At 34.8% G+C, this 144,179-nt stretch overlaps 3 protein-coding genes and 1 pseudogene across 6 annotated transcripts; 1 reads left to right on the forward strand and 3 right to left on the reverse strand.

Annotated features, from left to right (window-relative positions):
* Positions 1 to 48,847: 48,847 nt before the first annotated feature.
* Positions 48,848 to 50,536, forward strand: LOC149566972 (uncharacterized). The gene is made up of 2 exons (XM_089816587.1): positions 48,848 to 48,907; positions 49,058 to 50,536. Exons 1-2 carry the CDS (start codon positions 48,848 to 48,850, stop codon positions 50,534 to 50,536), a joined length of 1,539 nt encoding a protein of 512 aa, XP_089672713.1.
* Positions 50,537 to 51,396: 860 nt separating this feature from the next.
* Positions 51,397 to 64,627, reverse strand: LOC149566973 (SNF1-related protein kinase regulatory subunit gamma-1 pseudogene; annotated as a pseudogene).
* Positions 64,628 to 65,160: 533 nt separating this feature from the next.
* On the reverse strand, positions 65,161 to 68,563 carry LOC149566974 (chromatin structure-remodeling complex protein SYD-like). 4 transcript variants are annotated; one of them, XM_089820180.1, is made up of 7 exons: positions 68,428 to 68,563; positions 68,219 to 68,293; positions 67,455 to 67,552; positions 67,221 to 67,328; positions 66,891 to 66,948; positions 66,572 to 66,769; positions 66,362 to 66,473 (listed from the first exon to the last, which is right to left on the reverse strand). In XM_089820180.1, the coding sequence occupies exons 1-6, from the start codon at positions 68,533 to 68,535 to the stop codon at positions 66,581 to 66,583; spliced, it is 636 nt and encodes a 211-aa protein (XP_089676306.1). In that variant the 5' UTR covers positions 68,536 to 68,563; the 3' UTR covers positions 66,362 to 66,473; positions 66,572 to 66,580. The 4 variants fall into 4 exon arrangements, with proteins under 4 accessions (XP_089676305.1, XP_089676304.1, XP_089676303.1 ...); XM_089820179.1 differs by lacking the exons at positions 66,891 to 66,948; positions 67,221 to 67,328; positions 67,455 to 67,552; positions 68,219 to 68,293; positions 68,428 to 68,563 and adding an exon at positions 65,161 to 65,998 and having other exon boundaries at positions 66,164 to 66,473; positions 66,572 to 66,690; XM_089820178.1 differs by lacking the exons at positions 66,891 to 66,948; positions 67,221 to 67,328; positions 67,455 to 67,552; positions 68,219 to 68,293; positions 68,428 to 68,563 and adding an exon at positions 65,161 to 66,049 and having other exon boundaries at positions 66,107 to 66,473; positions 66,572 to 66,690.
* Positions 68,564 to 68,651: 88 nt separating this feature from the next.
* On the reverse strand, positions 68,652 to 102,779 carry LOC149566975 (chromatin structure-remodeling complex protein SYD-like). Its single transcript, XM_089816589.1, has 5 exons — positions 102,360 to 102,779; positions 93,137 to 93,253; positions 92,955 to 93,035; positions 92,660 to 92,767; positions 68,652 to 68,882 (listed from the first exon to the last, which is right to left on the reverse strand). Exons 1-5 carry the CDS (start codon positions 102,429 to 102,431, stop codon positions 68,652 to 68,654), a joined length of 609 nt encoding a protein of 202 aa, XP_089672715.1. The 5' UTR covers positions 102,432 to 102,779.
* Positions 102,780 to 144,179: the final 41,400 nt, after the last annotated feature.

Raw genomic sequence — 144,179 nt, forward strand, 5'->3', positions numbered from 1 at the left:
TATGTGTAGGCTCCTCAAAACTAAGGCCTCTTTTGAATCCTAAATCTTCTTCAAATATTACATCCCTACTAAGTTCAATGTTAATTTGACTAGCTATGAAAACTCTATATGCTTTAGATGTTTCACTATACTAGACAAAAATATATTTCCTCCTGGAGGGTTCTAACTTGGTTCTCTTTTCCTTTGGAACATGTATGTATATTAGGAACCCAAATATCCTAAGATGAATTATATTTGGTTTAACCTTAGAAAAAACTTCTTCAAGAATTTAATCTCTAAGTTGGGAGTGAGGACTTGTGTTCTAAATATAGATAGTAGTACATGAGGCTTTTTCCCAAAGATAATATTATGAATTTTGATCAAATTATATCATGACTCTTGTTGCTTCTATAATTTTTCTATTCTTCCTTTCTACTTACCCATTTTGTTGTGGGTTATAAGGAATAGCATGCTCCCTCTTAATACCTACTTCTCTACAAAAATATTTAAATAAATTTGAAGTATATTCCCCTCCATTATTAGTCCTAAGAGTTTTAACTTTGTATGCTGATAGGTTTTCAATTGAGGATTTGAATTCTTTAAATCTCTTAAGGATTTCTTCTATTTCTTTACATTTTAAGAAGTAATTCCATGTTTCCCTAGAGAAATCATCTATAAAAATTATATAGTACTAGAATCCTCCAAGAGAAAGAACAAACATAGGTCGACATAAATCTAATTGGACTAATTCTAAAACATTATTAGTTTTTCTAGTGCTATCTTGAAATGGACTTTTGGTGTTCTTACCTAGAGCACATCGTTTTCATATGCTTGAATTATCCTTATTCAACTTAGGTAAATCATTAACCATCTTCTCCATAGTCGATAAGGCTTTGAAGTTTAGATGTATTAACCTTCTATGCCACATTTTGTTTATATCAGCAACTTCATGAATTAAGGCTTGAACAAGTTCTATATTTAATTCATACAAGTATCCCTTTTTTTGACCAATCAATTTTGATTTCTTAAATGAAGAGTTCTTAGACTAGGTCACTACTTTACCATCCATGAATGCAAAATTATGTCCACCATCTTCAAGTTTTATGACAAATATTAGATTGCTCTTTATTCTTGTTGCATAGAGTACTCTTTTACGATGGAGAGAAATACTTGACTTTAGTTTCAAGGTGCAGTTTCCAATTCCTTTGACTAAATGAGTGGAATTATCACCTATGGTAACTTCATCATTAAACTATTTTGATATTGAATCTAGTACTTCTTTATATCTTGTAATGTGTCAAGATGATCCACTATCAATTACCCATGCTTTTCTTGATACTTCATTTGATATTGTAGAATACAATACACGTTTCTTAATATCAGAGTTTTCCTCTTTCCTAGTAACATTTGTAAAGTTTACTTGTTGCTTTCTATTCTTAGGGAAATTAGATTTATAGTATCTAAATTTTTCACATTTGAAACATTTTATTTTGGCCAAATCTCTCTTAGGTTTTTCATTTCTTTGATTACCCTTCTTCTTCTTGAAGTGCTTCTTCTTAACTTTATAGGAATTTGTGTTGAGAATATGAAGTTCTTCTTCTTCAATTTTGTTGTGGTTTCACAATGCATGCCCCATTTTGCCTAGAAATGGGGACCCCCTACTTTATTTTTTGGCTTTCTAGATCCCTATTCTGGGGTCCGAGTATTTTCTAAGGTTTTTTCTTGATATCTTTGGTCAAATCTGGGTCCCAATTTGAAAACCCAAATCCTAAAAATCATCATATGAGGGGATAAGTCATTTTTTACAAGAAAAATAGTGCACTAGAAAACCTCCTTAGGTGCGCTAGTGCATCAACACATTTGAACAAAGCACTTCCTCTTTGAAGTATATAGCAACACAGCTACATAGTTATGCACCTCAAAGAGGTGTGTTGCCTCCTCACCTTAATTTTCTTTCCTCTAAGCTCATCTCTCACATCTACGCAGCTACCCAGGTGTGTCATTGTGCCTAACCATGCATGCCTTCACATGCACACAAAAAAAAAAAAAACTTTAAGATGCCCAAAAAGGTGCACAGCTATGCACCTTTCTATTTTGCAAAAACATTTTAAAAACTAACTAAAAAAACTAAAAACCTAAGTTTTGCACCTATTTACATGTGCAACTATGCACCTTTATATATAAGCATCCCTTAAAGAGTAAAAGGGTGCATATTTAGCGCACCCATGAGGTGCCCTAAATGCGCACCCTTTTGCAATTAAGTATTCTAAGGGTGCATACCTGGCATACCTTAGAGGTGTGCCAGGTGCACCTTTTTTTGCATTTTAGGGATAAAATTAGGTTTTTGGATGTTTTTAGTAATTAGGGTTTCTAGGTTTTTTTCGTGTCATTACTAGGGTTGGTATTAATTAATTTTTCTTTGAGTTTAGACTAATAGATGTTGTTTTTGTGTAGATTCAATGACTTCTTCATTATCCTCCCTTGCTATAAAGATGGTCCCCAAACTAGTGGTGTTCAAGTTTCAAGGTGTTTCAGAAAAGTCATGCTTCCAATATGATTATTCAAAGATATGGGACACTGAACTTGGTCATAGAGATAGGAACATATTCTTGGTGTTATGCAACAAGCCTATGGAGAGGTCCCCATTGAGATCCACTTTGATCTGATCGAAACTAGTCAATGTTGCATCACATCGAGTATCAGTACAGTCCTTGGAGCTAATCATGACACTGGCAGAAAACTATGTTTCTAAAGAAAGGGTTGTGAAGAGTATAACTAGAGAGATCATCCTAAATCTTTAACTCAAAAACATAGAGAAGGTGTTCCATCTTCTAAGAGCAATTTAGTTTATCAGATTAACCTATCACCAAGTAGAAAGATGGTATAGGGAACATGTAGAGGAAGTGTCTAAAATCATTAAGTCTTCATACCTCATTAAGAAGACTCCTCTAGGGTGTAAAGTAGGAAAAGTGGACATGACTAGAGGTTATATGAAAGAAGATATTGGATATTCTATAATACTCTTGACTAGAGTCATGGGGTTGCTAGCATTGGGACATCTGAATATATGGTTGCTACACTTTATTGAGACCATCAAGACAATGAAGATGCCAATTGATTGGGCTTCTATTCTTAGTGAGAACTTGGATGAATAGCTTGTGATGGTTAAGAATAACTGTAACTTCTACATGATATCATATTTGGTGTACTTGTTAGCTACAAGGATGGTAGATTATCTGGGACTCTTCAAAAAGGGTAGTATGCAAGATGCAAATGCATGGCCCTATATAGTATATCCCCAGGTAGTGAAGAAAAAGCTTCTAAAGTATAGCAAGGAATATAGGATAGTAAATGATGCATTTATATTTGCAATTATCCAATTAATTGAGGGGGATTATGTGAAGAGGATGGTAGAGGAGGCAACAGAAAATATTTTAGAGGTCAGAGCCTACTTCATCCAAATTGAACATTCACTAATTTGAGGCTAGTGATATACAATGGTCAATCCCAAGAAGCTCCCTAGGTATCCAAGTAATAGACTTATACTTTTGGAGATCGCTTGACAACTCTAGTCTACCTACAAAAAAGTAAGGAAACAACATAAAATAACATGGGTATGGCCTATTACTATAGGACCACTTAGTGTGGTTCTAAGACAAGATATTCCATCTTTTAAGCCTAAACGAGATCAATATCCCTTGGAGGAATATAACTCTCCTCACCCTTATTTTGATAACAATGGAAGAGTGCAATGTTTGGTTGGCAAGATATTTCAACATGAGGATGCAATTGAGGACCAATGGATGAACATAGTAGAGGACTATGATAACTATATAAGGGATTATTCTAGGATAACTCTCTATCTAGAAAGTAGTGCCTTGAACATAAAGGTTCCTTTTAAGGTTATGCAACATACTAAGGATGTCCTTGATCCATTGTTCAATAGGGATAAGAATGGTGATCGACCTATTATCAATGTTGAGATTGATGAGGAAAAAACCTTAGATATTAATCACAGGGCCAGGCATGTCATCAAACTAACCAAGGTTTGGATCAAGAGAACTTTCAAAATGGATCCAATTCCTCAAGTGGTAGTCTTCCATGCTACATCCCACCTAACAAGAGGTTGAGGAGCTAAGGTAATAGTGCCCACTTTTACAACTCAATCCCTAATGAGGCCAGAAATAGTGCACCAACTTGACAGAGAAGTTAGGTATTATAGGGCTCAGAAAGGTAAAGGAAAGAGGAAGAGAACTTCTCCCCAACCAACTGAGCTAGAAGAGGAACCAACTCAAGCACCTCCACAACTAGGGGTAGAAACTGTACAAGAGTTAGAGAATGTTGAAGCTACATAGACCTAGGATAATCTTCAAGTACCACCAACTAAACAAGGGCAAGGAGGAGCTAAAGTGGAAGTACAAGAAGTGTCTCCACCTCAATAAGAGGTACAAGCCTCCCCATCCACTCCTAAGAGAAGAAAAATCAAGACTCTAGTCAAGAGTAGACATAAGGTGATTAGGGGAGTTATTTCTTTCCCATCAGTCCTAGAAGTTATCTCAGAAGGAGAGGAAGAAGAGAATGATGAGGATGAAGAAGATAACCTTCCTTTGAATTGGAGGATTCATCTCAATAGAGCCATAGATTTGGAAAGGAGAAGAAGCTCCATAATTATACCACCATCCATTCTTGAGCAACCTATTCAGTCTACCACTTCAAAAGATGAACTACAAAAATGGATTGATGAGCAAGAGGGTGAAGGTACTGATGTCTTTTAGATGTTAGATTTTGATTTTATGTCAATTGGCACTAAATTGGTGGAAGACAAAATAAGGGATACTCCAACTAATCAACCTCAACACGAGGATTGGAGTCAATTGCCACTTGAGCCACAAGGACTTGAAGTAGCTCCACCATCACCAATTCAAATTACATTTTGTGTGGATAAAGGATTGGCTACTCCTCTTCCTCCAAGCAATGAAGAAGAATAGGTTCAAGTGGAACAAAAGGAAGAGACACAATAAATATCCACCAATAAAGTGTTAGAGGAAGGGAAAATATGTGAGTATCCTTAGCAGACTCCCAAGACACAGAGGTGAGGACTGTGGACTCCATAGATACAAAGACTCCTGATTTGGATCTCTTACAAAAGGGGAAGACTCCAGAGAGGGGAGATAAGGGAAAGAGCATAGTAGAATAGACTCTTCATCGTCAAAAGGAAAATATATGATGGAACATGTTCCAAAATGGTTGATAAAAAAGGTGATTAGAAATAAAAGGCAACACTCCACTGAGGAAGAGGAGGTGAGAGAATTGATTGAAGTTCTCAAGAAACCTGAGTCACCGCCAAAACATGCAAGGGAATTGGCCTTCATCATGAGTTATTAGAACCAAGATTTATTTTCTCATGTTGTTATCCCTCCTCCATATGTAGATGTTGAGGAATTGACTCTGAAAGATTATCAGATTGGGAAGGTTATGCTTGGGAAACCCACGTTGGACACTACTAAGTTGATGGTGACAACTAGGATTAAAGAAGTGTTTAGGAACTTAGAATAAGATGATATAGAATTGATAAAACTTTAGAAAAAAAATGAGATCCTAAAAGGATATCTAAATGAAGTTTTTTTTCCTTTAGATCTTGAAAATCTTGAGGAGACTTTGAATGTAGCATTAGAGAAAAGGGATAAGGAGACGATGTAGCTTGATCTATTTTTGAAATCTTGTTAGCAGCGGCTAGAAATTTTTTAGGAAAAGGGTGTGCAGATTATACGGGGAAATCTTAAACTATTTCACCATATGCAGGATAATGCAAATAAGCTAGTGGGCATTTTGAATTAAGGTTTTGGTTTTATGGATGAAGTACATACCTAGGGCAAGGACTTGCAAGTACTAAAATTGATCAAGGTTTAAAGATATCAAATGTTAATAGAGATATATACAGTGGAAGAGTTAGATAAAATTGATGATTGGATAGAAAATATTGTGGATGGTAATAAAGTAATGGAGACATTACATGCAGAGATTCATAAGCTCAAGGATCAAACCCAAGAGAAAATTTTGGAGGCATAGAAACATTTAGCGATGCATGCTTAGATATTTTTTAAGATGATTCAAGGGAAAAATTGATGTCTATCAAAGCAGTTGTTGAGTAGTTTTGAAAGAATTTTGAAGAAGCTTCTAATGCTGATGATATCAAACAAGCATTCAAAATCGAAGAAGCATTGCTAGATTTAGATGTGAAACTAGGAGATTTTATAGAGACTCACATTGAGGTGCACAACTATAGGAAAAAATTGAAGGACAAGTATGGAGCCTAAGATTTTATAGATGTAGCTTAAGTCACTAAGATTATTGAAAAATTCAAGAGCAAATACCCAGACATAGCTCTAGTATGAAGAGGAACAATACCCAGAAGCTAGAATTTTAATTTTGATAGTTGGTGAAATTTTGCATTTTTTGAACCTGCTTCTAAGGTGTGCAGGTGCACTACTTCCAACGTGCACTTTTTTAAAGATGCATCAAAATTTTTGAAGAAGTCAGAGGTGTGCTAATAGTTAACTACAAATTCTAAATCTAGAGCTTTCCATGCATCAGAAACACATTCTAATAGTAGTTTTACTCCTACATACACCTAGTGAAGATGGAGTTTTTATTTTTGGCATCTCCAGAGACTTCTACATCATCTAATGGATTTCTTCTTATTTTCTCATGCTTTCTTTTTTTTAAGGCATGTAAAGGATCATGCATCCATTTAATAATATAAATAAGGATGGAGTCCTACTAAGCACTAATTAGAGAGTCATTTTGTACATAAATAGATTTTTTTTATTAGTTTAGAAGCATATGTTTGCATAAAGATATCTCTAACTCTCAACACAAATTGAGGAGAAATTTTCCTATAAATTGAGGAATGTAATATGTATTAGTGGCTGCCATTATTTTGATGCAATAATATATGCTATTGGTATTCACATTTGGAGTATAGTGATTCTTGCCTAATTATGTTATATTTTGTGGATTTATGTTCATGGAATGTAATTGAGCTAATAGTTTTATTGCATTGTTCTGGTTTGCGATCTTTTAATTCTAGTGTTTTCTATGGGACTACAAATTCTGTTGACGTACTTAGTTTAAGAAGAGATCACCATATTGTTCCTGCATATCTTTTTGTCTCACATGAGCACACATGCGGTGGCCTTGTGATTTGATGAAAAGTGAAACATCTTAAAGTTACTAAATTCCCATCAATGATTGCATCAATGGAATTAAGGAAGTATTGCTCCTATTTTTATTGATTATCCACCAATCTTTTCAAAGGCTTAACTTGCAGACATGTCATTTTAGTGGCTTATGTCCATTAGGATTTTACTTTTCATGTTATTTTCTTAAATTTCTTGTTACCCTATCTTTGTTATTTGCTTTACTAACCCCTTGGTTAAATTAGGAATTCATATAGTTGCATAGTTAGATTGCATTCATCATAAAATAGAAAAATACAAACATATATTTCTTTTTGTGTGATTGTTATTTTAAGACCACAAGTAGATTCAAAATCATATCTGAATTGTTTAAAGAACCAGAAAATTCCTCCTCGTGAACACTCACATTTATGTTCAACTGAGCAGATTCTAGTAGGTCGCAAGATTGCCTTAAACCTTGGATTTGATCCCAGATTAACTTTTCAAGAGAGGAGTTTGAAAGGATTCTTGCCATTAAGCATTGTGCAAAATGAAAACTCAATAAGTTTTCAATTTTCCTCCTTTCTTGAGTTGCCTAGATCCTTCTTGAAGGTAATCTCCTTTAAGTCTATTGAAGTCTGAAAGTTCGTCTCTAGCACTTACTCCTTGTGAGAATATTTCCCATGAATCTATTAATCCATATAATGTCATTAATTTTAATTCTTCATTGTCAATTATGTACCCAATGATTGTAAGTTTGTCTCTTAGACTAGCCACCCTAAGTATGAATTCATAGATTCTCCCTTCCTTATTTTTATATGATTTAGTTTCCTTTTTAGTGATAGGGTTTTGGTCCTATTGTTAACCTCATATGCATTGATTTGTGCATTCATCATTTTGAATGCCCTTTTATGTTTCATTAGAATAGGTACTATATCATTTTTTACTCCATCTAATATGATTTCCATGGCTTTCCTATTTCCTTTGATCTAGCTAGTTTTATTAGGTTCAATATCAAGTTGCTTTAATTCCTTATCAATGAACTGTGATACATTATTTTCATCAAGAGCCATCATAATTCTAAATTTCCATGCAAAGAAATGGTCTTTACCATCAAATCTATCTTTGGGTCTGATCACATTAGTCGTTGTAGTCATTTTAGGTAGAAGAATGATGCTAGATATGAATTAAGTCTGATTACTAATTTGCAGAGCCAAGGTTTGGCTACCAGAGCTCAGATACCATGTAAAGTTTTTGCAAATTCTACAATAAATCAAGCTGATATAATGCCTTTCTTTATTTTTGTAGATGATCTTGAATATAAAAACTTGTATATGAAGTGTTACTTGGAGTATGATAATTATTCTAAGAATGTTTTATTATTATCCCTACTATAAATCCCATAAGGCAGTAATGTATAGGAGCCAATTTAATTGTATTTGTGTTTACTCTATCATCATTCTTACCTCATTCTTATATAGCATCCAAGAGGCATGTCCTTACCAAGGACATAATTCTTTCTAAGTCGGCCCTTATGTATAAACTAATGATAGTATTCCAAGATCAGTGTCTCCCAGAATGCAAATTAGTTAGTAATTATACTAACAAAAACTATGCAAAATAGAACATTATTAAATGCTCCCAAGGAAGCCTCTAATTAGGTTAATCATATAAGATTATTAAAGAGTAAAATCCTATTAAGGATATTCATACTTTACTAGATCTATATGATCTATAGTTTATTAGTTATGATTATCAAGGTTATAGAATTAATAGCACAAAGGACTCTTTTCTCTAGCATCCAAAGCATTTTTTCCTCTCTTTAAGCTCACATTTTTTTCTTTTTCTCAACTTTCATTTATGTTTCTCAAACATTTTTTCCCTAGTCACATTTTCTAGTATGCATTTTATATAGACTTTATAGTAATCTTTCATCTAGTGTACACATTTTCTATTCTATGGATTTTAATTTGATTTGAATTATCTATTAAGTAAAGGATGGGAATTCATAACAAATAAGAAGAAAAAAATTCTAACATCCACAAAACTAAACATAGCCTATGGAATAATATGTTGACTTCAACAAAGAAATTTGATTTGTATACAAAATGATGATGAGGGACCCAAACTTATCAAATTCTCCTTTCTAAAGAAGTTATACCAAGAGAAAACAATTAGAAAATTCATTAATTTCACCTTGTTTTCCTCATAACCATCACAATCGACAATAATATGGTGCTCATTTTTTACATTTCCAGAGCTTTAAAAGGGACAAACTCTCTCATCCCATGCCTATTTTTCCCTTTTCCAATGCTTGGTCTAATTATGAAGTTGATGTGAGTTAGTCCTCAATTGAGTAACAAGAATTATTTTTTTCTAAGAAATATTGGCTCCAATGTAAGGCTTATGAAGTTAGTCATATGTGGGATTAAAATCATTGATATGGTATTATTTTCCTACCTATCTTTTTATCCCAATCCTCTTATAAACTTATTCAAAATGAAGACCTTAATTTCTTTTTTATTTGTGTGGCATGTGTTGAAATGAATATTCCATCCACTTGATGTTTTGATGCATCCATGTCTTCTCTTTGCACAAAACATCATTAAATACAATTTTAGGCCATTTACCATTTTCTATTTGTTGGGTTCTTTTAAGATAGCATAAAAGATGAACTATAGTGATAGCCTTAATAGGGGCAGCTCTTATTTCTCTTAGCATGTCATCATATAGGAGAGTGCACTAATTTTTAACTTTCTAGTGATCAAAAACCTTTAAATACCCTCTATTTGCTTCCATTGGAAAATGGAAGAGCTACTAGGCCACACCTCACAAGCATAGAGAAAAATCTGTAACACTTTAGACAAAAAAGGGTTTGAGTAGTCTTCCAATCCCAAACCTCATCCTCTCTACATCTATTTTGAAGAGCATAAAAAGTCTCCCAACCTCCCAAAATTCATTTTTATTGCAACTTCCCCCTTAGTTTCTTATTAAATTCAATGTTGAGATACTTGCACTCCTTTACTTCTTCAAGATTACTTCCATTAAAATGAAACTTATACTGATTCTAATTTTTGCTAGTGAAGAATGTTGTGATTTTAGCTTTTTTAATGCTAACTTACATTCCCACCATAGTACAAAAACCCTCAAGAGTATATAAATTCTCTTGAAAAACTCAAGCAAATTTGGAATCAAAATAAGGACATCTACATAAAGGAGCATCCTAATAACAAATTCTCCCAACTAAACACCCTCTCCATTTTTCATATTTAACCACTCATCTAGTTTGTTAACATAAAGATCAAATAATTTAGATAATAGAGCACAACCATTTTTGACCTCAATATCACTCATAAAACATTTAGAATTACTAGTAGAAGTTCTAATTTTCACTTTGACCTCATTACACAACCTATGAGTAGTATCTCTAACATGCAAAGGAATCCCAAGTTCTTCCATTCTAAGCCACTTCAAACCAAGATTCTTATGAACCTATGGACCTTATCAATCATATGGATTTTATCAAAATCCTTAACAAAATCCACGAAGTAGAAAAATAATTCATCCTTATATTTCCATTTCTTTTCAATAATGTGCGTCAAAGTCAGGCAATGATTGATTATTGAATGCTTAGGTCTGAAACCAAATTTCCCCTTTTCCCTCTTATACTTCTTCTTTCTTTTTTATTCTATTTTGATCATGTTTCCAAATAATTTTAAACATGAAGGCTTGATCATAATCACCATGTAATTGGACAAATTATCGACATCACCACTTTTAAAGAAAGGTACCACTAAACTAGTTACACATTCCTAAGGGAACCCCTATTGGGTGATCTCATTGAAGATTTTTGTGATATGAGATGAAGGAAATTTCACGCCCCATTTGAGATACTTAGCTTAAGGCTCACCCAAATATTTTTCTTTCCCACTTCCCAATTTCTTGATTCCCATCAAGACCTCTTGAACTATGAAAAGATTTACTACATTGTTAACCAAGGGTGGGGGTTCCACCTCACAAAGCTTCAATGCATAATCAAACCTTTGCTGATATAAAATGTTATTACTAGCTTGCTTTTTTCTTGCAAGAAATTCCTTCCCACCTTGTAATCAAATAATCAACTTTTCTCCTCTTTAAAATATGTTTGTAAGATTTTATGTCAAATTTCTATTTGTTTTACTTTCTTAACAAAATCTATAACCATTTTGCACCCCTCATCAAACCAGACATTGACAAGAAAACAACTAGTTGTAGACTTTTGTTTATTTTATCTTTTGCACTTTGAGAGAGCACCATGAATCAACTTTTTTAAATCATGACTATTGTTAACGTGCATATGCATTGTCTTTTCCTTATAAATCTTATCAAGTGTAGCCTTGAAATTATTTCCATTCTTTTGAGTTTAAAGAATTGTGCACTATAAAAGTGGTTGTTGCGAGCATTTTGTTTTCACCACATATTTCTCCTTATCCATCCACAAAAAATTAATATACTTAGGTTTTTGATTTGACTTCAAATCACACATGTAGTCCCCAATTATGACTTTCTCAATTCTCTTATATAAACTATGTGCACAAATTGCATAGTCAACCAAACTTACCCAATGTAAGTATTCAAGTGAAAAGCCTAACTTTGACTGCTTAGCTAAACTATTGCAAATAATTAGAATTAAAAGTATCACTTAAGCTAATAAAATCTTCAATAAATTGATTAAATCTTGTAGTATCCTCTGAGATTCTTTTCCATTATTTCTTTACACCTCCATGAGATAAATAGGATTATAATTTTCATTGTTGTTGATGATACTATCTTGATTGCTTATTGTCCTAGCATTACAATCTCCATCAAGGATAATATCATCTTGTTGCAAGAAAACAACCTCCTTTTTTAAGGCTACAAAGGGGTATTTATCATCTAAACTATAATTTTTGTACATTTTTTTGACTTGAGAGACAAAATAACAAGTTGCAATCCTGATCAAGTTGTTATTTTCTGATATCTTGAACCAAGTAAACATCTTATTGATGTCTTATTTTTCCAACTAAATGATATGACCTTCTTTTTCCTTTACTTAATCCCATGTCCTTTACCATTACCTACTACTTCACTGCACCCTACAAACTTCAAATATACCTCAAATAGAGGATTCATACATCCCTCATTGCCATGTATCTTAGTTAGACAAATAATGTCTCTACCTTTTGCAATAGGCCCTAAACCAAAAATCCATCTCCAAGGATAATCTTTATAGTTCCAATAACTAAACTTAATGAAACCTAAGTAGAGCACGAATTCTATTTATTTTTCCCTAAAAGACTCAAAATTGAATCTTCACACCTATGTGATTGATTTGAGCTTACATCATAGTAATCTACTAAAGAGTTTTATGCCAGACAAATGATGCCTACTTGCTTTCATAAACTAGAATGATGTCCAAAATGAGAAATCACAACTCTTTCTTTCAATAACCATGCCCTTTTACCATCATTTCTAATTTTTTAAAATTTTTTCCAATTCAATCCTTCTCTCATCATATTTTCTAATATTTAAATCTACTTCTAAAAGGAAACACAAACCTCTCAAGATTTATTCTTTTCCTAATAGATTTTTCTTTTCATGAGGACTAGACAGCACAACCTTAATAAACTTTTCCTTTTCCGTTGATAACTTATCAACCCTCCAAGATTGGTAGATTTGAACTTTCCAAAGAAATACCTCACTTAAGAGTTACTTGGTCATATCAAGAGTGCATTCATTCACTACATAATCCTTTACACCCTTGATAAATATATTTTTCACTCATTTTTGTCTTTCTTTGATCTCTCTATGAATGACCAACATGCTTGCGTATTTTGTCACAAGATTTGGTAACTTGTGGTGAGAAAATGAAACTCGTAGAAGATCTAATAATAAGTTTTTTATGAAACTTTCACTTGTAATGGCAAGTATAAGACTCGATTGCACTTGGCTACAAGAAACATCTTTGCCATTTTTTCACACTTGCAACTCAGTCTGGACGGAAATAAATAGATACAAATGTGATCTTACAAGCATGGAGAATATTTTCATACAAATTATAATAGAAATAAAAACATATGATAGTCTTGTGAATTGATGTGATCATCATATAGGTAATAGGGATGTTGTATATTACAATCAACGCCATCAAAAAGGTGATAAATTTTATGCATAATCTTAATAATGAGCTTAATGCATAATCTCATCCAAAAATTATAGTAATAGAAAAATGTTGATTCCATTGCTTATGATGGTCAAAGCAACAAATTTTTTCATAAATAGTGTTTTAGAAGTTTCATACATTGTTCATTGATACTTTGAGTCTAAAAGACCTAACAGGAGTTCCATGAAATAATTTCTTCATTCTCATGAGAGATTTGAAGTTGGCACCATTACTTCATAGGCATATACAAAAAAAATATGCCTTCAAATGAAGGTTTTAGGAGCAAGATATAAACATGAAAAAGTGGAGATACTAAAGACAAAAATATTTCCAAACTAGGTAAACTAAAGAGTGATCCTTGGTTTTGTAGTGCAACCATTTTATGAGTGATATAGTGAAAGTTTTAGTCAACCCTGCAAACATACTTTCCAAATTTTGGGTTTTCCCTATGGAAATATACTACCCTAGGAGATGGAAGAATGAATTTCAAATTGACTCACAAAAATACAAGTAGGCTCTTCATCTCATTAGCAAGTTGCAACAAGTTCGTTCTTCCCCTCAATATTGCAAGTTCATCAAGGTTCTCCCCATTTTTTTCCAACTTTTGTTATGTATTCTAAGACTTGAATTATTTAGACATATTGATAATTTTGGGTTTTGAAAATATCATTGCATATTTTATAAATACAATAGAATAGTTCTTCCCAAATCTATAATGGATCTTCCAAGAACTGAATTTGGCTTTACAAGATATATTTACACTTGAAAAATATAAAGTACTTCCCACTACTTGTAATTGATCTTCCAATATCTGAGTTTGGGTTCAAATGTACTAAAATGTCACGTAAAATTGGGTCTAAGACACAATTAAAGTGCAAGTTGGTGTACTTCCCATAAATATGCAAAGTACAATGATATCCTCCCATTTACAAATTAAATGGTCATGTTCTTTTTAACTTGAAATGTACTTCCCAAGATCTTAAATTCATTTGTAATTCCATTTTTTAGCATCTAGAATATTTCTTCCATTGATAGTGTGTAGTTTTGTAAGGAAGAAAAGGTGCGCGAAATCACTTCCTACGCTAATCTTTGAGAGGACAATTGTGCAAATCAAAGTAACTATTGCAAAGATCTCAAGAAATGCATAATAACATAATCAAAATAACAAAGAACACACAACACAGTGATTACCGTGGGGAAACCCTTCCAAGAGAAAAACCCCACCTTCCAAAACTCACACAATGTATTATCAAACCAAGATGATTACAATACATTTGCAATGCAAGTTCTTACAGGAGCGCATCACCACAACTCAAACTTGGAGAGACTCCTTCTAGCACTAGTCTTGCAAACTAAACTCAGTTACACAAACACCTCCCCAAGCCCTCCTTTTATAGTGATTTTACAACCTGGAAACCACTTATGGTTTTACAAAACCATGGGCAAAACTACCATGCCACATGTTACCCATTTTTGACATTTACATTTCCAATATGGAAAAACAACCAGGTTAAAATAGTAATCCCGTCCACAATTTTGTCTCTTAGTCTAGACCCCCATAAAAGTCACATAATGAGTCATCAAGGCTCTAAAAATGACCTACCTATATTCTACTATGGACAAGACTCATTTTAACAACTCACTAATTATTTTCCAATGCATAAACAAGTGGAAAACTTCCACAAACAAATTCTGGAATTTTCCAAGAAAGGATTGCAAGGTTGAGACACATGTTTCTCAACATTCTCCCACTTTTCGAATACCTTGAAAGAGTCAAGGGATCCAAAATATGATGGACTTAATTGCTAGGGGCCGAGAGGCCCATAGACTCTGAACACCATCTGAATTTCTCTGTGCTCATGGGCTTAGTTAATGCATTAGCAACATTCACCAAATTCTCTACCTTTTCCAGCTTCACCTTGCCGTCCTCGATCATATCTCTCACAAAATGATATTGTACATCAATGTGCTTGGTCCTCACATGAAAAGTTGGGTTCTTCACCAGGCAGATTGCACTCTGGCTGTCACTATAAATTGTTACTGCATCGTGTTTGAACTCTATATCTGAACACAATCTCTTTAGCTAGATGGCTTCTTTGTAGGCATGAGTAGCTGCCATATACTCTGCCTCAATAGTGGACAAAGTGACCATAGCTTGTCACTTACTCGTCCAACTAATTGCACCACCAAATAATGTAAACACATATGCACTGGTGGATCTTCTTCTATCAACATCACCAGCCCAGTCTGAATCCACATAGCCTCGAATATCTAAGGAATACTTACTTCCTATTCTATGAAAACATATTGAGTAATCTGAGGTACCCCGCAAGTATCTAAAAACTCTTTTTACTGCATCCCAATTTGCTCTTCCTGGATTAGATATATAATGGGAAAGTACTCCCACTGCTTGGGCAATGTCTGGTCTTGTACAAACCATAGCATACATCAAACATCCAACAACACTCTGATATGGTACTCGACTCATCTCTTCCATATCCAATGGGGATGTAGGACACTGTGAGCTAGAAAGCTTTGTTCCCATAGTAACAGGAACACTCAATGGCTTACATCCTACATATTGAATCTTTTCAAAATAGTACCAACATACTTTCTTTGGCCTAGCCAAAGCTTTATGTTCCATCTATCTTGTATAATCTCCATTCCCAAAATGTGCCTAGCTGCACCAAGATCTTTCATTTCAAACTTTATTGAGAGTTGAGATTTTAACTCTACGATCAAACCTTTTCCTTTGCCAATAAACAACATTTCATTGATGTACAAGGCAATAACCAGGAAACCATCACCATCAAATTTGAAATATATATAGTGATCAGATTTAGATCGCACAAATCCCAAACTCAACACATATGTATCAAACTTCTGGTACCACATCCTAGGACTCTGTTTTAAACCATACAATGATTTCTTCAATTTATAGACCAAATGACTTTTACCTTTCACCACATAGTGCTTTGGTTGTGACATGTAAATTTCTTCCTCCAAATCTCCATCAAGGAAAGCAATTTTCACATCCATTTTCTCGATCTCTAGATCATAAGCTACTGTAATAGAAAGCAAAAATCTAATGGATTTCATTTTGGCTACTAGAGAAAAAATCTCACCATAATCTACTCCCTCAACTTGAGAGTAACCTTTTGCAACCAAACGTGCTTTATACTTCTCAATGCTTCCATTTGAACCCATCTTCCTTTTGAACACCCATTTACAACCAACAGGCTTTCGTCCTTCAGGCAATGGTACAAGGTCCCATGTTTGATTCCTCTTAAGAGCTGCCATTTCTTCATCCATGGCTATTTTCCAAGACTCTAAATCATTCATACCAAGAGCCTCTTCTTCAGATCTTGGTTCATCAATGTTAGCAGTCAATGAAAATATGCACCTCCAATCATCAGGAGAATACCCATACCTTTCAAGTGGTTTCCTTTGTCTAGTAGATCTTCAAACAAGATCTGGTTCAGGTTTAGGAGATTTAGGTTCATGATTAGGTTCTCCCTCTTCCTTTGATGATTCAGAACTCATAGAGCTCTCTTCAACATCTCATCTTTCTAAGGGCCTTGATTCAACTTTCTCAGGTATAGACGGAAGTTGAATCATATCTTTCTTTTCTTTAATTTGTTCTGGTTGCACTGTAACAGAAGAAGTCTTAGTTTCTCTAAAAATAACACTTTTGGAATAAAATACCTTTTGTGCAACAGGATCCCAAAGCTTGTATCCTTTCACACCATAACTATATCCGATGAAGATACATTTGACAGCTTTGTTGTCCAATTTTGTTCGCTTCTCCTTTGGCACATGAGCATATGCCTGACAACCAAAAACTCTAAATGAAATGTCCCTTCCTCTAATTTTATATGAAATTTCAAGCCTCTAATCAGATCTTTAAGATCAAACAACCAATCTTTCAAAGATCCACCAATTTCTCAATAAACCCCAAATCGGGTATGCCGGAAATAGAACCAAAAACTTCACAGCTTCACATATTATTAGCAAATCTGAAAGTGGAAATTTTTATAGAAATTTCATCAGCATAACAGCCTAAAAAATGAAATTTTCAGATCTATATAACATTTACACAACAGCTCCCAAACGGAGGATAAAAATAATGCTCATTGGGCTCCTGAAAACAACATAGAATAGCTCGAAAACACCACAAAAACACTAATAATCTATCACAGAAGTATAATCATGACCAAATAAATATATTCAACTCTCTTTTAACATCTAAAATTCTGAAATACAACAGCAACCCAAACTGATATGAAATACTCAACTGGAAACACCAAACTCTTACAAAAAACACACCCGAAAAACCACAAATCTGCACTGTTTAGCACAAAGGCAAACTCTGCATGGACATGCACATGGAATAGCTTCAAACTCCCATCCTTAGCCTTCTTGGAAACCTAAAAATTATCGTTCTTGGGTCTCCTTCTCCAGAGGTTTGGCAACCTCTGAAGAATAACGAAGAAATGAGCAAAAATCAAGTTCTGGAATCAACCCAAAATGCCTCCAAACCCCTTAAAAGAGGGCATAACCCTAACTCACGTCCAAGAGGGGTTAATAAAAAATATTTTAATAATAATTTTAATTTATTAGTCCATTCGCTTCTAAATATTATCCCCTTTTGCTAAAACTTTTCCTTTTTAGGCCTGCCTGCCTTAGCAAAGATTATTATTTTTTAATTATTTGAAAAGGGGACATGACAAGTCCTCCCCTCCCAAATATTGCTTGTCCTCAAGAAATGGCTGAACAATAAACCAATCAATCCACCTAGATCCCAAATGTAGTCATGAACTATACTATTTCCAATTAACACAGGCTCCTGCAATATCCTCTGCAATATGACCAAGAGGAATCCATAATCAAACTAACAATTACAGCTCAACCAAACTCCAAAATCACCACTGCCATCATTAGAAACCCACAAGACACAAACTCTTAGAACATCAGAACCCAAGTAAAGTGGACAAATCAAACTGCCAACACAGTAAATACCATCAACGTATTCCACTGGCCTATACGAAATGTACAATCCAACTCTGCAACAATGGTGAATGCTCTCGAATGAAACTGTACCAAGTATGGAGAATCCACACACTGTACAACTCCTGCAGTCAACACAACTCTACAAATCACTGGCCACTGTCTCATAACCATAACTCCCATGCACTACTGATGGTGAAAAGACATTACAAGATAAAGAGTAAGAAATGGAACCCAAACTAAATTTGCCATGAAAAAGTGATATAGCCCACTGTGACTGACCACCAGCTAAGTCAGGAGATGTCATAGCCAAAGGAGTAGAATCAATAACAACTTCTGAACTATCACTCCCAAACTCCTACTCTAAGTCATGTATTATCAAGCTATCAACTGCAGAACCTATTGCCATGTCATGCCCATCACAACTCTCATCCCGAGGTGTCAAACTGTCCCATAACTGATGACAAGCACTAGGAACCAAAGTACATCTCTATATCATCATCTCATCAACATGGTCATCAAAGGTAAATTGATGAGCATAACTCATAGTTTAGTGTTGATAGAATGTGCCAATCTTAGTCGGTGGCTCAGACTGCAATCCAGATGAAACTAACTGCAATTGATCACTAACCAAGTTGGAATTGACTACTACCTCTGAAGACATTGCCAAGGGAGTAATATTACTAGCAAGAACCATGCCAATTTTTGGCTCACCAACATCACACATGATCTTTGATACCTGTGCCATTAGTACTAGAGGCCACCACCATGTCAGGCATACCACAACAATTTGTTGCAACACCCAACTCAACTAAACCTGACTCTAGTGGGAACGAACCCGATATGGAAATGTTAGTATCAAGGATGGATGCATCCCCATCTTCACTGTCTCCGACAATCTCGACCATGGACATCCTCAAATCACTAGAAACCATAGCTTGTGACTATACAAAATCTGGTAAAGATTGCAGTCGCTCCAACTCCATGGTCACCTTAGTCAAATGAAACTGTGACTCCTCGAAAGCCAACTGTGTACTCTCAAGAATCTCAGAAGTCACCTTGAGTTGCTGAGTAAGCTCACTCACCTCATCTTCCTTGGCCAATAATGCATCATATGTTGTACTCCCCCACTCTATAAGATAATTTTTGTCGGCTACCAATTGCATATAATTCTGTCTCAAAATCCAAATAGCCTCCCATAAAGAGTGGATCTTTGTCAAGGAAAGATAATTGCCTTCCTGCTCAGCACTAGTAGGAGAACCCCATCCATAAACTGCTAACAACTGACGAGTAGCATCGAAATGCTGGCAAGTGATAGCAATGTCTCATTCACTAACTCTCAATTGATTAGACACATGATGGCACTGGCTAGATTGTCTCCTACAAACCTCCTCTGATGCATTGTCTAAAGGAGTATCCTCAAAGTTACTAGTCTCTAGAGTATTACCATCCATATCCTGTGAATCAACTCCAAAGCTCATATCAACATATGGAGTATCAAAAATTGTAGCACTTCTGTCCAACTCCTCTGTACCAAAAGAAATTGCCAAGGAAACTAAGTCTTCAAAACTGCCCACTACATCCTCCTGGATGTCATCAATGCCAATATGATCTTGGGACTCATTTGTACACACTGCCAAATATGAAAGATCATCAACACATTCTAGCAAGTATGGTCGACTAGATATATGAACAAAGCCCAACACCGGTATATAAAAACTAATACCAACATCGGACAAGCTGCTAGCACAAGAAAAGACAACACCATACAATCTGCTAATCAAATCCATGATAGCACCCAAACAAACACTACTACCAAAAAGTGTGAAAGATCTCCAGTCAACTGAATCCCAAACGTCAATATAACAATCTTGAGTCCATATCCATAAACTAGAATTAGTTGGTAACTCAAGCAAACTCCTCACCTGAGTAATATGACCAATACCAACTAACTCCACATACCTGTCATGATGAGATAATGAAGTCACAATATTGTCTTTGTTCGCTTTTAGCTAGCTAGAAAAATCATGTGAAGTACTACCAGCCTGAACCTCATGTGATGAAGCATCTAACTATGCCTGGTACTCTTTCTCAGCAAATTCATGAATGCTCAATGTCTACTCATCTCTACCAGGTATCTCACCATCATGCACAATAACATCCTCATAATCATCATCTGAACCCACTACGTTGTAGTCACTACCTATGTGGCCAAGTCTCTGGTGCCATAACATAGTCTTCTCTGTAGGCAACTTTGATTCAGTAGACAGAGCACCCTTGGGTACCCAAAAACCATGACCATCTGTTGAAAGAGAAACTCTCTCCTTCTCTAATTGAGTAGTATTTTCCACAATCTTATTAGAAGTACTATTGCACTCGACTGTGCATGCATCAAGTTGGTACAATGTACCCAAACTACTTCCTCTTGCTATTACCATAGCGCCTCTCACCATTTTTACACCTGCTTTAGAAAACTATACATACACACCAACATCTATTAGCTTACTAACAGATAACAAATTCCTTGCTAGTCTAGGGATATGCAAGACACCATCAAATCTTCTAATTCTACCATCATAAAATTTCACACAAATACTTCCATGACCAACAACATCAAGTACCAAATTATAACCCAAATACACCTTACCACCATCAAAATTTTCATACTTACTAAACCAATTCTTATTACGAGTCATGTGGAAAGATGCACCTGAATCTATTAACCATGCATTTTCACCTGCATGAGTGGCCAAGGCTGCAATGAAAGCATCTCCATCTTCCTTCTTGGACTCAGAATCAAAATCTTGCTTCTTCTTCTTCTTCTTTTTCTTCTGCTCTTTGCAATCCTTTCAGAAGTGTCCAGGTTTGCCGCAATTCCAGCAGATTGCCTTGGACTTACGAGGGGATTTTGATCTCCCCTTATTTTTGGACTTTGAATGGCCATGCTGCTTTTCGTTCTTGCCTCTTTCTTTTGGTCTTCCATGAACACTCAAAGCCTCTTTGGAATTTAGAGAGACCTTCCTTCTCATCTCCTCGGGAAGTAGAGAACCAACAACGTCCTCCATCTTCAAGACAACTAAAGTGCTCCCTATAGCCATCACAAGACTATCCCATGAGTCTGGCAATGAACATAACAAGATTTGACACCTTTCTTCTTCATCCATTGGCACCCCTACTAAGGTCAACTGAGTCACCAACATATTAAACCTTTCCAGATGCTCAGAAATTTGTCCACCTTCTTCCATTCTCAAGGAATACAACTTCTTCCTCAATAAAATCTTATTCACAAGTGATTTTGCTTGATAGATCTCACTAAGCTTTTTCCAAAGCTTCTTTGCGGTAGGTTCTTCATGGAAATTAATCAGAATCGAGTTTGCAAGACACAATCTGATGAGACCTTTATCTTTTCTATCAGTCACATCATATTCTGCGGCTAATGTCAGATCTTTGGGCCTCAGCTTGTTCTTATCAATTGCATCCCATAGATCCCGATCAGACAACAGATCTTCCATCTTTAGCTTCCACATCTCAAAGTTTGTGCCAGAAAAATTTTCAACATCAATTCTCCCTATCATGCTTACCATCTTTTCAATCCTACAACAAAAAAATGAAATGCTCTGCACAAGCTCCCACTCAAACCTTGATTAGCTCAAAAAACCTTGTACCCAACAAATAGAACCAAAACTGGCCAGAATCTTATACCACTTGTAAGGAAGCAAAGGTGCACGAAATTGCTTCCTACGCTAATCTTTGAGAGGATGATTATGCAAATCAAAGTAACTATTGCAAAGATCTCAAGAAATGCATAATAACATAATCAAAATAACAAAAAACACACAACACAGTGATTACCATGGGGAAACCCTTCTGAGAGAAAAACCCCACCCTCCAAAACTCGCACAATGTATTATCAAACCAAGATGATTACAATACATTTGCAATGCAAGTTCTTACAGGAGCACATCACCACAACTCGAACTTGGAGAGACTCCTTCTAGCACCAGTCTTGCAAACTAAACTCAATTACACAAACACCTCCCCAAGCCCTCCTTTTATAGTGATTTTACAACCTAGAAACCACTTATGGTTTTACAAAACCATGGGCAAAACTACCATGCCACATGTTACCCATTTTTGACATTTACATTTCCAATATGGAAAAACAACCAAGTTAAAATAGTAATCCCGTCCAAAATTTTGTCTCTTAGTCTAGACCCCCATAAAAGTCACATAATGAGTCATCAAGGCTCTAAAATGACCTACCTATATTCTACTATGGACAAGACTCATTTTAACAACTCACTGATCATTTTCCAATTCATAAACAAGTGGAAAACTTCCACAAACAAATTCTGGAATTTTCCAAGAAAGGATTGCAAGGTTGAGACACATGTTTCTCAACAAGTTTCTCTTCCATTGGTGTTATGTAATTAGAGAAAGAAACAATCAATGGCTTGCTCCATTATTCATAATGATATCAAATTCATATTAGCCCAAGGAAGATCAAGGAAGCTTCTGTAGTTGTAAGTCTTGGAGCTTAGATCGAAGGAAAGCACACTATCAAAGAATTGATAGTCATCCACATGTCAGATGTTTAAGTTTTTTGGTTTAGATAGGGATTGCAAAGCCATTTTTGTGATTTATGGTATGGCTCTAAAATTATGTTCTTAATATGTTAGATTATGTAGGTTAATTATTAGGATTGGCTTTGGGATTTAGACCACCAAGTATGTTATATATAATCTAGTATTTTTTCTTTAGGGAAACTTTGTTTTAAAAACCTTGTTAAGCTCTGACTTAATTTGAAACATATATATATACATATATATACTTGTTTTGATTACACTAGAGAATGGGTTGGTAATTAAAATAAGCCAACAGTATGGTGCATTCCTATAGGATTTTATAAGGTTTGGACTAGTTTTAATATAGTTAGAACTTGAGGGATGGACATAATATATTTTATATTCATGAAAGTAATTTCTTAATTATGATATCTGGTCTTTGTTACAGTAGTCAAAAGTTGAAAGGGTTGCAAGATTTGACTCTCCTCATTTCGCCTCATATGAAATTAGATAAAATTTTCAATTACTTACATATCTTGATGTTTTTAGATTGATTCCCTTAACTGTTAATTGGTCTCTACAGTCAAAAAAATCATGGGCTTTGAACAAATACAGTTGATTTAAGATTTAAATTTTAGATTAATTTAAATTCAATAGCAATAGGTGTCATATCAACATTTATAATTAATTTTATGATAGAAAGCCTCACGCAAAATTATCGATTATTAGTAAGTTTGGGTATGTTTATTCATAAGTATTGTTCTGATCGAGGGTAGCCATTATTATTGCCAAATTTGGATAAGAATTTTTAAACTTTTAGAAGAATTGCAAAAGAATCAAATCATTCAATTTAACTATATCAATTTGTTATCTTTAAATATCTCAAAAAGAGTATATAATCAGATTGATCATTATTGCTTCAAATTGAATTATCCTCTCTTGAATTAAAATGTTTAACATAATTCCCTTTTAAGGATTGATTAAAGATTCTTAGTTTTTTCTAAAACCAATATCAAATCATTATCCCTTCCTCTAAATTTTACTATTTAGATGTAGTGTTATCTTTCTAACACTTAGTTCCTATGGTCTTGCTGCAATGTATTCAGCTTATGTGGAACTATGTGCTACTAATGCGCGCTTTCTACATATCCATGATATCATCATTGGCCTTAAACTGAACCAACATCCTGAAGTTATTTTCCTATCAGTAATACTTCCCACCCTATCTAAGTCTGTGAACCCATGTAAGTCCAAATCAACTTTCTCATATTTGAGCCCAAAGTTAAGAGTTCCTTGTAGGTATCACATAATGTGTTTGACTACAACCAGGTGAATCTCCTTTGGCTCACACATAAACTAACTTAAGACATTAATAGCATAGCAAATATTAGGTCTTGTATCTACCAAGGACATAAGAGACCCAATCATTTTTCTGTAAAGAGTAGAATCTATGGAGGGTGATTTTGATGTTGCTTCCTTAAGTTTGTGTAGATTAGTCTCCATAGGAGAAGACATAGGTCTATAGTTCCACATTCCAAATCACTTCAAGATTTCTAATGTATACTTTTCTTGATTAAGTATGATGTTGTTAGAGTTCTGCCATACTTTTAGTCCAAGGAAGTAATAAAGGATTCCTAAATCTCTCATTTCAAATTCTCTAATTAGATCTTTCTTTCATTGATCTATAAGATGATCATCACTTGTTATTAGTAAATCATCAACATATAGTATCAAAATTATCATATCATCTTTATCCCTTTTATAATAGAGATTTGGATTAGCTTCATTCTTGGAGAATCTTAAACTGGTGAGATACTTATCAATTCTTTCACACCCTGCCCTTGGAGCTTATTTAAGCCCATAGAGAACTTTCTTGAGCCTGAAAATAAAGACTTTAGGGTTATAAGTTTTAAATCCTTTAGGTTGTTCCAAATATACCTCTTTTATAATCTTTCTATTTAGAAATGTTTTTTTCACATCCATCTAATGTACTTTCCATCCCTTCGATGTTGCAATAGCTAGAACTACTCTTATAGAGGTGTATCTAGCAATTGGACCAAAGGCTTCTTCATAATCAATTCCCTCGTTTTGAGAGAATCCTCTAGCTTCAAATTTGGCTTTATATTTTTCAATGCTACCATCATTAGTATGCTTGATTTTAAATATCCACTTAGAAGAAACAACATATTCTTCTTCAGGCCTTGGAAAAATTTCCCAAACATCATCCTTAATAATGGATTGGTATTCTTCCGTCACAGCATCCTTCCAAGCTATATGTTTAATAACATCTAAAACATTGGTTGGTTCTAATTTAGATAAATCACTCATGTTTTTTGCATAACTAGAAAATATTTTGGATCTTTTTCTTTCTCTAAAGGTTCCAGATGGTGCAGCGAAGTCTTGTGCTTTCTCTACAGTCTTGATAGCCCAAATTGGTATTTTCTCAAGATTTTGAGTTTCCTCAAGATTAAGATTTTGAATTTCACCTTCAATTTCTTCAATATTCTTCATCTGAAACTCAGATATATGATTTTCTTTAGAACTAGGTATATGTGTAGGATCTTCAGAACTTAGGGTTCTTTTCAATGCTAAATCTTCTTCAAATATTGCATCCCTACTAAGTTCAATGTTTTCTGACCAATTTGGAAAACTCTATATGCTTTAGATGTTTCACTATACTCAACAAAAATATCTTTCCTCCCAAAGGGTTCTAACTTGGTTCTCTTTTCCTTTGGAACATGTATGTATATTAGGAACCCAAATATCCTAAGATGACTTATATTTGGTTTAACCTTAGAAAATTTTTTTTTAGGATTTTTATCTCTAAGATGGGAGTGAGGACTTTTGCTCTAAATATAGACAACAATACATAAGACTTTTTCCCAAAGATGATATTTTGAATTTTGATCAAATATCATAGCTCTTGTTGCTTCTACAATTTTTTTATTCTTCCTTTCTACTACCCCATTTTGTTGTGGGTTATAAGGAACAATATACTCCCTCTTAATTCCTACTTCTTTACAAAAATATTTAAACAAACCTGAAGTATATTCCCCTCCATTATTAGTCCTAAGAGTTTTAACTTTGTGTCCTAATAGGTTTTAAATTGAGGATTTGAATTCTTTAAATCTTTTAAGAATTTTTTTAATTTCTTTACATTTTAAGAAGTAAATTTATCTTTCCCAAGAGAAATAAATCTAAGTGGACTAATTCTAAAACATTGTTAGTTTTTCTAGTGCTATCTTGAAATGGACTTTTGGTGTTCTTACCTAAAGCACATCATTTTCATATGCTTGAATGATCTTTATTCAGCTTAGGTAAACCAATAACCATCTTCTTCATAATTGATCAGGCTTTATAATTTAGATTTCCTAACTTTCTATGCCACATTTTGTTTATATCAGTAGCTTCATCAATTAAGACTTGAATACGTTCTATATTTAATTCATACAAGTATCCCTTTCTTTGACCAATCAACTTTGATTTCTTAAATGAAGACTTCTTTGACCAAGTCATTACTTTACCATCCATGAATGCAACATTATGTCTATCATCTTCAAGTGTTATAACAAATATTATATTCCTCTTTATTCTTGTTACATAGAGTTGATGGAGGGCCACACCACTCTACCCACTCACAATCAAGAATGAAACAATATGAAGATAGAGATGACAAAAATGCTTCATAAAACATCCATTAATACTTGAAAATTCACTACAAGAGCTTACACTTGAAGAGCTTCTATTTTCCGAACTTGATTACAAATGATAATAAGCCTTGCTTAAATAGGCACTTCTAACCCAAGACATTACAAACACAACCAATGTGGGATAAAAGGTAAATACAACTACCTTTAAATAAATATTAAATTCCCACCCAAATACAACTAAGCACCCAACAAATATTAAATACATGATTTATCCAAAACCTTCTAGAATTTCTACCTACACACCTCGATTAATGGAATGACAACTATTTTTTTTATTTTTCTATTTACGCCACCTACGCACCTTGAAAATAGAGATTCCCCTTTTCTTTTTCTTTTTTTCTCCTTTTTCCCTTTTTTATTTTTTATCATTTCTCCTCTAATTTTCGTCACTTTTCTCTCTCCTCCATTTTTTTGTTTTTTATTATTATTATTTTTTTTTTTTTTTTAATTTTAAATTTTAGATTCAACACGTCTCCCCTTTATTTTGGATGCAAGATGCTCCTGCATCAAGAGTACTCTTTTAAGATGGAGAGAAATACTTGACTTCAGTTTCAAGGTGCAGTTCCCAATTCCTTTGACTAAATGAGTGGAGTTATCACCTATGGTAACTTCATCATTAACTTCTTCTGATATTGATTCTAGTACTTCTTTATATCTTGTAATGTGCCAAGATGATCCACTATCAATTGCCCATGCTTTTCTTGATACTTCGTTTGATATTGTAGAATACAATACACATTTCTTAGGATCATAGTTTCCCTCTTTCCTAGTAACATGTGCATAGTTTACTTGTTTCTTTGTATTCTTAGGGCAATTAGATCTATAGTGTCCAAAATTTTCACATTTAAAGCATTTTATTTTGGATAAATCTCTCTTAGGTTTGTCATTTCCTTGATTACCCTTTTCCTTCTTCTTGAACTGATTCTTCTTACTTTTATAGGAATTTGTGTTGAGAATATGAAGTTCTTCATCTTCAATTTTCAATTTTTTGCCTTTCTTGAGTTGCCTAGATTCTTCTTGAAGGCAATCTACTTTAAGTCTATTGAAGTCTAGAAGTTTGTCTCTAACACTTACTCCTTGTGAGAATATTTCCCATGAATCTGTTAATCCATACATTGCCATTAAAGTTAATTCTTCATCTTCAATTATGTACCCAATGCTTGTAAGTTCATCAAATATTCCCATTAGACTAGCCACCCTTAGGCAGTATGAATTCATAGATTCTCCCTTCCTTATTTTTATATGATTTGACTACCTTTTTAGTGACAGGTTTTTGATCTTATTAACAACCTCATATGCATTGATTAGTGCACTCATCATTTTGAATGTCATTTAATATTTCATTAGCATAGGTACTATATCATTTTTTGCTCCATCTAATATGATTCTTATGGCCTTTTTGTTTCCTTTGATCTAGCTAGTTTTATTAGGTTCAATATCAAGTTGCTTGGATTCCTTATCAATGAACTATGATACATCATTTTCATCAAGAGAAATCATAATTATGAATTGCCCTGCAATGAAATGGTCTTTACCATCAAATCTATTTTTGTGTCTAATTGCATTATCTGTTGTAGTCATTGTAGGTAGAAGAATGATGCTAGATATGAATTAATTCTAACTACTAATTTGTAGAGCCAAGGTTTGACTACCAAAACTCAAATACCATGTAAAGTTTCTGCAAATTATGTTATAAATCAAATTGATATAATGTCTTTCTTTGTTGCTGAAGATGATCTTGAATATATAGAATTGTCTATGAAGTGTTACTTGGAGTATGATAATTATTCTGAAAATATTTTATTATTATCCCTACTATAAATCACATAAGTCAATAATGTAGAGGAGTGGATTTAATTGTATTTGTGTGTACTCTATCCTCATTTTTACCTCATAGTTATTTAACATCCAAGAGGCATGTCCTTACCAAGGACATAACTCTTTCTAAATCGGCCCTTATGTATAAACTAATGATAATATTCCAAGATCAGTGTCTCCCAGAATGCAAATTAGTTAGTAATTATACTAACAACAACTATACAAAATAGAACATTAGTAAATGCTCCCAAGGAAGCCTCTGATTAGGTTAATCATATAAGTTTATTAAAGAGGAAAATCTTATTAAGGATATTCATGCTTTACTAGATATGTGCGATATGTAGTTCAAATTAGTTATGATTATCAGGGTTATAGAATTAACAACACAAAGGACTCTTGTCTCTAGCATCCAAAGCACTTTTTCCTCCCTTTAAGCTCGTGTTTTTATCTTTTTCTTAGCTTGCATTTGTGTTTCTCAAACATGTGTGCCCTAGTCACATTTTTTATGCGTTTTATATAGACTTTATATTTTTCTTTCATCTAATGCACACATTTTCTATTCTATGGATTTTAATTTGATTTGAATTATCTATTAAGTAAAGGATGGGAATTCATAACAAATAAGAAGAAGAAAAATTTAACATCCATGAAACTAAACATAGCCTATGGGATAATCTGTAGAATTCAATAAAGAAATTTAATTTGTATACAAAATGATGATGAGGGCCCCAAACTTATCAAATTTTCATTTCTAAATAAGTTATTCCAAGGGAAAGCTGTTAGAAAATTCATTAATTTCACCTTGTTGTCCTTATAACCATAACAATTGACAATAATATGGTGCTTGGTTATTACATTTCCAAAATTTTAAAAGGGACAAACTATCCCATCCCATTCCTATTTTTCCCTTTTCCAATGCTTGGTCTCATTATGAAGCTGATGTAAGTTAGTCCTCAATTGAGTAATAAGAATTTTTTTTTTCTAAGCAATATTGGCTCTAATGTAAGGTTTATGAAGTTGGTCACATGTGGGATTAAAATCATTGATATGGTATTTTTTTTTCCTACCTATCCCTTTACCCCAATTCCTCTTATAAACTTATTCAAAATGAAGACCTCAATTTCTTTTTTATTTGTGTGACATGCGTTGAAATGAATATTCCATCCACTTGATGTTTTGATGCATCCATATCTTCTTCTCTTTGTACAAAACATCATTAAATGCAATTTTAGTCCATCTACCATTTTCTATTTGTTGGGTTCTTTTAAGATAGCATAAAAGACGAACTGTAGTCATAGCCTTAATAGGGGCAGCTCCCATTTTTCTTAGCATGGCATCATATAGGAGAGTGCACTAATTTTGAACTTGATAGTGATCAAATGCCTTTAAATACCCTCTATTTGCTTCCATTGGAAAATGGAAGAGCTACTAGGCCACACCTCACAAGAATAGAGAACAATCGGTAACACTTTAGAGCAAAAAGGGTTTGAGTAGCTCTACATCTATTTTGAAGAGCATAAAAGGCCTCCCAACCTCCCAAAATTCATTTTTATTGCAACTTCCCCCCTTTTGTTCTTGTTAAATTCCATGCTGAGATACTTACAATCCTTTACTTGTTCAAGATTACTTCCATTAAAACAAAAACTTATACTAATTCTATTTTTTGCTAGTGGAGAATGCCATGATTTTAGTTTTTCTAATGCTAACTTGCATTCCCACCATATTACAAAAACCCTCAAGAGTATATAAATGCTCGTGAAAACCTTAGGCAAATTTGGAATCAAAATAAGGACATCTACATAAAGGAGCATCCTAATAACAAATTCCCCCAACTAAACACCCTCTCCATTTTGCATATTTAACCACTCATCTATTTTGTCAATATAAAGAGCAAATAATTTAGATAACATAGGACAACCCACTTTTACCTCAATAACACTCTTGAAACATTCAGAAGTACTTGTAGAAGTTCTAATTTTCACATTGACCTTATTACACAACCTATGAGTAGTATCTCTAACATGCAAAGGAATCCCAAGTTCTTCCATTCTAAGCCACTTTAGACCAAAATTCTTATGAACCTATGGACCTTATCAATCATATGGACCTTATCAAAATCCTTAATAAAATCCACGAAGTTGCAAAATAATTCATCCTTATCTTCCCATTTCTTTTTCCTTGCATAATCAAACCTTTGCTGATATAAAATGTTATTATCATCTTGCTTCTTTCTTACAAGTGTTGATCTCAGTTTGGTTTTGACAATTGAGTGTCAACACACTTAACCACTTTTCATATAAGAGTCGAGTATACTATGTATGTTGAGCATTATAAAGGTGTCGAGTCACAGTTGATGCCGAGAAAATTAGAACATTTCATATGCCAAGTGAGCCAGAGTCATACATGTGATGAGCAAGATAGAATGCAATAGGTGCCAAGCAAAGTAGGATAGCATATGTGCCAAGCACCAATAGTCCAGTATGTGTCAAGTAACACAGAATCAATATATGAGTTTGTCCCTTCACAAATTGAGATATAAACCATTTTTTTTATAGCCAAAATAGGAGGATTTAGAAGGATAGTAAGGATAAGAATTAATATTTTATATTTCCCATGCAATCACCATGCAACCAATCAGAAAAATGGAGAAGGAATGCAACCAATGAGAAAAATGCAAGGAATGAGTAAGAAGTCAAGATTCAATATAGATCATAGATCCATACCTAACCCTAAGTCTAGAAGTCTTTAGAAGAAGGCTTAGACCCCATGATTTTATGTTGTTGAAGAGAAGTTAAGGAAGTTGCTAAGTAGATAAGAAAAAATTGCAGAACAAGGCAAACAGTAGGGGTATCATAGACTTAGTGAATTGAGTAGCAATTACACATCTAGTTAATCAAAAGAGTACAAGGGATACAAACAAATATCAGATCAAGCAAGGATCACATTAGAATGAGTAGATCAAGTGCCTAAAATCAGCAATTGGAGATTGCAAGCAATTAGGTCAAAGGTTTCTAATACTCTCTAGCCATTGTATTAGATAGTGAAAATCCTATGATGATAGGTTAGCTTAACAGCTATTTTGTAGATCCTTTGAAGAGGTGACTAAATCCTTTAATAGGGTGACACTTCATATAAAGTGTTTGTAAATCCTTTAACCAAGTCACTATTGACACAGTGTAAAGCCTTTAACAGGGTAGGCCTTTCATAGGGCAGACCATCAAAAGTGGTCAAACAATTATTGTTGCAGTAATTTTGTGGGTATCATCCCCACCCTAGTTTTACTTTCATATTCCTAGAGGCTTTCTGGGTTTCCAAATCTAGTGTTATGTGTGTTGATGCATGTGTTTATTTTATGTTCATTTAATATGCTTACATGCATGTAGTTTACTTTCAGTTATTTGTTTTAAAGGATTTGAAAAAGGTCAAAAGTGTGGTACTTTTGATTCACCCCCCCACTCAGAAGTACTCTTCCCATTTGAATATTCCAACAATTGGTATCAAAGATGAAGGTTCTCACAAGAAGAAGTCTAATAGCTTAGAGGAAAGATCTGAAGTTGGAAGTCCTTAAACCTAGGAAGATCATAGACAATCAAGTGATTGATGTGCACCTCACTCTACACAAATTGGAGGAAGTTAGAGAGAAATTGAGAAAGTCCTTAAAAAGAAGGAAGGATATAGCCATAGCTGAAAATGACATACACTACAAGGATATTGATACCACACAAGTGTTTTCCAATGGAGATCCCAAAGAATTTGATGTAGAAATAGAAAAACTGATGGAGAAAAATAGAGCACAAGTTGAAGAAATCAGAATACTCAAGCTTGAACAAGAGTCACAAGCCATAATGCTTTGTGAAGTGACTAAACAAAAGAAGAAAGCCATTGAAGACAAGGCCATGATAGAATATGACAAGAGAAATCTTACCAATAGATTGGAGGAGAAGACAATTGAGTTTGAAAGAATCTCAAACATGTAGCTTGACAACTTAAGCCAAATGATGAATGCTCATCATGAACTAAACATGAAAGACATTGAGATCTCTACATTGAAGTTACAAAATGATCAACTGCAAAATGAATTGAGAAGAGAGAAGGAGATAGAAAAAAGCTTCAACAAACCCAATGAGGCTATCAAGTACTTTGAGCAACTACTGAAATCACCAAGGGCTAGTAATGATACTTTAGGACTTGGTTACACTAGCACTGAACAAGGAGAATCATCCAAGACTACAGAAGAAAGGAGTAACAAAGGTAAGAACACTAAACCTACTTGTCATTTCTATGTTAAAAAGGGACATACCTCTAATGTATGTAGGAGCAAGGATAGTCATCAACATGATAAGCCTAAGAATACAAGCTACTATCATAAGTGCAAAAAGAAAGGACATCAAGCACATGAATGCAAAACCAAGACCATGAGGACATCAAGATTTGAGGGTCACTACTATAACTGCAATAAGTATGAACATAGAGCATTTGAATGCAGATCAAAGCCTATGTGGACACCTAATCAGCCTACAAGGAAAAACAACCATGTACACCACTACAATTGGGATTACAATACCAAGTATAGTTGTCACTATTGTCAAGAATATGGACACATTTTTGAAAATTGCATAATGACACATTTCAAAGGAAACTACAGTAGATGGTTGAGCCAAACCACATATTTCAATTACTTGAAGATTGGTCATATCAATAGGAATTGCCCAAAAAATTCAAAGGCACCCAAGTTAGAAGTCAACAAAGGAAAAGAAAAGGTAGAGGTTGAACAAATCAGAGGGCAAATGAACAAGACATGGAAAAAGAAAGGTGAGAGCAGCACATCAAATGGAGGGATCACTTCACCCAAGAGGTCAAGTGATCACATCTCATCCAACTAAGCATGAATAGGTGTATGGGACTAGTATACAAAGTTATATCATACATCAGTCCCAAGACAAAGAAGTACTACAAAGAAGAAATCAACATGAGCAAAGATGCCAAGATGAAATTTGAAGTTTTTGCAAATACTACCAAACTATTCTTAGATACCGAGTAAAGCTCCAATGGATGCCAAGTTGCTAATAGCGACCAAGTTGATAGTTGATGCCGAGTGAAGTGAAAATCTAGTGGAAATCAAGTCATGTTGAAAACTTCAAGTGCCAAGTGTACAATTGTACGTACTAAGAATTTAATGCTAGGTTTTGAATGGTATAAGGTCAAATTTTGTTCATTTTTTTATGCCATTTGAACATAGAGAAAAGATAAAAAGAGTGCAGAAGCGATCAAAGAGAAACCTTGAAGCCATCTATATTGATTTCAACAGCGATTTAACATAAATTTTGACAATCTAAGGTATTTATCAAGTGCCCAGCTATGCAGTGTTGAAGTTTTTACTATATTAAAACCCTAGTTTGGTATAATGGCCTCTAGTTCTAAGAACCCCAAAGGAAAGGAAAGTCATGAGGTCCAACTTGTCAGTAATGAGATCAAACAACCTGAGTTTAGGCCAATCCCTGTAGTCACCTATAGAAATGACCCTGTTGGAGCGTTGTCCATTATTCCACCAAAAGTTATCATGGTGCAAGACATAAGGAAGTGTTATAACTACAAAATAGGAGCAACAGGTGATCTTGAAATATTTCAAGCCTATGACAAACTTTGTGATAACAAAATTTTGAAGGACAAATATCAGATAGTTGAGAAGGAGGGTTTAACAAATGCCCTAGTTTACCCTACAAGTTTCAAAAAGAATGGATAAGGATTATTTTGAACAAGATTTACAATGGATGTTTGTGGTTGGAAACAGGACCAATTAAGATTACCAAGAGGATAGTACATAAGGTTATGGGTTTTCCAATCCTAGATTGGCCTAAGACCTTGCACAGTTATTCAAAAGAGATCATTGAAAGGAATATAGGAGCTAAGTGGAACAAGAGGGGTATGACTATTGACACTGTAACTGATCCTCTTCTAGATTTTGAAGTGAGAGTGATATCTCACAAATTCTACCAATCCATCAGATTGAATAGTGTGTCGTGTATAGCTATTGATGTAGCATACAAACTTGTGAAGAAAGATCATACATATGATCTAGTAGAACTAATATTGCAGCAAATAAATGAGAACCTAGGAGCAATAAGGAGATCAAAAGGTGCTCAATACAAGTTTGGCTCAGTTCTTACGTGCATATTCTTTTATGTCATGGAAGAGTTTCTTTCTATTGGAAAGGTGAATTGGAACTTAAACAAAATTGCAATCACACAAATCAACGAGTTCATTGATCATATGGGTGACAACTTTGAAGCCCAAATGACAAGCTATTTTGAGGATTTTAAGAAATCCATGAAGCAAAGGGTATGAATACCAGTTTCCCTAGTGGAAAAATACATCAATGACATATGCTTTTTGGTTGACATTGACTATACCTATATCTAGGCAGCAATTCCAAGGGTAAGATGGCTAAGGCCATCAGGTTATGAACTTGATGTGGATGAAGCCTCAGTAGCAATCACAACATTTCTTGTAGAACAGATTGATAAGGAGGCTCCTCATTTTGGCACATATGATGTTGTCAAATCCAAAGTTGAAACAGAATTGAAGACAGCCTCTATAATTAAGAGGAAAGATAAATTAGTGAAGAAGATAAAGAAGAAATTTGGTGCAGATATTGAAGGAGAAGTAGGTGCTGAAGAGAAAGAAGAAGAGGAAGGTGAGAGTGAAGAATAAGAACAAGGGCAAGGTCAAATGGAGTTGACCCGAGGCTTAGGAGAAGACAAGGAGGAAAGTGCAGAGGAAGAAGAAGTCAAGTCAAAGAAGAAAAAAGCTAAAACTCGGCCTCTAGCTTAGTCCAAACCCAAGAAGGTGACCAAGCCTGCACAAGCCAAGCTAGCACCAGCAACAAGAGATAGCACAAGGGCGTCTACTCAAAAGGCCAAGGAGAAAGTAAAAGAAAAGAAAAAGGCCACTGAACAGACCGATGAAATGCCAAAGAAAAATAAGAAAGTATGTGGCACAACCAAACACTGATGATGAGGAGAGAACAAAATCAGGGGATATCAACCAATTCATAGTGGTAAGGCATCCTCCCAAATCTGCCATAGATAAGATTTGTGAAAATATTAAGAATGCAGATTTGAATGATTTGAAAAATCTTGATTTCAACAAGCTAAGTAGAGAAGAGCGAAACAAAATAGAGGAATATGTATATACCATGATGGTTGAATTAAAAAATACACCTCTAGAGCTAAACAATACCATGCCTAGAGAACTATATGAGATAGTTGAAAACAAATGGCATTATTGTCTGAAAATGGAAAAGGAGATCAGAGAATCTACCTTAGCACAAGTGATGCCTAACCTGACAATAGGTCAAATAACAAAGGCTAATAAGAAACATGGTGGAAAATTTGCACCTAAATATAGAGCCTTTAGCATCCTATAAAATAAGATTGAAGTAGTGAATAAGTCCACACAATTATGGAAGACGATCTATCAAATAACTAATGGCAAGGATGAAGAAGAAAATAAGGCAAAGGCTAGTGCCAAGGAGAAAATAGAGGAAAAGAAAGTGGAAGAGAAGCAAGAAGAAGAGAAGGAGGAGGAAGAGAAAAGAAAAGAAGATAAGGAAAAAGGAGAGGAGCAAATACAAGAGGGAGAAGACATGGCAACAGCTGAACAACAGCAGCAAGAGGAACAAAGTGTGCAAGACACACAAATGCTACCCCCTAGCCCTCCTCATGTAACCATCACACCTGCAGATACAATAACTATCAAGGATGTTCCTAAAAATTCTGCTCAGAGCATCAATCCCCTAACTGTAGAGGATCTCTCCAATATCCTTCACCAATCCACTCTACAGGCACAATTATGCACCAACCCTGTATTGGTGAGTGTAGATGAGCTATAGAAGGTAGTAGCAGAACCAAAAAGAGACAAGGTGAAACCACAAGAACCACCTTTCATCTATACAGCTAATAGCACTCAAATTTTAATGCTTCCACCACCACCTCCAACAATTGCAATAGCAACAGGTGACACCATTCAAAAGCCAAGTGCAGAAGAAGGGAAGTCTAATGAGAAGGAGGAAACATCAAAGGAAGAGGAGCAGGCCGCTATTCAAACATTGGTAGAACTACCAAAAATAGACACACCCACAAAAACTCCTCAAAATTCGAGAACTGAAGCCATACCTTTGCAAATTGCCACACCAAGCTCAAGCTCAACCAAGGTGACCAGGGTACTTCACTATGGAGACCCTGAGTTAGATGAAGAGATAATCATTCCTTATTATGACTCAAAGACTATCACAATGGAACAAATTATAGAAATGCAAAATGCATTAAATAGGAGGCAAAGACAAGAAATACTCATAAAAGAGTATAAACATAAGAAAGCACTACATGAGATTAAGGAAATCTTTATGGATGCCTTCAGCTTGCAATCACCAGATGAGTCAAAGCCCATAATGGAACAATTATCTGATACAGTTGACCAAGTGACTAGTGAAGACTAGGATACAAATGTTAAACTTATGGAATGGTCTAAAAAGAAGTTTCAAGGGAAGATAAATGAGAAAATATCTAGTGGTATAGCACTTGAACAAGTAGAATTTGCCAAGAAAATTGACAAGGTCAAAACTGTACTTGAGAAAATTTTCTCACTCTACAAAAAGTTGTGTGATTTTTCCAACTTCACACAAGAGATAGGTCAGAGGATAATGAGCTTGGAAAGAAATTTGAAGATTTCCAGCATGCAATTTCCAAGTGATCTAGCTCAATGTGAGAAGCATTTTACCCAATCGCTTCACACTCAAAGAGAGTTAGCTACACTAACAAGTGAAGAGGCCGATATAAAGGCCAAATTAATGCAAATTCAATCCTCCATAACCCCACATCTAGAGGTCCTCCACAAAGAAAAAGTCTATGTTGAAACTTTCTTAAAGAAAGATCCTAATCTTTATACATTAGATGGACTTGTACATCTTACTGCAGAGACTGCCATCCAACATAAGTCACTAGACATTGCTTTGGAGAATTGGGATGCAGCTCTAAAAATGATAATGGAGTTAAATAGCACATTTTTGGCTAAATATGGTATTAATCCTTAGAACCCTTTGACATAAGTGTCGAAAAGGGGGAGAAATAATAAAGGAGATAAGGAGAGAGATAATAATAAGGAAGATATGACTAAGGGGGAGATAAGACTTAAGGTGTAAATAGACATGGGGGAGAAATAATGTTTTGGGGGAGATATGAAAAGACAAAGAGTATCAAGCACATTCAGCATAGAATTTTGGTTACAAGAATAAAATGGCACAATCAGCTCAAGGGGAGTTATAAGAATTTTAAGGTATTTTGAACTAATTTTGAAATTTTGTACATATGTAGAAAAGATTGAATAGGGTACTCATAAGGTTAGATTAGCAATGTTTAGTTAAGTGTTTTTGACACTCATGTCAAAGGGGAAGATTTTTGGTCTCAGATTGGTTTTGACAATTGAGTGTCAACACACTTAACCACTTTTCATATAAGAGCCAAGTACACTATGTATGTCGAGCATTATATAGGTGTTGAGTCATAGTTGATGCCAAGAAAATCAGAATGTCTCATATGCCAAGTGAGCTAGAGTCATACATGTGTTGAGCAAGACAGAATGCAATAGGTGTCAAGCAAAGCAGGATAGTATACGTGTCGAGCACCAGTAGTCCAATATGTGCTGAGTAACACAAAATTAGCATATGAGTTTGTGCCTTCACAAACTTAGATGTAAACCATTTTCTTTTGAGCAAACATAGGAGGATTTCAAAGGATAATAAGGATAAGAATGAATCTTTTATATTTCCCATGCAATCAGCATGCAACCAATCAAAAAAATGGAAAAGGCAAGCAACCAATGAGGAAAATGCAAGGAATGAGCAAGAATTCAAGATTCAATATGGATCATAGATCCATACCTAACCCTAAGTCTACAAAGTTTTTATAAGAAGGCTTAGACCCCACGAATTTATGCTATTGAAGAGAAGTTAAGGAAGTTGCTAAGCATATAAGAAAAAATTGCAAAACAAGGCCAATAGTAGGGGTATCGCAGACTTAGTGAATTGAGTAGCAATTACACATCCAGTTAATCAGAATAGTACAAGGGATATGAACAAATATCAGATCAAGCAAGGATCACATCAGAATGACCAGATCAAGTGCCTGAAATCAACAATTGAAGATTGTAAGCAATTAGGTCAAAGGTTTCTAATACTCTCTAGCCATTGTATTAGATAGTGAAAATCCTATGATGATAGGTTAGCTTAACAACTATTTCGTAGATCCTTTGAAGAGGTGACTAAATCCTTTAATAGGGTGAAAATTCATGTAAAGTGTTTGTAAATCCTTTAACCAGGTCACTATTGACATAGTGTAAATCCTTTAACAAGGCATGTCTTTCACAGGGCAGACAATTAGAAGTGGTCAAACAATTATTGCTGCAGTAATTTTGTGGGTATCATCCCCCCCCCCCGAGTTTTACCTTCTTATTCCTGGAGGGTTTCTAGGTTACCAAATCTGGTGTTATGTGTGTTGATGCATGTGTTTATTTTATGTTCATTTAATATGCTTACATGCATGCAGTTTACTTTCAGTTATTTGAGTTGAAAGAATTGTGCACTATAAAAGTGGTTGTTGAGAGCATTTTGTTTTCACCACATAATACTCCTTATCTGTCCATAAAAATTAATATACTTTGGTTTATGATCTAACTTCAAATCCCACATGTAGTCCCCAATTATGACTTTCTCAATTCTCTCATATAAACTATGCGCACAAATTGCATAATCAACTACACTTGAAAAACCTAACTTTTACTGCTTAGCTAAACTATTGCAAATAATTAGAATTGAAAGTGTCACTTAAGCTAATAAAATCTTCACCAAAATGATTGAATCTTGTAGTGTCCACTAAGATTATTTTCCATTGTTTCTTTACACCTCCATGAGATAAATAGGATTATAATTTTCATTGTTGTTGACAATACTATCTTGATCACTTATTGTCCTAGCATTAAAATCTCTATCAAGGATAATATCATCTTGTTGCAAGAAAACAACCTCCTTTTTTAAGGCTACAAAAGGGTATTTGTTATCTAAACTATAATTTTTGTACATTTTTTAGACTTGATAGACAAAATAACAAGTTGCAATCCTGATCAATTTGCTATTTTCTGATATCTTGAACCAAGTAAACATCTTATTGATGTCTTATTTTTCCAACTAAATTATATGACCTACTTTTTCTTTTACTAAAACCACAATAATCCCGTGTCCTTTACAATTATCTACTACTTCATTCCACCCTACAAACTTCAAATATACCTCAAATAGAGGATTCATATATCCTTCATTGCCATGTATCTTAGTGAGACAGATAATGTCTCTACCTTTTGCAATAGGCCCTAACCCAAAAATCCATCCCCAAGAATAATATTTACAATTCCAACAACTACGTAATGAAACCTAAGTAGAGCATAATTTCTATATATTTTTCCCTAAAAGACTCAAAATTGAATATTCACACCTATGTGATTGATTTGAGCTTACATCATAGTAATCTACCAAAGATTTTTATGCCAAACCAATGATGCCTACTTGCTTCCCTGAACTAGAATGATGTCCAAAATGAGAAATCGCAACTCTTTCTTTGAACAACCATGCCCTTTTACCATCATTTCTAGTTTTTTAAAGCTTTTTCCAATTCAATCCTTCTCTCATCATGTTGTCTCATATTTAAATCTTCTTCTAAAAAGAAATGCAAACCTCTCAAGGTTTATTCTTTTCCTAATAGATTTTGTTTTTCATGAGGATTAGACAACACAACCTTAATAGACTTTTCCTTTTCCTTTGATAACTTACCAACCCTCCAAGATTGGTAGATTTGACCTTTCCAAGGCAATATATAACACTCCGCCAAGGGATCCAAAAGAATTAACCTAAAGTTTAACTAAGTTTGCCAAGCATTTTTTTGTTAAGAACAAGAAAGAATAGCATACACGTCAAACATAAAGTAGCAAGCAATAACATACAATCATACATAAGCAAACATAATAGATTACATTCCTTAAGAATCCCAAGATGTTGAGTCACATTTAAATTTTAATTAATACTAAGTCTAAAAAAATACTACATCCACATGAAAGAATAATTAAAAGTCCAAAGTCCATTTAAATAAAATACATTTGTTCCAAAAGCCACTTGGAAATAAAATTCAGAATGCTCATTCATCCACTGTACATGTCACAGGGTATGAAAGGCTAAAAGAATATACATTTATAAAAAGTAGATTACATCATCCATTTCAATTGCATGATACAAAGTACAATACAACAAGTGAAGCCATCCATCATAAAGATATAACCATCCATTATAATGCACAAGGATAGAATGAAAAGAAATGCAAACAAGGAACTCCAGCCACAATATCATCAAACGGATCTCAATGGTAAGAGTAAAAAGCACTACCAACCAACCGCATGGTAACCTAAAATGGCCCACTCCCACAGCACCGAGGAGATAGTCTCTAGTCCCAAATAGGATATCAATCCAAAATCAAAAGTAATCTCTAAGTCCAAGAAACCCTAAAAGTAATCTAACTCAAAGGTTCTAAGATACATCGACATCTAGACCCAGAGGCACACAAAGACAAGTAGGAAATATATACTAGTAGTAGGCAAGTGTCATCGTATGAATCCAACTCTAGGGTTACCCGGTGAGTCTTTTAATCCTCCAACCCCCTAGTGACCCTATGCGGCACGAGTATCCTTTTGTACTGACAAGGCATACTAACAAGTCAACTCTAGGGTTACCCGGATAGTCTTTTAATCCTCATGCCCCTTAGTGACTTCCTATGGTACCAATATCTTGTTAATTCATTTTAAACCCATTTAATGAAATCTTATCACTTATTAAACTACTTACAATGAGTTACCCTGGCAGCCACTTTAGGCCCCGACCCCCATTGCAAGCCACTTCACAACTTAACATATAGATTACCTACCCTAAGCTAATAAAAGTATAAATCAAAGAATCATAATATATCACCTCAGTACTATACAAGTGACTAGAAAGCATCAAAAAGATAGTCATAATAACACATCAGTTCTCTATGAGCAACTGGAAAGCATCCCAAAAATACTGATCGAAGACTCAAATGATTAAGTCAAATATGTCATAACATTCACCTTAGCTTCACATAAGAACACTAGAAAGCAATAACAAACAATAAATACAACTCATCATAGAGCATACCAACACATTACCATGGCTAAGTTTTAAAAGATCGAGATCAAAACATCAGCATGACATCACAAACACATAACCCTTAAGCCTCTAGTAACATCCTAATATTGGTCAAAGCTAGGTCAACCCAAAGCCCAAACAACATACAAACAACAATGTTGGTCAAAGTTTGGTTTGATTTGAAAACACAAAGTTGAGTTAAATGTAAGGTTTTAGTTTCTAATTTAACGTATGTTTTCAAGTAAAAATGTCTCACAGTTCACCCTTACGATTAATCCATTCTTTTGCTCGAATAAAATAAAAAATTACCCCGCTTTGATTTTACGTCAATTTCCTAAAATAATCCAAGAGTAATTATTTATTTAAATTATTAAAATAATAAGTTATTGATTCTAAATAAAATTCTTTACAGTTTTATTAAAAATCAATCTTATTGATAATAATAATTAAACAAAAATTTTAAAACTTCATTTTATAACATTCATTATTAATTACATTTAATTAAACTAAATTTAATTAAATTAATTATTAATTTTAAAATAAGAACTATATTAATATTATTTAATTAATTATTTAATTAATGAATATTAATAAAATTTATTAATATAAATTACTAATAAATAATAATTAAAATTTGATAACTTAAATATAATTTAATTTAAAACTTATTAAATAAACTAATATTAAATAATATTAATTAATTAATTGATTAACATTAAATAATAAATGAAACTTTTTTTTAAAAAAATTACAAACCATGCGATTTAAATCGTAGGCTTGCATACAGCAGGCCTTCGTACAGCCTATAAAGGCTACGGTGGCCTTTGTTGCCAATGCAGTATTGTGGGGGGGGGGGGGGTGGGGATGTCACGGCCCCACCTCTCTTTTTCATATACTAATTTGTTTTTTTTTAATTATAATTTTATTTCTTTTTAAAAAAAAAAATATTTTGTTTAAATTATATGAAATTTAATTTAAACAAAAACCCCTCCTTATTAAAATTTTTAATTTTTATAACAATCATAGCAAATCTCTGATAGGGAAAGTACGACCAATCGGTCAAATTTTCTATATAAATTTTCAATTTCAATACAAAACCCTTCCCTGTTTAATTTTCACTTTTGAATCTATCGAAGGAAGATTATTTGATATATCGATCTTTCCGTATACAGAAAATTTAACATGCATACTAGAATTTCACCATATTGAAACACTCACCATAGAGAATCAATCTGAAAACCATTCGTAGACACAAAGAAGAGAGGAAAAGAAGAAACGTAATAAACTATGTGAATAATCACAAGCATCTACCTAAATTCTAATGCTAATTGCTATGCCCAAGAAGATCGTGAGAGAAATTTCTCCTCCCAAAACCTTCTTTCTTCTGAAATTCTTTCCTCTTCCCAAAATCGTTGTCCTTTGAAAATGAACCCTCAACTGGTGATAAGGAGTTCTCTCCTAAATTCGGGGCACTAATTGTGCAATCACCCGAGAGAACTCTCTACTCACCAAACTTTAACTCTTTATAAACTTTTCTTTATCTTTTCTTTGTCTTTTACATGCACGTTTATTGAATTATAAAATAACTTTATTTAATTTTCATTTGACTTATCTTTTTAATTAATTTAATAAATTTTAATCTCATGCACACATCATGAAATCTTAAAACTTTTAATAAATTAATATCTTTTCACTTCTTAATTTATTTTCTAATGTTTAATTGATAAAATATTTTATTAACTTAGATAATAATAATAATATTTAGCATTTGTTTAAAAATGAACTATAAATATATTATTATTTAATTAAATAAATATTACCATGTTCTAAAATTAAACTTATAACTTTTATCCTTTAATTTAATTCTTTTTATTTAATTAATTTTTTAATTAATTAATATAATTAAATATTAAAAATATCATAATAATTTTTCTTTAAATTAAATCGTTAATTTAATAATTTAATTTGACTTAATTAATAAAAAATTACCAAAGACTCATAAAATAAAATACGAAAACCCATCATAGAAAAACACATACAAGATCAAACTAGAGGGATATAATCATGAATTAATGTCATTCAACGCATTCAGAAAGTAAAAAACTTGGACACTTATCCTAATTTTTTAGGAAAAATGGCTTAAAGGTTTAGGATTTGGACTTAAGAATTTATCTCCCCTTTCTTACCATTGAGATAATGTGATAGGGTTTGCTCATTCTGGCAATTCAGAGAAGTCGATACCCACTACCTGCAATCTGCATAAAATTCACGCATGTACAAACACAATATTCTAAGTTAAACAAACAATGGCAGGAAGTGGTGCATCGTGTAGATCCCGACTAGTAGGTGACTATGACTCCCTTCCTTAACCACATTAGAAATGTCATACATAAAGAAAACATACACGCACACCATACACATGCAGTATGGGGTAAGTATCTATAAGAAAACACATATGATAATCCATCTAACTAATCATCATCAATAACTGAAAACACTATAATAATCATCATACATACATGAAGTATAGAGTACCAAGTAATCTCATCATAAATCAACTGAATATGAAACAATATCTGATAATCTCAAACAATGCTACTAATCATCAAGCATAAAACTACCTTAAAAGAGTTCGGCGATAATAACAAAATGTAAACTACGGACAGGCACTACACAATACCTCACTTAAGACTTACTTGGTAATATCAAGAGTACATTCATTCACTGCACAATCCTTTACACCCTTGATAAATACATTTTTCACTCATGTTTGTCTTTCTTTGATCTCTTTATGAATGACCAACATGCTTGCTAATTTTGTCCCAAGATTTGGTAACTTGTGGTGAGAAAATGAAACTCGTAGAAGATCTAATAATAAGTTTTTTATGAAACTTTCACTTGTAATGGCAAGTATAAGACTCGATTGCACTTGGCTATAAGAAACATCTTTGCAATTTGTTTACACTTGCAACTCAATCTTGATAAAAATAAATAGATACAAATGTGATCTTACAAGCATGGAGAATGTTTTCATACGAATTATAATAGAAAGAAAAACATATGATAGTCTTGTGGATTGATGCGATCATCACATAGGTTTCAGGGATGTTGTATATCACAGTTAGCACTATCAGAAAGATGAAAAACCTAATGCATAATCTTAATAATGAGCTTAATGCATAATCTCATCCAAAAATGATAGTAATAAAGAAATGTTGATTACATTTTTCATAATGGTCAAAGCAACAAACATTTTCATAAAGTCAAAGTGCTACAAAGCATACATAAAGCAATGTTTTAGAAGTTTCATACATTGTTCATTGATACTTTGAGTCTAAAAGACCTAACAGGAGTTCCATGAAAGGTTTTAGGAGCAAGATATGAACATGACATAAAGTGGAGATACTAAAGACATAAATATTTCCAAACTAGGTAAACTAAGGAGTGATCCTTGGTTTTGTAGTGCAACCATTTTATGGGTGATATTGTGAAAGTTTTAGTCAACCCTACAAACATACTTTCCAAAGTTTGGGCTTTCCCTAAGGAAATATACTACCCTAGGAGATGGAAGAATGATTTTCAAATTGAACACAAAAACACAAGCAGGCTCTTCCCCTCATTCGCAAGTTGCAACAAGTTTGTTCTTCCCCTCAATATTGCAAGTTCGTGAAGGTTCTTCCCATGATTTCCCAACTTTTGTTATGTATTCTAAGACTTGAATTATTTAGACATATTGATAATTTTGGGTTTTGAAAATATCATTGCATATGTTATAAATACAATAAAATAGTTCTTCCCAAATCTGTAATGGATCTTCCAAGAACTAAATTTGGCCTTGCAAGATATATTTATGCTTTAAAATATAAAGTACTTCCCACTACTTGTAATTCATGTTCCAAATCTAAGTTTGGGTTCAAATGTACTAAAATGTCACGTAAAATTGGGTCTAAGACACAATTAAAGTGCAAGTTGGTGTACTTCCCATAAATATGCGAAGTACAATAATATCCTCCCATTTACAAATGAAATGTACATGTTCTTTATAGCTTGCAATGTACTTCCCAATATCTGAAATTCATTTGTGATTCCATTTTTTAGCATCTCTACATTTCTCCCATTGATAGTGTGCAGTTTCTCTTCTGTTGGTGTCATGTAATTAAAGAAAGAAGCAATCAGTGGCTTGCTTCGTTATTCAAGAAAGCAAGAATAGAGTTCCCTCCAGTTACATAATGATATCAAATTCATATTACGCAGGTTGAAGAAGTCTAGTAACCTAAGGAAGATCAAGGAAGCTTCTGCAGTTGTAAGTCGTGGAGCTTAGATCGAAGGAGAGGACACTATCGAAGAATTGATAGTCATCCACATGTCAGATGTTTAATTTTTTTGGTTCAGATAGGGATTGCAAAGCCATTTTGTGATTTATGGTATGGCTCTGAAATTATGTTCTTAATATGTCAAACAGTATAGGTTAGTTATTAGGATTGGCTTTGTGATTTAGACTGACAACTATGTTATATATAATCTAAAAAAAATTCTTTAGGGAAATTTTTTTGTTAAGCTGTGACTTAATTTGGAATATATATATATATATACTTGTTTTGATTACACTAGAGAACAGGTTTGTAATTAAAATAAGCCAATAGTATGGTGCATTGCTATAGGATTTTATAAGGTGTGGACTAGTTTTAATATAGTTAGAACTCCAGGGATGGACATAATATATTTTATATTGATGAAAGTAATTTCTTAATTATGATATTTGGTCTTTGTTACGGTAGTCGAAAGTTGAAAAGGTTGCAATATTTAACTCTTCTTGTTTCGCCTCATGAAATTAGATAAAATTTACAATTACTTACATTTCTTGATGTTTTTATTTTGATTTCTTTGATTGTTAATTGGTCTCTATAGTGAAAGAAATCATGGGCTTTGAACAAATACAGTTGATTTAAGATTTAAATTTTAGACTAATTTAAATTCAATAACAATAGGTGTCATATCAACATTTATAATAAATTTTATGATAGAAAGCCTCTATCGATTATTAGTAAGTTTGGGTATGTTTATTCATAAGTATTGTTCTGATTGGGGGTAGCCATTATTATTGCCAAATTTAGATAAGAATTTGTAAACTTTTAGAACAATTGCAAAAGAATCAAATCATTCAATTTAACTATATCAATTTGTTATCTTTAAAGATCTCAAAAAGAGTATATAATCAAACTGATCATTATTGCTTCAAATTGAATTATCTTCTCTTGAATTAAAATGTTTAACATAATCCCTTTAAAGGATTGATTAAAGATTCTTAGTTGTTATAAAACCAATATCAAATCATTATCCCTTCCTCTGAATGTTATTATTTAGATGTAGTTTTATCTTTCTAACACTCAGTTCCTTTTTCAGTTTCTTTAAAATCGTGCATTTTTTTTCTTATATCATTGCTTTTCCTTATCTACGCCTCTCATTTTTAGAAACTCTAGTTTGTAGTATTCTTGTCAGAAAAAACTAAATGTTGTTTTGGCAGTGATGCCCATTATCTAGTATAGTAATCTTGGCTAGGGTTTAGCATTTCTTTGTTATCCTTGACTTCTTATTTTTCTTTTTCCGGTCTTATTACAGAGTATTGGATCCTTTTAAGGGAATGAGGTTTTTAGTGATATCATATGTTTGAGAATCAAGATTTCCCAAACATTACGATATCCCCATAAACAACTTTGCCTTGGCCTCTAAAGTATGGCAATTCTTTTTGTCTTCATGTTTTCATGTTTAGGTTTAGTGTATTGACGATTCATTGATAGCTATAGGAGTTAGTCGTTTTTTTCATTTCTCTCACTTTTTGGTATTGTATGTCTTCAGAATTGTTTCCTTGTTAAAAAATGGGTTTGGCCTATATATTTTCCTTGGTAAGATATACTTTAACAAGGCTCCATTTGAACAATGAATTTTTTTTGAAGCTCCATTTAAGATTGTTTGAGGTTGTCTTTGTTGACAGATCGTCTTCGATGGGACAGCTTCCTCTTTTGTTGGTGTAACCTGTGAACTTTTCTTCTCAGATTACACCAAAAATGGAAAGGCTTTCTTTCCTAGACTAATCCTATTTTATCCTAGTTTTTACCTTCTTCACAAATAGACTTTTGGATTTGGAAATAGACTTATTGATTAATATGATGTTTTTTTAATTTAGTATTGGAGTTATATGTTGCTCTGGATATTTATGGTTGTAAGATTAAACTTGTACTTAATTCCAGAAAACCTTTTGAAGATCTTTTATTTTGCAGATATATAATATATATTTCTGATTTGAAGGCATATATAATAAATATTATTCATTTTATCAAACAATTCTTATTTAATAATGATAACAAAGTTTTCATTCAACTTAAGACATCTGACAAAAGATCTTAGTCAAGATTGCGATACAAGTTATGTAGTGAAGGATAAAATATTTAATCAAGGTTATCAATGAGGAGACAATTGGGGTAAAAAAATGTCTATCAAAAAAAATATTGTTATTATTTATCAAGCTCGGGTCTTGAACCCAAGACCTCCTAGATAAGAGACTTGCAATGTATTATTGTGGTGCATATAGACTACGGTAGATCTTACATTGCATTTATGCACTTTAGTTCATAACAATTCAAATATACTCCTGATTTGTGAGCAATACACACTTTTTTCTATTATATTGGCTATTTGTGGAGGTGAGAATCACCAAAACAAGGGGTTGACGAACAAAAGCCCCTATATAGCCACACACACAAATCCATATTATAGCCCTTTTTTTAAAAAAGAAATCAAGCGTGAAAATAGTAAAAATCAAGCGGGAAATTTAGAAACAGCCGGTCGGTCTGGGAAAGTTCACTAATATAAGAAACTCACAGCAGCATACAGCCAGTCGGTCGGGAAATTTCACTAATATAAGAAACTCACAGCAGCATATCATTTAGAAACAACCAGTCGGTCGGGAAATTTCACTAATATAAGAAACTCACAGCAGCATATCATTTAGAAACAGCCAGTCGGTCAGGAAATTTCACTAATATAAGAAACTCACAGCAGCATATCATTTCACCTCTTGTTTATTTGAAAAAAAACTGAGGCGATTTTCGTTTTGTATACGTAGTTTTGTAAAAGATTCGCAGTTGAACATGGAGAAGGTTTTAGAGGGTTATTTCAACAAATTTCACTGGATTCTGTGGATTCTACTGGTTAGACATACACTCTTCACCTATTTACATGTTAACTGCATTATCAACCGGTTTAAACCCCATATTTAAATACCGACCTTAAATTTTTCAAGAACATTGTACGCATTAACAAGTTTGTTGAAATGATATGGAATTTATGTTTTTTTACAGGTTATTGCTAGTGTTGTGTGGAGTTTATTTTCATGGAAACTGCTGTCTCAATCGAAGATTAGCAGAAAAAGAAGTCATTTGGCCAAAGAGAAGGAGCGTACAGAAGAAGAAGATACAGATGAAGGTCTGGAAAGAAGAGCCAAAGCAGCTGAAGAACAGGTTGTATTGATTTCACAAGAGTTAGAATCGATGGATTTGTATGAACGCACCGGATCCGATTCTATGAAGAAAAATGCAAATTTTTTGTGGAGAAGACTGAGAGAAGTATGTGAAGAAAAAAAGAACTTAGCAATTAGGGTTTCATCTGAAATTCAGAGCCGCAAAAAAGAAAGATCTCTGGCAATTGGTGCCCGCAGTTTGATTGAGAAAGAGTTGGAATCTCGAACAAAGATATTGGAGATTGAGAAGAATGATCTGCAGAAAAAATTAGAAAAGGAGATTGATAGGAGATCGAATGAATGGGCTTCTGTTCTGGAAAAAATTAGGGCCGACGAGAGAAAGATGAGAGGGAGAATACAAAATTTGGGGAAAAGAAATGTGAAATTGGCAAGAGAAGTTTCTTCTTTGAATAAAGAGGAAATTCATGCAAAAACCATGGTTATGGATGATTTGAGAAACAAATTTAAAGATGCGGAGGATGAGATTATGAAATTAAGGGAAATCCTTTCAGAATCTGTCAATAAGGCTAAACAAGTAGAAGATGAGCGGGATTCAAACAAGAGAATCTTGAGGGAAAAGGAAAGGGAAAATTCTGAGTTGCAGAAATCGGTTGTTAGATTGCACAGACTTTGTAGAAATCAGGAAACAACAATTGCAGGATTGTGGTTACAATTAGACAATGATGTGAATAATAATCCACAAGAAAAAGAAAAAGATGTTCGTATTATCGAGCTACAGAAGGAACAACTCAGATTGGTTGGTATAGAACATGGGTTGCGCAAGGATTTAGAGAATTGCAGGTTGGAAACTGAAGCTCTGAGGAAGAACAATGGCAGCCTTCTTGAGAGGGTGAGAAGTAAAGAGAAAAGTAGTAGTATTGGATTGATCAAACTTGATCAAGAATTTTGGGATTTCCTTCATACTCTACAAGCTCAGGCATTCCCATTGCTGGATGAGAATGTTCAGCTTTCTTTCAAGTTGCTTGGTTTTGTTAAAAGGGTGTGGGAAATCAATGAAGGGGAACACTCAAAGGGTATGTTGACTTCTGGACAAGAAAGAGATCATGTCCTTGAATTGGACGTGATGGCTCAAAGTTTAAGGAAAAAGGTTGAATCTTGGAAGGAAAGTGTGCATAGGCAAGAAGAAATCTTGAAAGAAAAATCTCATATTTCCTGTGATGAATCTCTCAAGCAAGATTCTGTTGAAAATTCAGAGGCATATCAAGAAGAGCAACAACATATAGAGGTAATTGGAACTATTTCTTTTGTTATCTTGAGGTTTTTGCATTTTTATCCAGCTTTAGAGAGACTGGTGGCTTAGAGATAATTTAGCCCATAATATAAATTCAATAGTTCTTTTTGGAAAAGTTTAAGGCGAGCAGTCTTATGAATGTTTTACTGTGCTTCAGCTTAGAAGTTTTGCGTCTTAAATTTAAGGAAAAATCTTATAAATTTTATTTTTTAGCAAATCGTTTTCAGTTTTGGTAATGATAAAGTGTGCAGATTTTTGACATGTGGAACTAACTACAATGTATGGCTCAGACTATCTGTCCCTTTGATGAAACCACCATCTAGTATTCTAGTACATGGCATGGCTGAATTCCTTGTATCTATGCGTAACTCGAGTTCCATGCTCAGTTTCCCCGACCCCACAGCTTGTCTGGTTTCAGAAAGTTCTATAGAATTGTTCTCTTTATTAATTTCGATAGTCAACTTCACCGAATCCAGAGTTTTAGAGACAGAATTTGCTGGTTGAGTAGCAAGTTCACTCCGTACCATCATAGGATGAGATGCGAGGATATTCATATATCTATTTCATTCTGTTCAATTTTAGATTTTTCCAAGCTATCAGAATCCTCAGCATGACAGTTTTCATCTTTTGTGTTACCTTCATCATCTTTCAAAGGTTGAATAATCATTTGTTTCTTTTTCACCACTATGTTGTCCAATGTTTGTTTCCATCTTGAGCTGATCAATGACAGATAATGTCATCTTATTTTTGTCATGGTAAGGTCTGAAAGATACAACCAACGGATCATATGCTTCCCGTTTAAAGTTTTTAATGAATTCAAGAACCCTATAACTGCAAACACGGGCAGTCTGTGACCGTGGTCTGTCTTGGGTATGATATTCCCTCTTTACCAGATCTACAATATTATATACAAAGAAATCTTCACACAGTGCTATTCCTGGGTAATGGCACCACCTGCTATAAGAAATCTCCGAAGTATCCAGGAGGTTCCTGAACAAATGTTGATATAATATCCCGCAGAGTTACAACACCCTCTAAATTGCCATGACTATCAACAACATAGATCCTTTGAATTCTTGCATTATCCAACTTCAATATGACATTTTCAATAGTATCAGTCTTTTCGCACGTGATCACGTGTTCCAAGGGAGATGATGCCTCTTGCTTTAACCAGAGGTGAGATCTAACTGTCGTACAGAAGACCTTTGCTGTAACCGATCTGAATTCTTTATATATCTCAGGGGCCATCAGCAAAAACTGGATGTCCCTTAAACTTATGTTCCCCACAACTTTCTTTCCTTCTTTCTCAATAATTGGAAGCCCTCCTACACGCTTTTCACTCATCAATTTGAATGCTTGGAAAACAGGTTGATCTTCAATCAACTTGACCATTTGATCCAGTTTCATTACTGGAAGGCCAAGTTCTGAAAGTGTGTTGTTTCCCCAGGTCTCAAACCAAGGGAGTCTGACACACTTAGAAAGCATATGCACTACAGCAGACTGTGTAACAATTTTTTCAATCTTTCCCTCACCTATGTGAACCACAGGGAGGCTCTTCATCCTGTACTTCGAAAGCAAGAGAAGCATTGTAAAAAATGAGTCAGATGGCTGTACAGATAGGAATGGAGCCCAACGGAAGGATCCTGATATGTCTTTGACCTTTGTCTCCCCATAGAATTTTGAGGATGTCAACATTTCAAAGAAGTGACCTCCCTTTGCAGCATCAGCTTTAGGATATGAGTTTATTCCAAACACTTGAGACTGTTGAAGTAACCACGCAGAGATTCCTACAAACTCAACAATCTCGATATACTTGTCAATCCAAGTTGCATCATCTGGCGCATTTATATCCCTTACTGGTGCACTCAATATCTTGTTCTTGGCAAGCAATTCGACCACTTCAGCAAGACTGGCATCTGAATTGATCTCTACCACTGGAGATCTTCCAAATTTGCAGAGCCCTTAGTAACTAAATGTCTTTCTGGATTGCACATACTGCTTCATGAATCTCTGAAATAAGAAAGATTTGTATATCCTTTATCTAAGAAGGTCATCAATAAAACATGATATCCTTGCCGGACTAGGAGCTATCACCTACCCGACATGACAACACTTAAACCAACCCACCTGGCAAATAAATGAGAGGTCAAGAGAAAGGGAAACCCGACAAGGATGGCCTACCTATGAAGGACTTAGACCTAGACACCAAACTGACTTGACATTGAAAAATGATGGGTGACCAAAAGTCAGGCAACATACTGAAAAATAAAACTATAGACCCCCATTAAACTACTGTCTAATTACCTTTATTTCTCCTTTCCCATGTTCTTATTTCTTCAAGTTTTATCGTACATCTTCAAACTCTAATGCTAGATATGATGACAAACTCAGAATTTTAGGTTAGAGCTTATGTATATGTTTGGTTCCAATATTGTTGGTAGAAGGATGGTTCATTTAGACTTTGCCATCTCTATTTTTATGTACTCTTTCTTCTATTATCAGTAACATTTAGTATCTCAGCTACTTTGTCTTGATAACTAAGAGGTACTTTTACCATCAACTAATAATATTTGATTGCTATTTCAGAATGAGGAGGGGTTCAAACAAGTTCAACATGAACTAAGAGCAAAAAATTTGCTTGTCAAGATTCTAAGGGAAAAGTTATTTTCCAATGCAATTGATATAGAACAACTTCGAGCTGAATGTACAATTTTGGTAAGGGGTCAAGAGGTTTTGAGAAGTAACATTGAAAGCCTACAAGGTAGCCTCAGTAGCTCAAATCAGAAAGAGAAAGACTTGGAAAATCAAGTATGTGTTTTCATGCTTTCAATTGTTTCTATTTAGAATGTCAAAAGAAGATTATACTTACTTTTGAAGAGCATTATTATATTTAGAATGTCAAAAGAACATTATGCTTACTTTTGAAGATCAGTATGTTTCTTCTAGATAATGAATACTAATGCTATGATATATTTTATATATAGCTTGCAGGTAAGGGGAATACCATCAAAAGTTTACAAGTTGACTTACAAGAGTGTCTTAAAGAACTGGTAGTGGTAAGAGGAGAGATGGCCAAAGTTTAAAAAAGATGCATAACCAACTACCTGGGAAATCAATGAACTCATTTGAGAAATTCAATGAGGATGTATAGTTAGGAAAGCCGAAATGCATAATTTTGTAGTATTTAGATTCATTCGTCTTTCCATTGGTACCCATCTAAACATTCAACATTCTTGTTGGTTGTATTCTATTTCTTGAACAAGTGTAATATAGCTGATTTTCAAAGGTATCTAAACATATTAAGAGGAAATCTTTTATTATATAAAATTTCTAGTTGAAAGATGGCACTAGGGCATTCTGAAATATTGATATTTATACTGTTAAAATAAAAATTATTTTTTTTAATAGTAAGTTTGGTATTTGCTTAATTTTGTTTAATTTAAGTAATTTATATTAATGATTAAGAATATGTATTAATGTATTTAATCTTGTTTATTTGAATTTCAAATTTGTATAATTTAATTTTTGTTTCAGATAGTAACACCAATTGTCCTTGAATGATTGAAAGTATAATTCTAATTGAAAGATGACATTAAAGGCCTTCTCAGATTGAAATGTTGATATTAATATTGATTACTTGAAAATTTAAGTTTTTGCACCATTTCAAGTTCTCTATTGGATTAATTTTGTTATACCAAATATATTTAAGCTATCTATATTAATGATTAATAATAAGTACTAATGTATTTAATTTTGTTTTTTTGAATTTCAAATTTGCACCATTTACATTTTGGTTTCAGATAGTAACACCAGTTTACTTTGAATGATTGGAATCATATTTTTGTTTTATTTTAAGGATAGATTTGTTTGGTATAATTTTCAATACAATCATTAATCAAAGAGTAAAATAAATAATATGGAAGCAATTATAAAACTTGTGCAGTTATTGAAAACATGGTGCACAACCATTTGAAAAGGGTGACCAATTTAAAATAGAACAATTTTTATCTATTAAAATCTTTGTAACCTATGGGAGAAAAAGATTCACATTTTGATACCAAAGTTAACAAGAGCAAGCGTAGTGAAGTTTGTTGAAAATAAGGATCTAGTCAATGATTATCAAGGCCCCCTTTTGTCATAAGAGGTGTCTTATGTTCTTGCACCCAACTTTTCTTGCAGAGATATGGAGTGCAAAGATTCTAAGAGGCTGAATCTATCTTTTTTGAGCTCCTTTGAAGACTAAATAGTAAGTGCCAGCCTTTGTTGACAAAGTCACCCCATTTTTTTAATTCTTGTGTAAGAAGCTTGGACATGTACAAAATCAAAAAAGGAGGCAAGGGAGTTTGCAAGCAAACAAGACATTGTGGATGAAAAACCAAAAACCATCCAAGAAATCTTCTCGCCACATTCTAAATGAAGATTATGTCTTGGAACGTAAGGTGTTTGAAGGCGCATCACAAAAACATGTGCTGAGGAATGTTATTTGGGACTACAAACTGGATGTTGTTATGATTCAAGAAACTAAAATGTCTAAAGACAAATGGAAATGCTCTCTTTATTCAAAAATGGGAAAGTGGTTGGTTGTGACTCGAGGGGAGCTTCAGGTGTTGTTGTTTGTGTTTTGGAATGACTTCCTTATTCAAGGTGAGGTCATTTTTCTGAAAATAACATTAGTTGTACTAAGTTTACTCACATTAGAGAAAAATATCTCTCGATTCTTCCAAATATATATGCACCCAATACTAAAAATGATAGTTTGGGTTTCTAGGAAAGGCTTGGAGATCTTACAAAGTTCTTACTTAATGAGCCTTGGCTTGTTATGGGGGACTTCAATTCTCCTATTAATGTGAGTGATAAGATGAGAGACTAATGCAACAAGGATCCAAAGGTACCCCTACTGGAGGTAATCTGGATCCCTACAAATAACTACATAGTGGAAACATAACACCAAGGCAAGATTTGATAACAAATCACAACACTTTATTCATAAATAAACTATTTCCATGTAATATGCCCAATTGTAAGGTCTTCTTGGTTAGTTCCAAATACAAAAAGAAATTACAAAGCAGTTCAACAAGATCCCTCATCAAGATCCAACTCCACACTAATCCCAACCAGTTTAAATCCACACTATGGCAAAAAACCTCGAGGAAATCTCAACTTGTGCTTGCAAGCCCACCAAGCAATCTTCTGGTTTATCAAGCCTTGGCTACTAGCCCTTCTCAAAATTTTCTCGTACACTTCATCCTCTTCTCCAAGTTGGATGATCTACCTTCTCCTCAAGACTCCACAAAATACCCCTACTTATACCCAACTAAGCCACAAGTAAGCCTAGCCCATTACAAATTAAAATAAAACCTTACATTAAATGTTTGCATAAGCCACAAGTTGGCTACAACATAAATTAAATACCCATACACAAATTAAATGCTAAAAGTCAGCTCACAAACAACTCGGGCACCACAGGGACCAAGACCAAACCGAGTGTTAGAGAAAACCATGCCGAGTGTTAGCATTTCACTAGACATAATCGAGTTCCTTCAGTAACCAAGCACCAGTATGTGTTGAGTCCTCCAAAAGTAGCCGAGCCCCTTCATAGACGAAGCTGACTCGGGAAACACTACTGTCAAGCTCCCAGTGCAAACCGAGCTCCCTGTATTTGCTGAGTACCCCAAGTATCGCCAAACATCTTCATTAACCAAGTTACTTGGTTAACACAACAACCAAACCAACTCAATATCAATTGATTCACACTTCATTCTTTGACCAAGTCCTCCAACTCCAAGGTCAAACCACACCAACATGCAGGAATGCAAGCCCACCAAGGATGCTTCTACATCAGAGTTTTCAGTAGCTAGAAGAACATCTTTTGGGATTCAACACATAAATGCCAAATTGGTTCTTCACATACATATCCTCTAAGTCCTCAACTTGTACACTCGTTCCCTTGATCTTCTTCTACTTCTTCACATCCATCCGCAGTGTACTACAAGTCTACTTTCCATGTTGATCTCCAACCTTACTAGAATCCTTTAACCCAACTCGGCTAGCAAAACTCAGGTTCCTCCTACCGAGCTCTTCATTTTGTAAAAGAATTAGGGAATTCTTTCTACCACCTTTCACAATGGAAAACAAATTCTTGACATAATCATGCACAACCCTGCAATCATAATACCAAGGTATACTAAGCAACACATGACAAATGTTCATGTCGACAATATCAGACAACACTTGATCCTTATACTTTCCAATCTAGAAATCAACAAGGCATTGCTCCCTCACTTCTAAAGCATGTTCACCTTGCAACCAACCAACTCTATAAGGATAAGGATGTTTCATTCTTTTCAAACTGAGTTTTTGAACCATCTCCTTAGCAACAAGGTTGTCAATGCTACCACCATCCATAATCATATTGTAGACTTTACCACCAGACTTACAACGAGTCCTGAACAAACTAGTCCTCTCACAAGAATCTTGTGTCCTTTGACAAACTAGTACTCGCTGAGCTAGCAAACTCTCTCCTTGCTTAGGTTGACTGGCATGGCCTTCAACGTCATTCACAACAACTCTTTTGTCGCCAACCTTTGGACATTCATAAAATATATGTCCTACTTCTCCAAATTTGTAGAAAATAACCTTTGCCTATCCTTCTCGTCTAGTCAATAGGTTATGGTTCATCTTCTTCACTCAGTTTAGCTTTTATTGAGCTATCCTGCTTCTCCTTCCCTCTAGAGTTACCTTTATTTTTCCTCTTCAACTTATCTTCTACCTTTAGGGCATATTGATAAGCATCCTCAATTGAATCAATCTTCAATATACCATCCTCATCTTGGATATTGAATCTCAAACAATTAATGCACCTAGCTACCTTCTCCTTTGACAATTCTCTATACCCAGAGCGAATAGTCAACTTGTAGAACTCCTTGATATAATCTTTCATAGTCATATCTTTCTGCTTCAAATTCTATAACCTCTTGAATAAATCAAGTCCATAATCAGTAGGAATGAACTTAGCCTTCAACTTAGTTACCATCAACCTCCATCTAGCGATCTTCATTTCACCTTCCTCCTCTCTGTTTCTTTGCATTTCTTTCCACCAAAGAGTAGCATGCCCTTTTAATTCCATTTATGCCAACGTTACTCTAAGTGGATATCCAATATCCTCTAACTCAAAGTAGTGTTCACATTCACCAATCTAATTAATCAGGTCTTCAGGATTCAACGTACCCAAGAAATTAAAAACCTCCATCTTATGCTTTAGTTTTAATTGAGATCTAGGTCTAGCAAACTAACCAACCCTATTTCTCATATTTCTCTTCACACAATCAATTATGTGCTCACCACTCGATCTAGAAACTTAAAAGTTTTCAGAAACTTCCTCATATCCAAGATACACCACCTATAACACTTACAATTTTGGTAATCATGTCACTCTTCATCAATGCAATCTCATATTAGAATTTTGCTTTAATCTTCTCTGAGATCCTTTCCTCCACAACATCACTAAGATCATCAATTGCCCTACGGTCCAATCTTCTTGGAGGCATCTTCCAAGATCCTTTGCAAACCCAAAGTAATGAATCCATAAATCCAAAAGATCGAACAGCTCCACGAGATCAACCTTATCTTCCAGCCTTCACCCAAGTCCTAGTGCAAACTGCCTCAACTTGGACGCTTGGTCTACACACTCAAGAACAACTGTGCTTTGATACCACTTGATGCAACGAGAATCCAAAGGTACCCCTTCTAGAGGTAATCCAGATCCTTGCAAATAACTACACAATGGAAACAAAATACAAGTGCAAGATCTGATACCAAATCACAACACTTTATTCATAAATCAACTATTTACATGCAATATGTCTGATTGCACGACCTTTCGGGTTAGGGAAAAATACAAAAAGAAATTAAAAAATAGTTCAACAAGATCGCTCAAGATCCAACTCCACACTAATCCCAACTAGTCCAGATCCAAACTATGGTAGAAAACCTCAAGGAAATCTCAAATTGTGCTCACAAGCCCACCAAGAAATCTCTTGGTTTACCAAGCCTTAGTTACTAGCCCTTTGTTATCCATTTTTTGCCTCTCGCCAAAAAATTTGAATTTGAATGCTTAATCCCACCCAACAGTCTCTCCCCCACTTTTATATTATTTAAATGGCTTGGAAATATCAAAAAAATAAAACGATAAAACCTTATTGTATTTTCTTATTTCCTAAATATGTTTTCGCTAGCCTGCACTTTCTGCGCCATCAGATCTAGCACAAATCTATAGTGGGTGCTTTCTCGCATTTTGAAAATGCACTACCTTTGCGTAATGCGGGGAAGCCCCTTTGCAACATGTGAATCAATGGGTCCAAGTTCTTCTTGTGGGCTGCAGAAAGGAGGAAGGTTAGTCCAACTGGCGATTCTATTGGCACCCGCTTTCCCACATTCAAAGTTCTGTCAAACTTCCTGACAATGCAAGTAAGTGCTTTTTGGCCGCGTGGTAGGTGGGTCCATCTTCTTTGAGCAGCTGTAGATAGGGTGGAAAAGGTGGCAGGGTGAGTTGGCAGTTCAATTGGTTCCCGCATTCTTGCATTTTGTCTTTTGTTAGGCTTTCTGACAATGCGGGCATGCCACTTTGTGACACATGTCCCATGACATCCCATGTTCCCAGTTGTACCTTCCACCATTACATCTATCGAGATCAATGGCTGGTGCATGCCCACAATATGAAGATGTGAGGTAGTTAAGGAATGCAAGTATGCGCCCTTGCAACGCGTGGCATGATGTGACATCCTAGGCCCGCTCTCCTCAAGAGGAATAAATATTTTTGTTGTGGCACTTGTTAGAACACGTGGGTTTGAAAAGGTGATATTCTATTCAGTAGCAAGATCCATTGTCTGATGCAATCATATCAGTGGCTAGTGCATGCTCGCAAGATGAAGTTGCAAGGATGTTAAACAATGCTGGCATGCCCCTTTGTGATGCGTGGCTGGTGGGCCCACCTTTCTTAGAAGGTGATGACGACTCATCCTTGGTGGCAGTTGTTAGGTGAGTCAGAGTACAATGGAGGCATTTCATTGGCCCATCTAGCTAACTAGGTATGCAGTCCAGCATGATTTTATGATCACCATAGATTTAAAGAAGATCAAGGGTTGGCGCTTCCCCACATTAACAAGATGCAAGGAAATTAAATAATGCGGGCAAGTGCCTTGCTATCGCATGTCTCTGTGGGACCAATTTATTGTGTGGGTCTCTAGGGTGATGCCAGTTAGGGCCGGGTCAGGTTGAGTTAGATGTCGATGTTTCATCGGCCCAAAATTTTGAAGAGCAAACACAGTAATATGGGGGTCTTTGACGATCGTTGATCTCACAGAGATCAACGATCAGGGCTTTGCCACATTATGAAGTTATAAGGAAGTTAACCAATGTGGGGAAGTGCCTGAGGGATAGGTGTCCTTGCGGGCCTGGGGAAATACATTACAGTTAAGGTATTAACAAATGAGCTAGTGGTTATGTGACTGTCACGGTCAGGATTTTAAGGAGGTAGCACAGTTAGTAAAGAAGATGTTGGTCAACCACGTGGAGACCTTGCGGGGTGGAAAAATAAAATGAAACTACTAGCCCACTTCGCTCATCCTAGTGACAGAGTTAGGTTGACCTATTGACTTCGCTGATTCATGAGCTAGAAACAGGGAAAATTGAGTTTTGTTGTGCGATCTGATCCTTGTGATCAATGCCAACCACCCTTGAATGACTGCTAATCCTAGGAGAACACTCCACCACCCTAGTTGATCTATCTACTTGGTCAGACAATTTAGTGGCATCATTTCTATCTTCTCAGGGCCTTGTTTCAACAAAGATCATATATCATTGCATCTGGATCTATGCTCAGATCAGATTTTCTTCAGATCTCCATGATTATTCTTTGTAAGACTTAATGGAGGTGGTTGTGGAGTAACTTTAGTTAGAGGACATCTCAGTTATGCCTGAACTATAAAGGCAATTTTTGTAGATTTTGTTCTAGTCGACTCTTCTCTAACTTCCCTGATATTGCTCTACAATTTCATGTGTAAATTCCCTTTTCCTCTGAACTATATGACATTCTACCTTATCTCCTTCAACCACTAATGTAAAGTACAATAACTATTTTCCTCTCACTGGTGTATTGTAGATATCTGTAATCTTCTATGATTGTATCTCTTTTGGCCTATGAATAGTATATAAGTGAATCCTCTCTTTCCTTGTGTCATTCATTTGGGTTTTCTAATCTGTATATGATTTTTAGATTAAAGCAAGTTTGAATGTGTATATCTTTTGGTGTCATGATGGTTCAATAGTGCATGTATGGGCAGAGATTGGTTTGAACACTCTATTTTGGTGCATCACCCCTTTAGGTTAGAATAGGTAGATTTTCTTCTATGCATTCTTTCTCCCTTTTCCTCTCCAAGAGTAGTTAGGTGCACCCTAATCATAAAGGAAGTCGGCCTTCTCTAGAGACTCAACCTCATAGTTCAAGTCCCATAGCTTGGAGGTTGTTTCCATGTTTCACAAGGTTGTCCTTAGGTAAAAAATTTGGACGTGGGTGAAAACTTTTGTGACAACACCCTTCTCAAAATTTACTCCTACACTTCATCCTCTTCTCCAAGCTAGATGATTTACCTTCTCCTTGAGACTTCGCAAAACACCTCTACTTATTCCTAAGACAGTTCCAATTTTGTCTATCCCAACTCTAGTATTAGGGTACAAAATAATGTGGTTGTTATCTACGTCCAAGATCTAGGTCAAATTTAGCTTGTCGTTAGGTGTCGGTTGGGAGATCTCATATTTATAGTTACAGGTGTCAGCATTCTTCCTATCTTCATTCTAGGTGAACAAAAATCCCTCATAATTGCCATTTATACGTTATTTATAGCTCATTAAGTTCATTTCTTATCTTGTTAATCATTTGTATAAAAACATTAATTATCTCCTCCTCAATTCTAAGCAATAAATAAATAGAAACTTCGAGAGCATAAATATTACATTGGCATCCTTCAATCAAGTGGTGGTAATCATATTCATCTTATGGTGTTATTGTATTCCAAATGTTCCTTAGGATTGTGGGAACTAGAATCTTATGTGATCCCATTTTCTTACTATACAATTTCTAACATTGTTTTTCTTTGAAAAAATTATGTACTAGTAGTAGAATCATCAATGAGGGTTCTATGAATAGTAAATGGGAATCGAACCCCCATGGGGTATCTATATTAGGCCATAAATAAGGCCAAAGAGGTGGCTCAACATGTATATGGGTCAGGAAAATTAAATGTAAAGCCATGTGGCAAATAATTGACCAGAGACTCCACCAACAAATTCATGTTGTTGCCTACTTTTCAAACCCCAAGTTTTATATATTCCCTACTTTCAAACTGCATGTAGAGGTTCTTGTTGACCTAGATAAAATATTCAAAAATTAGTTGCCGACGAGAACCTTCGAGGCCTTATACAAGAAGGCCCAATGGACCATTGTTTTTTCCACATGATTGCATTTATAAAAGAGCCACTGTGTTGTGAAGTACAGAAAAATAAATTCAATATTATTTTACCATTTATTTCCCTCTTTACATTTATTGAAAATCTTTACCAAAAACTGACAATGTTTATCTTCATAGGTTGTGGTGGGAAGTTTAGTGACCCAATGCCTAATCTTCAAAGGCTTTTTATCCATATGTTATCCTAGCCTCATAAAGTTTCTAATTTTAAGTGCAACTTGTTTTTTACGCCATTCACAAAAAAATGCACTATAAGTTGACTCAAAAGCACCATATATTAAGTCAAGAGTTCTTAAAAAATCTTTTCTATGTGTAATGCAACCTTCTATTGCATGAAAATAAGGTACAAGGTCAAGGTTCACATGAAGCACTAGACTTGAGTAGCATTAATCTGTATTCCTTAGATTAGATTGCTCAACCTAATTGTGTTGATATTGATATTGATCCATTCTTTACTTATAATCACTTAGTTTAGTTGGAGAGACAAGCAATTGAGTGAGAGGTAGGAGTGGCAACAAATGAGGAATAAGCGGGGTTTTCATTCAACATAGGGAATCCCCTCAATAAAATAGCCTAATCCACCTACCAGGGCACTTGTTCAGAATGTTGTAATTGCTCGCCCACACAACAACAAACTATTTTGAGCTTTAGTCATACACAACACTAAACATCCACACAACGACAACAAAGTCTTTTGAGCTTTAATCATAAATGAAATTTACAATTTCTAGTTTTCATTCATACCAAAATTTGGAACTTAATTTGTATTAAAAGGTAGTTCTCTTGTGGTATACGACAACGTATTGAACTCAAACTTATTCAGAGGTTGCACTTGTTTTTTTATCTATAATAAATATTTTAACTCAGTCTTTGATTATGTATGATGAAAATTCCTAATATGTTATACAAGTCCAATGTGTGTTTGTGTTTTTTAAGACTATTTATGAGAACATATTTTCAAAATTTTGACGACTTTGGCAAGTTATTGCCAATTTTCCAAAGCTTTTGCCTTGTCCTAATTTTTTTTTGAAAATTAGGTCAACAAAGTTGTAGAGTCCAAGTTGGACTACTATGGCTAGGATGATAAAGATGACCTTGATCATATCATCAATTTTTATATTGATTTACCTAGATAGGTTTTCCTTCCTTTTGGGCATAGTAGTCCTAGCTAGCATTGGTAGTCTATGTAACATCATTTAGGAATCTACTAACTCTAGGTCTTTGTTATTATTATCTAACATTATAGACTTTTTCTCTACTCAATATTAAAAAGGCTTTACCACTTTTATTTTCCCCTATGTGGTCTCTGTGCACATGCTTAAATGGTTGAGCACCTTCCACATTTCGATCAAAGACAACTTGGTTGTCTAAGACATTTACCTTGTTTTTTAGATTGTAGGAACCAAATAAAGCCTCTTATAAACTGTAGTGTGTTGAGAACTTTTTTTAACGTGAATAATGACATTAGCATGGCTTGTCCCAAACTTTACACAATTTGGTGGAGAGTAGATCTCAAGGTCTCATCCCTACCTAGGAAGCTCTCGCTAATCAGCCCTTTGAGACATTTACCTTTGCCCAATATCTTCAATCAAATAGCTTTAGCTTTGGCATCAATCATAAGCATGATTCTTTTGAGACGGGTATTAAATGATAATAAGGTTATTTACAACAAGGTAAGGGACAAACCATTAATAACACTAGTAGAATGGTGATTAACAAACTCAAGAATTGGTAAATAGCTCACTCACAATGTGGGTAGGAGAATGAAAACTTGAAGAATGATTTTCCTATGCCATCAAACAATTGTCCAAGCATATTTATTAAGGAAAATAGGTTTTGAAGGGTGTCTGAAATCCTTTACAAATCAAAATACTTTCAATGTAGCTCGAACAAAAGATACAATAGACCAAAGGAGAAACAGGTCACCAACCAAAATAAGGTGGCCTCACAGGTAACACAGTACACTTCTACCAACCAAGACAGGTTTTGAAATGGGTGCATAAAACCCCATGGTTGCAAAAGAAATAGGCATTAAGTCCTAAACCATGACTTCTTCGTTGACTTCCTCAAGATATTTATCTATTAGATAATGATTCTTAAAGAAACATCATGTGTGCTCCTCCTTCCTTAGAAGATGGATCTATGGCCGTTAATTGGGCCCATGAAATCTACACGTCTCTTTGGAATCTTACCAGAACGGAAAAACCAGGTCACCGAAAAAAAATCAAATTTCAATGAGTGCCAAATCTTAAAGCTATGAGATCTTGAAGAGGACCACTGTACACAACAAATAACTTGCTCATCCATCCTATTAAATGTCTTTATTCTTACCTGATCAACGAAAAATGACCAGGTAAGTTAACATTAAATTTGAGATGAGAAGTTATGTCTATTAAAAGGCCTGATTCTGATCGGAGCTCTTGCACAACTGTTACCAGTCATATATAGCCGCAACAGAACATAATAGAATACAAGTGTCAATCAAAGCAAGAGCAATTTTTCGACGTTTTGCTTCCCTCTTTTACACCATATATGATTTTATTGCCTTGCAAAGAAGCTGACATCAGTAAATACCTTCCGCAAGCTTTCTGTCGTTGTTTTTCTCAACAATAGTTGTTAGCGTTTGTTTGCTTGTCATTATCCATATAATCCAACAACTCTTCAAATTCTGGAGCGGTATGTTTTTTATTGCATACTCGGAGATGTGTATTGATTTTGACTGCTTTTCAATCTCGTCACACAAATCAATTATTATTTGCATCACTTATTCTGGATACTTTGTCCATGGCGACAGGTTTCAGATCCATGACTGGTTCTTCTACAGGCTGTTTAGTGCAAGTTTCGATCTCTGCATGCATAGTGACCAAATTTTCTGGAAGATTTGGTTCTGAATGTGCACTTTCTGTTTTATCAAAAATGCAACCAGCATTATCCTCTTGACATTCTGCAACTTCTTTTCCTATTTCATGGACAGGATCTGCCTTTGGAACATTTAAAGCAGATGCTTCTGAATTTCTCTGAGCATCACCTATTTCTTGCATGTCATTTGGACCTAGCAAGATGGATCCCTCATCCCTTTGCTGATGATGGCTCATGTCAATCTCCATACTTTCTTTTTGTTTATCCAGCTTGTCTGGTGTATGCTCCATGGCCACATTACACAGTAACAAATTTTTCTTTACATCCAAATCTCCACAGGTAGAGTTTTCTATTTCCTTCTCAATTCCACTATTTTCATGCTTATTGGCTTTCCTAGCTCCATGGACTATTTCACTATTTTCAGCCAATATGGCTGTATTATCAACATCTGTTTCAATATTGCAGATCCCTTGAGCCCTTGACTGAGAATTGATGATAGGAGTATCATCAGTTTCCATAACAGACACTCAAACTGGTTTATCTGAAGAACTCTTCGACTGATTATTGAGCTCACCGACAGAAGCTGGCACTGGTATAACTGAAGAATGCTTGGACTGGTCATTGGCTTCTATAGCAGAAGCTGACAATGGTGTACCTAAAGAATTCTTAAACTGATTGCTAAGTTCAGTAACAGAAGCTGACACTGGTGTATCTGAAGAATTCTTGGACTGGCGATTGACTTTATTAACATAAGTTGACACTGTTGTACATGAAGAATACTTGGACTGGTTATTGACTTCGTTAACAGAAGCTGACACTGGTGTACCTGAAGAATTATTGGACTTCTTATCAACTTCATTAACAGAAGCTGGCACTGGTGTAACCAAAGAATTCCTGGACTCGTTATTGATTTCATTTACAGAAACTAAAACTGGTATAACCAAAGAATTCTTAAAGTCGTTCTCAACTTCACTAACAGAAGCTGACACTGGTGTAATGGAAGAATTATTTGACTTGTTGTTGACTTCATTAACGGAAGCTGACACCTTGAACTCATTATTGACCTCATTAACAGAAGCTGACACTGGTGTACCTGGAGAATTCTTGGAATCATTATTGACTTCATTAATAGAAGCTGAAACTGGTGTACCTGAATAATTTTCAGAACAGTTATTGGCTTCATTAACAGAAACTGGTGTACCTGAAGACTTTTTGGAATGGTTATTGACTTCGTTAATAGAAGCTGAAACTGGTGTACCTGAAGACTTTTTGGAATGGTTATTGACTTCGTTAATAGAAGCTGAAACTGGTGTACCTGAAGAATTCTTAGACCGATTATTGACTTCATTAATAGAAGCCAACACTGGTATACCTAATGAACTGCCCTCTGTACTGCATATACCAGAAGCTTTTGGCAAAAGAGGTGGAATTGGTACCCTCCTTGGTTTGCCTCGTCCTCGCTTTACTGGCACCACTTCATTTACACCTATTGCTGGCCCTGATTTAACTGCACTTTTGGTTTTACGATCTTTCCCCATATCATTATTTTTGGGAGAGTCTGGAGCTCCAGCTTGACAAAGCCTTTCAAACTCTTCCTCTGATAATTGATCACCATACGAGCGTACCTGATAAAGGCAGGAAGAGTGTCAATTGTCAGCAAATGATCAATTTATCAGTGATTATGACATGGCATGATAGAAACAACCAAGACTTCTCAACTGACCTCTCTAGCTCATTTACCCCTTCCATAGTGTTGAATATCCAGGGCAGATGAAGACCTCTTTCTTCCACCATTATGTGCATTGTCATATGCTTGCATTGCCGCAACAAAAGGCTTCAACTCTTCTTCCCCTAACAACCTAGGAGGTATGGGCGTTCCTTGATCATCCCCATTTCCTTGTATGCACTTCAACCACTCTTCCTGGAACACATTGTTTCAAGGAAAATCACTAGTATCAGCAACATGCAACCCCATTTAGTGGTTGAAATTGAAATACTAAAGAATGACAGCACCATGTATATTTAAACATAAAATGCATTACTTGTTCAACTTGATGTCTCTGCTTATCAATAGCCTCGAAGATGTCAATCTCGGACTCACTGGCAGTAAGAAGATCATTTCATCAAGGTAGTCAATAGTGCTTCTTAGAACATTTTAAAAAGGTACAAAATAATATTCAAGAACAAAAGCTACATGTCAAACAAACATCACAATATATATGTTGATGTTAAGAGCTTTTGAAATGAAATCAAGAGAGAAGTATCAGTTGATTCAAATATTGCTGCCAAAATGACAAAGCAGACTATCACTTTAGATTTGTTGAGCTTAGAAAATTTAAGACTCCCAAAGAGAATGCCAAAACCCGCACAACCTGCGAGCTAAAAGATAATTTAGAGCTTCATCATCTGGCACATGGGTATCTTCTTCCTTTTTAGAACCCCTCAAAAGTTCTTCCAAGTACACTCTTCGGTCTTCCGCACTGCAGTGGAAAGTACAATAAAGCATCTTCACCATTCAAAATTTACAAAATCGATTTTCTATTTTCTAAATCAAAAGCATGACAAATAAATTTCCAGGGTAACTAGCTAATTGAATGAGAATAGACCTTGTATTATTGTCAAAGAATCCAGCAGTAATACTCTGATTAGCTACTCCGAGTTTATGCTCTGCTGAAGCCCTAACTTGTTCCTCTACAGTATGAACCTGATTTAACAATGTCAACAATGTGAGTACAAATATAATAATCTGTGAATGTTTTGACTGTTTCTAAAGAATTCTATACTGGTCAAATGTGAGAAGGAATCAGTACAAACAAAAAGATGAGCATGTCACATTCTCTTCTTTATTAAAAATGTACTGTAGAAAAGCCGCTCCATTTTTTCACATTAACAATGTATGTATCACAGAAAATGGAACTCCAGAATGCAAATAATAAAGAAATGAATAATCAATTAAGGAAAACTTTTCAGGCTAAAATATTTTTAAAAGCTTGAAATTAAACATACTGTTTTTTAGTATATTAATCTTTTCTTGTCAATTGCTTTAGTTTTGAATCACGTGATATTTTCCAGTGTTTTTATTCACTGAATACAGTTTGTTGCAACTATAATATGCATGTAATGGAGTAATCATCAGAAAAAAAATTCTCTTGCTTGGATTATGTTAGTAGTGCCAACTGCTGAGATTGGAATAGCAATTCTATTGCAGTAGTATATTCATACTTTCCAATCCTCCTGCAATGTATCTGTAAGGTGTGCTAGGAACACCTTAAATTAAAAAATTGACAATATATTTCAGGATTATTGTGCTGTATATGACCCCATAAAATCCATAACAATACAAAAATGAGAGGATAATGTATTCTTGTACCGTTTCCAAACGCAATACTAGTACATCACGTTTCTGGCCAATCCTATGAGCTCTTGCTTGTGCCTGTAGATCAACCTGAAAAACAGCAACTTTAACTAATAGATAAGTGTCCACTTTTAAGTTTTCTGAATTGACAGCAAAGATGTTCAAAATTATTAAAGAACCGTAGAGAAAAAGATTAATTGTCCAGCATCTTTCTCCTAACTTGCCTGAGGATTCCAGTCGGTGTCAAATATAATAACTGTATCAGCAGCTTGCAAATTGATTCCAACACCTCCGGCACGGATACTGAAAAGAAAATTGGTAGCATGAGCCATCAAACAAAAAGATGTTCCCAGGATGAGAACTATGAGATCAAGGTCATCTATTTCATAGACGTTTAGATGTGCAATTCTAACTTGAGAGATATCATTACTTAAGGAATGTTCTAGAGTCAGTTAAAATATATGCAAATACCAATGTAAAGTTGAGAAGACATTAAACAGGCAAGACACCTGAGTAAATATAAAAAGGCTTCCGAATCAGGTCTATTGAACTGCTCAATAAGAGCTCCCCGATCATTTCCACTAGTATGTCCATCCAGGCGAAGATACTGATAACCTTTCCATGTCAAGTACTCTTCCATTACATCTAATAGCCGAGTCATTGTAGAAAAAAGTAATACCTGTAAAACAAAATTAGAAATGATGAGATGTAAGTGAATTGCACAGCTTCCAGTAGTTCAATCATCAGAAACGTGAATGATCATTTTGAAATTGATACGTACAAAATTTGGCCTTACTTTTATATAGGAATAACTGCAAAGCAGCCAAAATATTTTGGGGAAATATTGACAAACCAAAAGTTCAAGATTTGTTTAACAAAGTAGATTTGATCGGAAAAAAAATTAAATTAAATATGTAGAACAAACTAATAGAATAATAATAATAATAACTGCTGATCTTCAAATTCAAATGTATTTTAATAGCATAGATATATACAAAGAAAATAAAAATGAGTCTACCCCATGAATCATGAAATATAGACAAGTTAATGTATCTATTTGACGAATAAACATGTATGAAAATAAGGAATCTCCAAAAAATTATTCCTTGTCAAACACTTTTTCACTACAACGCATGTATTATGTAGCACATAGGTGCAGGTATATAGGGGCCTAAATCATTTTGTTCGTAAGAACCAAATAAATGTGAAAATGGAGCAGTACACATCCAAACATTTAAAGGAACACACCCAACAAAAAAATTTAATGTAAACAAAGACAATGAAAACCAAGGTTGCTAGGAAACTAATGTTGTTACCGCCATTTTCAAAGAAGAAAACAAGGACTTCAAGATGTCATATTTTATATACACACACACACTAAGATACCGCTGCAGCCTCTTGGAGGCTGGAGGCAGAAGCAGATATGGACGGATGCCCTCTGAGTGCCACCTGAATGCCACTCACAGGCACCCGGATCTAGACAGACGCCAGTGAGTGGCATCCAGGTGGCACCCAGGAGCATCCACAGGCTTCCTCGCTGAGAAAAGAAAGACTAACATTTTTTTATTTTTTTTGACATGTGGCATGATTCTGCTAGGCTTAAATCATGAGTAAAATGAGTGAAATAATTAAACAGTTGTAATGAAAGATAAGAGCCGATACAATAGATTTGAACAGCAACGAGACAAAGATAACTCAGAGAAACTGTTTGTGGGTGAAAACTTCAACCAAATGTGACTATATGCTTAGTGCTTAAAAATAGCTTACAAAACTGATTTTACAGCTCCTTTGGCTGTCTGCAAAACTCCAATAATGTCCAACTCCCCACAAACCAATTAAAGTTGGATTCTTCCTTTTGAATTGCCATAGGTTTCTTTGCAAGGGTTTCTTCTGGGCTGCTGGCTAGTTGAGCATATATGGAAATGCATTTTGCAAAGCTTTTCAAGTTTGATGGCATTTTAGGTTGTCATTTTTGTGACAAATAGTGACAGGAAATTCTCTCTTCAAATTATAGGCCACGATTTTTTTAAATTAATCTATTCCTAAAATCTGAAACAAGTAAACAGATTGCAGAATATGTACCTCATACAAATAACTTTCTAGGGTTTTTTCATGTAAACAAAATATATGAAAGAAACAATGTAGATCATCTTTTGATCTTGAAGGTAAGAATACAGGACTGAAATTCTCATTTATTTGCATATACATACTCTCTCTCTCTCTCTCTCTCTCTCTCTCTCTCTCTCTCTCTAGATAGATAGATAGATACGCATTTGCATCCCCCCCCCCCTTAAAAAAAAAGAACCCACATCTTCTTTGGAATCCGCATCCAAATTGGTAACTTTGTCTCGTGTGTGTGTATAATGGAAATCTTTCAAAATTTCACAAGGTTCAAGTTTGTGCTCATGTTTGGAAACAATAGAATTTGGATGAAGTTCAACAAGAAAAAAAATTTGCCTTATACAAAGTTGGTTGTAAAAAAATTATTAAAATAATAAAATATTGCTAAATATACTTAACTTTTACAACTATACACAGATTCATAGTCTAAAACTACAAATTAATTTTACATATCAAATATATAATATATAATACTGTAATATCCTCCCCTGATTTGAACTTTGACTTGCAGAAATTTAACTTAAGGAATATTGTCAAACACTTTGTATGCAAACTCATAAAGCTGATTTCCTCAATAAATTGCTTTCCAATGAGTAGATTTACGAACAACTATGAAGTGACATTAAAATGCATAATACACATCATAACATTTTCACAAACACTTGGCACACATTCAATAGTATATGAAAAATCTGGAAACTCTTTCAATCTGCTAATAAAGGGTGATTTTTAAATGTAGATGTGCACTTACAGCTGCCTTAAAGGCTGCAACAACTATTCAGACTTGTATTCAACAATTATTATGCAAAATATCAAAATTTGACAGAAGAAACTTGGAATTAGTTGCCGTAGTATTTTGCAGATGTAGTCGGCCAGCCCTCCAAACTTCTAATCAGCCAGAAAAACAAGTAAATTTGATACCAACACTGTTCACGCCGTATTATAGAAAAATATTGTTTATGCCGACTGTAGCAAAATACTGTTCATGCGGCACTATAGCAATAACTAACTTCAGATCTGCACATCAAACCCTTGTAAATTTCTTTATGCAAATGCCCCAAATGTAACCCAGTGTGTTTCTTGAAGTGAAAACACCCTTGATCCTCCTGACTGTGTCTTCCAACAGCGAAGATAATGCTAGCAAAGAGGGATTCCGTCCTCCAAGCCCGATAATCAGATATCCAGCAACATAACATTAATCTTCATCCAAGCATACAAAAAAAAAGCTCTTCCATTTCTTTTATAGTGTTCTCACAAGAGCTCAATCCTTCGTTTTCTCAATGTGGGATAAAACATAACTCCCTTTATGTACCTTATGTCTCCAATGTGTTATAAAAATAAAGGGAACTCTTTTAATTTAAATATTTTCCACAAACTATAGTCTATGCATTAATAAAGTTAAATATTTAAATTTAACTTTATAAAATGGCTTTATCAATGCATAACAAATCTTATCAATGATAAATAAGTTTTCCTGTCGATTTTTAAAAATTACCATCAACATACCACTGTGACTGAATGTCCGACCATGTCCAAGATGACTTACTATAAATAGTAAGTATGCCCAAAGTTGCCTCAAAACCCCTCAGAAAGACCTGCAACTGAAACTGTCTAGGCCAAATGGCCTCTAAGCCCCTTTAATGTCCTAGTTAGCCTACGGGACTATGGGGAAATAGGCTAACTACAACATCATGCTATGAATGCTAGAAAGGGGACATTACAGTCCGCCCTTCCCAAAATTGCTTGTCCTCAAGCAATTTCAGCTTTGGATGCTGCAATATCTGCTCATTTTCCCAAGTAGCATCCTCGACAGGTAGGTTCCTCCACTTCACTAGATACTCCCTGATAGTCCTCTTGCGAAGCACCCTCTCCCTGGAGTCAAGTATGGCCTCGGGAACCAAGATAAGCTTTCCCTCATCATCAAGAGGTGGCAATACTACTGAAGGCACCACATTGTGACCCAATGCCTTCTTAAGGCGTGACACATGGAACACATTATGCACTTTACTGTCTGCAGGAAACTCCAACTCAGAAGCTACTTCGCCCACTCTCTTGATTACTTTGAACGGTCCATAGTAGCGTGGTTTCAATTTCTTTGCTCCACTCTTCTTGAGAGAGGACTGTCTATACGGCTGTAACATGAGGTACACCATATCTCCCACCTCAAAAGACCTCTCAACCCTGTGCTGATCAGCATATTGCTTCTGCTGATTTTGTGCCTTTTAAAAATTTTCCTTCAAGGATCGCATAATGTCCTGACACTCCTGCAAAGTATCCTTGGCCTTAGGCACCCTACTGTCCCCAAATAACAAATCCAAAAAATTAGGAGCATCATACCCGTACAGTGCCATAAAAGGGGACATTTGAATAGACATATGGAAAGAGGTATTATAGCAGTACTCCCCTAGATGTAGCCACTTCACCCAAGCCTTCCGCTCTCCTGCAATGTAGTTTCGAAGGTACCTCTCAACCCATTTGTTCACTATCTCTGTCTGCCCATCAGTTTGGGGGTGGTAGCTGGTACTCGGAGTGAGCTCTGTTCCACATAACCTGAACAACTCCTGCCAAAAGTGGCTCATAAATCTGCTGTCTCTGTCACTGACTATGCTTCGTGGTATCCCATGTAGTCTGAATACCTCTCGAAAAAATAGTTCTGATGTTTGTGCTTCTGAATATGTAGACGAAATTGCAAAGAAATGTGCAAATTTCGTCAATCTGTCTACCACAACAAAGATACAATCCCGACCCTATGCCTTGGGGAGGCCTGTGATAAAATCCATGGAAATGCTATCCCACTTCTTCTCTGGTATGGGTAGGGGCTGTAGTAAACCACCCGGAAAAGAATGTTCCTGTTTGTTCTGCTGACACACAGGGAATTCCCTAACAAACTGAAGCACCTCTGATTTGAATCCTTTCCAAGTGAAGCGCTCTCTCACCTGCCGATATGTCTTAAAGAATCTGGGATGTCCTGCCATTGGTGAATCATGAAATGCCCTCAAAATCTTCTGCTTCATAGCAGACCCGGGTACTAAATAAATCCTTTCCTTGTAGATGATCAGATCATTTACGACAGTGTATCGACTATCTTGAATAGCTCCCTCAATAATGCTAGATGCTCAACTATCCTTAGCATATTCTTCCAAGATCATCTCTCTCCAATCATCCATGACTATCCCAACAACAAGCAAATGAGGCCTTCTAGATAAAGCATCTGCAACAATATTTTTCTTCCCTTTGACATAGGCTATGTCGAAATCATAGGCCTGTAATTTACTCACCCATTTTTGTTGCCTGTCATTAAGGTCCTTCTGTCCAAGGAAATGTTTCACGCTATTATGATCTGTTTTTACTGTGAATCGGCTTCCCACTAAGTACTACCTGAACTTAGCTAGCGCGTGCATGATTGCTAGCATCTCTTTGTCGTAGATACTGTAGGTTCTCTCCACACCTCGTAATTTTCTACTCTCATATGCAATGGGATGTTTGTCTTGCATGAGAACAACTCCTATGCCCTCTTCCGAGGCATCACACTGCAGCTCAAAAGGCTTGGTGAAATCTGGAATGGCTAAAACAGGACATGTACTCATCAGCTCCTTAAACCTGTCAAAACAATCCTGAGCCCTCTCTGACCACTTGAAACTATCTTTCCGTGTCAAATCTGTAAGTGGTGCTGCTATCTGTGAAAATCCCTTCACAAATCTGCGGTAGAACCCACAAAGCCTGAGAAATCCCTTGAGTTGTGAAGTGTTCCTCGGTGGTGGCCAATCCAGAATGGCTCTGATCTTGTCTAGGTCAACCCGAACACTTCCTGCACTAATAATATGCCCTAGATAGAGCAACTCTATCATCCCAAACTCACATTTACTCATCTTGGCATATAATGACTCCCTCTCTAGAATACTGAGCACTGTATCAATATGCTTCAAATGTTCCTCCCAGGTACGACTGTATATCAGTATATCATCAAAAAATATCAACACAAACTTCCTCAACTGATCTCTGAACACTCTATTCATGCAGGACTGGAAAGTGGCAGGGGCATTTGTCAACCCAAAGGGCATGACTAAGAACTCAAAATGTCCATAGTGGCATCTATAAGGTGTCTTCTCCACATCCACCTCTCTAACCCGTATCTGATGGTAGCCGGATCTCAAATCAATCTTGGAGAAGTAGCATGCACCATGCAATTCATCAATAAGCTCATCGATGCGCGGGATAGGGTATCGGTTCTTGATTGTCTTCTTGTTTAGCTCCCTATAATCAATGCACATCCTCATTGTACCATCCTTCTTCTTCACCAATACTACTGAAGAAGCGAAAGGACTTTTGCTAAGCGGTATGTGCCCCATGTCAATCAACTCCTTAATTGCCTTTTCTATTTCATCCTTATATCTCTTCGGATGGCGGTAAGGTGTGATGATAACTGGCTTAGCCCCTTCCTCTAATTCAATAACATGCTCGATTCCCCTATCCGAGGGTCTCCCTGGAGGTATCTCACCAAACACCTTAGTATGTTTGGTTATTATTTTTTGTACATCAAGTGGATACTCTAGTTTATGCTGCTCTGTCATCTCAAGCATTACTCTAAACTCTGCTACCCACTGCACCTGATCATGTCTAAAGAAACTCTGCATCCGCTTGAGTGACACCACTCGAATTCTCCCATCTGACAAACCTCTGAGCACTATCTTCTTACCATTTGCCTCAAACCTCATTTCCATTTTCTCAAGGTTAAATGTAAACTCTACCAAAGACTTCATCCAGTTCATCCCAAGCACCATATCCTGATCACCAATGTTGACCACAAAGAAATCTCCTGTCATGTCATAATCTCCCAAACGAAGCTGCAAGTTGGAGATTTTCTTGGTACATTCAATTTTGAAGCCATCGGCAACCATCACCTTAAATCCCCTATGCTCCTCTGTATGTAGCCCTCTGCGTGTCACAAACTTCTCATCAATGAAGTTATGTGTCGCCCCTGTATCAATGAGTGCCACAACTCTCTGTCCATCCAAGGTTCCCCTAACTCTGAAAGTGACGGCCTCCTGTATACTTGACAACTAAGCTATCGTGCTATCACCGCGTGCTTCCTCCTGTGAAGAACTATCATCATCTCCATCTGATTCGGATGACTGCTCCGAATCTCCATCTACTGACTCTTTGACTGAAAAGTACTCCATCTGCTTAGCTTCTGCTTTCAATGGACACTTATGTGACAAATCCCAAGGCTCCCTGCAATGAAAACAAAGCTTCTTCTTCTTGACATCATTAAGTGTCTCATTTTCCAACCTCTTACTTTCCTCCTTAGTTGGCTGAACCTCTTTATGAAAAGGTTTTCTGTCCTTATCTTTCCTTGAAGGGAAACTCTTTGCCTAGAATTTATTTTTTGAAGATGAAGAGGAATCCATGTCACGAGCTTTCTTAATGGCTTCCTGCAAAGTGGGAGGGTTGAGAGCTTTAATCCACCCTCTCAACGGATCAGCTAACCCATCCAAAAATAGAACTAGTATCCTCCGTTCAGATACATCTGTTACTAACACTGCAAGTTTCTAAAACTCTAAAATGTATGTTTCCAATGATCCCCACTGTTTAAGCTTAGCTAACTCCTTGAAATGGAGTTCTGGATCCTTCCTATCAAAACATTCAATCAGCCTCTCTGTAAACTCCACATATGAGGTAATGTGTGCATGTCCCATAGTGACCATACCATGATGCCACCACTTGTGTGCTAACCCATCCAGATGAATTGCTGCATACTTAATAGCTTCTTCCTCGGGCATAGGGTTCAATTAAAAGTATGTGTCAAGCTTTTGAACCCAAGCTCTTGCTGTAGACTTTCCTGAGCCATCATAATATGGTAACTCAAGTCTCCCTACTTTCTTCCGTAGCTCATAGCTCTGGTTCCTATCATGTCCACGTGGCATATGTTTCATCCGCACATCCATATTCTCCCTAAAGGTAATTGCAGCAGTAAAATCTGGCCCTCCGGCTTCCCAATCTCTCCTCAACTGGTCCTGTTTATCAGTAATTTGGGGCTCTGGTACGAGCTGCTCTGGAGCTCTAGGAGGAAATGTAGGAATCACGGGCCTTGAATTCACTATCCTAGCTCGCTGGGGTGCATGACCAAAATTTTTCCCAACTTGTTCATCTCCATTATGTGTCCCATCCTGATCATTTCCATTCTGATTGTTACCATTCTGATTATTTCCTCCACCCATGTTAGCATTCAACCCCATTTGACGAGCCATCATCTGCATCATAAGATCCAATCTCTGATTCTGTTCCTGTGCCCTTTGTTCTGCTACTCGCTGACCCTGTACCAAGGTCTCTAATAACTGTAAGAATCTTTCCTCTCCAGGCTCTGGACCGACATTCCCGCCTCCACTTAATCTTGTATTCCTGTCATCTTGATCACCCATATTGCTGTCTTGATCAAAGAATACCTCTGTTGTGTCTGTATGACTGGATTCTATACCCCCTTGTACAGATGAACTAGACTGTTTGCTTTGCAGTTCTGAACTCCTACTTTGTCTTGCTCTGGTATTGCGAAAATTATAAGGCCCCTGTCGCATGCTCAAACATAAATGCTCTGATTTTAATGTTTTGACATTTCATCAAACACTTTCCCCTCTATCCGCCAGTTCCAAATTTCCTATAAGACCTCCACAGGATGGCAGGACTTATAGCTCTGATACCACTGTAATATCCTCCCCTGATTTGAACTTTGACTTGCAGAAATTTAACTTAAGGAATATTGTCAAACACTTTGTATGCAAACTCATAAAGCTGATTTCCTCAATAAATTGCTTTCCAATGAGTAGATTTACGAACAACTATGAAGTGACATTAAAATGCATAATACACATCATAACATTTTCACAAACACTTGGCACACATTCAATAGTATATGAAAAATCTGGAAACTCTTTCAATCTGCTAATAAAGGGTGATTTTTAAATGTAGATGTGCACTTACAGCTTCCTTAAAGGCTGCAACAACTATTCAGACTTGTATTCAACAATTATTATGCAAAATATCAAAATTTGACAGAAGAAACCTGGAATTAGTTGCCATAGTATTTTGCAGATGTAGTCGGTCAGCCCTCCAAACTTCTAATCAGACAGAAAAACAAGTAAACTTGATACCAACACTGTTCACGCCGTACTATAGAAAAATACTGGTCATGCCGACTGTAGCAAAATACTATTCATGCGGCACTATAGCAATAACTAACTTCAGATCTGCACCTCAAACCCTTGTAAATTTCTTTATGCAAATGCCCCAAATGTAACCCAGTGTGTTTCTTGAAGTGAAAACACCCTTGATCCTTCTGACTGTGTCTTCCAACAACGAAGAGAATGCTAGCAAAGAGGGATTCCGTCCTCCAAGCCCGATAATCAGATATCCAGCAACATAACATTAATCTTCATCCAAGCATACAAAAAAAAAGCTCTTCCATTTCTTTTATAGTGTTCTCACAAGAGCTCAATCCTTCGTTTTCTCAATATGGGATAAAACATAACTCCCTTTATGTACCTTATGTCTCCAATGGGTTATAAAAATAAAGGGAACTCTTTTAATTTAAATATTTCCCACAAACTATAGTCTATGCATTAATAAAGTTAAATATTTAAATTTAACTTTATAAAATGGCTTTATCAATGCATAACAAATCTTATCAATGATAAAGAAGTCTTCCTGTCGATTTTAAACAATTACCATCGACATACCACTATCACTGAATGTTTGGCCATCTCCTAGATGACTTACTATAAATAGTAAGTATGCCCAAAGTTGCCTCAGAACCCCTCAGAAAGACCTGCAACTGAAACTGTCTAGGCCAAATGGCCTCTAAGCCCCTTTAATGTCCTAGTTAGCCTACGGGACTGTAGGGAAATAGGCTAACGACAACATCATGCTATGAATGCTGGAAAGGGGACATTACAAATACATCTACAATTATAATAAACAAAATCACTATAAAAGTTAAAATCACTCTATCTATCTATCTATCTATATTATAAAGTAATATTAAAGTTTAATATAGCATTATATATTAATAGAGGATGGAGAAAAATAGCAGAGAAAAAAAAAATGAATTGTAGAAAGAAATAAGATTAGGGCATGGGTGAAGGAGAATTGGAAAACACAGATTATCCTAAAACTTATTCCGAACGGATTCTTTGTTGCAATTTTCAAAGAGGGAACAAAAGTTAAAAATATTAAGGAGTGGGCTATGGCAGATTGGTCAATACCCAATTTATATGCAACCATGGATGCCAGACTTTAATCCAATCTCCTTGGAACCTTACAAATCCCCTGTAAGGATTAGATTATAGAGCCTACCGATTGCAGAAAATTGTAAGGAGAAAATTGGTAAGTCTTTGGGAATACTAAGTGAAATAGATGAGGAGCTAATACAAAACAATTCTTATTTATACACAAGGATACAGATTGCGGCAGCTAAAACGATCCCAAAATAAGTAAGATTAAGAGTGAATGACAAACACTGAATCCAAAAAATAGAAATTAGAAAGGAGAAATAATATTGTGGGATGTGTATAAAAAGGAATTATTCAGAATTGGACTGTAGAACAAAACAAAAGATGACAGAGAAATGGATCCCAAAAGAGCGAGCAAGAATGGAGGATCCGAATGTGACTGCATTGGATGGAAAGGTAGGGGGGAAAGTCTAAACATAGAGAACATGACCATTGAAAAGGAAAAGGAAGATCGAATGGAAGAAAACCAATTAAATACAAATGATGAATTGGCAAAATAGAGGGAATATGTGAAGGATTCAAAAGCTGATGCTAATGTCGGGGTACCAAAGTATGGAGGGTGATATGTACAAGGAAACAGTCAATAACAAATCAGACTCTGAGGAGATTCTGAGGAGGGAATTGAGATAGAGGAGAATTCAATATCTTAGAAATTTAGAGTCAAGGAGTTTGAGTCAGCAAACAAAATCCTGGATAAGGCAAAGAGGGGAAAGGGCAGGAAGACTAAAATATAAATTAGGGAAGATAGAGCATCTAAGAAAGATATCATGAGTGTCGTTAATTTCATGAAAAAATTCAAGGTAGCGAGGGCCTCCTTGGACACCAATGAGCATCCTTACATGGAATATCAGGGGACTCAAGGCCCCTGGCAAAAGGAACTTATTTAAGTGCGCCCTTGATACTTCTGATGATATAATTGTTGTCCAAGAGATAAAATGTACTAAAGAAGGTGAAGACAATTTATTAAGTTATTCTAACATGTGGAATGAACTCTTGCAAGATGCTAAGGGCAGAGTTGGGGGGATGGGCATCCTGTGGAAACCACATTGACAGAAAAAATTGAGGTATTTGGAGGAAAAGATTTACTGTTGCATGGGAATTTAATGCAATATTGGAACTCGGAGAAAAAAGTGGAAGGACTGCAAAGATTAATAGAGTGATGGAAGACTTCAGAAACTTCAATTTCAATAACAAACTATGGATATTGAACCAAAGAATGGATTATTTACATGGACAAACAGAAGGCAGGATTTCACAAGAATTGCTGAAAGGCTTACCACTTCCTTGTAGATCAGGATTGGATGGAGTCAAATAACATGATTTCATTGTTCATGCTCCCAAATTCCAGATCAAACATTCATTTCCAGATTAAAGCAGTGGTGGGAAGAGGGTAAGTCAATACAAAGCACATCCAGTTTTAAATTAATTGAAAGATTGTAGTTTATTAAAGAAAATTTGGAATTTGGAATTTAGAAAATTTGCTGAGACATTGAATATTGTGTAATATCCCTTCTTTTTGGGGACATGGGACACATTTACAATATTAAGTTTGACTATGTGAGCTGGAAATTTATTATTAAAGGTCAAATTAATATTCCAAGTGGTCACAAGAGGACAAGGAGAGATAAGACAAAAAACCCAGAAAGGAAGTCAAAGGGTCACTGTTGCGAGAATAAAAGGAGAAGAGACCCCTTCCTTTTGGTATGCTTGATTTTATGATTCGGTTCAGTTTTCTCTCTTGTGAGAGTTTTCAGAAAGCTTCAACTTTCAACTAGTTTGAGAACGTAGCCCCCCGTGCTGGCAGACAGTGGACGCAAACCCATTGTCCTGGGAAACATCAGTTCAGGTGTTTCATTCACGCTTATAGGTTTTTATTCTAGCATTTTGATCTGACTATTAAATTTGTATTTAAGATTGGGTTTTTGTACTGGTTATTGTATTGCTGTTGTAAAATGCAATAACGTATTTCAAGGAGTTATAAGAGTTTTCTGGTTTTATCTTTTCTAGTTTGTAATACATGGTTATATGCTCGACATCATGGATATTATTATGAAATAACGGGTTATGTTCTTGTGGAGAATTCCTTGGGTTTTATTATAGCATTGTATTCCATTTTTGCCTACATCTGAGTTTGAATGTTAAAAGTTGAATAAATCCCTATTGAAATTTCTACCAATTTTCGACTGTACTGGAAACTATCTGCAAAGTTTTATTTCTAATTACATTGTTAAAAGAGAAAATAGCAAATATCCGATTAGGGATAGTATAGTGGTATCGGAGCTGGTCTTCCTGCCAGCCTGTGAAGTTATAATAGAGACAAACTTTAAGGATTTATCAGAAGACTTCGGTAAATGAAGGTTTAGAGAGAATGCGTGACAACCGTAGTTGAAGAGTTGCTGTGTGTTAACAACATCTTCATCGAGCATCAGACGTAATATAACCTCCTTCTGCAGCACGAGTACTTCACATCCCTTATTTTGGGTAATTGCATTGAATTCATCTTTTCCCAACAACCGAGTCGAGTCCTATCCATAGCTTGGGTTGGTAGAATGCACCCTAGTAACAGGTCGCAGACTGGTTAAACACCTAGAAGTGGGGACAGCTAAGTGTTGGTTGTTTTCTTCAAACTCTCTAGACGGCCTTCATCATTGTTACAACATCTACAAGACACCATCTTAAGTGGGACGGTAATTCCAATAGACAGACATTCTCAAAGTCGATGCATCTTGAGGAGTTGAATGTAAGTGTAATCCCTATCATCTAAGTTGTATATTGGCAGCGGGTTTCTATTTAGTCATTTCACGGGATAGATAATAGGCACAAATCGGCAAAGGTTCATTTCCCGTAAATATCCTGCAAGCGTATATCTTTTGTCGAAGGTTGATAGTAAGGATTAAAGTAAGCAGATTGGAAGCAACGGTTGGCATCATATCATCATCCCACAATATACACACCACACAGAATTCCTTCCTAAAGAGATAACAGGTCGTAGATGGTATAAGGAGTAATTGGCATCATCACCGTCTGAGTAAGTGGTGAAGACAATTCATCCATCTCAACCCACAGGTGGCTTAACCAGAGAACAGGACAACGTGACCACCAGTATCTATCACGGGTAGTAGAGGAGAATTCATTTACAGACTGCCACGAGTCTAGACCAAGCAAACAAAACACAAACCGATCCCAGTCTGGCACGGGTGAAGTAGCACAACAGCCTCAGTGTTACCAGAATCTTCGTTAAACACTGTCGTGCGTTAGTCATCATTTGGAAGCGGTCACATATCAATGAAACACTTAAATAACTTGCTATCAAGATACTTTTTATTCACGGAGGAGGTCATTAGAGGATTTCATCGAGATGAATGAGAAATCAATGACCATATGTAGTCTGCTCAAATTATCAGAGGGATCATTATCTCAGGCTCATGACAAGGATAAGGCGAGTGACAGTTCAACCTCATAGTAAGAAGAGGAATTTTGAAAGAGTGATTCTCAATACATCGCTACCATGTATTATGAATTGTAGCAGGCCCCAAATTACATGCGATCAAAGATTTAAGCATGGGATTAAATGATATACAATAGGAACCTATAATCGAAGATGCAAATACAAACTATTCATTGATTCGGGTCTTCCAACAAGCTACGGATATTGCCTATTCGAACTGCCTTCAAAGTCGGGCCTGAAGGGAATTTTTGGAATATGTCATGGGAGAGTTAAAAAAAAAATTGTAACGGTTATCAGTTTCCATTCAGAGTTGGGAAATGATTTTTTCTTCACTTTTAGCAAGTTCTAACGATTAGCTAGAGAGTGGAAAGAAACGGCTCTCACACTTGGACATCATGCCAAGCAAGTTGTGGAAAGATAGAGATTGTAATAGTTCTTATTGAAGCAATTAGGAAACTTTCAGATAGTCCACTTGAAGTTGTTTTATCCAACAGGTTTGAATGTCATGTAGCCTCAGATTCAACAAAAGGATTGAATTTGACACAATATGGAGATTAGTTTGGTTCCTAAAAATAGTTGTCATCATCAAATTTCCGCATTGGTAATTACTGTTATACAGCAGGTTGGTAAAAGAAATAGCATTTGATTTTAACAGTGCTCCGAGATTTATGTGTTAGCGATTGATTGTGTATCAATCTCGACAAACATAATCCATGTATTCCTGAGAGTTTTTGGTTGATCCTAACACATTGAGAAATACATCTTCTGGAAACACTAGTTATTCGAGTCATAGTTCCAACAAGCATCTTCAGCCAATGTTAAGCATAAGTGTGTCAAATAAATTACAAGCTAGCGGTACAAGGCATTTGTTAAAAATTAACAGTCCATCTATACGACAACTAATGTTGACAGCATTGATTTAAATCACAGATTGAAAAGCAACAATTCTTTGTGAGAGTATGGAAAAACTAAATGATAAGACAGTGATTGAAAGGGATCTAATAGAACGCAATTCGGGAATTTCAAAATGAATATTCATTCAAGAGACTAAGTAACCACAGTTCTAAGAATATAATTGGAGTAGAAGAAGTTTATGCAGATATCAATTGCTAAAATTGCGGGTATTAAATTGCTCAATAAATTATGGAGAGATCCCAATTCACAGTGTTGTTGAATGTTACAAGAAAAGATACCCCCAAGAGGCTATTCATGCATCAAAGATGTATTATGATAGAAACATTGACTGAAAATCCCTGCACATCAGTTTCCTATTTTATTGAAAGAACATCCATCTAGATAGTTTGGGAAATTATAAGGTTTGGACAAAATCTTGAAAGGTACTATGAAACTACAAGAACAGTTAGCCCAAAATTTTGAAGCCAAAATAAGAGCAGAAATGCTCAACATTCATGGAGAGTATAAACAACATCCTACCCAAATTCAAGATGAGTTATCATTCAATGATTACTTGAATTTTCATCTAGAGTGTCAAAATAAGACTGATACGGCAAAAAGGAAGTATTTGGAATTGGTTCAGGATCTTCTTGCAAGGGGCCAAGGCAAAAATAGGTACAAGGAGTTTCCAAAAAAATCATGATCAGTGAATAGAGGTTCTTGAAAAAGAAGAGCAGTCAACTACCATTGTTTTACAGCCTCCCAACAACCATGTAGAAGATGTTACCCAGGGTACAAGTTTTTATGTTGGTGAATTGGAGGTTAGTGTTGACAAACAGGCGAATGAGGACGGTTGCACACGAGGTAATAACAGATTCAAATTTTTGTGTGATGAACCATATATTACCTATGCCCATGACAGAAGTTCAAAGGAACAAACCAAGATGACACTACATGACTATGAGTTGTATCAACCTGATAATGAAATGCATGCATTTAGAAATCAATTTAAGGTTAGTAATGACATGGTTGTGGCATCACTGGTTCATTATGATAGCACTCACAAGATGCTGGAAGATCTCTACAAAAAAGTTCAAAGAGGAGTGGAAGCAGATTGGCTTGTTTCTTATTTGAAAATGGTCAAAACAGCCCTTGAGATTATGAAATCAAATTACTTATATCTGCTGTCCGACAGGGATTATATTGTTAAGGTTGCTAAAATTTATGTAGCACAGTCAAATAGGGAAAAGGATGAGATTGAGGATCTCAACAGGACGCTTAAGTACGTTCGGGAGGCACTGAGTGAAACTCAATTTTCTCTACAGGGAGCAAAAAATCAAATCAAGCTCATGGAACACTCTCGGGAACATGACAATAGAATGAGGTAGGAGTTCTTCCAAGAAGTCATTGATGAACTTGAGAGCATTCAGCTGATGTATGACTTGGATAGCTGCCCCAAACGGTTAAGTAGCAAAATTTCAGAACACTTTCAGCTTGTTGAAAACCCTTAGTTTGAAGTTGTTGCTGATTGGACATCTCAAAATCCTCTTTTTGTGTTAAATGAGGGATCATCGGTTGTTTGCCATGAAGAGGAAGAGTTTGATTCAGACTTTGGAATCCTGGCTTAGATCCTAGCAGTGAATCCGGATCTCAGCATGCGAATGATGAAACAACTTATGTTGTTGATCATTTGATCAGCCCCAACATATTTTCCAATTTCACCCCATTCAAGAGTTGGGTGAATTTTCTTCATCAACCTTTGAACAGTTCTTGATGGAATATTTATGTGAGGCTTGTGATTAGATTCTCAGCATCTTTCATATTCATAGCACCTATGCGCTTGGGAATTCTAAGTTTATGCCAATAGTATGAATTTTGATGTCTATGGGATGGTGGTTTCAGCTTTTGAGCAGCTCATTTCTTACATCATCCATTTAGGTCAGCTCTTCACATTCTATTGAATTATACATGGAGCCTGGATGTATTTCTATCTCATCATAGCAATGAGGCAACGTAACAGAGTTTGGGATCCAGATGTTGGCAAATTGTATCTATGGTTGGACGAGGATTTTATTGTGGTCCTATTAGGTTTGAGGTTGAATATAATGATGACCAGTGTTAATCAGTTTACAGGCGCAACGTTTCTTCGTAGAGTAATATGGGATCTAGGGTTTTAGTTGATAGGAGGTTTGCAGAGTGGTACAGTGCTTCACAGTTTGGTCAGGATTATTGTCAGTTTAGGCTACTGGGTTAACTACAGATTTATATGGGATCCTGGTACATATTGCTTGAGGGCAAGCAATCTCGAGAAGGGGATATATGTAATGTCCCTTCTTTTTGGGGACATTAGAAATTTTAAGAAGGGACGTATTTACAATATTAAGTTTGACTATGTGAGCTGGAAATTTATTATTAAAGGTCAAATTAATATTCCAAGTGGTCACAAGAGGACGAGGAGATAAGATGAAAAACCCAGAAAGGAAGTCGAAGGATCAACATTGCGAGAATAAAAAGAGAAGAGACCTCTTCCTTTTGGTATGCTTGATTTTATGATTTAGTTTTCTCTCTTGTGGGAGTTTTCAAAAAGCTTCAGCTTTCAGCTAGTTTGAGGACGTAGCCCCTCGTGTTGGCAGACAATGGACACAAACCCATTGTCCCGGGAAACATCAGCCCAGGTGTTTCATTCGTGCTTACAGGTTCTTATTGTAGCAATCCAATCTGACTGTTAAATCTGTATTTAAGATTGGGTTTTTGTACTCATTATTGTATTGCTGTTGTAAAATGCAATAACGTATTTTAAGGAGTTATAAGAGTTTGTTGGTTTTATCTTACTGGTTTGTAACACATGGTTATATGCTTGACATCATGGATATTATTATGAAATAACAGGTTATATTCTTGTGGAGAATTCCTCGAGTTTTATTATAGCATTGTATTCCATTTTTGCCTATATCTGAGTTTGAATGTTAAAAGTTGAATAAATCCCTATTGAAATTTCTCCTGGTTTTCAATTGTGCTGGAAACTATCTGCAAAGTTTTCTTTCTGATTATATTGTTAAAAGAGAAATTAGCAAATATCCGGTTAGGGATATTACATATTGAGGAGCAACTGCAACTGGGCAAAGTTAATGAGAAGGTAATACAAAATGGTATGAACAATGAGGATTATATAAGAGAAAAATAACTGAATTCCAGATTAGCTGATGTACTAGAAAGAGAGGAGTTATATTGGAAGGACAAATCAAGGGAGGTGTGGATAGATGCTGGGGGCTTAGATGCCAAGTTCTTTCATCCCTCAGTCAAAACCAGAAGAGTCATTAATGGGATAGATGCAGTCAAAGGAGAGCACGGGGACTGGCATATACAGATTCTGAGGGTATTGAAGAGTAGCGGTCTAATACTTCTAGAAACTATTGGGCGGTGGTGAACAAGGAGATTGCAGTTAATGGGAACCAATGCTGGAGTTGATTGAGAATAAAGTCATAAGTGAGTAGAGTCAATTTATTTTGCAGCCATTCACATTGGATTAAATTAAACAAAAAGTATTTACAATGCAACTTTACAAAGCACTTGGGCCAGATGTTGTCACTGCAGATTTTTTCCAGAATTGTTGGCAACTCTTAGGAGAAGATATAATAGAAGTGGTTGAGAAGTTTAGAAAGAAAAAGAAATCATAAACACTGTTACAACACTCACTCCTAAAAAGCCCAAAAGTGAAACAATGGTAAACTATAGACTGATATCTCTGTGCAATAGTGTACAAAATAATAGTGAAGGCCCTGGCTAACAGGCTTCAGAGGAACAAAACAACAAGATCTCAGAGGAGCAAAGCAGCTTCATGCCTGGCAGAAAAATCATAGATAGCATTATTCTTGCCACAGAAACAATTCATTTGATGGAAAAGGCAATAAGAGGGGTATCATCATCAAGTTCCACACAAACAAGGCCTATGATTGGGTCAACAGGAAACTCATACAAATATTAAGGAAATATGGATTCGAACAAGCATGGATTGATTGTATACAACTATGCATTTCTTCTCCAAGGATGGCAGTGGCAGTTAATGCCTCTCTGAGAGGATTCTATGGACTAAGGCAGAGCTATCGACTCTCTCCACTCTCATTTGTATTGATGCTGGAGGCTCTCTGCACAAATATTAAGAAGAAAGTAAGGATGGTTCATGGAAAGGGATTTTGGTTCATGAGGAGATTGAGCCAATCTCACACTCGCAGTTTGCGGATGACACACTGCTATTTGGTGAGTCATCTACAGATGAGGTTAAGGTTCTAGATTCCATGTTGGAAGATTATGCAAAATCATCAAGACAGCACATGAACAAGGACAAGTCAAAGATTTCTTCACAGTACCATCAAAAAATGTCAGAGAAGGATCTGGGAATCTTACGCTTTGAAATCTCATCATTACCAGAAAAATACTTGAGCACACATCTATTTACAGGTGAAATAAGACAGCATATTGGGAGGAAATAATCAACAATTGTCAAGTGAAAGTGCAGGCCTGGGAGAACAAGTGGCTAACACAAGCGGGGAGAGTTTAGATGATTAAGTCGATGCTTTCTGCAGTACCAATTTATGTCATGTCTTGCTTCAGATTATCGGCTAGAACCATAACAATTTTGGATGGATTCCTAAAAAAGTTTCTATGTAATATGCAAAAGAACAAAATAAGAATTCCTCTAATTAACTGGAAGACTGCATGCATGATAAAATCAGGAGAGGCGGGCCTAAGAAAAAATGAATCTGCAGAACCAGGCCTTCGGTGCCAAGTTGGTGTGGAAATTGTACAAAGATCCCAATAAAAGATGGTGCACTATCATGAGATAAAGGAACCTAGATTCAGATGAGCCTGAGTGAACCTCGTGATAGCCAATACAAGGAGTGGATCAGAAGTATGGAAATTTATATGGGAAAGTAGAAGGATAATCTATAATCAATCACATGGAAAGTGGGAAATGGAAGAAAAGTGAAACTTTGACTGGACTCTTCGAATGGAGGGGTGGGCGAGGGAGATAATAGCAGATGTATTTGGAGATAAGTTTTTGTTTCAGACTACATGCTGAATCCTGAAGAGAGTCATGCCATCATCAAATGGAAGCAGTCCAATGAAGGAATCAATGAAGATGAAAATAGGAGGCTCTCTGAAATACTGGACAATAGAAGAATGGTACTTTCTAGGGAGAAGGATGAGGTGATTTGGTGTGCAGCTAAGAGTGAGAACATAAAGTAAGTCTATGATATGTGGTGCAGAGAAAAAGAAACAAAGATTAGATTGTGTTGGGACAAGGCGGTGCTTCCAAAGGCTGGTGCATTCTTATGGATTGAATCCTTGCTAGGGAAAGACTCAAGGCAATAGGGATTGAGGGGCCCAGTATATGCATATTGTCTAGACAAGATGAGGAAACAGCTGATCGTCTCTTCTTGTGGTGTCCATTTAAAAAGATGTGTTGGAATTGACTGTGGAAATGCTAGATAGGTAACAGCTAGGGAGGTAGATTAATATGATTTTCTTACTTCTTGGCCAATGGATAAAAGGAAATTGAAATGGGCAGATTTATGGATCATAGGACCACCAATGATTATGGCACATTTGGAAAGAAGGCATGGAAGAATATTCTGGGATGAGATGAATCCAATTGAAGTTATTATTAGCAAGATAAAGGTTACCATTATGGAAGTTACAAACAGGAAATACTTAAACAAAAAGGTCACTGACTACATATATTAAGATAAAAGAATGGAAGACAAAAGGGCAGGACTAATTGCTGGGACACCTAGAATGGATAACAAAAAGATGAATAGGAAGATGGTGAAATGGAAGAGGCCAAGCCCTGGTTGGTACAAAATGAACTTTGACAGGGCAGCAAAAGCCAATCCCAGGGACGCTGGCTATGGGGTTATTCTTAAGGATGAAGAAGGCCAACTGATATTGGCAGCTTAGGGATTGATTGGATTGGCCACATACATTAAAGACAAAATGGTGGCTCTAAATAGAGGGCTGGACCTATGCAAGGAACAAGGAATCTACACAAATGAAATTAATGGAGACTTCTGGTTTGTTTTCAATGCTATATCCACAAGACAAATTTCACATTGGGATCTAACACAATGGGTTCCCAGCATTCAAAATTCACCAAAACACCAAAACTGATGTTTCGATGGCACACATCTACTGAGAAGGGAATAAGGTGGCAGATTGGCTGGCAAATGAAGGAGTACGGAGAAGAGGCAAAAGTGCAGTCATGGACGTATCTCTCATTCAACAAGATCTAAAAGTAATTCTAGAGGAAAATATTAAAAGGGAGAACGCCATTCTGCGATGTGGAATAGGATGACAGTTAATGCCCATATAGGGGGTCTGAGATCTTCTAGATAGGGAATGAGCAAGTGGCAATAGCATACAGGCCTTTCGTGAGCAAACCAATCTCGGAGATGGGCATTGGCTGAACGGACCCATCCCTGATTTTTTGGGGAAGAAATAATCGATCGCAAAGAATAAGAAGAATGCTCAATTAACATTACTAATACTAAAACCATCCCAATGTAGCTAGCTGTTACATCCCAATTTCAACTCAATTTTAAAAAGTCCATATAGCCGTTGAGGTTTCACATGAATTCAATTGATAGGTAAAATTAGTTATGTGAAATGTTAAGATGGTTAATCATTACAATTTTCATATGAAGACAACATGTTAATCGTTATGATGCTATTATATTAATATCTTGAAATCTTAGGAAGTTGGTTATTCATCTTGGGAAGTAAAATGGTGGTTAGCCATTATGAAGGTTATGAATAATAACTTGTTATGATAATTTTCATTTTGTTGAGGATTATGATATAATCGCAGAAAATTTCCACGTTAAAGGGGAGAAAAGCATTGCCAGAAAGGAACTCGGCATAGGGGCACCACCTATGACTTGGGCAAATAGGTACGAGTCTTGAACCACCATGACCAAGGATAAAGGACTAGGCAAGCAAGAGTGTATGTTGGACGACCATGAGCTAATCGGTTAAATTATATATCACTTAATAATTAAAGAAATCACTAAGCATAAATTTAAATATAATTTAAATTGTTACCTTTGATCATTGTGGGGTCTCTTGAGTATATTGACACCATGTTATTATACCATCCATACTTGCATATACATGTATATGTATATGTGCATATATCAATAGGATGATATAAAATAAATATATAATTGATATGCATGCACATGTGCATAAACATGTACGTACAATTAGAGATGGCACAACACCATGATGCTAATATATATTTTATATCATGTGGAAGGGGGGACCGTTATATTTATCTTAATATTTTATTTGATTCCAAAACAATGAGCGTTGCCATCTTTCGTTCGCATTGGTTTTAAAATTTGAACTTAAAGTATTCTTGTAACTGCAAATCGAGTCCTTGTAACCACAACAGGAGATTATATTTCCCATTCCCTGCACCTGAGAGAGCTCTCTCTCCATCGCGCTTTCTTTCTCTCCATTTATACGATTCTCTTTAACTCTTCTTGTTCGCGGCTTACTTCAGAAGCATATCACTAAGACAGTAATACAATACTGAGCCGCTTGTGTGGAGCCATATCTTGCATAGTGTTTGTTTCTGCACCAGAACCTAGTCTTATTTTCCTCTATATCTAGGTCATGTATTTTCCTCATAATATTCGCATTATGAGTGATGCATTTCGATTCAAGAAAGCTTCATTTTTCAAATGCAAGTTAGCATTGAGCACAATTAACATTTGTGAGGCTTTCCCGCTCCTTATTTTTGATCAATTATTTTTCATAAGCATCAACTGCTATAAATTTTGGGAAAAGGAATGCCCAGCTGATGGAATCCTATAATGCTTTATGTTGTGTAAAATCTGCCTTGAAATATCTTTTGTTTTTCTTTGCTATTTGATATGTACCAGATGTGACTGATTTCAAATGGTTTCACAAACATTTCTGATTTGAAAGAATCTCATGATTATTAGCAGTCTCCTAGAATGCACTCAGAGCTGGTAGAACCAAGTATAAATGGGTGAAGAGGGGAGGAATCCTGCAAGAGAAAAGAAAAGAAAACTATTATTCAGTGTCTTAAATATATGATCAATTATAAAAGACACTGCATAAGTCCAAGTTAGCTCATGGTAATCCAATGTTTAGATCTTGATGCCTATGAGTAGTGGAATTAATTCTCTAGTACAAGGATGCTCAGTGGTTGGACAAGTTGTTCCATGTCTATTTCTAGGTAGGGAGGGTCTTTCTCAGATGAGATTGTGTGGGTATATTTAAGGTCCATGGTTGGGAGGTTAAGCCCCTGACAGTGCTTCCCCTCTCCATCAAATGCCAAGATGTAAACAAGACAGAGATAAGTTATGCATTCAAACCAAAGTAACGAGTATCAGAATCGGCAAGGCCGAATTGAATCATGAATCAGCCATGAATCGGAATCGAATTGGCCAAGAATCGCCAAATTAAAAAAACCCTTGAAATTTAGTGAATAACTTATTTCATAAACCCTTTATCGCTGATTCAATTCACTGATTCACAAAAAATTGTTTGGCTTGAGTTGAATCGCCGAATTGCTTAATCACGTGAATCACTGAGATTCTCGTTACTATGATTCAAACATCATTTGGTAATAGGTATTTTACTTTTATGATATTTAAAATTACAAAATGAAGATATGTTTAGATAGATTTATATCGTTGCATTAGTTATTTCCTTCAATGAAATCAACTTTTCTCGTCAATGTAAATGGTAACTAGTTGTTAGATCAGTTGATCTTCCAATTGGACAATAATTATATCTATATGCTTGAGATAGGCCTACTTGATGGATGTTATAACTGTACTTTCATGTGAATAATGAAAATGAACATTTATTTTAACAATATGTTATTGTCATGATTAGCAATAGGAAAGAAAAAAGATGATAAGTGGTATTTGATGCCCTAGATGGAATTTGTCATTATGATGCAGTGGTAATTGATGCCCTAAATGGTAATTGACATTCTAATAGTGGTGTAACTATTTGTGCCCTAAGTGGTATATGTGTACTATCTAGGTTTTGCAGAGGCTGCCCTAGGCAGACTCACACCTAGTTTTAATATTACATATATATTTTGCTCAGCCAACCTAAGGCATACTGAGCCCAGGTTTAAAACTTTATAAAAGCACACCCATCATAGTTGAATCGGCAACTTAGATCATAACCCTTACAGATTAGTCAGAATCCAGACAACTGCAAACTCTAAAAAGTGTTATTGCTTTATCACTCACTTTACCTAGGTTTAGGTAGGGAATATTAGGAAGAAGTGTGTCAAAATAGTATATTCTTGAATGGAATCACAAAAGAAAGTTTTAGCACATTACATTCCTGCAGCACATATGAAGTTAAATTACATCTCATTTGCATGAACCCCAATCTAAATACTGTTAGATCTCATCTTTATAAGTCTCTCAATATCCCTAGTGAAGACATTAGATTTATCTGTGTCTTATGTGTTTGGTAATACTATTGTGTTAAGATTCTAGAGGTCAAGTTAGACACCAATGCTAATAAAAGATTTATCACAATCAATAGGGTTTCTTTACTGTATATAAAGAAACCATACAAGGATACTTGTGACTGGTGATCAAAACAAAAATAATTTGAACTCATTTTCTCACTTCATTGTAGGAAAGTGTTACTCACCCGATGGTTAGTTGCTTTAAGCTTAGGTAGTATACGATCAAGCATCTCAAGCTTTGCACAAAGTCTGATTACTGGCAGTAGGAAATGTGGAGGCAACATATTCTGAATCTGAAAATCATAAAAAACAGTATTTTCTTGCATATCAGAAATAAAACTGCATTAAATAACACACTTCCATATTTCAGAAGCACAAAAGTTCAGAATAGATCAAAGAATACAAACAATTTAACATAATATTATACTCAATCTCATGCTAATGATTAATAAAAGTATAATAGCGTTGTCTGAGACAAACCTCATCTGAATGCAACTGGCTGAGATATGGATGGTTGCAAATATTGCGAAGCTCCATTACTGTATTATGCACTGATCTACCCTGAACATGCAATTTAAAATAAATATTATTAGAGATCTTTTCATCACCAATATATTTAGTTGATAACAGAGGCAGAACTTGTCAACAAATTTTTTGCATACCTTGGCATGACAAAGAGATCCAAGATTATCTTCAACTCTTTTCATGAGAAGCTTCTGATATGCAGATGCCTCACACCTTACCAAATGCTCAATCTTCTCTGGCAGTTCATTCTCAACCTTCAAAAGAAGCAACACAAAACTCAACCAGTTCAAATCAAATTCTACTAATAATAAATCTTATAAATCATATCGACAGGTGCTATGTTAGTCTCTTAGCAATGGCATTGTATTGCATTTACAGTGCATACTATAACAAAGAATATGCTACTGAGAAAACACATGCTACATGTCACCACATATTTGTTTCCTACATGCAAAAAAGGGAAACTTGGATTCAGACTGAAGATAAAATGCAAACCCTACTCTGAGATGTTAATTCCAATACAAGATGCTCACACAAGAAGCTCAATACACATCTTGCTACTCAATCTGAATTGTCCGTTTTGGCAGCTAATTATATAGTACTTATTAATCCTCATATTGGGTTCGCTAATGAACAGGTATCACCCAAAAACAATGCATCAGAAAAAAGAGTTTACTTGTAATGTCCCCACTTTAGTAGTTGACAAAGTGTGTGTGTGTGTGTGTGTTAGCTTAGCTCTACATGGTCTCGAGGGCTAATGAAGGGTTTAAACAGATCTTAGAGTGTTTTGGCCTAGTCATCTCCAATTTGGGCCAAAACGGAGTTGATTTACTCAATTTTAGGCATACTCACTATTTTTCGTAAATCAGCAAGACACAAGGGAGGCTTGTTTTGGTGATTGAAATTGATACTCCTTAGCGAGAGCTTTCCGACGAGCAATCACTCGTGTTGTTTGTAGTCTAATAGCTAATATATTTTTTATGCCTGAAGTATTATTAAAGTAACATTTAATTTAGTTGTAAAATATTAAAGTGTTACTTTAATATTAAATTTTATGGGAATGTGTGCGAATCAAAGGGGGCACCTAAGGGAGACATAATTGATTATTTTAATATGTTTTATATTGCATATCTTTTATCCCACATTGCTCATGTGAGTTGAACTGATCCTTGAAGAAAGAATAAAAGGGAGCATTAGTGGCTGCATTCGGCAGGTGGAATATGAGAAGAAAATTGATGTGTGAGTTGCAAATCCTTTCTTGGCATTAGAGGACATTTATCCTCTCTTGTGACATTCTAGATGTCATTCCCTTGGGGTTTGGCCTTTATAATTCATTGCTATCAACTTCATTAACAGGAAGATTGAGCGCATTTCTAGTTGCAGGCAGATTGGGTGTTTACTCATATCATTCTCACTTCTTGTCTGATGCTTATACCATTGTAAAGGGATGATTTTAAGAGGGTCTTGGACTGATTGAAGGAAAATCTTATTGTAGCAGCACTGCAACGCGGCACTATTCATATTAGTGTAGCAACAAGATGGGAAGTTATTACTGGAATATTATGTTATAATGCTCGAGTAATTAGTGAGTTGAAAAGTCTACTATGTATTTGATTTTATTAGTTTGAAAATTAATATTATTTCAGCAGTAGTTCAATCTTCAATTTACATATTATTATAAATTTCTTATTGTTCATGTTATGTGGTTTCAAATCTATGTAAAGACATAAAAACAGACAAACAATTTATTTCCCGAGCCATAAAGGGGTTTAAACATTTAACGGTGAAATTAAGAGTTGGATGCAAATTATTTGACTAAATTCCTATCAGCAGTTGGTTCAGTTTTTGGGTATTTTTAGGGTGTCCATTACATTAGTTTATGTTTCTCCTAGAGAATCCACTGAGTCAAAAAATTGGAAAGAGTCAAGTACGCTATGTCAGGCATGGGGTACCTTAAATTTGGCTTCAGTCTGCTAAAGAATGTCATCAAATTTTATGTAGATATTCGCCAAATTTCACACACATTGTAAGTATGGCACTTCCTTGCCAATGGGACATATTTGGAACTGGAAGAGAATCTAGCATCTCATAAGGTCCCAATTGTTGGAAGTCACAAAAAAACTTTAAAAGAAAGATCTCCTCAGAAAGCTTGATTATCCCAGGTGCCGACCATAAATATGTTGAATGACATGTAAATAGGTGTTCCACTACCTATTTTACCATTGAGAGAACTAGAGAGCATGAACTACATTGTGATTAAAACCCAACTAGTTTTAGAATATGAAGCTATTGACAAACTGAACTGGCGAAGTGCAATTAACTACCCAAATGTTTGTCATGGCAAATTGATATTGTATTAAAAAGAGGAGATGAAAGCTCCTTATATAGATTAACAAAGTCATTTTTTTACAGAGTAGTACTGGGGTACGTCAAGACGTTGAAACGAGCTTTCGGGATGCGGGGAAAATGGGCCTCATCTTTGGGATAGTGGGGGGACAGCGGCATGGGTAGGACGGGGCAGGGAGGGGTGTTGTATTGTATACATATGAACTCGAAATGCTAGTTATGAAATGATGTTTCAGTAGAACATACCAAATTAAAATACTTTAAAATAGCAAAATTGCTATATGAAATAGAACCATTGAACATTCAACATAGTCGCATATTACATACCCAGTAATAACATTCAAAAATCAAAATTCAAGTACCCATCCTAGCAATGACATGGTTGTGGAATGGTGGAGGTGGGGGTGTACTTGAGTACTCAAGTACCCGGTGCGGGGACGGGTACTTCAAGGTTTGGGAGGAGGGTGTAAGTCCCCATGTCACGCTGTGTTTTTATAATGAAACAATCATGAACTAAAGGTGCAAATTAGAAACTACCAAATAAACTAAAGCCTAACTAAGATTACTATTACAGAAACACTACAATATTCTAATACCCTCCCTTAATGCTCATCATCTAATTGCCCTACAAAAGACTATACGTGTCTTGTGGTCATGAATTCTTCATAACATTCTACTGTTGTTGAGACCCTTCCTAGATCAGCATAAAAGAAGGACGAGGATTTCATTTTCAAGCATGCTTAGATATTGATTTGGTTTGAGATTTTCTCTTGGAGAAATCAAGGAAGCTTCAACTTCTATTCAGGATCCGAGGACGCAAACCCTCAAGTTCTTGGGTGGATTGGACAGAGCCACAATTACATTTTAGGTTCTTTCCTAATTATCCAATATGACTATTATCACTATTTATACAAATGGATTGTTATTGCATTGCTGGTTTATAATGTTATAATGAATTCTAGAGTATTTACTGGTTAATGTTGTTGATTCTTTACTGATTATTTTCTGGTTATTATTGTATACATTCTTGTTTACAATTCTGAAATTTATTTGAGGAAATTGGAGAGATTATCTAGGTAGGATATTATAGTGGATTCACAGCCAGTGAATCCTGCCAACCTATGAAGTTGCTTGAAGAACACAAATTGAAGTATCTAAAGCTCCGAAAAAAAATTATCTGTTTTGAAGAAAAGATATATTTTATTTAGGCAAAGACATATTCTATAGAATAAATGATTTTAATGTAAGGCTATAGCCGCAGTGAAATATTCGGAGAGATATTGCCGGTTGCAAAGTTGTGTTTTTTCTTCTTCTTTTTTCTAGATTTACTAAATCTATCGAGAGGGACATTTGAGCAATTATGTTAATGTGAAAGCGCTGGATAAAGGAGATATCAAATTAAAAATGTCAGACCTGATATATATATAGGGTCTTCTCTAAAGTTTTTTTTTGGTAAAATATTTGAGCGCTACTATTGATAGATGTTGAATAATTAAGGAAGGGACTGTCTATTCTAAAGTCTAGAAGAAAAAAATTTCAAGAGCGTATATTAAAGTTATATTACCAGACCATTGATTTTCTGGTGCCAAGCGACTTTAAGTAATATTAATCGACATCTTATAGTTTTTGGTAATAAATATCTTCTTCTGGCAAAGTCTGTAATACACTTGTGTTTGACATGTAAAATCATTTGCAGAGTTTACAGGAAGGTTTGAACAAATATTGCAAAGTTAGAAGTTGTGACCGAATCAACAAATGGAAAAGAGGCAAAAGGGAATGGAAAGTGATCCTAAGCTGTTGATTTACAAAGGGTTTTAGTAGCCTTGGAGACTTTGAAATCAGATTACTTATGTCTACTTTCAAACAGATATTTCATCATCAAGGTTGTTGGAACATATGCTAAGCAATTGAGGGAAAAAGAAGATGAGGTTAATAGGCTCAACAAGGAGCCTAATGTTTCTCAGGTTAATAGACTCAACAAGGAGCCTAATGTTTCTCAAAAGGCATTGGATAATACACAGGTTGCTCTTCATGAAGCATAAAATCAGATTGTTGTCACCAAAAAATATAGGGAACAGGAGGATAAAGGAAGTTATGAGTTTTTCCAAGTGATTGAGGAACTTGATAGCATTCAACAGACTTGTGACTTGCATAGCTGCCCCAAGAGATAACATAACAAAATTTTGGATCATATTAAGCTAGCAGAGAATTCTTTGTTTGCAGTGGATGTTGATTGGACAATTGATAATCCACTTTTTGAGTTGAATACAAAAGATGTTTCTTATTTCCGTGATGAGGATGATCTTGACTGGAGGATATGGGACCCAGTCACAATTCCTAGTGGTGAGTTTTGTTCATAGGATTGGTGTGATGACCTGATTTTCAGATTTAACATTGTTTCTCATTCTCCAATCAGCTTAAACCTGGTTTCAGTTTCAGGCTTACACATGAGTTGGATAGACTCCTTGCTTCACCAGCTGAACATATCTTGGTTAAGAATTGATGGGAGTTATAATTTGCTCATTTTATACATGGTTATCTTATTTAGTTATATCTGCTATTTGCATTAATCTATAATCTTGGTGACGCGTTATCATTAGTTAATTCGATTCTTACGTCCATTTCTATTTCAAAGATTTGGTTTATTATTGATCTGCCAACTGTTAAAAGAATTCCTCTGTTATTTGCATTCCTTTTATACCGTATTAATATTCTGTGGTTAGCCTTATTTTACTTATTGCTCTTGCCTATTTTGTGTAATGATCCTGCTCAAATCTGATCCCAAAATGCTGATAAAGGTTCAAGAAAAACTTTGAATACAAGGGTCATATGACTGATAAAATTTCAGTTTTCTTTTATGGCTTTTTCCTCCACTTAGCATCAATAAGAATGCTTGCAAGCAGACTCTGAATTGTCTAAACAATGACCTAACATGAATGTGCAACTGATTTTGGCGATATACGATGCATATATATGATTTAAACATGAGAAATGAACACCTACAGCCAACTGGCATTTTTACAAATAGTTGGTATGCAAACTAACTAGTTGATAAATAATGATATTGAATTGCTCAAATGACACCAGCAACTATTATCTCCTTAATTGCAATGAAATTTCTAATACAATGCTCATGAAATATGGCCAAGACTTTTGGCATTTAAATGGATTACAAAAAAATGATAATGTTGGTATAATGCACACCTACAGCTGAAACTTATAACACCTAAAATGCAATGCTAACAAAGGAACCTGGCTCTAGACGGCTGTAATAATTTCCTCCAATGCTGCCTTTCTGCTTTGCTTTTTCCGATCTGCTTTTTCACTTGCTTTTTCGGATCTGCTTTTTCGCTTTTCTTTTTCGAACTATTTTTTCGGATTTGCTTTTTCGGACTACTTTTTCGGATTTGCTTTTTCGGACTGCTTTTTCGGATCTACTTTTTCGGACTGCTTTTTTTGGATTTGCTTTTTTGGATTGTTTTCCAAAAAAACTCAAACCCTCAGGTAATCTGAGTATTCAAATTAAGCTCAACTTGAAATGGATGAATACCACTTCCAAAGTGCAACCCTTCAAAAGATCTTTCACTTCCTCAGTTATGCAATCTCTTGAGAGGTATTGTTCTCAAAGATTATGCTGAATATTTGCAGACCATCAAGCTCCACAAATGCTCATAGAAGATGTAGTTGAATTATCAAATCTCGTATATCCAAATGGGAGCCCAAGCCCTCTATTTATCTACTTTCCTAAAAAGTTACTAAGAACTTCTAGAAACATCCATTATAAAATCCCCTTATAATGCACTTTTTAATAGTAAATAACTTTGTAAAATAAAAGAGCAACTCAACTTAGAATTATAACATGTAGGCCCCGTATAAGAAGTGATGATAAAATATAAATAAAATAATATCTCCAAGAGCATAATGAGCCATCTAATCACCAAATAAATGCCAAAATGACTCTCTCATCACAACCACCAGTCTATGAGAGTTCGTGATAGACTGATCTGGCATGCAAAACGATGTCAACCAAAACAGGGACATTACATTTTGCTATACATTCCCAACTTCTACTACATAGTTATGAACTACATACAATATATATTCTGCCAAAGATTCAACGTCGTTAGAAATTGGTAAACCATGTGTGGCATTCTGAAGTTAATAACACTTGTGTGTTGGCACTGTTTACATTTTAAAATGATATTTCGATGAGTTGAGATTTACATTTACCTTTTTCTTGAGAATTAGAGGGATAATTTGTTAGCAACCCACTGTCATATATATGAAGGTTGATAAAAAATAGTGTCTACTAAAATATGGGCTCGAGCATTCTAGCAATTTCTTCTTGAAAGAAGAAAACTCAGATTCTGTCAAAAATTAATCTACATATGAAACCTATATGATGGAACCTTCCTTATCCATGTCACAGCTATATAAATAATTGTACTTTAACCACTTCAATTCTTACTTGACAACATTTATATATTTCAAAAGAGATAAATCCAATTGGTTATAAAATAACGCCTTAACAAATCCTCAAAATCTTCATGATCAATTTGCCAGAATAATATTAAAATTGCAACTGTAAATGCGTACTTAATAATAAAATATCATGCCCATAGGCTATCATTGATATCAATCCAGGGACATTTTATGGAGAATACGTTCCTTCATTTTCTCCCGGCACTGTGGTAACTGGATCCAGTAACTCCAAACTGATAGCGGATTCGTACTCCCACACCCCTACCCTATCCTCTATTATAAATCTATCTATCCAGTCTACAAGGGGCAGGGAGTTGACATACATTAAATAAAATAAGAAGTAAAGATTACGTTTTACTAATAGTAGCCATTCAACTAGCCTGTGCAGGTCCATAGTAGTTAGGATTGGATAGCTAGGGGCAGGCTGGTCACCAATCAGTGGAGTATCAGGTTGTCCTTTCAATGAAGATTCAATTTATTATAGCCCTGACTTCAGAAGAATCATGGTTATTACGTAGAAGGGCCAATATATTTCTGCCCACCTCAAATATTGTTGGGTGATCTTCACTCTTAATGTAGGTAGTAGAGATTCCCTGACATTGCCTTCACACCTGCAACGCATGGAATCTGTTTTTTTTGTTTTTATAAGATATTGATAAGATGTGAGCACAATCAACCATTCCTAGAACACAAGCTTTAGCAATATCTTTTCTTTGTTTGTGATATCTTTCCATTTCACCTTCAATTGTCCTATTTCGAAGTTGAAAGAATTGTAGAATATCTTTTCTTTTACAATCTCCTCTATAGTCCTTGTAAATAAAGCATTGTCATCATTGTTTATGATGTCATTCATTCTAATATTAAGCAAAGCACACAATTCTTCCTCCCACTCTCTATAAGTCTTTAGATTATGTTCCCTTTTGAAGGCCAAAGGGATAAGGTCAAAACTTTTATTTTCGGATTTGGAAAGATAAAATCTTACCCTTCTCTATAATAACTCCTTATTTATATCAAATTCTACCAAGGTTGCTAACAGATCATAAGTCTTTTCACTTAGATCCTCAACCTAGGGCTTATCTATAACAATTTCACATCTATCACCCAACTCTTCTTCTCTGTTGACCTATTTGTTCAGATTCTGTCTCAGCATATTCTCATTTTAACCAAGAGATCTCTCGATAGCTGCAAGTTTTGATATCCCATGGTAGAGCAATCTGGTATCCATATTAAATGCAAAGTGCAAAATGTTATCTCTTACATTTTGTTCATACCTCTGCATCACCTCCATTTGTGCAGTCTTGAGATTGTTCACATGGGGAGTTCCAAGAAAACCATACACTCTGAAAAATAGTGGAAACTGATAAGGGATAATGTCTCCCAATTATGGCTCACCTTCAGACCTATAGCAAACTCTTTTGGCCTAAGTAGTTTCAACAATGCCTTAGGAATTCTAGGATTATCAAGGGATAACAAGGCTCTCATCTTGGAGGAAAGATACCTATCAAATCTTACAAAACTAGCATCCTTCCTATCCCATGACATATTTGTACTCCATAAATGAACAAGCAATTTCTCTCCATTATGTTCCCTTACCAACTTCATTTCTTTTTCAAAATAAGAAACTCCCTTAAAAAGGCACATGCACGAGCATTGAGTACCATCAAAAAGGTTTGCCAACCTTTCCTTTATCAATTCCGATCAAACCATTGTGGATCTCCTCAACAAGATAGGAAGCAAAATCAAAAATCACATCCACCCCATAGTGGAGAATCTGAACCATCATGTACATTAATGGGACAGGCATATAATCTTGCTCATCCTCACCCAACACTTTACACAGGGACATATATATGGCTTGGGCACACATATTGAAATATTTCTTCAATAATGGTTCAAGAGTGGCTGGTGAAACCAAAATTAGATTTCCAACCTTTCCAAAATGTTCCTTCAAGGGCCCACTTCTAAGATAAAAATTTTGAGCTTCATATTCTTCTTGTAATTTCTCAAAATCTATGGTATGATGGAGAACAGAAGGTGGGTCCAGCATGAAAACCTCAGAATCGCTTCTGATGTGATCTTAAACAAGCCAATTTATAGCATGGTTTATCACTAAACAAAGGACTAGATCATAAATTTTGGTGAGTAGGGTTGGTCTAAATCCATAAAAAAACCCTGGTACAACCAGTTTCCCTAAATCGAAATTTATAATATTCCAAATCAGATAATACTGGCATGAGCTCAATTAAATACAGTAATAACAGGGATATGTGTGTCTACGACCCTTGATGAGCATAAAAATTCCCTCACACCATAGTTGGATCAGAAATAGAATAATAGGAACATTCAGAATATAAGCTTGAGTCTACAATGATTTTCAAGATACATTTAGTTAAGCCTTAGAATACTGCCTCAAGTTTCTTTACTTAATACTGATTTTGATAACCATATGAAGGCATTCCTTCATCCAAAATTACCACACAACACTACCTATCTAAGCAATAAGTAATATGCAATGAAGAAGGAAATCAAAACCTGGCATTCCGTGCATGCATGACAGTTCATGCGGCCATATACTTTGTTGAATCTCGTCAATGGGTTCTTCATTGCCTACCACCCAATTTTCTAAGAGTTGCAACTAATGTCCAACATGTGGACCCCCAAACTCCTCACAGCATACACAGCTCGGGATATAATGCTGATTGCGGTGAATGTGCACTGGTTGGTGTTGTCCAATGAAGTCACTCCAACCCAAATACCTTGGCAACTAGTCTGCAAACACTGCCAGTTGAGCAACCTATTACTATCGCATGACTGATGAGAGTGAAGTCGTGTCCTCCTGGTAACAAGTCCATTCAAGACATTAAATTTGTTGCCTTCTGCAATCCACTGCTCAATCTCGTATGTTGTTCATTGTAACACTACCACTACTCCTTTGTTGTTAGTGATCCAAACACCTAGTTTAGACCTTGCTGTTGTATTACTTTCCTTCTTATACCTATTACGCATTCTTCCCATAACCACTGGTGTAGACCAAAACCATACACATTTCCAATAGAAATAAGGGTTCCCAAATGATGTTGTTACCTTTTTATTTTGCCTTTGGGATAAACTTACTGAACAAAATAGACCGAGATCTCGTACTTGATCTTGAAATTATTTCGAAGAGATACTGGGGCTAATCTAGTCTCCACAAATCTCATTAAGTCATTTTGTCCTTAAGAGATAACCAATCACATTTAAGCGACCTGTTTGTATTTTATCGGTATTAATCTAATGGTGTAAATCCCAATGCAAATGATTGCTTTTATAACTCGATGTGAGGGGAGATGCGAACAACTAGGCAATGTGCGATAAAAGCCTATTTTGTCTTTGAGTCACTTAAGTCATTTTTGTCATAAAGTCACTTTAAATGATAAACTACTTTATAAATCAACTTAATAAAATAAAGTGACTTAACCTTAGGAGTTCCCACTTAAATATCTCCCCCAATGAAACCAAATAGATTCCCGTGACTGGCTGGCATCCTCAAAATAAATGTTGTTAGCCTATCCAGATGGAAAGATAGACCAACAAGGCACCATTATGTCTAGTGCGAAGAAGGGGAGATTATAGTCCTCCCTTCTTGGGATTGCTTGCCCTCAAGCAATCTTGGTGTCGGATACTTCAGGATTGATTCGCCTTCTCAAGTGGCATCTTCATATGGCAAATCCTTCCAGCAAATTAGATACTCCCTGATGGACCTGTTACGCAGCTTCCTTTCTCTGACCTCTATTACCTTTGCTAGAACTAATACTAGCTTCCCTTCCTCATCAAGTGGGGGAAATCCAGTGGAGGGTACTACATGCTAACCTATCGCTTTCTTGAGGAAAGAAATGTGGAAAACGTTATGAATTTTATTGTCATCTGGCAAGTCCATCTCATAGGCGACCTCCCCAACCCTCCAATTAATGTGATAAGGACCAAAAATTCTAGGCTGAAGTTTTTTAGACCCACTCTTCTTCAAGGAGCTCTGTCTATAAGGTTGGAGACGAAGATAAACCATGTCACCCAACTCAAAATTCCGCTCTGTCTGCCAGCAATCAGCATACATCTTCTACTGATTCTGAGCCTGTAGAATGTTCTCCTGAAGAGATTTGAGAATGTCCTGCTGATCTTGTATCCAATCCCCAACTAGTGGTTCCCTTTTGTCCTATAAAGACAGATCTACAAACGACAAAGGCTCACTTCCATAAAGAGCTCGAAATGGAATCATCTGGATGGGCATGTGGTAGGAGTTGTAGCAATACTCCCCTAGATATAACCACTTAACCTAAGCTCTCTGCTGCCCTGCTACATATTTCTAGAGATAACCCTCCACCCATTTGTTTACTATCCAATCTGCCCGTCTGTCTACGGTGGTAACTCGTGTTGGGTGTCAACTTTGTACCTGCCAATCTGAATAGCTCTTGGCGAAAGGTGTTGAGTAACTTGCTATCCCTCTTGCTCATGATGGTTCGCAGAAGACCATGTAGATGAAAAAGCTCTCGAAAAAATACCTCAGCTACTTGAGAGACTGACCAATTTGCTGCTATAGCAAAGAAGTGACCAAAATAAGTCAATCTGTTCACCACCAAAAAAATGGAATCTCTACCCTGCACCCTCGGCAACCCTGTAATAAAGTCCATGGAGATACTCTCCCATTTTTGCATTGGAATAGGAAGAGTTTGTAATAAACTAACTAAAAACTCATACTCTAACTTGTTCTGCTGACAACTCTAGCATTCTCTAATATGCTAGAGGACATCATCCTTGAGGCCCTTCCATGAAAACCTTTCCTCACCTGTTTATAGGTTTTGAAGAAACCTGGGTGTCCTAATGATGGTGCAGCATGAACAGTTTCCATAATATTTCCTTTGAGTTTAGAATCTGGTACGAGGTAGATCCTATCCTTACAAAAAAATCACATCATCGATTACCTTGTACCTGTTGTCCTAAAATTGTCCAACCATAATCTGACACACTTGAGTATTCTTAGACTACTCAACCCGCAACTAAGGCTTCCAATCTGTCGATATCTTGGAAATAGCACAACATTCTACTACTGAAGGTCTCCTGGAAAGCGCATCAACAACTACATTGTTCTTACCCTTGACATACTCGATGTCAAAATCATAGGCCTGAATCTTGCTGACCCACTGTTGTTGTCTTTCATTTAGATCCTTCTATTCTAAGAAGTAGCGCAAACTGTTGTGATCCGTCTTAACTGTGAATCTGCCACCCACCAACTACTATCTAAACTTGGCTAAAGAGTGCATAATGGCCAACATTTCCTTGTCATAGGTAGAGTAAAATCTCTCACCGTCCTTGAGCTTCTTGCTCTTATATGCTATCGAATGCCTATCCTGAATCAGAACTGCACCACTTCCACTCCCTAAAGCATCACACTCTAGTACAAAAGGATGAGAGAAGTCAGGCAGTGCCAAAACCAGGCATGTGCTCATCACCTTCTTGAGCTTATCAAAGGTCACCTCTGCATCATCTATCCACCTGAATGCCCTCTTCCGTGTGAGATCGGTGAGGCGAGCTACTCTCTGTGAGAAGTTCTAGCAAACCTCCTTTAATAAGAGCAAAGACCAAGGAAGCCCCTCAAATCTAATACATTCCTCGATGGCAGCCAATCTAGGATTGCCTGAATCTTTTCCCGGTGTACCATCACCCCATCTACACCAATCATGTGACCAAGATAAAGAATCTCGGTCAATCCAAACTCACACTTTGACTCCTTCACAAACAATGAGTGCTCCTCCATAATACAAAGTACCTCATCTAGGTGTTGCAGGTGCTCCTCCCAAGTTCTGCTGAAAACCAAGATATCGTCAAAAAATACTAACACGCTCTTTCATAGCTGTTTTCTAAAAATATGGTTCATACATGACTGAAATATAGCTGGCACATTAGTGATTCCAAATGACATAACCAAGAACTCGTAGTGTCCATAGTGACATCGAAAAGTTGTCTTATGCACATCCTACTTGAACCCGTATATAATGATATCCAAATCTGATTTCTATCTTCAAGAAATAAACTACCCCATGCAGTTCATTCAGTAACTCATCAATGCAAGGAATAGGGTACCTATCCTTGATGGTCCTCTTGCTGAGAGTGTGGTAACCAATACACATGCGAAGAGTGCTATCCTTCTTCACCAATACAATTGAAGAAGTGAAGGGACTGAGTTGGGTTTGATGTGTCCCATGTCTAAGAGTTCCTTAATCGTCCTTTCTATTTCCTCTTTATAGTGCCTAGGATGATGATAAGGTGTAGAGATGACAGGTTTGGCACCCTCCTCTAACTCAATGATATGCTCAAACCCTCTATCTGGGGGAATACCCAAAGGTATGTCCTCAAAACCCTCTTGTGCTTATCAAGCACCGATTGAATGTCAATATGAATCTACTACCTTGAGTCTAAGGTAGCCTTAGAGGAAATGAAACGGTGTGCTTCCCACTCCATGTCATCATGCCTCATAATAGGCTCCATATTGTGGGCTGAAATCAACCTGGGTTCACCCTCTGGCATAGCCTTGAGGATCACCTGTCGGCCATCCCGTAAGAATTCCAACTGCATCTTATCATGATCAACTCTGTACATGCCAATAATCTACAACCACTATCTTCCCAACATGGCATCTAATCCATCCAAATCAACCACATAAAAATCTACCTCATGAATAAAGTCATCAATGTGAATCAGAAGTCCTGACACTTTCCCTATGCACCTCAATCTCTCAGGTCCTGCCACTCTAACCTTGAACTCGAGTATACCATCAATCTATAACTTTCTCTTTGTAACCCAACGCATGCTTATGAAGTTATGTGATGCACCTGTATCTAAAAGACACACAATACGCTGTCCTCTAACTACTCCCTTCAAATGAAAGGGGTGTCCCGAGGGATTGCTGAAAAGGGAAGCTATGTTAGGAGATTGTCCCTGAGTAAATTCCTTCTTTCTCTCTCTAGGTGGTTGTTCCTCACTTTCTTCCTCATCACTGCCATCAACATCGCTGCCCTCCTGCTACTCATCCTCCTCCTCTGAGAGTACCTCGACATAATTTATTTTTCCTTTGCCAAGGCATCAATGATCCGGTGTGTGTAGCTCCCTGCAAGTGAAACATAACTTCTTCCTCCTAAGTTCATTGCGTGCCTCAAAGTCCAACCTGAGAGGGGTAGCCTTATGTTGGTTCTTGTTCTTCTAGAATGAAGTAGACCCCTTATAAGGTTTCTTAGGAGGTTGTAGTATCAAAGAAGGTGATCATCGGAATGGGATGCTCACTTAGTTCAGTCATCAGGATCAGTAGGTATGACCTTAAACTTCTTTGGAAAGGACACAACAACTTGAACACCGGATACATTAGTGGGACCTGCATGAGCTATTAAGAAAATAATCTAAGAAAACATAAAATAATCTAATTTAAAATATAAAACATACCTCAAGGAATTTTAATTGATCTTTCATCATATTACTATAATATATATTTATATACGTACATATAAATATAAAAAATGAAATGACACCATTATATTATAACTTAATTAAATGATGTCACCCCATTGATATACTTACATGAACGTATGTAAATATAAATAATAATAATAGTTGAAATTATAATTTTCTTCCAACCTTTTACCTTTCCCTTTTTCTTTTTAATCAATTTAACATTTGGCAATTCAAATTGTCATATAATCTTTTAAACTGGTGGAAGCCAAGAAGTCACAGCTTGTTCCTTATATGAAAGCCGTGAGGGGAGTCGGGCACCATATTCCTTTCTGCCGACTTCTTTCTGCTTTGCGTTTCAAACTTCATTGCCTCCACACCCGACTTCTCCTCATCATATCTTCTGCTGATACCTGCAATACCATCCATTGAAGCCTTGTTCAAGCAATTCGAATTACCGCTCCTTGCCATGCAAGCAATCCAGCTAAAGATCAAAGACCATATGCTCTACAAGTAATGTCTCAAAACAACTGGAGAGGACCAATCAGAGTTCAAGTTCTCCAAAATAATATCAAATTCTTATCAGGTCATGAGTTATCCTTCCAAAGTTTTTAAATACAATTCTATAGCAGCTGGCTAGGAACAGGAACCTCTTTTGTTATGTCTATAATCATGTTATTTAACTTGCTGAATAATCCCTGTGATTTATAACGAACTTTCTTCTTACTTTCATTGTATACAGTTGAATAGTATCCCTTAAAGAAGAGTTTCTAAATGTAATAAGAATCTGTATGAATGTTGCTGATCTCAAGAACAAGTTTTATTTTGCCACAATTCATGATAAAAGATATCAAGAGTAGAAAGCTCATAACTTTTCCAAAACACTTGGGATTCACCGGTAATATAGCCATGTAATGGTGAAGAGGTGTAGAAGGACAAAGTGCTCATAATCTATCAATAAACCTAGGAATCACCGGCTATGTAGCCATGTATGGTGAAGAGGTGAAATAAATCTGGAAGAAAATAGAAGAGAAATCAAACATGAATAAACCAAATGAAATATACTTAATAGCTCATGCTCATCCCTATAATGAAACCTGTTGTCAAGTCAAGCGGTGGTGATCGGGTCGTTGAGCCCATCTGAAATCCTTGGTCAAGGTAGTTTATAGGCATGTTTGCCATCTAATAATCACTTGATGTTAGTAGTGCCACTTATGTAAGCATGTCCGTTTCATAACTGAGTGGACATTCAAGAATCAAAACACCCGGATGCTCAGGTGGTTGGACTAAAGAACATCCCAAGCCCAATCCTGAGGTAGGGAGGGCCATTCTGATTTAATAGAATGTGTGGGGATAAGTATGGTCTGAGGTTGGGAGATCAAGCCTATGTCAATGCTTCTCCTCTCACCAAAGTTGAGGCTTACACAACCAGCTAAAGATCCTTCGGATGATACTTGTATGTTCCATTCCTTCATTTTTTGATAAGCATTTACTTTACTTGTATGAAGAAAGGATAATTAATCGTTAATCTAGCTATTTCAATTGATCATGAATACAGTTATGTTTTAGTTAATCGTTAATCAGTTATTTCAGCTGAACATGAATACAATTATGTTTAGTTAATCGTTAATTTAGTTATTTCAATTGATCATGAATACAGTTATGTTTAGTCAATTGTTAATCTAGTTATTTCAGTTGAACATGAATGCAATTATCAGTTAAAAGCTAAACTAGTTATTTTTAAACAAACATTGATGAGGTTATGGTTATTTCAATTAATTGTTAAAGGCAGTTAATGTCATGTGAAAAGGATTTCAGTTGTATATTTTTTAAATATTGGAAGTTCTCTGTTTAAAACGTCTTTGTTTCCAATATGAAAAACCGTTTGTTACACTCTCCCCTTTTCGATTCAAGTATTAAACAAAGAACAGATTTTGCTTAACCGGATCAGAGAATAAATCTCATTCATCGTACATAGCCATAACGTTATCTGGCAGTAAGCCTGGTTCCGCGAGTGGTGCTACCACTTCCTTTGCATTAAAAACAGGCATCAAAGGCCTGTCAATGTTCCATGTGGGGGCCCTAGTAGCTCGGAGTGATCCTACCACACTACCACCTCCACTATGATGACTCGGTGCTACCTTGTGAGGTGGAGCTAACTACTACATAGCACCTGAAATTATTTTTCCCATCTCTAATAGCCCACAAGGTTCCCTCACTTCTCGTTCTCGTTCATTCTCATTATGATCCATTTGAGTGTCCTATACTCGTTCACCCTATTCAACCCGTAAGTTTGTCCCAAATGTTAACTCCTCATCAACTGAGTAATTGTCCTCAATATCAATCTGGTCTTAAGATCTTGTCTGTTCCGAACAAATGTGACTAAACCTATATGGTTTCCTATTCATGCATGTCTGACATTATCCTTGTTAAATCCAACCCGTTAATAATTTTTCCCACAAGTTGGGAGGACTTATGGCTCTGATACCACTATAATATTCCAAATCCGATAATACTGACTTGAGCTCAATTAAAAATAGTAATAAGAAGGATATGTGTCTACGACCCTTAATGAGCATAAAAATTCCCTCACTACAGTTGGATCAGCAATAGAATAATAGGAATATTCAAAATATAAGTTTAAGTCTACAATGATTTTCAAAATACATTCAATTAAGCCTTAGAATATTGCCTCAAGTTTCTTTGCTTAATACCGATTTTGATAACCATATGAAGGCATTTGTTCATCCAACATTACCGCACAACACTGCCTATCTAAGCAATAAGTAATATGTCGTGAAGAAGGAAATCAAAACCTAGCATTCCGTGTGGGCATGACAATTTGTGTGGCCACAAACTTTTCTAAATCCCATCAATGGATTCTTCGCTGCCTACCACCCAATTTTTTGGGAGTTGCAATTGACATCTGATCACGCGGACCCCAAAATTCCTCATGGCATACACAAGTTGGGATATAATGCTAGTTACGGTGAATGTACACTGGTTGGTGTTGTCCAATGAAGTCACTCTCGACCCTAATACCTTGGCGACTAGTCTGCAAACACTGCTATTCGGGTAACCTGTTACTGCCTCTAACTGATGAGAGTGCAGTCATGTCCTGGTAATCACGTCCATTCAAGACATTAACTTTTCTGCCTTCTGCAATCCGTTGCTCAGTCTCATATGTTGTTGATTGTAACACTATCACTACTCCTTTGTTGTTAGTGATCCGAACACCTAGGTCAGACCTTGCTCTTGTATTACTTTTCTTCTTATACCTATTATGCATTCTTCCCATAATCACCGGTGCAAATCAAGACCATAAACATTTCCAGTAGAAATAAGGGTTCCCAAATGATGTTGTTACCTTTCGATTTTGCCTTTGGGATAAACAACTTGAATAGAATAGATTGAGATCTCTTCCCTGATCTTGAAACTATTTCGAAGAGATATTGGGGCTACAACCAGTCTCCACAAATCTCATTAAGGGATTTCGTCCTTAAGAGATAACCAATCACATTTAAGCAACCTGTTTGTATTTTATCAATATTAATCTCATGGCATAAATCCCAATGCAGATGCTTGCTTTTATAACCTCGATGTGAGGGGAGATGCGAACAACTAGGCAATGTGGGATAAAAGGTTGTTTTGTTTTTTAGTCACTTAAGTCATTTTTTGTCATATAGTGACTTTAAATGATAAAGTACTTCATAAATCAACATAATAAAATAAAGTGACTTAACCTTAGGAGTTCCCACTTTAATATCTCCCCCAATGAAAACAAATGCATTCCTATGACTGGTTGGCATTCTCAAAATTAATGTCGTTAGCCTATCCAGATGGAAAGATAGACCAACAAGGCGTCATTACGTCTAGCGTGGAGAAGGGGACATTACAAAATTTCATACATTATCATGTGGGGCTCATAGATTTCTCTAAGAAAACCATTTCAAGGAAAGCTCCCAGCCACTTGTAGTTGTCTTAGCATCCCTAACCCAATTTCCCTTATCATACAATACCCTCACAATTTTTAGTCATGGTGAATTGGGAACAAATCTTTTATCCTTAGCAGAATCATTGGTAGACATATCTAACTGTTCTAAAAAATCATCATGCACACTCCTTAATTGATAATTTATCTTCCTCGAGAAATCTTTTCTAGGTGGCATTGTCTATGGTTTATTAAATATCTTATCCACAAAAGGCTGAAACTACAATGTCTTCTTTGAGAGTAATTCTACAAATTTTGAGGCAAGAATACTTATTGGTTCTTGACTCACGCTTGATGCAATTTCTTCCGTGAAACCCTAGCTTTTTCTGCAACCTTTTCCAGCATTGTATATTTGCCTCACACACACTCATACTCGGGAATTGATCACATTTCAACCATGTACCATTCAAATAACATAGAGACAAGAAAATCTCATAAGGCCCACATGCATTTTGAATTAATTAGCAATCAATGTCATAGACAACAGGCTTGAAAAAAGTCATGATCAACTTTAAAATTGGACCATTGATTAAAATGCAAATCTATGGCTCCAACTGAGTTTGTGCATGTTGAGTCACCTTTCTTAGGGTGACGGGGAAGTCAAACCAACAATATAATGACAACCGTAAGCCACCTCAACACTATGGACCCCTATCTAACCATTTAATTTCTCTAGACGAGTGGCACATTGTCGCTTTATCGCAAAAATTAAATAGTATGCACTTCTTGATAACGACAATGTGACCACCATAGATCTTCTTTTGATCTGAAAATCGTGAAGCAAATAGGAGGCATCTACAACCAAGACCACTTTAGACTCATGGCTCAATGTCGTTATGTCACTTTTGTTAAAAACCTTGCACCTTTTTATAGCGACAAAATGATAACCCTAAGACTCAATCATACCGGAAGATCCAGAGTACACCTAAATTCTCCTAGGTGGCTTTCACACTCGCCCTGTGTACAACACATGTCACACATTGATTTGTCACAAAGTTCAATTCTTTCTACGTTTAACAGCCCCCACCAAGAACATGTCTAAATGTCACTTCGTCACATTGGTTAAATGTTATGCATCTTTTTATAGCGACCAAGCAACAATCATTGGATCAATCTGATCTAACAATTATGAAAATAAATACTTTATGTATTGCCCATACTAAAGCTGGCCCACACCTATACACGTGTCTGAATATGATTTGATCATTTCATCTTTACTGTATTAGTTTAATCATATGTTTGATTTGGGACACGTGGCGCACAGTCGCTTTATCGCATTAGTTAAGAGCCTTACACTTTTTCAAAGTGACTAAGCAACAGTCCTTAAATTGACTTAAATCTTACGGTTGAGAAAATGACCATCCACTTACTACTTTCTTGTAGAACTGTACCCACTTGGATGCATGTTAGCATTTTGCTTGGTCGCTTTCATTAAACTCCCTGCATCTTGTGGTAGCAACAATACGACAACCGTTAGATCTCCCATGATCCGACGATCATAAAAAATGAATACATTGTGGGTCCGCTCATTCTTCTGGGCATATTACAACAAATGGCATTATCCCACATAGGTAAAGAATAGTATCTATTTAAATAATACCACTGGGCCCACATTATATATTTTATCAGGTTTTTTGGCATGCTATCATGACCCAATTTAAATGAATTGTTGTCTAAAAAATACACACCCCACACCCAAAAGACAAACACAACTTAGGAAAATGTAACTTTAGGGGGGAATCAATAACTAGCAACTTAACCGATAAGCAAAATTAAAAGGGTCCCCTTTCCTACAGTAACAAGACCCTTCCCTTAGGGCCCTTTTGGCTACTGGAATATAAAAATGGGAATAAGAATACTTATTCTCGAATACTTATTTTTTAATAGAAAATGGGGTTACGTATTCTATTCTTGTTTGGTTCACCCAAAATTTGATGCGGAATTCACGCTCAGGTTGAGCTGTCTAATGATCAAGTAAATAATTTTGTATCTTGAGTGCTATTCTCTAGTGCTCATTATTTCCCTTTTGTAACACGAGTAGTGTATCAAGTGCCTCTTCATACACATACAAAAAATTGTTGTAATCTTCAAGTTCCCTTTTTGTTTCCACATCATTCTTCTCTGAAAACTCTTATAGAAATACGGAATACTAAGGGGAGGTGAACTAGCATTCTACAAACTTTTTTTACCAACTAGATATTATTAATTACTTTGTAACATGCATAGGAAAGTAAACAAGTAATCTTGAGTAGAAATAGTAAAAATGCATAAAGAGAACTCATAACACCATATTTTGTTAACTAGGGAAACCCTAGCGAAGGGAAAACCCTAGTGGGAATGATACCCACTAGATAATATATTGATATATATATGTTCCTTGTTATAGGATGGACCCTAGTAGGAGTCAATGAAAAAATTTAGTATAGAGAGTCCCTGTTAGGAGATTCTAACCCTATTGGGAGTTGTAGTATAGTAGATGCAAGATGAGCTCACTACCCAAACATGCACTTCCAATAACAAGAAGAGCTCACTACCCAAAAAAGTAATTAGCCTTTAGGTATATGGGTGTTGTAACTTCCTTCTTGAATAATCTCTGACCTTAGCTCAATCTTAGATCACAAAATTAGGTTCTCAAAAATTTGCATTTATTGCTTCACAGAAAGTTCACATATCACTTATCACTTGATACAATTGCACACTTATTTTCGTAAGATGTCCTTTTCATAAATACCATGCCTTTTTAAAAAAATTTGCTAGGTTGAATAAGACCATAATATACTTTTCAACTTAGATTAAACATCTAGGATGTTGGCTCTACTTGGTCAAGTAATTATTTTGTAAACAAAATAATTCTTTTACCTCCAATTATGTTGTTTTGTTTCACTGGTAAAACATGAATAACTCTTTTTTGTACTATTTTTACTAATGTCTAAGGCTATACACATCATCATCAACATTTATACTATCACCATTTAACTTCTCCTATCATAATATGATGTCAAAAATATTTTTCATATAAAACAATACACTGTTGTAAACCAATTTCATACTTAGACAATTTTTTAGGTACCAAAAGCTAAGTATCTTTATTTCTAAGGTTTTATACAAGCATGTAAATCATGTGTTACCATAAATGACAACAATTACATATCTTTATTAGCCAATTGTTAACAATCTCCCCCTTTTGCATTGATGGTAACAAAATAGGAAAAATTGATTAAGTATGACAAACTTGTCCAAAACATTATAGTATCAATACATTAATCATCTTTTACAATTGATCCATCTTACACATGCTCCCCCTTTTGATATGATTTCATACCTTACCTTAATATTTTCTTATGCATCTTCTCCCCCTTTGACATCAATGAGAATGGTTAGAATGTCAAAATAAACTGACAAAATTGTTCATCTGTTGTCATAAACTCTATTCTGAACTATCTAATGATCAAGTAAATAATTTTGTATCTTAAGTGCTCATTATTTCTCTTTTGTAACTCGAGTAGAAATAGTAACCATCCATAAAGAGAACTCATAACACCATATTTTGTTAACTAGGGAAACCCTAGTGAAGGGAAAACCCTACTGGGAATGATACCCACTAGACTATATATATATCTGGATATGTGTGTGTGTGTGTGTGTGTGTGTTCCTTGTTATAGAATGGACCCTAGTAGGAGTCAATGAACAGATTTAGTATAGAGAGTCCTTGTTAGGAGATTCTAACCCTATTAGGATTTGTAGTATAGTAGATGCAAGATGAGCTCACTGTCCAAACATGCACTTCCAATTATAAGAAGAGCTCACTACCCAAAAAAGTAATTAATCTTTAGGTATATAGGTGTTGTAACTTCCTTCTTGATTGATCTTTGACCTAAGCTCAATCTTAGATCACAAAATTAGGTTCTCAAAACTTTGCATTTATTGCTTCACTGAAAGTTCACATATCACTTATCACAATACAATTGCACACTTCTTTTTGTAAGATGTCCTTTTCATAAATACGATGCCTTTTTAAAAATTTCTACTAGGCTAGCTAAGACCATAATATACTTTTCAACTTAGATTAGACATCTAGGATGTTGGCTCTACTTGGTCAAGTAATTATTTTGCAAATAAAATAATTCATTTACGTCCAATTCTGTTATTTTGTTTCACTAGTAAAACATTAATAACTCTTTTTTGTACTATTTGTACTGATGTCTAAGGTTATACACATCATCATCAACATGTATACTATCACCATTTAAATTCTCCTATCATAATATGATGTCAAAAACATTTTTCATATAAAACAATACATTGTTGTAAACCAATTTCATACTTAGACAATTTTTTGGGTACCAAAAGCTAAGTATCTTTATTTCTAAGGTTTTCTACAAGCATGTACATCATGTGTTACCATAAATGATAGCAATTGCATATACTCATTAGCTAATTTTTAACAATCTCCCCCTTTGGCATTGATGGCAACAAAATAGAAAAAATTGACTAAGTATCAAAAACTTGTCCAAAATATTATAGTATCAATACATTAATCATCTTTTACAATTGATCCATCTTACACATGCTCCCCCTTTTGATATGATTTCATACCTTACCTTAAAATTTTCTTATGCATCTTCTCCCCCTTTGACATCAATGACAAAGGTTAGAATGTCAAAATAAACTAACAAAATTGTTCATCTTTTGTCAAAAACTCTGTTCATCTACCTTAAGATGATAACATCTTCATGCAATTGTCAAAACTTACCTTGAGACTATTCAAACCTTTTACCCATGTGTCCTTGGTTGTTTCAATAGAAGTGAGAATTTAACATAAGGCATATGATACAATCTCAACTGAATTAAGATTAAAGGATAAGAAATTTGAATAGGTGTCCTTGTCCTTGACACATTCCTCCAACTATCTCTCAATAGTTGATATCTTCAGAGAAATAGACTCTCTAAATTCTGATAATCTCTTCAAAAATTGTTCTTTCTCAAGTTCTAGTTTCTCAATATCACTATGAACACTAACCGCTTGTCATTCAAAGTCATCAACTTTGTTGGAAGATTGTTGTATCTAGCTTGTTAGAGCTTCTAGCTCACTTAGTGTTCCTTCAATCTTGTTGTCAAAATCCTTCATCAACTTATGAGATAAAGTACACTTAATGTACAATACCTTTCCATCTTGTAACTAACATCTTTGAAGTTCCTTGATATAAGTATCAAGACTTAACAATTCATTCTTGATATTCTAACAAATGGTTCTAAATAGATTAGCATCATGAGAAATTTGGGCCTTAGACTATGCAACATTCAACAAATTTGTAAATTCCTCATCATAAGACTTTAACACTACTTGTGCCCTCTTTTCAGGATTTGCCTCTCTATGCTTGACTACTAGAGTACTATGTAATCTATCAGTTACCTCCATTAAGGTTTTTTATAAGCTCTTTACTTTTTTTTTTCTTCTCAATCAATTTTGTTAGAGATGCGATCAAGTCAGTTTGATCATCATCATCACTTGTTAGGCTAGCAAGTGAAAGTGGAGTAGATGAACTAGATAGTTTAGTTTCATCTTCCTTTTGCTTCTCTACTACCTCCTTAGCTCTTCTCTCTTCTTTCTCTTTCTCCTCCTTTCCTTACTTTCCTTCTCTTTCTTTTCTTCCTCCTCTACTCTTTTCTTCTTTTATGTTTCTACTCTCCTTTTCATTTCTTCTTCAATAAATTTATGCTTAGCTTCTTTAATCTTTCTATTTTCTACCACTAATTGCCTCTTTTTTTCTTCAATCTATTTCAACTAATCTTGAATGACCTTGGCCTGAGATTCAAGCTGATTGAAATTTTCAAAAGGGTTAGTGTCATCAATGTTGATAGTAACATTGGTCTGGTCAATCTACATAGTGTCACCACTTACTGACACTTTCAAAGTTTTAGATGTTGGTGTAGGTATTACCTTTGACTCTGTCATCATCTAACTAATATTTGTAGCTATTTCACTCCTTATTGTATTCTCTCACCCACCATAAATAGAAATGGTTTCATCTTGTTCCTCAAGTAGGGTGCTAGCTTGTTCAACAATTTCTTGACTTCTTCCTCATCATCTGTTTTGCATATAGTCCTTAACATAGACTTTCAAAGTTCCATATCCTCTTGCCAAGCTGGTGCTTTCTTCTCTATAACTTTGTCATAGACTTTCTAATTTACTGTACCTTCATTATCCTCAAGTTTCAGATTGTTAACAATCATATATCTCACAATAGAGATATAAATTTGATCTTTCTCAATATCATTATATAAATCATAGAATTTGTTCATCTAAACAAAGTTCCCTTTATTTACAATGGCTAAGTTGATCTTATCAATCTTTTGCTTCCAAGGTTGCCTTGCTTTTCCTATTGTCTGTTTAGAAACAGTAACTTTTTCTACCTATTTTACTTCATGTTCTTCTTCTTCTTCTTCTTCACTAGATTCCATAATTATCAACAATGACTTCTATCTTTTTTCCAGTCTAGTAGCTTGTTGCTTGAATTTTTTAGTCTTGGTAGTCACAACTTCTACTAATCATTTAGATTTTCTCTTTGACTCACATGGTTGTTCAACTAATACAACATATTAAATTCTTTTAAGGTGCTTCTGCAATTGACACACTAGATGGTTTCCCAACTAATAATGGTTTCACATACATTATTCCTTGTTTCACTATCTACCTAACTACCCATGACTCACTTTCTATCATATTGGCCTTAGTTAGAGCATTCTTCATTATTGTCTCAATCTTTTTATGAGATGCTTTCTCTAAGGATGCTTGATAAGCTAACTGGGTAATCTCTTCATGTGTCCCAAATCTTTACTCAACTTGATCCTAAATAGAATTCAACAATATATCAATATATCCAATTGCTACATCATCACTTAACTCATAACCTAAGGGATCAAGGAATGTTTCCCGAGGTACTACTACTTGATTATGAGTTGAATCAATATCAACCATAACACATATATCATTTTTGAATATTTCTACAATTGTAGGTGCGATTTTGAATCTTTATTTCATCTCATTCTAAAATGTTTTCATGATCAAATTTATATTGTCCAAGATTTTGTCTACTAGATGTCTTCTACATACATCTATAATCTTTTCCATGGTACATCTCTCACTACTCATAATCTCCATAATTGATAAGTATGGATCTCTTAAGTACATGAAAGAATATATGATTGATCAATGACTGGAATCTAAACAAACCATTCTTGGTCCTCTTGATTTTCTCTAAGTTTTCAAGGAGTTGCACTCTCAAATTTTCATTTAGGTTAACTTGCTCTTTCTCAACACAAATCTTATAAGATATATAGATGAATCCTACTAATAATTCATTGATCTTAGAACTTGCACAAATAGAATAGGAAATGATTCTTCTTAAGAATCTTACATAAATTTGTTTAATGGTGCTAATCACCATGGCCTTCCCATTATAAACTACCTTAGTGTAGCTCTCAACCTTCGTCTTAACTAGTTTCTCACCTATAGGTACACTACCTTGTTTACTAAGACCATTTATCTAATCAATAAGGTCAGCTGAAATGTCAACTACATTTCCTAACATCCACAATTTTCCATCATTAATTCTACTTAGTATGATCTAAGTCCATTCTTCATTGTCCAATTCTTAGTAGAAGTGATATTTAAATAGGTCTAATTCTTTTAAATGTTCAAATCTAGGCTTTAGAACATATCATGGTTAAAGACAATTTCGATATCTTTGTTCATATACTTGCTCCCAATAGTTTTAAACTTTCTATTAAGATAACTTCATACATCTTCCAAATACACTATGTTGTTCAAAGTAATAGATAATGTTAAATCAAGGTTTCCTTCTATAGATTTCATGGAAACAACCTTCAATTTTGGTCTTTCCTCATTCTCAACACTATGAACTACTAACATATCCATGATTTTATCAAATATAAAATTTATCAAAGAAATTATATGGAGAAACAACAAAATGCCTCTTTCCAAAATCAGGTTTAGTTCAAAATTGCCTTGTCAAGTCGCTTATGAGTTCGCTATGATTTTAATGTGATTACAATGAAGTGGTAATCAAGTTTGTACTCCATTTTATTCAAACTTGTATTAATTGTGTACTTTGCAAACACAAAAATGTTGTCAATTACATTCTAAAATCAAACATCTGCTTGAAATCTTTCTTAGATATTTAAATGCTACCTGAGGTTTACCATAGCTTCTTTGCATCATGAAAATGCTCCAAGGAGCTTTGCTCCATGAAATTCACTATAAAAACATAGTTTTCATCTTCTACTATAGAATTAACTTTCTCTATTATAACAATAACTCTTAATTCCTTCATAACAAGTTTTAATAAGATCCAAATTACAATCAAGCTTAGCTACAGTCTAAAGTTATCTCGGTACACCTTTTCCTAACCTCATTACCCATGGTTCGATCTCTAAATGAAGTTTCAAATTCTGGTGTGGTGATTAAGATTAATTCAACTTAGTTGAATTAAACTCAATTACTAAATTGACATTTCTTGTCTCTACATTATCTAAATTTTCTTCAAAAATATTCAATCCCTTCACAAATGCATCATTAAGTTCTTCTTGAAGTTCACTAACTATATTTCTTTTCTCTTCATTGTCTTTTCTAGTTCCTAGGTTTCTTTCATGGTTCCTTCTATCATTTCTGATGTTTCTTTCATCATTTTTTATGCTTCTCAAGTTTCTTCCATTGTTCCTTCTATCTCTATAGTTTTTGTCCATTCTACAATACTTTTTTGTACATCCAAAGTTATTACATAACTAACATATGGGAGTTCTTCTTCTAGGATTCTACTGATCCATAGGTGCATGATAATTCTAGGCTATGTGTCCAAACTTGTTACACTTATAACACACGATCTTCCTTCTTTCTTCATAAGGTCTTCCTTCTCTCGATGTCCTCTCATTAGATCCTTTTCTATCTACAAGATTAGTATTTCCAAACATTCTACTATTCTTTCTATCATTATCATATTTAGGTTTCCTACAATCAATTTTTTTATGACCCATATCATGACAATTATGAAAATAAGAATTCGTAACATGATTAAATGACTTATTTGTACAATCTCTTTTCATATAACTTATTTCATTACATGAAAAAACTTACCTCTAAATTCATACCTGGTTTCTTTAGGAGATTCCACTTGCTTTGGTTTATCCAATATCTCAACTTCCTTGTCTTGTCCAACTTCTTTAGTTTTATTACAAGATTGGCTGGATTGAATCTTATTATCAAATTTATCTTTTTCTTCTAGATCTAATCTATTTTTAGGTTTATTTATAGACATGTTAAATAGATAATCAAGAGCAGCCTTATCATAGGTAGGTACTTTTATTGACATTGAATCATCAAAATTTTGTCTACTAGAATAAAGCTTTTCAAGTTTTACTTTTCTTTGAGTCACTTCAGCTTTCACAATAGTGTTGTACTTTTGAAGTTCTTCATGATCTACTTTTAATGCTTCAAGCTTAGAGGTCATCTTTTCTAGATTGGCTCTAAGATTTGAATTTTCAGTCTTCAAATCATATTCAACTTTTCTAGGATCACTCTTCAAGCTCAACTTTAGATTGGTAATCTTCAATTCATACTTCAAGATCTTGTACTCTATCTTTAGTTTTGAATAATCATCATCAGTAGATTTAGATTCAGTAGATTCAGGATTGGATTTGTGATGTTCAATCTTGTCCTTCAATTATCCAATATATACTTTGGAGTCTTCATATCTATCTTTCAACTTATCTCTTTCTTTAGTAAGGAGATCAATTTTTTCAAGTGCCTCTTCAAGGTTCTTCATCAATTGTTCCATATCCATAGGGATCTTACTCAAGCCCTCAAACCTCTTTTGAGTAACTGTGCTTTGATACCAATTTTTAGAAATAGGGAATACTGGGGGGAAGGGAGGGAGGTGAATCAGTATTCTATAAACTTTAGTCACCAACTAGATATTATTAATTACTTTATAACATGCATAGGAAATTAAACAAGTAATGTTGAATAGAAATAGTAACCATGTATAAAGAGAACTCATAACAGCATATTTTGTTAACTAGGGAAACCTTGGCCAAGGGAAAACCCTGATAGGGATGATACCCACTAGATAATATACTAATATATATGTTCCTTGTTAGAGGATGGACCCTATTAGGATTCAATGAGAAAATTCAGTATAGAGAGTCCCTATTAGGAGACTTTGAATCCCTTTTAATAGATTCCAACCCTATTAGGATTTGTAGTACAATAGATGCAAGATGAGCTCACTACCCAAACATGCACTTCCAATTACAAGAAGTGCTCATTACCCAAAAAAATGAGTATTCTTTAGGTATATAGGTGTTGTAACTTCCTTCTTGATTGATCTTTGACATTAGCTTGATCTTAGATCACAAAATTAGGTTCTCAAAACTTCACATATATCGCTTCACAGAAAGTTCGCATATCACTTATCACAATGCAATTGTACACTTCTTTTCGCAAGATGTCCTTTGCATAAATACCATGCCTTTTCAAAAATTTCTTCTAGGTCGACTAAGACCATAATATACTTTTCAACTTAGAGTAAACATATAGGATGTCGGCTCTACTTGGTCAAGAAGTTATTTTGTAAACAAAATAATTCCTTTACCTCCAATTCCATTTTTTTGTTTCACTGGTAAAATGTGAATAACTCTTTTCTATATTGTCCATACTAATGTTTGAGGTTATACACATCATCATCAACATGTATAATATCACCATTTAACTCTGCTTGTCATAATACGATGTCAAAAACATTTTACATATAAAACAATACACTATTGTAAACCAGTTTCATACTTAGATAATTTTCTAGGTACCAAAAGCTAAGTAAACTTTCAATCAAATCTTACATTTGCACTTTCAATCATCTTGTTGTTGGAATTACAAATGGAAAGAGTAAACTTTGAAGGGGGGGTGAATTAGTAGTTTAAACTTGGACCCATAAAACTTTCACCATTCATTCATCATATACATTCAATATGTAAATTGAAATAATATGTAAAGCATATACATCTAAATCATGTAAACATGTAAGAAACCATACACATAACACCAAATATGATTACCCAAAAACCCTCCAAGTGAGAAGGTAAAATTGGGGTGGGGATGACACCCACAAATCTTCACTACCATAGTTGTAAAGTGTATCCAATTGAAGTTACAATATTTTGACCATGAATCATGGTCTACCTTATGAAAGTTCTACCTTGTTAAAGACTTACAAATACTATTAGGTCTCATCTTGTTAGAGGATTTCAACACCTTGTTAGAAGTGTGCCTTGTTAGAGGACTTCAACTTACAACTAAGTAAGCATCCTATTAAAGGATATCATATAGCCTCTTAGGACTACTCTTCTTAAGAGATTTGACTGAAATCACCTATTAGAATGTCTTAGCATAGATCCTATGATTGGCACTTGTTTTCCTGATGATAGATCACCTCTACACAATGTCTAATTGATCCTTCATGATCAGATGTCTTAATGTTGTATCCTTTGCTCTATCCTCTGTTCGTCTCTAACAGATTTTGCAATTGACTCTTACTTCTAAGTCAACTTGAATGCTCTACAAACTATCTTGTTTGCACCTCTAATTTGATTACTCACCCATAAAGAGTTTAAGGCTTCATCGTCCTTAAGAAAACTTAGGTTGCTTAGGGTTAGGTATGAATTTGTGGTTGAGATTCATCCATATTGCCACTTAAACCTTCCCTTTTTCTGATCGAATGCATGTAATTGCATAGGGAATCCAAATATAGATTCATCCTTATCTCCAAAAGATCATATTCTATCCTTAAGTTAATTAAAAAAAGGTTTATATAGTTGTTTGTGCCATTATAAGAAAATATGTCAAAACTGTGTCACTCGGCATATTAAGTCACTGATGCTCGACATGCACTATATTTTTTCTCTGACTCAGCATTTGCACTACATGGCATCTTCTATTTACTCGGCTCCTGAATCACTTAGCATGGTTTATATGCTTGATATTTGAGTGACTCGACACACATTGGAACTCGGTATGGTCTAATATTTACATCATGTGCTCAACATGTATTACTATTTCGACATGAACTAAGGAAATGGCTTAAGTATGTTAAAACTCACTTGTCAAAACCCATTTGAGATCAACAATCTCCCCCTTTGACATGAGTATCAAAAACACTTGAATATACATAATCAACTTCAATCTTCTAGAGCATAACATATCCATGACTCGACTTATATATTAAACTTCAAAATTTCAAAATTCTATAATGACCTATATACCTCAAAATTGATAAGTCCCCCTAAGTTAATATGTCTATTTTGTATCCAAAATCTTTGCTCCTTTCTAAGTAAATTTTGTCTCTTCTTATACTATTTGACTTCAATGTATTGATACTCTTTCATGCTCTCCCTTAGCTGATATCTCTTCATTTTATTTCTTTCTCCAATGATGCATCTCCCCCATTCTTTATCTTCCTATGTTTCTATCTCCCCCTTTCTTTATTCTCCCCCCTTTTGACACTTATGTCAAATGGGTTATACACGTATAGTGTGTTTGTCCAAAAAGGATGTATGGACATCCATTATAATTTTGAGGGTTGCACCCTAGTTGTCACATGCAACATCTAATGACTTGATTTGGATTGAAAGCTCCATAGCAAGGTGCACAAGGCCATCTAAAGTAGAAATATTGGGGTCTTTCTTTAGTAGAGTCTTGGCATAACCTAGTTCCTTGTGCAGTATCTCTATGTGTGGAGTGAGGGATGCCTAGATAAATGTCAATTTGGCTTTTATGCTAGCCTCATCTACTGTTTGTACAGCTAATTGACTTTGTTTCTAAAGCAATGTTCTAAAATGCTTCTCACTTTGAGCTAGGTTCTAAGGTAGCTAAATGTCTAATATGTTGAGGTTTTTCTCCAAACTCAAAATATGACTCCTAGTTTCTTTAGTGAAGAGTGTAGGATCAAACATCTTTGTGTACAATGAGAATATATTCTCAAGTACCTTCTTCACTTCTTCAACCTTAGTTGCCAATGCAACTTGAGTTAGTGCTATCTCACTAGATATTTTCTCATTCACCTTACCTTGAAACTTATTTTCTAACCATTCTAAAAGTTTTGTAGTTGTATCAAGTTCTTCCTTACTAACCTTTTCCACTATATCTATAAGCTATTCTATCAGTGGCTTGGTCTCTTCAGGAGTTGGCAGGCTGAATGCATCTAGAAAGATGTCTTTAATATCTTGGAGTACTTGCTTCTACCTATGTTCTCTCCTAAGCATTTCTTGATGCTTTTTCTTTTCTAAGGCTTGTTGTAAAATTCCTATTTGCTCCAATGTCATAGTGTCATAGTCAAATTTTGGAATCACAATTTCTTCATCAAGGCTTATGTCTCCATAATGAATTACCTTATCAACCTTTGATGAGCTAGGGCTTGGCACTAAGATTTTTAATGGAATGGATTCCATGTTTGGCTTCTATAGAACCTATGTAGAAGGAGTGGCAGATGTTGGTAGGGCTACCAGTGCTTGGATGGCTTCCCATTTCTTCACCTTAGGTGTTAAATCATGCTCTTTAGGCTTACCCTGATCTATTACTATGAATTGGCTAGCACCTTGTTCCTATGATGTAGGTACAGATGAATCTATTTATCCTATTTTCTATTGTCCTATAATATATTTCTCTTCTACTTGCTTCTTTGCATTAGTATCAACTATAACACTTGTATCAACCTTAGTAGATGTATCTACTATTGTTTGAACTGAAGGTTGTACATTAGTAACTGAAGGGATGATAGAAGGTGGTTCTTGTAGATTTACCTTTTCCCTTATGACCTTAGTTACTACCTTTTTCAATTCTTCTACACTAACCAAAACTGGATTTTCACAGAGTTTAGCTTAGAGTATAAATTGTTCCAAAATCTTCTTGAAGGCTTCTACACTAAGTGAATTAATGTTCTAAGATGAAGCATCAAAAACATCTTTTATAGTTATAGTCTCATCTATTACACTTGTGTTATGAGGAGGAGTGACATTAGGCATTTATGTGTCATGCACACTCTGTTCCTCTTGTTGTTGTTCAGTTGTTGCCATGTCACCATATTGCTTTTATGTCTCTCCCCCAACCGTATTGTCTTTATCATCATCTTTATTATCATCATCTTCCTTGTCATCATCATTATCATCATCCTTATCATCATTTTTATCCTCTGAAAGGTCAGCTTCTCCTTTCTTCAAAGTGGTTAGCCCATAGATAAGTTTCCATATTTGGGTTGATTTCTTGACCACATCTTCAATGTTATTTTGAAGAATTTTGAAGGCTCTATATTTAGGTGTGAACCTAAATTCATATCTCTTGACAACCTTAGAAATTTGTCCCTTTATCAATTCTAACATTATTTGGGCTAATGTTGTTTCCTTGATCTATTTTTCCAAATTCAGACAATAAGCCATTTTTGCTCAATAATATCATATAAACCTTATGGTATTGAGTTGGAAAATTCTAGTGGAGTATTCTTAAACTTTGACATCATGGCATATAATGCCTCTTCCATTTGGTTTTTCTCTTCTTTTCCAAGTTTATCAAAATTAATATGTTTCAAACCAAATAAATTTGCATTGCTTTTGACATTTTCACATAAGTTTTCAAGATCAAATATAAGATTGTGACTTACCACTTTAAATTGGTTATTTTCATCTAATTCTATCCTCTCTTCATCAAAATCTGGTTGTGCCACATACTTTCTTCTTTGTTTCTTTTGCACTTGACCTCCTTGATTTTTCATCTTTGTCTTTTCCTTGGCCTTCTAAGTTGTACCATGTGTGTTGGCTCTAGTGGTAGGAGTGGTGGGCTTGGTTGGGCTAGGTTTGAAAATATTCTTTGCCCTTGCCACTATTTGTGCCTTAGCCTTCCTCTTCTTTGGCTCAGCAGGAGTAGGTGCTTCCTCGACTTCTTCTCCCTTAGTACCTTTAGTTTCCTCCTTAGCCTTGTCTTCTCCTATGCCTTGGGTGAATGCAAGAGGTGCTTTAGTTTGTGTTTCTTCTTCCTTTTCATCCTCTTCTTCTTCTTCTTCTTCCTCCTTGGCACCTTCTCCAAATTTCGCTTTTAGTTTCTTCACTATCTTATCTTTCTTTGTAATGGTTGATGTTTTTTTCAACTCCATGGTAATCTTTGACTTTACCATCTCATAGTTACCAAATGTCCTAGCACTTTTATCTATTTCCTTTTCTAGTAGTGTAGTGATGGCTTTTGAGGCTTCATAATTATTAATTCCATTCCCAAGTGGTCTTAACCATCTTACCCTTGGTGTGGAAACTTGCACAAAAGTGTAATCAGCATCAACAAGAAAACATATGTCATTATAGTGTTGTTCAACCAAGGAAACTGGTATCCTCATTCTTTCCTTCATTAATTTCTTAAAATCTTCAAAGTAACTTGTCATCAAGGTTTCAAATTTTTCTCCCATCTACTCAATATACTCATTTATCTGCACCACAACTAACCCATTTATCTTCCATCCTACATTACCAAAAGAGGGAAATGTATTTTATACATAAAAGAATATGCCAACTAGTATTGAGCCAAACTTGCATTGTACACTCTTGGTTTTCTTGATAGCTCCAAGATTCTCCATCACTTGTTGTAGTTAAGTGACCAATCTTCAAACAACTAAAACATGTGGTTTGATTCAACCACTTTTTGTAGTTACCACTGAAGTGTGTCCTAATATAATTCTTAGGAACATGTCCATATTCTTGACAATAATGATAGTTATATCTTGTATTATAATCCCAATTATAAAAGTTCTCATTACTTCTTACCTTTGCTAGCATGTTTGATGACCACATGGATTTGGATATATATTCAAAAGCTCTATGTCCATACTTCTAACAATTATAGCAATATCCTTCAAATATTTGTTTATGCATGGTCCTAGTTTTGCATTCATGTTCTTGATGGCCTTACTTGTTGCACCTATGACAATGTGTCATATTCTTAGGCTTGACATTCTAATTTGTGTTCTTGCTCCTGGATATATTAGCAGTATGTCCTTTCTTACCACAATTATGACAATTAGGTTTGAAGTTCTTACCTGTGATGTTCCTTTCTTCTACAACTTTGGATGATTCTCCTTCTTTAGTGCTTGGGTAGCCCAATCCTGATGTATCATTGTTCGATCTAGGAGATCTCAATAATTGCTCAAAGTATTTGATGGCTTCATTTGACTTGTTGAAACTTTCAGAAAATTCCTTTTCTCTCCTTAGGTCACTCTGTAATTTTTCATTCTACAACTTCAATTTAGTTATCTCAATTTCCTTGACATTCAATTCATAATTGGCATTCATCATTTGACTTAGAGTATCCAATTGCATGTTGGAAATCTTGGTTGGTTGTATTGACTTCTCTTCTAGTCTATTAGCCAAAACTCTTTTGTCTTCTTCAATCATGGCTTTGTCTACCATGGATTTCTTCTATTGTTCAACCACTTCACATACCAATATGGCTCTTGATTCTTTCTCTAACTTGAGATTTTTGATTTCCTTGGCTTGGATTTTGTTCTTTCCCATTAGATTTGCAACTGCTGCATCAAATTCATTTGAGTCTCCCTCTACAAATAGCTTAGTAGTGTCTATCTCTTTGTATTGTGTGTCATTCTCTGGAATAAAAATTTCTTTCCTTCTCTTCAAGGATTTCTTTAGTTCTTCTCTTTCCTCATTCAATTGATGTAGTATGAGATGTATTTCAATCTCCTAGTTTTCAATAGTCTTTCCCAACTTGTAGACTTCCATTTCAAGATATTTTTTCAAAGTTGCAAAGCTTCTCTTTTGTAGAACAAGTTTCTGATACCAATTGTTGGAATTACAAATGGAAAGAGTAAACTTCTAGGGGGGAGGGTGAATTAGTAGTTTAAACTTGGACTCATAAAACTTTCACCATTCATTCATTGTATGCATTCAATGTGTAAACTGAAATAACATGTAAAGCATATGCATCTAAATCATGAAACATGCAAGAAATCACACACATAACACTAGATATGATTACCTAGAAACCCTTCAAGTGAGAAGGTAAAACTGGGATGGAGATGACACCCACAAATCTTCACTACTATAGTTGTAAAGTGTATCCAATTAAGGTTATAATTTTTTGGCCATGAATCATGGTCTACTCTATGAAAGGTCTACCTTGTTAAAGGCTTACAAAGACTATTAGGTCTCACCTTGTTAGAGGATTTCAACACCCTATTAGAAGTGTGTCTTGTTAGAGGACTTCAACTTACAACTAAGTAAGCACCCTATTAAATAATTTCATACAACTTGTTAGGACTACTCTGCTTAAGAGATTTGATTGAGATCACCTATTAGAATGTCTCATCATAGATCCTATGATTGGCAATTATTTTCCTGATGATAGATCACCTCTACACAATGTCTAATTGATCCTTCATAATCATATGTCCCAATGTTGTATCCTTTTCTCTATCCTCTATTCTTCTCTAACTGATTCGATAATTTAATCTTACTTCTAAGTCACCTTGAATGCTTTGCAAACTATCTCGTTTGCTCCTCCAATTCAATCACTCACCCATAAAGATTTTAGGGCTTTATCCTCCTTAAGATGGCTTAGGTAGCTTAGGGTTAGGTATGAATCTACAGTTGAGATTCATCCATATTGTTGCATAAACCTTCCCTTTTTCTAATTGGCTACATGTAATTGCATAGGGAATCCAAATATATATTTGTCCTTATCTCCAAAAGATCATATTCTACCCTTAAGTCAATCCAAAAATGGTTTACATAGTTGTTTGTGCCATTATAAAAAAATATGTCAAAACTGTGTCACTTGGCATATGAAGTCATTGATGCTTGGCATGTATTGTATTTTTGCTCTAACTTAGCACCTACACTACTCAACATCCACTATTTACTCAACTCCTCAATCACTCGACATGGTCTATCAACTTGGCACTTGAGTGACTTGGCACATGAGTGACTCAGCACTCATTGCAACTTGACATGGTCTAATATTTGCACGTTGTGCTTGGTATGTATTACTAGTTTGACATGAACTAAGTAAACGGCTTAAGTATGTTGACACTCACTTGTCAAAACCAATCTGTGATCAACACTTGTTAGTGGCTTTTTTCAAACCCTTATTAAATTTTCTCTTAGATGAATAACCAAGGAATATACCTTTATCTCCTTTAAAATAAAATTTATCATTTCTTTCATCCTTTAGAATATAATATCTACTTCCAAATATTTTAAAATAACTCACATTCAGTGCATGACCATACCAAAGTTCATACAGTATCTTGTTTTTTCCTTTTTTACTTGAACTTGGTTGAGAGTATACACAACAATGGTAATTGTTTCTTTCTATAGTATCTGAGAAACCTACTTTTCAATCATCATTTTTTTGGCATAGTCCATAATTTATCTATTTCTCCTTTCAACAATTCCATTTTTTGATGGTGTCCTCGGTGCAGACAACTATCTTTTAATATTATTCTTAGTACAAAATTTAGTGAATTCAATAGACATAAACTCACCACCTCCATCAGATCTTAAACATTTTAAATATTTTTCATTTTCTTTCTCAAATCTAGCTTTATACCATTTGAACATATCAAAAGCATTTAATTTCACCTTCATGAACATAACAACCATCATTCTTGAATAGTCATCAACAAATAATAAGAAATACTTGTAACCATAGTAATTGTCAACAACAATTGGACCATATGAATTAACATGCACCAATTCCACAATATCATTTAAAGTGTGTGTCTTTCTTGAAAAATTAGACTTTGTCATCTTACTGGAGGTGACATTCTTTACACATAGCATTTATGGTTTTTGCAAATTCGGTATGCCTCTTACTCTCTTTTTCTACTAAATTTTGTCATGTTCACAAAGTTTTAATGATAAAACCTTTTATGTCACAACCAAATATCCTCAAATTTAGAAAATAAGCATGTCTCAATAATAGGATCAGGATAGAATAAGTTATCTCTTGTTTTCATTCTTGTTCTAATTAGATTACCTTCATCATTAAAAAAAATTATAGCTTGTGGCCTAAGTTATTCAACTATGCAACATTCAAAAGATTTTACTTTAGCCCTTGTACCCAATATGCATCATCACATATGATCTTATCATTCAACATTGGTGGTCCTTTACCTTTCACTAGACATTGAACATCGTTACCTAGTTTAATAGTTCCACTATCATTAATTTCTTCATATTTGTCAAACTTACTTAAATCACCACTCATGTGATATAAGAATCCACTATCAATAGTCCATGAGTCATTCTTTCTAACATGTGAAATAAGGGTAGTTTCACTTTCATACCTTTATCCACTAGGATTTTCTTTGATTGCATTATATACCATCTCAACTATTTCCTTTTTATCATCAAAACTGGACTTAGTGTGCTCTTCTTCAGCAATGTAGAATGAATTCTTCCATTTTTCTTTGTAATTTATATTCATCTTGTACTTTTATTCTTTCTTTTCATTTCTATCATTTTTACTTCTATTAGGACATTTAGCAGCAAAGTGACCAACCTCATTATATTTGAAACAATCAAGGACAATTTAACTTTATATTTACCATTGCCTCTTGTCATCCTTCTTGTAAGAAATGCTTCAAGTTCATCCAAATCATCCTCAAATTCTAATTCACTTTCTTCTTTAATTTTATTCTCTTCCTTGGAATTTTGAATGGTTAGTGAAGATTTGAAAGTAATTCCAATTGTAACTATACTATTTTCATAATTTCTGAATTCAAATGTAGTCAACCGACCAGCTAAATTGACAAGTATCAATACATTATGAGGAATAGCTCTTACTTCTCGAGTTGTAGAAAATTTGATAGTATAAATAAGTAGAAGAGTCCTAAGAACTTTACTTACAATCTCAGAATCAATGAGAACTCCTCCAACAACTTCCATTGTGCTCACAACTTCTCTGATTTAGTTTATATATTGTGCATCATTCTCACCTTCTTTCATTCTCATGCCATCATATGTTCCTCATGGACTTTCAAAATTAGCTCTCCTAACATAATCATCTCCTCCATGTGCAAGTGTCACCTTATCCCACATTTTTTTGGAGGTAGTGTAATTATTGATATCATCAAACTCAACATCATTGAGTGTAGATGCAATCTCAATCATAAGGATATTGTACTTTCTCTTTTCATTCATTTTCTCCATAGTTAGAGGATCAATAGGGGTAGTGTATTCATGATCCAACCAATGTGTAACATTATCTCCAATCCAAGATAGATGCAAGTTCATTCTATCCTTCCATGAAGAGAAATTATTCGTGTCCATTCTTGGTAGCTCTCTCTTACACATCTTTGATCTTTAACTCAAGTTCCTTTAAAATTCATCCTTTAAGAATTGTTCTCTGATACCAATTATTTGATAATTGGGGGTGGGGGGAGGCTGTGAATCAATTATTTATGGTCCCTTAAAAAAAATTAGTACCAACCAACAATCATATTATAAAATTTCACTCAATGTATTCATTCAACTTCACAATCTCATTCAATCACTTTAATCGAAACTATTCATTCACTATTTTGTTTTAACTAGTTGATTACAATACTACTTAGTTATTACTAACCATAAACCTAGTTGTTACCGAGTTGCAATAAAATGAAAATAATAAGAAAAATAACTTGCAAAACAAAAACATAACCAATATTTTAACATATAAAACTTCTGAAGGGAAAAACCACATGGGGTTGACAAACCAAAAAAATTCACTCTTTTGAAGTGAGCTTTGTTTGGATCCAACCTTTGTAAAGGCTACAAGAACATTTTTAATGTTTCCTTTTTCAACTAAAAGATCATCTAGACCTTATCACTCCTTGCTATTGTCTAAAGAGTGGCCTACTCTAAATGACTGAAAAATACCACTAATCAATGTTACCATATAGCATTTCATAGATTTGTTAGGTCCTTGATCTATAAGATTTTATGCTACAATTATTAGAAATTAGTAGTACAAATATGATTTATTTAGGTATAGCACTACCTTTCTTGTTTAGATCTCCTTTACATTTGGTCTTCATTTTAATCTCCCACTCTAATCTATTTTCAGTCTATTCTCTTGACTAATTGATTCACTCATTTTTCTCCTTCAACTCTTCTCGATTCACCTAGTTCAACTATCTTCTTTTTCCTTCAAAAAATTTGCATTCATAGAAATCTTATCATCACTTAATTAGCTTCCAAACATAAACCTAAAATAATTTTGAAAATCTCCTCAAATAGTCATCTACATGCATCTAGATTCTTCTATTTATTGCTTCTTAACCACAATCATTGATCTTAGATTCAATGTACTTAACCACATAGAAAATATAAATTTCATTGAACTTCATCTCCATCATTAGATCCTTATTGAATTTTCCTAGTCATTGGTCTTGCAACAAACTTTGACTCAAACCTTTGACTATCTCAAATATTTTATATTTCCATCAAATGTTTTCCTTAGATTCCATCCTTATAATCTTATTCCTTTAGTTGTTACTTGATGAACATAATGTTTCACTTAGGTAATATAGTACTCAGTTAATACTAGACTTTCTTGGGAAATACTAAGTTTCCCTCTTACTTTGCTAACTACTTATTGAAGATTGTAGTCACTCGACAAATACAATCTTCCCTTTTTAACTGTGTCACTTGGTTAAGCTTACATAGCTCAATACATTAAAATATTACATGATTATAAAATAATCAAGCCATCATTATATTATCACTATCCAAATCCTTCAAGTTCCCATTGTATACCATACTTATTAACTCTATCTTGAACATACTTTCTTTAAATCCTCTTCATCAATCATACTGATATAGAACTCTACTGAGTTAGCATAATGTCTAGCCAAATAATGCTTGACATCAATGAAAACATAAAAACTAATATGAATCTTTTACATACATTCATAGCATTAGTAATTATATTATCAATTGGGGCTAACAAAAGTCATTTCATTTTCCTTGATCTTGCAAGGTCTTCTCTTATTAAACACAACTTTACTTTCTTGAAATTTCCATACTTTGTTTCCTTCACATAATAATTGTGTAATCTCTCACTTTTTTTTTCAAAAAAAAATTTTAATTCATGATATTTCTATTGATTACATATGACACTATACATGGAGGTTTTTAGTTTTCTCAAATTTGGGTTCAATTATCAGTTCTTATCAATTTTTGCTCCATTATTTTTAATGGCATGCTAAGTGGATAGACCATTGAGAACTTCTATACATCCATACAATAAATATGATTTTCTATGCATAAAATCCTCTACACTTTCACTCCTTGCATCATTATGAAGTGATATGTTTAAACCTTCAAACCCTAGATTACACTTTTAAATCAATGAATTTGTGCTTTGAACTTAAAACTATGCCTCTGTACTAATAGGTCATGCTTTTGAATTTGAACCTTGAATTTCTAACGGGAATCTAAATGTTTAACCTTGACCTTTATGTTTTTCAGCTCAATTTCAATAGCTTTCATTGATGCTTTCTCTTCACAACATAAACTTTACAAAAGTATTGTTAATAAATCAATAAGACATTTTGATAATTTAGGAATTCTCACAATGAGACTCAATTTTCAAAAGTTTAAAAGTTGGGTGCCAAGGGAAAGATAACATGTAGTAAGAAGGAAGCCATTTTATTTTTGAAAGAGATCTAGGGCCCATAATTCAAACCCTAGATGTATAGATTGACTTGGTTTATCTATACTATTTTATGTTGACCAAGTCAACCTATACCTTGAGAAGCATGAGTTATAGGTAAAGATCCCTAGGTTCCCAAAACTACAAAAGGTTTGGGTTCAATTACTTAATAGATATAGAAATTAAGATCAAAGTTGGGAAATATGACATAGGAAGACAATGATGCATATAAATTATATCCTACCTCAATTTTTTCATGAGAGGAAAAGGAGAAATTAAGGAGGATGTGTTAGGTCCTACATCAATCTCACTTAGGAGAGAGAAAGATAAAGAAAGAGTATGTGCTCCAAGAGTAAGTGTTCAATACATTCACACTAAAGAGGAGCTAACATGTCATTAATTGAAGTAATTCCAATTTTAGATGGTATATTTAGTCCCCACTTTATTAGTATATGAAATTACATGCACATGCAAGCTAAATTAAGAAAAGCATATATATGTAAGAGATATGACTAGGTTCGCACACATATATTGTATAAGAAAATATTAGTATCTACATCCTGCACAACTACATGTTAGGGATAATCAAGATCACCTAGGAATTTTTAAGAAAATATGATGAAGTTCATAGGTATTTATATGGACCCCTATTTGGCTTGCTAATTCAAAATAGAGAAACATGGAATTGTGTTTACCACAATGAACTAAAAATGCATCATATTGAAAAGTATCCTCCAAAATAATTCAAGAAATTTCCTAAATGTTCTCAAAGGTACTCAAATAGAAAGGTTCTTGAATCATGATTCCAATTCCTATAATGGTACTCAAATTTTGGCTTCTAATCTCAATATATGATCAAAAGAGTGAGAGATATTATTGATATCTGGGAAAGAAAAGTTAACTTTCTTTGAAAAATAGGTCAAAAAGTAAGCTAATGTTAAAGATATATAGATAAATTATCTTTTTAGAATTTATTTGTGGCATTTCTTGTAAAAGTGAAGAAGACAAAAGAAGATTATGAGGAAGGAGGATTTTTCATCGACATGGATAGAGGTTCTTTGACAAGAAGTGATAGATGACATATAGCTGGATGAGGTGTGCCTCGATATCTATGCTCATTGTCCTTTCATTTTTTATGTTTTTTCTATATTTAGGAAGTCTATTTTAGATTTCATAAGTATTTATGTTCATGTTCAAAATAGGAAGTTGACCTATATGCCAAGTTCTAGTTCAACTTCTACCTAGAAAGTTGACCTATACTAGGGAAATTGATGTATACTTATGTATGTTAGTTTTTATGAAATTTTTTTCATATAGTGCTATTATAGGGCCATGCTATTGGATTTTATGGGGAGATAGGATGAGGATACTTAGGCATTCCATATACTAGAAGGGAGATGAACATCACCCTTGAGGATGTGTAGTAGATCTTATAACTCCTAGTTTGAAGACCGATGGTTAGATCATGGATCAACTAGATGATGGATGAGATTATGACTATTGCATGGGAATACCATATAGAGGAAGTGAGACACTAGCATAGATCAGTTAGATAGGTATTTATTGGTCAGGCTCCTTTTCTCAAACACCTCACACTACCCATGATTGTCACATCTATGGTGATTCTCAACACAAAGGGTACAATATTCTACAACCTTCTAGCTCATGTGGTACAATGCATAGAGAGGGAGTCAGCTATTTATGCTAGGGGTCAGGGAATGCCCACACATTTCTATTGTGAGTAAGGGATATTTGTCAGATTCTAGAGGAGAAGGTAGTCTAACATATAGATACATCAAATTATACCTCACAAGTATCATCAATATCATTATATAATAAAAATTTAGGAAAATCAATAGGATCTAATGTAGAAGAAGGCAAAAGAGCCTCACCCAAATGTTGATCAATTAAAGCCTACCCTTTAATGAATTTCAAATCAAACTTTATTAGGAGAATGAACCATTTAGAAATTTATGCTCATAAATTAGTTTTTGATAAGAGATTTGTTAGAGGGTAAAATTTAACAAAAATATTAACTTTTGAAGTAAGGAGATAAGGCCTGAGTTTTTAACAAGTAAAAACTAAAGAAAGACATTGTTTTTAAATCATGGTATATCATGTCTCATAGTCAATAAATTTATGACTTATCTAATACACATGACATTATTTATCATTTCTTTCATGTTAAAATAAAATAGTGTTCAATGCTTCTAAGGAAGTTTCCATATGAAAAAATGGTTTATTAGGTTAAGGAGGTTGCAAGATAGGAGGATTAACAAGATAAAATTTGAATTATTCAAAGGAGTGCTTACAATATTAATTCCAAGAGAAAGTAATATCTTTCTTAATAAAGGAAGTGAAAGGAACGGTATGATTTTCTAGAAGAGAAAAAACTTATGTATTTCCTATATCTTTCCTTGTAAGATATGAAGTTGTGAGACATTTTTTGGTGGGGACATATTAATAATGACATCAATTTTATTTATATCAAAATAAATTCCTTTATTATCAATGATAAAATCAATAAGTTTTACACTATCAACCCCAAAATCAAAATTTTATGAGTTTAAGTGCATTTTGTACTTACATATCCTTTCAAAGATGTGTTTTAGAGTGGGCACATATTCATTTTGTTGTATGAATTTAGCAAGAGTTTCATAGACACAATCTTCAAGAATTTTGTGATTGTAATCATGAAATATCAATGTCACAATATTTTTATAAGTAGCACTTGCATTCCTTAATACAAAAGGCATAATGACCTAACAAAAGGTCCCCCAATATATAATGAAGGTGGTCTTAAATTGATGATAAGGAGTAAATAATTGAGTGTATCCTAAAAATCCAATTGTGAAGGATAATAATGCATGCCATGTAATAGAATCTAGAATCATATCAATGTTAGAATGGTGAAAATCATCCTTTAAGGAGGCCTTGTTTAAATCACAATAGTCTATACACATCTTAATTTTGTTCTCACCTATGGAAAAAACTACAATGTTTGAGATCCAAGGGAGAAAATAAATAGGATATATGAACGTGACATGCAGAAACTTTTCTATTTCAGCCTTGACAAGAAGAGAAACACTAGGATTCATCTTATGAATATCTTTCTTAACAGGTTTAGCATTAGGAGAAAGAAATATGTGATGAGTAACAATATTAGGATCAATACCATACATGTCCGAATATAACCAACCAAAGATATCTGAGAATTCAAGAAGAAGGTTAGTAAGTCTTTATGCTTTTACTCATTTAGGCACTCCCTAATTTTGATTTTTTTTTTGGGGTTATTAGGGTCCATTTGCACATCAAGAGTATCAATGATTAAAATTTTACTTTATTGATTGTATTCTAAAGGTGGAGTAAGATTATAGCATTGTTCAACATCAACTTCTCCAAAATATGCCTCTGTGTTCAAAACAATATGCCTTTTTTATTATGATGGAAAGAGGGTAGTTGATCATATAATCCTAATAATTCTTCTATAGCATCATCTAAATAAAATATATCCAAAAAAGGTTTTTGATCTAATAAAATAAGATGCAAATTAAAAATATTAAGAAGCCCACTACAAAGGTGATTACATTTTGGAAAAAGTGTGTGTTTCTTATAAGGACTAAATCCCAAACTATAAATATATTCATGACCATCATTTACTAAGGGGGCATGAATCCCTTGTTCAAATTTTCCACAACCTTGATCATTAAATCCATGTTTAGTGAGAAGTGATAACCAAGACTATAACTAGAAGAAATGCCTGAAATAGTTAGATGAGCTTCATAGCTAACTATGTAATAAAAATTAGGACTAGTAGTTTTACTAGTCTCATTGGACAAAGAAAAAACTAAATTATTATTCAAATCTCCTCAAATAGGAGTGGGGATAAAAGTTTTAGTTTCAGTTTCATCTTTAGGTTTCATAAAGGTAAGGTTTGGAAACCTTGTATTCTCTAATGAAAGTAGGAGTGAATCATCTTCATAGAGAGAGGAAGAATAAGGTTCCTCAATCAATTGGGTTTTAACTGCAAGCTTCAATTATTTCTTTTCTTCACTAGGTTGAGAGGTCTTCAAAGATTTGGTGTTTATATAACTATTGGGTTTTTCATCTATGTGAAGAGTATGCATCACATTATTATATATGAATTTTACTTTGCGATGAAGTATTGAAGGAATACCATACATGTTATGCAAACAAGGTTTTCCTAAAATAAGAACTTAATTAAAAGGTATAGGAATCACATGGATTGGGGAATCTAAGATAACCTGGCCAGCTTTGATAAGAAAATTTATGATTAAAAAAGCCTTCTTAGAAATATTATCAAATTAAAAAAAAGGGAATTTTATTAGGTTAAATAGAGTCATATCAGCCTTAATGGATTTTAACATATCTAAATAACACACATTTTAGACAATTTTAATTTTAATTAACATTCTTTGAATGTTACTCCATTTGATGAGAATGAAAACCATAATGACATCATATTGTTTTTACACTTCTTCGGGAACTAAATCCTATAGGGTAAATATTATTTGTGGAGGAACAAGTATGGAATGCATACACTTTAAGAAAATTTAATGTTGTATTTATTCAAGGACAAACATGAAGAGTGGATAAAGCAATTTTTAAAGCTTTTTGATAAGTAGGAGAAGTTTGAAGAAGTTATCACATAGAGATCTTAGCAGGTGTGGCATGTAACTACTTAACTAAATCATGCTCTCTCCTAAACAAAGAGAATGTGGTTCTTGGAGAAGTATTGGTTGAAAAGGGGGTGAAGAAGTAGGAACAACTAGAATTTTAGGTTGAGGATTTTTTTGTGTTTGGCAAGTACGATATACCATAATATAGTTAGGTTTCCTTTTAAAAACAATGAGAGGTTTATCATTTTGAGGATATCCCTTAAGAGTGATGAAGGGTTGGTTAGTTAGTTAAGAAAGACCATGTTATAGTTATGGAAGGTTTATAAAATAGAACTAACCTAGTAGGTTCAATATTGTAAACAAGTTCACACAAAGGAAGCCACAATAAGAACATGTCATAAAGGTTGGTTTCGAAAGATGTAGGGGAAGATTATGGATGAATATGATCACTAAGGACCTTATTCATTATTATTGGAAGCTACAATTGAAATAATTTTTATGTTTTTATTGATGTCAAACCTTATTGGTGAGATAGTTGCTAACTGCATAGAGTGTCATATCAAGATGATTGATGAAGACAATTTGAGAAGGAGAGATAGCAAGAGGACCTAGTGAAAAGGTGTAGTTATGAGGAATTACAATGGGCATTTGAAAAAATGGAATTTGACAAGACAATATGTTATTTTAATTACAAAACTAAGTGAAGAAGATAGTTGTGTTGAAGCCTAGAAGAGATGATCAATAAATATCATATACTTAGAATTAACCAAGCATGACTCTAGAAGATTAAGGAATGTATAGTTGAAGCCGAGATATGCTAGTGTTGATGAAGTAAACAATAGAAGCTGAAAAATTTTAGTGTCAATTGAGAAACAATAAAAGATAGAGTAATAGAGAAGTTAGACTAAGCACCATTATTTGGACCAAGTGAAGATAGTGTAAGCCAAGTAAGTTAGTGTAGTGATGATCAAGCTATCTAGTGATGACTAAGGCCAAAGAACACAGTTTTGTGTGAGTTTCACCATTTATTATTTTAAGAAGGGATATTATTTCTTAAATGACATAGTTGAATTATTTGAATATGTAAAGTGTGTTGAAGATAAGGATTGATGAGTTGGAACATTTAATACAAGGAAAATTGTGTTTGACTATTTATATGTATGGATTCAAGGAGAAGTTTCTAGAGTATGAAGGAGGAAACAAAAGATAGAAGCATTTGATGAATCTAACCAAACCCTAAGATCAAAAGTGATGTTTAAGTGGAAAAATATTAATTTTCCTATTTAAGAAAGCATAAGGGCTAACCTTGGAGAGATTCAATTAGTTGTTGATGTCATTAATTGGAAAATTTGAGTAGAAGGCTAAATAATGAAGAGTTGAGGTGAAGAGTGATTGCTTGAAGGGTTTCCAAGTGAATTAGTGATGAAGATGATAATGGAGGCCAACCATTGAATCAACTATTGAACTGAATTATGATATATATTTGCAAAGTGAGTTATATTTATTTAGATCAACTTGTTGTTACTTTCTAGCCATTATATCAGTTTGAAATCCTTTAATCAAGGTTGGCCTAATAGTCATTTGTAAATCCTTTAATCAAGGTGACATTCTAATAGAATTTTATTAAGTCCTCTAACAAGGCCACTCATAATAGGGTGATTAAATTCTTTAACATGTTCACACCCAACAGTGTATATTCTAACCTTTAAGAGGGTTGGCTCCTCATAGAGCTCACTTTAAAAGAGTGAAATATTGATATCATGTTACTAGTGGTTTTTTGTAATTTGGGTTTCTACATTAAATCCTAGTGTTATACTTGTGTGGATGTTATCTGAGTTGATTTACTATTAATGTTTTACATTCTACAATTAATTACTATTGGGATAGTGGATTGCAAGTTTATGTTACTAATATATTGCTATAGAGACTGAATGGATGAAAAGATAGATATAAGTTGTTTTAAAGTGTTTAAGAGTTTAATTGGTACATCTAGACTCAAGGATAACTAATTCACCTTCCACGCACCCCCCACTTGCCCCTGCCCTTAGTTATTCTAGATCATTCTAAAAATTACATCCACACCTTCACCGATAGACACCTAATGAGGCTCCCTAATGAATTTTTTCATAAAAGTACTCATACAAAGAGTCATTAATCTTGAAAGTAAAATAAGCTTCTCATAATGAAATGAAATTATTTTTGTATTTTCTTTGAATAGAAATGAAATGATTATCTGACAAAGAAATTTTGTTGTTGTAAATTTATGTTTATAAAATATAAATATACAAACATAAATGTGATGCATACAAGGGGAAAATATAATGACTAAGATCAAACAAATGAAGGTTCATGTTGGGTCCACCAAGATGTTCTAGGGAAAATGACATCAATCAATTTGTTAAGGTAAACTAGATGAGATGAGTTCATTAGATAAACACTTTCAGCCTAATCCATTCAATATAAGAGAAGTAGGAGAATCTTAAGATACCTTTTGAATAAAATGTAAGTTATATTAGCACAATCAAAATGACATGAACTAATGCTAATACTAAACCTTGGGTAGCATTTGAAGATCGAACAAAGATCTCAAGCAAATATTTGATTTTAGAATGTAATTGATAGCTTTTTGTGTTTGCAAAGTACACAATTAATGCAAGTTTGAGTTGAATGAATAAAATGGAGTACAAACTTGATTACCATTTCATTGCAATCACATCAAAAGCATAGAGCACTCAGAAGTAACTTTACAAGGTGATTTCATACTAAAACCCTATTTTTGGAAAGAGGTATTTTATCATTTCTCCACAAAATTTCTTTCATTAAGTTTATATTTGATAGAATCATGGATATGTCAGTAGTTCATAATCTTGAGGATGAGGAGAGATTGAAATTGAAGGTTGTTTCCTTGAAACTCATAGCAGGAAACTCTAATTCAACATTATCCATTAGTCTAAAAAATGTAGTGTATTTGGAAAATAATGTAGTTGATATTTCAGCTGACCTTATTCATGAGGTAATTGGTCTTAGTAAACAAGGCAGTGTACCTAATAGGTTAGAAACTTGTTAAGAAGAAAGTTGAGAGCTACACAAAAGTAGTTTATAATGGGAAGGCCATGGTGATCAACACCATTAAACGAGATGATGTAATAGTTCTAAGTAGAATCATTGCCTACTCTATTTGTGCAAGTTCTAAGATTGAAGAATTGTTAGCAAGATTCATCTATATAGCCTATAAGATTTGTTGAGAAGGAACAAGTTAACCTAAGTGAAATTCTGAGAATACAAATTCTAGAAAACATAGAGAAAATCAAGAGGACCAAGAATGGTGTATTTAGATTTCAATCATTGATCAATCATATATTCTTTCATGTACTTAAGATATTTACATACTTATCAATTACTAAAATTATGAGTAGTGGGAGATGTACCATGGAGAAGATTATAGATGTATGTAGAAGACATCTAGCAGATAAAATCTTGGATAGCAAAAATTTGATAAATGAAAACATTTCAAAATGAGATGAGACAAAGTTTCAGAATTATACCTACAATTGTAGAAATATTCAAAAATAATATATGGGTTTGGTTGATATAGATCTAACTCATATTCAAGCAGTAGAACCTTAGGAAACATTCTTGATCCCTTAGGTTATGAACTAAATGATGATGTAGCAATTGGATATATTGATCTATTGTTGAACTCTGAGAAGGACCAAGCTAATTATAGATTTGGGACATATGAAGAGATTACCCAATCAGCCCATCAAGCATCCTTAGAGAAAGAATCTCACAAGAAGATTGAGACAATAATGAAGAAAGATCTAATGTAGGCCGGTATGACAAAAAGTAAGTCATAGGAAGTAGGTAGACAATGAAACAAGGAATAATGTATGTGGAACCTTTATAAGTGTCTATTACATAAACATATTTCAAAATAGAGCATTCCATATGCTATAGTATCATCTAAACAACCAAGTAAGCCGAAGAAAAAATTAGAAAGATTAGTGGAAGTTGTGACCACCAAGATTAAAAGAGTCAAGCAATAGGCTATTGGACCAAGAAAAAGATGAAAGACATTATTGACAATTGTGGAATCTAGTGAAGAACAAGAACAAGAACAAGAAGTAAAATAGGTAGAAAAAGTAACTATTTCTAAATAGACAATAAGAAAAGAAAGATAAAATTAGCCATTGCAAATGAAGGGAACTTTGTTCAAATAAACAAATTTTACAATTTATATAATACTATTGAGAAATATTAGATTGATATCTTTATTGTGAGATACATAATTGCTAATAATATGAAACGTAAGGATATTAAAGGCACAGTAAATTAGAAAGTATATGGCATACTTATAGAGAAGAAAGAACTAGCTTGGGAAGAGGATATAGAACTTGGGAAGTATATGATAAGGACCATATGTAAGAAAGTTGATGAGGAAGAAGTCAAGAAATCATTTAACAATCTGGCACCTTACTTGAGAAACAAGGTGAGACCATTTCTATTTATGGTGGGTGAGTAGGATAAAATAAGTAGTGAAACAACTATGGTTATCAATCAAATGATGATTGAGTCTAAGGCAACACCTTCACTAGCACCTAGAACTTTGGAAGTGTCAACAAGTAATGACAATATGAAAATTGACCAAACCAATGTTACTATTAACATTGATGAAAATAACCTTTTTGAGTGTTGAACAACCTAAATCTCAAGCCGGGGTTATTCAAGATCAATTGAATCAAATTGAAGAGGAAAAGAGGCTATTAGAGGTAGAAAAGAGAAAAATCAAAGATCCTTTAGTGATTCTCTCCCTCTTTGATGATTGTCTTAATATTTTATTAATTCTCTCCCTCTTTGACAATAATGCCAAAGATCATTATAAGTTCCAATATGAAACTCATAAAACCTCATAGTTATCCTTGTACCTTGCATATATAATATATATCAGTTTCATCATAGTCTTCTTCACAACTTCATAATTTTTCCTAAAGTGTGAAATCTTTTCATAAACTCCATAAAGATATTTATGTTCATCTACAAATTGATGTAGCATGCATCTCCACCTAGTACATTTTGGATAGGGGCACGACCCCAAATTTACCTCTCAGATACTCAAAGTAGCCTTAGGCATTGTTTTAGTAAATATGCATGCAATTTTTTCTTTAGATTTCTCATATTCAATCCTTACTTTTTTCTCTTGTACTTTCTCCCTCAAGTAATGATACTTGGTTGATATGTGCTTCTTCTTTTTGCATGCATCACTAGATTCTTTGATATATTTATTGCACTAGTCTTATCACACTTAATAGAAACATGCTTGGTTACCTCTTCATGCATACCTTCCAACAATTGCTTAATCCACACAATATTTGAAAATTTGATTGCAACAAAAGAATACTCAACTTTAATAATGGGTTTGGAAATACAACTATGTTTCTTACTTGTCCATTTTATCAACTTTTCTCTGGGTAAAAGCAAAAACCTATGTCACC

This window comes from Cupressus sempervirens, chromosome 3 (genome assembly GCF_028749045.1).
Source record: "Cupressus sempervirens isolate cs-2001-9-10 chromosome 3, ASM2874904v1, whole genome shotgun sequence".
In the NCBI taxonomy this organism is placed as follows: Eukaryota; Viridiplantae; Streptophyta; class Pinopsida; order Cupressales; family Cupressaceae; genus Cupressus; species Cupressus sempervirens.

Excerpts from the sequence above, each read along its gene's own strand:
- LOC149566972 (XM_089816587.1), top strand. The coding sequence starts at position 48,848 with ATGGAGAAGGTTTTAGAGGGTTATTTCAACAAATTTCACTGGATTCTG. Across the intron at positions 48,908-49,057 it reads GGATTCTGTGGATTCTACTG|GTTATTGCTAGTGTTGTGTG; the intron begins GTTAGACATACA and ends GTTTTTTTACAG.
- LOC149566974 (XM_089820177.1), bottom strand. The coding sequence starts at position 66,386 with ATGGGGAAAGATCGTAAAACCAAAAGTGCAGTTAAATCAGGGCCAGCA.
- LOC149566975 (XM_089816589.1), bottom strand. The coding sequence starts at position 102,431 with ATGAAGAACCCATTGACGAGATTCAACAAAGTATATGGCCGCATGAAC. Across the intron at positions 92,768-92,954 it reads GCCAGTTGCATTCAGATGAG|ATTCAGAATATGTTGCCTCC; the intron begins GTTTGTCTCAGA and ends TATGATTTTCAG. Across the intron at positions 68,883-92,659 it reads TTAAAGCAACTAACCATCGG|GTATTACTTTTTTCTACAAT; the intron begins GTGAGTAACACT and ends TTTGTTTTACAG.